The 144,179-nt window shown below is 44.1% G+C and overlaps 1 protein-coding gene across 1 annotated transcript; it reads left to right on the top strand.

The window, feature by feature from the left end:
• Window positions 1-24,513: 24,513 nt before the first annotated feature.
• On the top strand, window positions 24,514-92,365 carry MSN (moesin). Its single transcript, XM_004283548.4, has 13 exons — window positions 24,514-24,725; window positions 67,113-67,196; window positions 76,230-76,325; window positions 77,470-77,744; window positions 79,089-79,172; window positions 79,853-79,999; window positions 81,303-81,399; window positions 83,139-83,302; window positions 85,765-85,895; window positions 86,156-86,316; window positions 87,550-87,642; window positions 89,147-89,371; window positions 90,197-92,365. The coding sequence occupies exons 1-13, from the start codon at window positions 24,714-24,716 to the stop codon at window positions 90,359-90,361; spliced, it is 1,734 nt and encodes a 577-aa protein (XP_004283596.1). The 5' UTR covers window positions 24,514-24,713; the 3' UTR covers window positions 90,362-92,365.
• Window positions 92,366-144,179: the final 51,814 nt, after the last annotated feature.

The raw sequence follows: 144,179 nt of genomic DNA on the forward strand, positions 1-144,179 counted from the left end.
CCTCAGAAAAACCTGAAACACCTCTCCCAGTCTTTACAGACTGGTTCTGTGCTGGGGCAATCTAACACTTAGTCAGGTTTGCACTGAGCTGGGGTGAAAGTTAGTGTGGTCTGAATTCTAAGTTAGGCAAAGTAGAGACAAGTTCCTTGCATTAGTCCTTCAAGTAGACCTCATAAAACTTAGAACAGACATATACAATACTTTGCAAATAAGGTCTTCTCTGCTCCCTCTGGAACCAGGGACCAGGGTCCCACACTGGAAGCATGGGCTTTTACCACGTTAAGACTGCTACCATACCGAGGAAGGGGGGAGCAAGGGTATGCACCACAAAGCTCTCCTACCATTTCCAGTTGCCTTTTTCTTGATTTAGCATTCACTTGATTGCTAGAAACATTTGACTGCTTTTCAGAGTTCTAACAAAGTTGGTTCTAACACTTTCTGCTTATTTTTTGATGTCTCTGTGGAGAAATGAGAGCTTGGAATTTTCTACTTTGCTATTTTGCTACATGATCTATAATTTTTTAAACAATAGCTTTATTGAGATATAATTCATATATCATAAACTTTACCTTTTAAAGTGTACAATTCAGTGGGCTTTAGTAATCACAGAGTTTTGCAAACATCACTATTATCTTAATTTTGAACATTCTCATCACCATAAAAAGTGACTTTATCAGTCACTTCCCATTTTCCCCCTCCTCCAGCTCTAGGCAACCATTAGTCCAATTTCTGTCTCTAGGGATTTGTCTTTTCTTAATATTTCATATAAATAGAATGATGCATTATGTGGTCTTTTGTTACTGACTTCTTTCACTTAGTATAATTTTTACATAGTTCATCCATGTCATGACATGTATCAGTACTCTATTCCTTTTTAAAAAATTAACTCTTAATTTTGAGATAGTAGTAGATTCACATGCAGTTGTAGGAAATAAGACAGGGGGGTCCTCTGCAGTTTTTTCCCAGTTACCAACAACTATAGTACAATATCACAACCAGGATGTTGACGTTGAAACAGTCAAAATACAGAACATTTCCATTACTACAAGGATCCCTCATGTTTTCCTATTATAGCCATATTCACCACTCTCCTACCTCCACCCTCTTCTTTATACCTGGCAGTCTCTTATCTGTTTTCCATATATATAATTTTTGTCATTTCAGGAATGTTAAGTGACTATAATTTTACAATATGTAGCTTTGGGAATTGACTTTTTTCACTCAGCATAATCTTTTGAGGTCCATACATATTGTATGTTTTAATCGTTTATTCCCTTTTTATTGCTGAGTGGTATTCCATGTTATGGATGTACCACAGTTTGTTCAAACATTCACCCACTGAAGGACAGTTAGGTAGTTTCTGATTTGGAGCTATTATGAATAAAGCTGTTATGAACTTTCATGTGCAGGTTTTTGTGTGAACAGAAATTCTCACTTATCTGGGATAAATGCCCAAGAGTGCAATTGTTGGGTCATATGGTAGTTACATTTTTAGTTTTATAAGAAACTGCCAGAAATTGGGTCATCTGTAGAGACGTGGATGGACCTAGAGACTGTCATACAGAGTGAAGTAGGTCAGGAAGAGAAAAACAAATATCATGTATTAACGCATATATGTGGAATCTAGAAAAATGGTACAGATGAACTGGTTTGCAAGGCAGAAATAGAGACACAGATGTAGAGAATAAATATATGGACACCAAGGGGGGAAAGTGGTGGTGGGATGAATTGGGAGATTGGGATTGACATATATACACTAATATGTAGAAAATAGATAACTAATAAGAACATGCTGTATAAAAAATAAATAAAGTTAAATTAAAAAAATAAAATTCAAAAAAAAAAGAAAAAGAAACTGCCAGGACTCCCCCGGTGGTGCAGTGGTTAAGAATCTGCCTGCCAATGCAGGGGACATGGGTTCGATCCCTGGTCCAGGAAGATCCCACATGCCATGGAGCAACTAAGCCTGTGTGCCACAACTACTGACCCTGAGCTGTAGAGCCCACGAGCCACAACTACTGAGCCCATGTGCCACCACTACTGAAGCCCACATGCCTAGAGCCCATGTTCCACAACAAAGAGAAGCCACCACAATGAGAAACCCATGCACCACAATGAAGAGTAGCCCCCACTCACCACAACTACAGAAAGCCCGCGTGCAGCAATGAAGACCCAATGCAGCCAAAAATAAATAAATAAATAAATAAATTATAAAAAGAAAAGAAACTGCCAAACTGTATTTCAGAGCTACACCATTTTGCATTCCCAGCAGCAATGTATGAGTGAATCAGTTTCTTCATATCATTATCAGCATTTGGTGTTGTCACTGTTTCTTTATTTTAGACATTTTGATGGGTTTATAGTGATATCTCATTGTATGACCTGAGCTATTTTATGGTGTCCACCTCAATGGGGTTCATGTGAGAGTTCATGTGTGTTAAGTGTCTGGCATAGCTAGGTAAATGTTAGCTATAATAATTATTACAAAAATGTTAATGATATAGTCCCCACCTTCAAAATAGTCATTATATTGTGGAAGAAAACGACATGGAAACAATAATGTCAACCCAGATTGCTAAATGGAGGAGGCATGAACCAGAAATTAAGAGATCCCAGACTGGGGATGGAAGATGGTTGGGCAAGATTTCCTAGGAAAGGTGATATTTAGCTAAGCTTTGAAGAACAAGTTAGTTTAGCTAAGTAAAGGGAGGAGTGACATGGATGCATTTCAGGCAGAGAGTACACATAGGGGATGATGGCCAGAAGTTTAATATGGCTGTGTGACAGGGAGATTGGGGTGGAGAAAAGTCTCCCCAACCAAAAGGTTGTGGAGGAGGCAGCGAGGGATCGAGCAGGGACTTACTACAAAATGGAGTTTAGAATTAACCTCATAGGTACTGGGGAGCCATAGAATCTCCAGGAGTGACATTTAGCCAGGTTGGAGACTTTTATGGTGTCCCTTATCTCCTGAGGCTTCTTTCTCAGACTCCTGATGTCAAGGAGCTGGCTATTTTCTGGGTCTCCGATGGGTTGGCCATGCTCCCTTTTCAATGGTTTGTTATAAAAAGCTCTCTACATATTAGACATATTTATAATTCCTCCCTAACCCATCACCAAACAAAGCCCAAACATGGCCATAGATGTGTAATTAATCACATCTCAGTTCTTATTAAGACAATAAACTCCGATTTCCATTTTTTAACCCCCTGCTCCTGTTTCCCCTGTTTTCCCCCAGGCCTCTTTCAGGCTTTCTTGCTTTCTCTTCCTGTGCCTGCCCTAGTGAAATTCAGAGAGCCTGGGTTGCCGCATCTCTACCAGGAAGTGTGTTTGCTTTAATGGTCTGACATTCCTTAAAGCTATTTGTAATAATAGGAACTCTTCTCACACTTGTAGTTTCTAATAGCTTATTCTCTTGTTAACCTCATGAGAACTCTGGCAAGATAGGTATTCTGTTTTGTTAAAAAGGAAGCTGAATTTCAGAAGGATGAAGTCACATGCCCAAGTTTACTCAGTGTTTCTGAGGCAGTTGGGCCTTAAACCTATGTGGTCCAATGCCTTACTAGATTAGACACCGCTTCTTCACCTTCTTGGCCAAATCTCTTTGCTTTCTCCCCACTGATCCTTACAACCCCCAAAGGACAGGTTTGGGCTTGAAAGTTTCTACTTCTTATCCAAGGACTCTGACAAAATGACTGAGAAGGGGCAGTCAGAGAGGCATCCAAACAGGTCTAGAAGGGAAGCACGTCCTTTCATCACTGTAAACTAACACCCAGAACCACGGTGGCACATCAGGTGAAAACCTTTAAAGGTCCCAGATGATGAACAGATTGTGGTGGCCCTGCCAATACGTAATTCAAAATAAAAACAAAAAGCCATTGAAATCAGTGTAAAGAAGTTAATTAATATTCTGATATCTCATGATAACTAATTTGAAGTGTTTTAAAATATCAAATAGGAAAGTGTTCTCACTTTAGAGGTCATTTTTTTGTGCACTGGCTTTGAGGGTGACTATTTATTGGCCTATCTGCAGTACATGGTGGGTGTGAGTGCCTAATGAGGGCTGCTTGGGCTGACGGCCACACTTGCCTTGGTCTCTCTGTCTGTCATGGTCTCTGAGGGGCCCTCTCAGCTCCCACCCCTGAGGAACTGGGTTTCGTAGGGACTGCCTCAAGGGCTCAGTTCAAGCCTCTAGCTAAAAGTTGTTGGCTTGATGAAGGAGTTTAGGACAGGACAAGGAACTGAGGCTCCCTCTTTTCTCTGGCTCCCACTCTCCCTTTTTCTCTGCCTGTCTCTGACTATATATATATTTTTGCCTCTTTCTCTTTGCTTTTTTCTTGCCCTCTCTATTCAGTTATATCTCTTAGTCTTTCTCTTTCTTTGCCCTAGTCTCTCAGACTCAGTTTCTCCTTTATTTTATCCTTTCTATTTCTCTCCTTGTCATTCTGTCTTTCTTTCTCTATTTTCCTCATATTTCAGTGTTTCTTCCTTTGCTTCTTGACCTCTGTGGATGTGTGTCTTGGTCTCATTATCTCCCTCTCTTTGTCTTATTTTCTTTCCCATCACAGAGCCCACAGGGACTTTTAAAGAAGTTAAGTTGCTATATCCTGGGCTTTTTCTCCAGAGGAGTTAGGGATGGAGACTTAAGGCTAAATTTGAACTTTTCAGGCTTGGGTGGGGCCCTCCAAAGAGAAAACTAAAGCAGGAGGGAAAACTGGCTTACTCAGTAATAGGATGGAGGCTGGGGTGGGAACTTGGCAAAAACTGTGAGCTCCAATGTTCAGTCAGTGTCCTGGCCCTGTGCTCTCTAACTGAGGCCTTGAGGCTATTTTTGGAAGCTTTCAAAATATCCCAGAAGACTCCTACCCCCTCCATTCAGCCTGGGTTGTCAGAGGATTCATTGATGATAGAAGAACTAAGGCCTGCCGTCTATCCTTCCTGAGCTCCCACCAGGCCTGAGAAAACAATAGTAACACTGGCCCAGAGTGGAGTGTCTTGGAGAGAGAGGGGAGTAGTCGCAACACATGATGAGACACTCAGGGAGCACAATGGAGGTGAATAAAGCACCTCAAACCCCAAGATGCCAAAGTATCCTATCTGGAAGGCATCCTAGAAGTCAGCTGGTCTTGCTCCCTGAATATGTATACATGGGGAAGACTGGAGAGGGCACTATTTATATTTCTCAAAAAGGAAGGGAGAAAAAATCTCTTAGATCCATTTCCATCACCTGTGTCCTAGTTTACTATATCTGTCATGGATTGTTTCAATAGCTTGTTTTTTTGGCTTCTAGACTCTCTCTGGGCAATCTAGCCTCCATACTGGCCAGAGAAACCTATCGTAATTTGGGGTTGGGGTGGGATTGCAGGAGTGTGTCACACCTGCTTAAAGCCTTCACTAGCTCCCCAGTACCTATTGGATAAAATCCAAAATCCATTAGCTTGACATGTAAGCCTAAGCCTGTTTGTTAGTTCCCACTTACCTTTCTAAATTATTCTCTTACTTGCCATGTTTCCCTTTGGAATGTTCAAACTCCCTGCCACTCTCCATATTCTCACAACCTGACATTCTCTCTTTCCCCTCTCCCAACATCTGTCCCCCCCAAAAAAAACCCATTAACACATGCCTACTGGTAGAAATTAAAACAGCTTATTGAGCATCTACTATCTGTCAGGTACTGTGCTGGGTGCTGGGAGTGTACAGTGAATGAGACCAGAGGGGGAGGACACAGAGGGCAAACAGGCAATAAACATAAAGAACACATGGTAGTCTTCTCATTTTATGGATGAGGAAACTGGGTCTCAGAGAGAGAATATGATTTGGCCACAACATACAGCTAGTGCTGAGATCCCAAATGCAGATTTGTTTAACTTTAAACTTGGTACTATTTCCGCTATTTCCACTACCTACCTCCCTGAACCTGCTGCCTCCAAATCATTTCCTTCACCTACCTGTCTTAGTTCTCAAAATTACTCCATTAGAATGGTACTCTTGTGGGGTAGCACTTGCTTCCAAGAATTCCCTATCAACATGTTAGGACAGTATACCTGGGAGCCTGAGAACACATAGGTGGCTATTAGCATTTCTCAGTTTACTAGCTTTAATCTCTAGCAGGAAGCAAAGGAAAGCAGGTGCCAGATGCTGAGCTCTGATGGAAGGCAGAAGAATGATATAGTAGCCAGAATGAGGGCTTAAATGTATTGGAAGTAAATATGGATTAATATTTTTATAACCTTGGCAGGACAAAACAGAAATAACAAAACAAATATTGATAAGGTTGACAACAGAAAAAAAATTTGCATTGTGAAAAATTAAAGTCAAAAGACAAAGGAAAAACTGATGACATATTTGCAAGATATTTGACATATAAGGGGGTGATATCCTTAATTATAAGGAAATGTTCTAAATCAATGATAAAAAGAGAACACCTCAGGAAAAATTGAACAAAGGATATGAGTCAATTCACAAAATAAGCAATATATGACTAACTTAACATGAAAAGATGCTCAACCTCACTAGTAATTATATAAATGAAGATAAAGATGAAGGAATTTTTTTTTTGTCTAGCATATTGGCAAAGATTAAAATGATTGATACCCAGTGTTGGTGGGCATGTGGGGATAAAAGTACTTGCATGCACTGCTCATGGAAATGAAAGAACAATCTCTCTGAAGATTATTTGGCAACACGTATCAAAATTTAAAATTTGCTTACCCTTTGACTCACTGAGAAATAATTGTGGAACAGTGTGTAGAGATATATGCATAAGGTTATTCATTACAATGTTGTTTGATAATACAAAATTAAAAATAACCCAAGTGTCCTTAGATAGCAGAATGCTTAAATAAACTATGGTACATCCATGCAATGAAACACTATGCAGCCACTTAAAATGATGAAATAGATTTATATTAGTTGATATAAAAGGATGCCCATGAAATACTTTTGAGTGAAAAAAAGCAAATTATAAATCATCATGTAGAGAGTGTAAATTATGGTTGGTGTGTGTGTGTGTGTGTGTACACACACACACACACACACACACACATATTAGCTTTAAAAGTAGTTTATTTCCTTCTTCAGAAACACATGAGCCTTCTGACCATTGTGCAAGACAACACAAATATATATATATATATCCTGGACTATATTAAGAGAAATATCATTTCTAGAAGAAGTTCAGCTACACCTTGGGCAGAGTCCTCCAGCGTCCAGCTTTGGGCATGGTGTGTTAACAGGCACACAGACAAATGACAAATGAAAAATTGAGGTCTATCCAGAGGGAAGTAAGTAGGCTAGAAGGGACCCAACTCAGGGAAATAGGTGAAGGTGCTGGAGCCAGAGAGGATAAAAATTCCAGGGAAACTGGTTCTGGCTTAAATAAAAGAAACTCTTTAAATGCTCTAGTTCTCTTGTGATTGAGTAGGCTGTCTAGCTAGGTATGGGAAGTGAGCTTCTCACCACTGGAGGTAAGTAAGAAGAGGGTCAGGGAGTCAGTTAGATGGCTTCCAAGTCAGTTCCCCTCTAGTTTTTGAGTCTCACACTTGACAAATGTGGACCTGCATTGCCTGCCTGAGACGGATGGGAAAGGCAAGGGCAGGAGCCCCTGGGAATAAAGCCTGGTGGGACCTGTGTTGAGTTAGAGCAAAGACCACAGTCAGCCTGGCTTCCCACCCCCAGTCCCTTGGAGAGATCTCCCCTTACCTCTCCTGGCCTCTCTTCCCCACTAGCCCTTTCCTTCTCCTACAGCATCTGACCTGTTGGGACTGCAGGGCTTCCAGCAAGGAGACTGGAACTCCTACAGCCCTTCCCTCCTTCTGGGTCAGAGAGTTTAAATTGGTTGATTGTTAGGCTGAATAGGTAGGCGGTTACCTAGGTGGTGTGATTCCAAGGGCACTAGGCGGATCCCCTTGTTTTAAGAGACCTCCCCAATGTCTGATTTTTCACCATAGTGCTTTGTCCTTTGAATCTTGAATGCTTTCCAAAGTTTCTTTGCAAAAATGCCAATAATTCCGGGAAGGGGATCACCTTAAGCTGCCAGGAAAAGGGGAGGGGTAGGGAAGGGCTTCTGCATTCTGCAGAAAGCCTCTTCTGAGAGTATCTAGAGAAGTTTTGTATGCTGGGAAGCTAAGTAAGGCAGAAGAGGGGAGGAGGCCTTTGGGGAGGAATTTTTCTATCCAGGGGCCCAATCTACAGTGCAGTTAAAGCTTAGAACAGCTAGACTCAGTAGCTCCTAGGCCTGGCTGCGCATTAGAATCACCCAGAGAGTTTTTAAAAATACTGATGCCCAGATTTCACTCAAGCCAGAAGATTCTGATTTAATTGGTCTAGGGTGGGGTTCAAGCATAGTTGTTTTTGCAAGTCTTCCTAACTGATTCTAATGTGCAGCCAGGGCTGTGAACCAAGTTAAGAGAAGCCCAGTCAGATATAATCTAGTTTGGGGGAGAACAAACAGGGCTAGAACAGCCTTCTGGTTCTCAGTAGTGCAGAATCATGTGGAAGGGACAGTACTACCCCTCTGCCCCCCAGCTACAGCCCCTTGCCTCAAGGGTGATTAAAGGCAGGAGGGCTAGTTACTTGTGTAGATGACCAAACTTTCCGGTTTTCCTGGGATTTTTCTGATTTTAAAACTTTTCTGATTTCCCACATCCCCAGCAAATCAGAAAGGGTGGCCACCACAGTGTGACTGCAAGTATTTAAACCTTCAGTCATTTATTTGAACACAGATTGGGACAACCACTTCTTTTTCCCCCTCAGTTTTCTCTTCTGTGAAACAGGAATAGCCTTTGAATGTTTATGCTGACTCTCTCACTTGCTACTATAAAATGGAATAACATTAGTGAAAGGGCTCAGTGATCCGTAAAGCACTGCATACAGTACTGGATGGAATGTTATAAATAATAAGCACTACCTGCCAGGCTGTAAAGGTCATAGGATTCTTGCCAGTCAAATCTGTAATGTCCATTGTGGTGATTGGCTGGCTCTCATTTATCCTTTTCTTCTCTCCCATGGTTTTCTTTACCTCTTCTTTCAACATTTAAAAAATGTTGGAAAGGACCACTGACACCTTTCGGTCCTATCCCACCATTAAACAGATGGAGAGACAGAGGCCTAGGAGGTAAAGTAACTGTTGATCAAGATCATACAGCTCATTAATGCCAGAGCTGGGATTCAAACTCAGCACATCTTGATGCCCAGCCCCTTCATTCCAGAGTTACATAACATTGTCCAACCACCTCCCTGACTCCCATAAGCCCATATGTCCTTTATGAGGGCACTGTATTTAATTTTTCCCATAAACATTGTCTGAGCACAAAGAGAAAAGGAAGCTCAAGGGACTATGGGAGTTCAAGGCAGGGGAACCAAATTCAGCTTGGGGAAGTGGCTATGGTCAGGAAGGGCCTTTCAGATGAAATGAGTTGAGACTTGAAGAAAAGTAATAGTTCTTCAGGTAAACAGGAGTGTGTGTGTGGCGGGGGGAAGCCAGCAGGGAAAGGGCATTTTAGGCAGTGGGAAAAGCAGACCCAATGGCCCAGAAGAGTCAGAAAACATGGTTCTTCAGTCCAGTCCAGTGGTTGGTGTGACTAGAAAGCAGGGTGATTGGTAGCTGGACAGATGAGGCTGGTCATATAAATCCCTACTAAGGAGTTTGAACTTTAGCCTGTAGATGTCAGAACACCATTGAAGGGTTTTAAGCTTGGGTCAGATATTTAACTCTCTTTAACCACTTTTAACTCCAGGACAAATAGAGAGGGATTAACAAAAACAATGTGAGAGTTATCGTTATCCTCAATCTCAGAACAAGACACACACTTTCCTGGCCCAAGTTGCTGAGTAATGGAATGACACCTAGCCCTGACTCATCCCTGGGATACTGGACTGGGAGGAGGCCCAGCTCCTGTGTGGAGGTTCAGCCTCACCCTCCCCTGTCTGGGCTGAGTCTAGGCTGAGCCAGATAGACTCTGGGCCCAAGCTGGCTGGCCTTCAGGCTGTCGCTCAAAGAGTGTGCTTCCTAGGTTGCTCTGGGACAAGGGGCCCAGGGGCCCCGGGCCTCTCTACCCCTGGCAGTTCTGTTCCCTGGAAATGCATCCCCCAAGATCTCTGCTCTGGTTCTTGTTCCAATCTGCACTGGGGGAGTGTTCCCCATCTGTATTCTGGGCTTCATGTAATGATCCCTTCAATTCAGTTCCCTATAGCACAAGGTTCTCTTCCTTTCTCCCCCATGGAGTTTTCCTGAAGCATGTTCATTCACTGACAGTCTAATGAGGAAGGCAGACAAAAGTAATTATAGGACAGTAGGAGAGCTGGGTGTCCAAAGCATAGTGGTAACACAGAGAAGGAAGGCAGTACCTGTGGTGGGGGTGGGCAGCTTCCCAGGGAAGATGACATATGGCTTGAGATGTAAAGGTTGATAGGGGTTGGTCAGGGGGAGAAGGATTATAAAACTGAGGGAACAATAGGCTCGAAGGAACAGAGCTTTGAACTGACCTAGGGATGATTAGGTGCGGTTCCAGCATAGAGGAAATGCATGGTGGGGTTAGGGAGGACAGGGAATGCGGGAGGAAACGTTGAGATAAGACTGCTCAGCTTCCTCCTGGGCCTCTCCACTTGATGGTTCATGGATACCTCAAACTCACCGTGTCCAAAAACTTCATCTTCTTGCCCCACAAATTGGTCCTCTTCTAGCGCTTCTAATCACTGAGTCCTAGTAATTCTACCTCTTTAATTTCTCTGTAATGTATCCTCTTCTCTCTGTTCCTAAAACTACCATCCTAGCCCAGTACTGAAGAATGAATATGACTTTTCCCATTCTACAAAGAAAATTATGTGACTGATCATGTCTCCCTTTTCATATGGAGTACAGGATGCTCAGAGCCAAATTCACAGCTCAACTGTGTCAGCCCTAGTGGCTTCCATATCTGTCCTCTATTCTTACCAATTTATCCTCCTCTCTCACCATCAACAAGGTTCCTCAATTTTGTCTTCTGATTCTAATGTCTGTCATAGTGATTTAAAAATTGTATTTATTTATTTTATAATTCTATTGCATTTCTGTGGTGAGTTACCTCAGATCATTTATGGAACAAATTGAGAACTGGATGAGTTGACAGATGGTTGGCCCACAGGAGATAAAATATTTCAGATCCTCATTATTTTCACCTGAACTATTACAATGGCTTCCAAACTGAGTTCTATATCTCACACCCCTATCTCATCCCCTCCAATCTGTCTTCCTCTGGCCTGTAACATTATTCTTTCTAAAAGCAAATCCTGATCAAGTCATCCCCCTGCTTTAAAACCATCAGCAGTTCCTCATTGCCCTGAGGATAACATTAAAGACCCTTAGCATGAGTTGCAAGACCCTTTGGAAACTTACCACCTTTCATTTATTTGTACTTATTGAGTACCAATTATACTATGTGCTAAATACTGTTCTAGGCACTGGCATTCAATAGTGATCAAAAATATGTACTGTTCTTGCCCTCATGGAACTTACAGGCTATTTGGGGAGACAGACATTAATCAGCTCAAGACTCAAATGAATGTATACTTACAAACTGTGGTCAGTTCTCTGGATGAAGGGTGGCTAGTTCTCTGAGGACATATGGCAGGGGGCCTAAGTTTTAGAAAGTTCCACAAGAAGTGGTATTTGGTCTAAAAGAAGGAATAGGTTGGTGTTAACTAGGTAAATTGTGGGTGTAGGGAAGTATGTGCCCCCTGCAGAACAAATAGTATGCAAAGGTCTTTGTAAGGGATAGATTGGAGGAAGCATGATACATTTTAGAAACAGAAAGAGAACGCCAGTGTAACTGGGATGCAAATAGCAACAGAGAGAGTTGGTTGAGAGGCTGTAGAGGCAGGCAGGAGCCAGACCATAAAGGGCTTTCAAAGGCCATGACAAAGATTCTGTTCTTCATCATAAGAGCTAAGAGAAGAAGCCACTGAAGGTTTTTAAACTAGAGAGTGACAGGATCCGATTTGCATATTGAAAAGTTTCCTCTGACTGCTTTGTGGAGAATAGATTGGAGGAGAGCCAGAAAGGATGTGGAGAGATCAGTTAGGAACCTGCTACAGTTGTCCATTTGACTCAGCTGGGACCAGGGTAGTAACAGTAGAGATGGGGAGAAGTGGACAGATTTGAGAGCTATTTATGAGGCCCATTGATAGGACTTGGCAATGGACTGAAATGGTAGGGGTGAAGAAGAAAGAGATGTTAAGAATGACTCTTAGGTTTCTGAAGGAGGACAGGTTTGAGAGGGAAGATAAGAGAAATCCGACTTTTTGAAGTGTTGAGTTAGAGGAATCTGTAACGTGGAGCCTCTTTGCCACATGACCTAGTGCTCCAGCCTTATCAATCTGCTTGCAGGTTTCTAAATTTCTGTGATCTCTCTTGCTTTCTTCACTTTATAGATCCTGTTCCTTCTGTCTGATGCACTACTTTCATTACTCCCCCCACCCCATCCCCACTTTCCAGGAGGAAGGAGTAGCTAGAAGAATGTCTCTAAGGTGTGAATGTACAGGGTGTGTATGTGTGTGTGAATATAGAATAACCAAGTGAGTGCAGTAGTTAAAAGTGTGTGTCCTGCGTCAGAGCATCTGGGCTTATATCCTCTCATCTTCAGATGCCAATGACCTTGGGCAACTTACTTAAACCTCTCTCAGCTTCAGCTTCCTCATCTATAACACAAAGATAATAATACTAATGATTTGACGTGGTTGTGAGGATTAAATGAGATAATAATGCATATCTAGTACTTAGCAAGGTGTCCGATACATAATAAACACTCAATTAAGATTGTATTTATTGTTGGGCATTTGTGTGTGTGTGTGTGTGTGTGTGTGCTTGTGTGTGTGTGTAGTGGGGGTTGGGGTGGGCATGGGCAAAGAAGACACCAGCCTGATAGAGAAATCCAGCTGCATTTAAAGGGAGAGATGAGTCTGGAAATGAAAGGTATAGGGCCTGGCTGTGGACAGAGAGAAAGTGCCAAAAATCACACTGTTCATAAGTCACCAAAGGAGCACTCACACCTAGGCCAGGATGCCAAATCCTATGACCCTTCTACTCAACTTACTGTTTTCGTTCACTAGAGGGAAAATGAAGATAAAGTGCTTGCTAAAAGGCAGGGTGTATCACTTCAGCAGGGAGATGGTGGAATGTTCAGGATGTAGTCTAAGGGAAGAAATAAGGTAGGTCCAGCATATGGGATATTGTGTAAAAAGGAATGGTGGAGGTAGGCAGTAGTTAAAAAAAGTAAAATTATTACTGGGTCTAGTGTCTGGTGAGCTGGACTCTAGTTTCAGCTCTTATACCCTGGCTGTGTGGTTTTGGGCAGGGCTCATACCTTCTCTGAGCCTTTTCATAGTAGGGCTGGGAATCTCTACCTTGTCAAAACAAGGAATAAATAAGATAATAAAATTAACATGTGGGAAAACAGACTATAACCACCACCATCCACAAATAACATATGAGCATCATTGTTAACATTGCACATGCCAGATAGCAGGAGCTCCAGAAAAGGTTCTTGGATGAAAATCAGCATCTGTATATAAGAAAGTGTGAAAAAGAACATCTGTACATTCCTGTGTGGATAGACAGGTGGTTGATATAGAGTTCACAGGCTTCCTTTTCTTAGAAATAAAAGATGTGTTTCCAGGCTTCTAGTTTCTTTCTCCTACCAAACACTGGCTGGGAAGTTACTGGCCTCTCTTGGGCTCAGCCCCTTGAAGAGAAGGCCACCCCACACTGAGGGGCATTATGGAGGGAGGGTTTGTGGGGCATAAGGCATGCCCAGGCTCCATTCATTATCAAAACCAACCAGTGTTAATTGAGATCCTACTCTGTGCCAGGCACTATATTGCATGCTGGGGCTACGATGGTAAGCAGAACCTAGTTCCTGCCCTCATCAAAATTATGGTCTAACGGGGAGTGTAATAGTTTTCTATGGCTACTATAACAAATTAGTACAAACTTAAAGACTTAAAGCAACACTAGCTTATTCTCTTACAGTCTGGAGGTCAGAAATCTAAAATGGGTCAGCAGGGCTATGTTCCTTTCTGAAACTCTGGAGGAGAATCCGTTTTCTTGTCTTTTCCAGTTTCTTGAGACTGTCTGCATTCCTTGACTTGTGATCCCTTCCTCCATCTTCAAAGTCAGCAATGGCAGGTTGAATCCTCATCACATCACTCTGACATCTTCTTGTGCCTTCCTCTTCTGCTCTTCCACTTATAAGGACCCTTGTGATGACATTGGGCTCACCTGGATAATCCAGGATAATCTCCCCATCTCAATGTCAGCTGATTAGCAGCCTTAATTCTATCTGCAACCTTAATTCCTCTTTGTCATAAAATATAACATATTCACAGGTTCTGGTGATTAGGAGGTGGACATTTTGGGGGGGACATTATTCTGTTATTCTGCCTGCTGCAGAGAGGTAGACATTAAATAAGCAAATACATAGATAAAATACATTATTGCAAACTATAGTAAGTGCTGGGGAAACAAATCTCTGAGAATAAAGGGTTTTTTGGGGGGAGGTGGGGACAGAAGGCATTCTACTTTAGAAAGGACGGACAAAGAAAGGAATTATATTTAAGCTGAGACCTAAAGGAAAGGAAGGAGCCAGCTATGCAGATAGCTAGAGGAAGAGTGTTCCAGGAAGAGTGTATCAGGCAGAAGGAAAGGCATCTGCAAAGACCCCAAAGTTGAAAAAGTATGACACTGAATGGTAAGTGGAAGTAGCCCAAGTCCAGCCTTTCCTAAAGAGTGGGAGAGCTCAAGTAGGAGCAGAATACCTCACAGAAGTAAATCAAATAAATGTGATAAGGTGAAGGGGTTTCATTGCCTCCACCTCCATTCTCCATGTAGTCTATGAGGTCAGAGGCATAAGGATGAGAAGCAGCCCCCCTAGACCAGCAGGCAACCCCATGAGCCCTGCAGTGTACTGTGCTGATTCAACTCCCTAGAAGATGGGGACAATCAGAATGTGGAGCACCAAAGGACTGGTGTACTTGCAGCTCAAGGACACATCCAGCCAGTGGGTAGATCCAGACAGAGGCTTTTGCCCAGGAAGCCAGGATGATCTCATCTCAATGGCAAGCATCATCAATCAGGAGGCCTGGAGTTGGGCACGTTTCTGGGAGATGAAGAGAGAATGCAAGCCACAATCCTTGATGTCAGGAGCTTTGGCTGGAAATCTGGAATTCATGTCACAGGAGGAATAAGACCTACTCAGTTTCCAGATCAACTGCTAGACAAGAGAGCCCACATTTTTCCTGGGTGTCAGATACTCCGCTGAGCCATGGTAGGTAATTTGTCCAGGTTTGTTCTCGGCAGAGAGACTCACCAGCATGCTTCTGTACCTTTATTCCCCTCCCCAAGAACCACTCAGCTTCTATTTCCAGGAGATATCCCCAAAGCAACAGGACTGTAGGACCATTCCTCTTTTCTCCTAACTTGCTTGACCCTTATTGCTCTTGAGTTCGGAGATCCAGCAGAAAGAACACTGGCCTGGGACTCAGGAGAGCTAAGTTTTTCCCTGAGCAAGTTCATTTGCTTCTCTTGGTCTTTATGTGCTCACATATAAAATGGGGACATGTACCCTAGATGACGTTAAAGGTGTGATATTTCAGGATTCTGATTTCTGTTTTCATCCTTTCACAAGGATGTGAGAGAGGTGGGATTAGGAAGTGATGAAGGACCATGCCAGTTCTAAGATTCAGTGTTTCTATGAGTTAAACACAGGGCTCTCTCTCTTCTCCCAAACATTCTGACATTCAGAATAATTGACCAGAGGTCTTGGGACATCTGGCAGTACATTTGAGGCTTTGTTGATCTGAGGAAAGTAGAGCCAGACTTCTCAAGCTCCCAATCCCAAAGCCTTTGAGAAGGGGAGGCTGAAAGGGTTGGGGAGTGGTGTTTGTGTGAGGGGAAGTGGGGAACAGCTCCTCTTTTTCCCCTGAGGCATTACATCCACCAGCAGCACATCATCTAGAGCCACTGGGGAGGTTAAGGAGCACATGATGTGTCTGGCTCTGAAAGGCATGTCCAACCCAGGGGAAGGCCCCGCATTTTCCCCATTGAGAAACATCCACATATGGGCTCTCATCTGCATGTATACAAATGGCTGGGTTGAACATACCCAGTGCATTGGGGGGCGGTGGGAAGAAGGGGAAGAGCTCTCGAAATATAGTTAGGGATGTTTGAGACCTACATTTCTCAGGTAAAAGAATGTTAGAATGTTTTCTGGTCTGAGACTAGGGATTAAGGAAAGAAAAAGTATTTCAGGAGGATGAACCTACATGTCACCCACTTGGAAATACACACACATACATGCAAATGCATAAATAGACAAGTATGGGAGCATATAGACAATACACATATGACCAAATAGAGGCACATCTGGACCCAGGAAAACCCTGGAACATGCATTTCTACCCCAAATAAACACAGCTATGACCATCCTTTTTCCACATGCAAGTACCTTATGGTTTGCAAAATACTTCTCATGTTCAACCTTATATATCTTCTTGACAACAATCCTGGAAGGTATCAATTATTATTACCTCAATTTTTACAGATGAGGAAACTGAGGCTTGGGGTTAATCAATTGATTTGCCTAAATTTATCGAACTAGTAAATGGCAAAACAGGCTAAAACCCGGTCTTCTGGCTTCAAATTCAGTGCTCTTTTATACTATCTCATGCTGCATTCTATGTGGTGCTTTCTTTCTCTCTCCCATACACATACAAAAATTCATGCTGCTATCTTGCTGCATATATGCCTATCTCTATATGGTACAAATATGCATTCACATTTTCTGAATGAATAAAATGGATGGATGAATAATAACGTCAAATGGCTTAATACATATATAAATGCACAAAGCCACCAGCAGAAGGTGCTGAGCAGCACTTTTATGGAGGCCTCAGTAATGAGGGGAAGAGTCTGTTCAAACCCACGAGTTATCCTTCCTTCTGTTCCTTTTCCACTCACCTATGGGCTCCTTTTACAGAGCATAGGAGCTTTCCATGACGGGCCAATGATTTCAATTGGCCCTGCTGAGATGAAACCTTTGATCCCTATACCTCAACACTTAGGATGTGGGGAGTAGTGGAAAGAACACATTATTTCTATGTTTCTTCTCTGTCTCTCCCACCGGGCAATGAGCTCTGTGAGAGTGGGGATTTCTTCCGTCTTTTCATGTCTATATCCCTGGGGCTTAGTACAGTGCCTTGTGTATAATAAGCACACACACACACACACACTCATTTTCTGAATGAATTTAAAAAATGGATGGATGAATAATAAAGTCAAATGGCTTAATTTCAAGTCCTTACTTGTAGTGTGATCATGGCCAAGTGCCCTAACTTTTTTGAATTTCAGTTACCTTATCTGTCAAATAAGGATTGATACCTACTTTGTCTACCTAAGTCTACCTAAGTTTTTCTTAGGAGTAAATGAAATAATGATTTGAAAATAGCCCTGTTTTTACTTGAAGCTTTTAACATGCTGGTTTCATAGACTCTCAAAGTATAGCAATCTCCTCTTCAACCACCCACAGTGTGTAGTCATCCAACCTTTGCTCACACACTTCCAATTATGACTTCAGTATTCATTGAGTGGCCATTTCCAGTTTTAGACAGATATGACCATAAGGACCTTCTTCCTTGCATCCATCATAGCTTTCTCTGAGCTCTGCCCTTTGGGGTCATATGGAGCCCGTCTGTTCCTTCTTTCTTAAGGTGGGCATTTAGCAGTCCAAAGACATAGACAACATCTCCTTGAATCTTCCCAAGGTCAAACAACCTCAGATCCTCCAACTATTCATGTGTCCTGGGCCCAGCTCTCTCCCCAGCTAGCTCACATGGACATATACCCCAGTGTGTGTGTCTCTCCCTTAAAGAGGGGTGCACAGAAGGATACAGTCATCAGATGGGCTCAGACCAGGGAAGCAAAAGGCAGGACTGTCCCCTTCCCCCTAAAAATTAGCCTTCTGAGTTTGAATTAACTCTCCTGGCAGCCACAGCTCACTGCTAACGTTCACGTAGTTTATTAACAAGTAAAACCTCAGAGGTCTTTTTAGCCATACTGCTGCTAAGTCACATCTTTCCCATCTTTTCCTCACAAGGTGATTATTTGGACCCAAGCACAACCTTTACATCTGTTATCCTTTTAAGCTTTACCATCACTCGGGCTTGTCATAAACTTTTTGGATCCTGACTCTGTTGCCCAACCTATCCACATTCCCTCCCAGATTTTTTTCTTCCTTCTCTTCTTCCTCCTCCTACTCACCTTTCTTTCTTTCTTTCTTTTTCTTTCTTTCTTTCTTTCTTTCAGGCTCATTGAAAAACTCAAATAGTATAAAAATATATATATTAAGAAGGAAAAATTCTCCCTTTACTCTCCTCTAAAATCCCAGTCCCCGTTCCAGAGGTAACAACTAGTATCAATTTCATGTGCATCTTTCCCCTTTTCTGGGGACTTACAAACATATTTATAAAAACATAGATATTTTAATTCATAAATGATATCATACTATTCATACTGTTCTGTGATTTCAGAGTAGATTTTTAAAAAAGTCTTTTCATAGTAGTTCATCCTTTTAAAAGGCTGAATAACATCCTGTTGTATGGCTATACCATGTATATAGTCAGTCCCATAGTGATGAACATTTAGGTTGTTTCTTTTTATTATTATAGTATTGTAGTAAATGTCCTTATAGATGCCTCTTTGTGAACAATAGAGTGTTTCCCTAAGATAGACTGGTAGTAGAGCTGGCGCATGCACACACACACCCCCAGCCCACCCCCACAAATAGAGCTGTGAATGGGGGGAGGAGTAATGAGATAGGAATAGAAGGCTCTATTCATTGGTCTTGTCTCCTAACAGGAGAATTTGAGGCAGTGTAAGGGGGAACTTGGGCCTTCAGAGAATCTGCACATAATACCAGTTGATAGGCTTCTAGGGTTGGACATGAGAATAGTAGATCCCTCTCTTTAGCTGAGCAATCTATCCTGAGCTCTAAAGATATGCCTGGAAGTGTGCTGTGCTCCTTCTGCATGGAACACAAAGTGTGATCCCTTTTGAGGGACAACTACAGCCCAGCCTGGGATGGAGGAAAAGAAAAAAAAAAGCAGCAGCTGACAAGACAAAGCAGAATGTGGGCGGGAGGCCAGATGAGCACTGCAGACCTGGGCACTACAGGAGCTGGGGGGAGGCAGAGAGCACAAGGAGGGCAGGAGAGATCAAGGGAAGGCTTTGTGCAGAGACAAGAGGGAGCACACTGGGCTGTGTGCATGCGGTGAGAGTAGCCTGGCTCGAGCGGAAGGGCTGTGCTGAGCAGCTGTGGGAGCAAGAGAAGCCTGCAAAGGTTAAGTGTGTGTGTGTTGGGTGGAGGGGGTCATCTGACGTGTGCTCAAGCACAGGTAAAGGCTGCATTTCTGAAGATCACCATGGTGACCATGTGGAGGATGGCCTGGGTGGGGCAGCCTGGAGTCAGGGAGACCAGGGAGAGACGGTGAGGGCTGACCTAGGGCACTGGCAGCAGCGATGGGAGGGAGAGAAGCTATGAAGGACAGACAGACAGAGAGCAGGGCTTGGTGATCAGATGGTAGAGGGGAAGGCAGAGGGGAGTTAAAGATGACGACATCGTGCATACAAAGGACGGCGCTAACAGCAAAACCACCAACAAACACAGAGCGGTTGGGAAGGAGAGCTCCTGGGGAGGAAGAGGGTGAGTACCCCTTGCAGAGCCTCACATAGAACTGGGCACCCAGCAGGCACCTGGTCACCGCTGGAGGCATGGTAGGATGGACAGATGGATAGTTTCCTTCTAAGTGTATTGAGTTTAAATTGTGGGTTGTTCACAGAAGGAAGGGCCATGTGCTCAGCGGGCTGTTTTCTCTCTGGGCCCCATAGGCAGACCAGACACATAGGTGTGGTTGCTGGTCACTGGCTGCTGGGGGTAGGGCTGGGAGCTAGTGATTCCACTGGGAGACCCTCTCTGCAGGGCTAATTTCACATTCCAAGATGGCACTGGCTCAAACTGACTTGATATTGGCTGGCTGGGGGAAGCTCTCAAAAAGCTTCCAGCCTTACTACTAAGAGGAAAAGCCAGAGAGAAACTCTCTTCCCTCTCACTGTGGTCCATTTGTAGGATTAATAATAAATATTCCCAGGCACTTTATATTGGCAAGATGCCATATTACCACTGTTTATTATTATTACACACCCACTCTCTCAAGCTGTCTAGTCTGACCACTGAGGTGCAGGGGTGATATGAATCTTAAAATCCATCTCCTTCCTTGGGTTTGCCTGGTCACAGCTAGGGACTGAGAAGGTCACAGGTCAGACTGGTGGAAAGAAGGTGGACCTTGGACTCACAGGACCGGGCCCCAAATCCCAGTCCCACCAACAACAAATTGTGTGACTTTTAGATAACTCCTTAGACCCTAAATTTCCTCATTTCTACCCTTAAAGGTTCTTGTTAGGTATTGAAATGGCCTCCCCCCTGCTCAGCACATGATAAGTGCCTCATTAATGATATCTTCTCTTCTTTAAACCAAACCCTAGCTTTTGTTTCCAGGAAGTAGGTAGAAGATTGAGGATGGTTAAAAGCAAGACTTCTCTACTGCTGCAGTTTTTACTCTCAGCCATATTATGACAAGAGGACCTCTTACCTTTGGGGAGACAAGAGTATATCCTTCTGCTTATTTTCTTGTTTGTGTAAAGAGCACAGCTAGCCTAGTGCTTGGGCTGCTGATCCAGGGGAATTAAGAGAGAGAGAGAGAAGGACTCTGAGTGCATAGCCTTAAGCTTATGTTTGTCCTCACCTCTCTGTTAAATTTCTCTTCTATGAATGAAGGAGAAGAGCAACTTAGAGGCTTAGTTAATTCCTTACCCAAGCATCAGCCAAGAGCAATTGTGTGGAGTGAAGCAGAAGAGATCTAATTTAGATGTAAAGAAGGACTTTCTAACAATGATGAAAATGAAAAGCAGTCCTCAGAAAGTTCTGAGTGAAGGGGAACTTTTAACTGTTACCATCCAATGGATTGGGGAGGAATGCTTCTTTAGTCAAAGTATTCTTGGGATTCAGGACTGCACCCTACCCAGTTCCTCTCTGATATTGCCTCTCCTGCACTATTGTGTCCTCTGAAAGAGGAATACCATTTAGAATGCAGAAGCTTCTTTACTGCAGTGAGCTTATATCTTGAGTGGGAAGTGATTACAAGTCCAATCTCATTTCTCTCTTGAGCTTGGCATAGGCTTTCACATAAATCAGCCTTACTCAGTTCCTGCTTGCCATTTCCTTGACTCTGACATCCAGATGTGGGGCAGCTCTGGAACAGTCCCAGCCTCCGAGGAATCCTGAGCCTTTCCACTTGAACCCATGTATGGCCCTAAAGCACAGGTCAGATTTCTCCTTTTGTATCTCCTACCCCCTGATTCAGATCCCCCCCTCCACCCCCGCTTCTTTGGACTCCAGCTTCAGAATGTCCTTGCACTGCCCCTCACCTAGCTTTACTGCTTGAAAAATAGTTGCCTGTTCCTCCTTGAACTTTGAATTCAGCTCTTCTAAAAACCCAAGTGTCTGGGCTTCACTGGTGATGCAGTGGTTGAGAATCTGCCTGCTAATGCAGGGGACACGGGTTCGAGCCCTGGTCTGGGAGGATCCCATGTGCTGCGGAGCAACTAGGCCCGTGAGCCACAACTACTGAGCCTGCGCGTCTGGAGCCTGTGCTCCACAACAAGAGAGGCCGTGATAGTGAGGGGCCCGCGCACCGCGATCAAGAGTGGCCCCCGCTTGCCACAACTAGAGAAAGCCCTCGCACAGAAACAAAGACCCAACACAGCAAAAATAAAATTAATAAAAGGCAGAATAGGTGATAGTGTGCCCCGAGCACACTATTAAAAACAAAAAACAAACAAACAAAAAAACCCCAAGTATCTTCATACCTCTTACTTCCCTCACCCAGCCAACATATGTGGGGATGTTTAGCCCTTACTCCCATGTCTTCTCTCTACAAACACTGGCATAAACCTCATCATGTCTAAAGCTAAGTATTGGGATTACTCTGGCCCCAAGAAGATTGAGCTAACTCAATTCACATGGGATCATGGTAGGGTGTGGGGTGGGTGAGGGAGATTAGTTCTGGCCATATAGGCATGAAGTATTTTACAAAGAGGTAAAAACAAAGGTGTGTTTCCCTGGCCATCTTGAAGAACAAGAGGGCACCTCAGCTGCCTCTGCTCTGCTTTGGAGACATGGAAATATCAAATATGGGTCCCTCCTAGCCAGGAGGTTTCAAGTCTAACCTTCAAGCAATGTCCAGCTGCTTGACTATAATCACCATAACAAACTTCTGTCTGGTGAAGTGGCGGCAGCACTACTCCTCTGATTCTAGCCTTCAAAAATTCTTGCTTGTATTACAGAAACAGCTTAACTGAGCCCTTTGTCTTCTTTATTACCCCTGAATCCATTCTCCACACTAGTTGCCTGATCTTGAGTAAGTTCTTTCCTCTTTTGGATCCTCAGTTCCCTTGACCTGAATGGGGGCTAGACTAAACAGTCTCCTCCCATTTCCCCACCCTTCTCCCCAGGGGGCTAACCACCTCCTCTCTCAGCCCCTCTTTCCATCAACCTCCTTGCTTCCCTACCTTTTGACTTCCCTTCCCTCACTTGAACTCCTGTGTCTCTTTTCCCTTTTAATACTGTGTTCAGATGCTTGACACTCCCTAATCAGGTCTCTTATGTGTCTGTGTTTGGAGCAGGGGGTGTGTTGGCATGGGATGTGGGGAATGACACACAGGGGGTTTCCACTTTCCAGGATGGACAATGAAAGTTGGAGTTTCCAATCAATTTCTCCTCCCGCTTTAGGCACTTAGCCTAGTTCCAGGCCCCTGTGAGCTCTAGAATATGAATGAGGGAATCAGTGAGTTCCTTGAACTCCTGGGAGAAAAAGGCCATGACAATGTCAAGGAATGTGATTGATGCCATTGCTACCCATGCTGCTGAGGCTTTCTGGGGAGTGCTGCTCTTCCTTGGGTCAACTGCTCAGCTCCAGAAAATGGTCTGGGCAGGGAACTCTGTTTTCCCTAGCACATATCAATGGATTTTGACAGCACTGAGAGAAGCTGAGGTACATTGATGCATGGACCCTGTTGAGCTGGGAAAGCATAGTGAATAGGACTGCTGATTCCTGAGAGCAAATGCAAGGCCAGTCTTTATGCAACCCTGCTAGACTCATCTATTGTCCTAGGAAGTCTACTTCCTTTGTTATCCTTTTATAATGTCAGAGTGGGAAAGGACCTTGGAAGCCCAGGAGTTCAGCCCTTTCTTGTTACAGAAGGGGAAACTCAAGCCAGAGAGGGGAAGGGACTTACCCAAGGCTACACAGTGATCAGAGAGTGAGTTAATGGCAAAGTTATGACTAAAATCCAGGTGTCCCGACCATCCCTCTCAAATATCCTTTTCACTGCCCCAAGCTGGCTCATCATCCCTGAGGTATGTGTTACCCTACCTCACAAAGAATACTCAGACCGTGCCTCCGCACAATTACCAGTGGATAGTAGAAAAAAGAACTATGGCCCGTCACTTTCAAACTAAAGCTCAGACTTAACTAGATGACTGTTACAGTCTAGAACACCTCTATCCTGGGATTCTGTGACCTTGACAAGAAGCAGAAAGGGTGCTGGCAGACATATCTCAAAGGAGTGGACTGGGGGTGCATCTAACCTGGGGGAATTATCAGACAGTGAATCAGGTTATCAGTGAATGTGTTGTGGGGGCTATAGGATCAGGATTTGAAGAAAGTGGAGACTGGGATTTGTAGGAAGGAAAGTGAATAGAGACAGATATGGGAAAAAGGAGCCCAATTCTGATAAAAATGAGGATTGAGCAAGGATGGGGTTGAAATATGATGGGAAAAGCGATATAGAATCCTACAGAAGAGAATTGATGAAGTGTTGGAGAAGCTGAGGTAGTTTAGCCAAGAGAAAAGAAGTTTCAGGGGGATATGGGATCTTCAGACTTCTGAGGAGTTAGGGACAGCAGGGGATTTGTGTTGTCTCAGGGAGCAGAGCTGAGATCCATAGGCGGAGCCACAGAGGAGTTCAAATACACACGGGAAGAACTTTCTGAGAGTCAGAGCCGTCTTGAGTAGGAACGGAGAGTTTTGACAGGTAGTGAGCTCCCCATTAGTGGAAAGTTGCAGTCAGAGCTGTAAGCCTCTTTCCAGGGTGCGGCCTAGGGCCCAGCCCTACTTGGGGGTGGGGCCGAATGGCCCGGATGCTGAGGGCCAGGGGCCGTGAAGGGGGTGGGAGAGGGGCAGGGAGGCCCAGGTGAGGGGTGAGAGCCCCCACCGGGGCGCCCAGGCCCAGCCGGGCCCCCAAGTAGCTGGTGTGGCCAGGCAGGGCAGGGCAGGGCTGGGCTGGGCGGGGCGAGGCCCGCGGCCGGCTAGAAGGCGGGCGCGAGGGCGGGGAGCGGTGCGGAAGCCGGGCCACATAAAGGAGCGGGCGGTGCGACGGGGGCGGCTCTTTCCTGGGTGGGGTTTGTGAAGTCGTGGCCCGTTAGCAGGAAGCGGAGCAGTCGCCCCGACGCTGGCGAGAGACCCAGTCCGAACCCCCAGTCCCCGGAGTCCGAGCCCTGTGTACTGCGTTCTCAGCGCCGTCCGACAGCTCCCAGCCAAACTTCACCAACTCCGCCGCCTTTTCCGCCACCATGCCCAAGACGGTGAGTGCCGGGGATGGGCGCTTCCGACCCCGGGGGCTCTTGCGGACCCTCATAGCCCCTCGCCGATGGCCGGGGACTTGGGCAGCCGCGCGTCCGCTCGCGATGCCGCGCCTTCCGCCGAGGCCAGGCGTGGGGAGGGGCGGCAGTGGAGTCCGGGTCTGGCGCGCCCTCGCGGGTAAAGGGGTCCAGGGATAGAAGTGTGGGCCGGGCGGGCCGGTTTCTTTCAAAGATTCTAGTTCCTTGTGTTTGGATTGCCACAGTAGGGAAGGCTTCCTTGGGGGCCCAAGGTCTCCTTTTACCCCTGACGGGCCCTGGGCGCAGGGGAGAGGACTCTGGTTCGGAAGAGGACACTTACCCCAGTCCAGGAATTGGCGCTTTTATGGGGCGAGGCTGCCACTGACCAGGAGGGGCCATGGGAACCGAGAAGCAAGGAGGAGGGTGGGAGCTGCTCAGGGCGGATCCCGTAACCCCACTCACCTTTCCCACAGCCTCCCCAGGCGGCTTCAGCTGTTTCCCACTAGGAGGGGAGGAGAGAGTTGTGGACTCATCGAGGCCGCTTGCTCTTAACCGGGAGCGCTAACACTTCACTAGGCACCAGTCTGAAGGGAGGCAAGAAGACTTTGCAGGCGGGGCGGGCTGGACGCGCGCGGTTGGGGGGCGGCTGGACGCGCGCGGTGGGGGGCGGGTCGGGGAGAAGAAGACTGGTTTCTTCCTCTTCTCCACTCTCCAAATCCCTGCCTTTCCCATTACTTACTGGCTCTCTGTTTCCTCCTATTCACTCCGTACTATTCTGTGAGGTGTGGACTCTCCAGTGGGGCCACACCTTTCTAGGGTGGTGGTAGCTTCTAAGGATCTGGTCTCCACCCTACTGGCTGTTTTGAGAAGAGAAGAAGCCTCCTGGGAGTGGGGCCTAGGGGGGGCCGGATGCCCAGGAGGGAGGGGGGAGGGGTGTGCCTGAATAATGAGCCCTGCTTGCTTTTGTGCAAGTCATGCCAAATGGCTGCTGAGGCTCTTCCCTTGCTCAGGAAAGCTGGGTGACCACCCTAGCTTGAGTCCCTTAGGCCAGGCAACTTGTTGCACTGGCTTAGGCTCTGCAGTTATCCCAGACCCCTCTCCCTAGGACTGCCTGAGCCTTGTAGAGCTGAGATAGTGACTAGTGGCCTTGAGAAGGACTGAGGGTCCCTGAAAGAGAGGAGTGGGGGGCCCAGTTCTTTTGGTGTGTGCTGAGCTTTAGTTGCCACATTGCTGTGTTCCAGCCTTACTGCAAAGTCATTGTTGCCTTTCCAGAACCTGTCCTTCAAAAACACCAAGTTTTCAACAAGTGTGTACTTCTACCTTCTCTCTCTTTTCAGTTGCTAATGGTTTTATGACATGGGGCTTTTCCACACACCCCCTTCTACCGCCCCACATACACACAAAGTGAGACAGAATGGTTTTGAAAAGGGGGGAGGGCAGTCTCTGCTATCACAGAGGATTATAAAAATCCTTCCAGGAGCCTCTCTTTGGCTTTATCTCTCTGTGGTTGACTCTTTGACTCCTTTTCAGATGTGGCTTTGCCTAAATAGGTGGGTGGATCTCTGGGAATAGACTGTGCCCCACAACCGCTTTTCTTTAGTGACATGTCTCCTGTTCAATCCTGAGATATCTCTCATTTATGTGCAACTTAATGGGCCTGGAAATTATCTCAAAGTTATCTAAACCATCCTGTCTCAGTCAAAAGTGGCAAAGAAGACAGCATGGTGATCTTTTTCCTGCTGTGGAGAGATTGGAGTATGAGCTGTTTGAGGTCAGGCCTAGGGTACTGAAAGTACCTGAATACTGAAAGTAGTTTTATACAGATTGACTGAAACTTGAATCATGTTGGAAGGAGAGGGCTGAATTTTGATAGACTGGCAGATTTGGAGAATTTCCTATGCTGTTTGGCTCAAGGAATTGTGGTACTCCAAGGACAATGGTGCTTCAAGGACAAAGGACAACCCTGCCTGAAAAAGTTTCAGCGTTACACCCCCTACCTGACTCTTAATCTCCCTCCCCACCATGTTGCGATGGTTATGAAATTCCTGAGCCCACCTGGGTGACGCCCACCTGGGCAATGGGACCTGTCCCAAGTAAGGAATGGTCAACTTTTAGGAGAAACAACTATATCATGCCTGTTAAGACCATAGAATCTTAACCTGAAAGAGATCTCAGACACTATCTAGTATCTCTCTCTCTCTCAACTAATGAGGATATTTAGGCCTAACAGGAAAGGACTTACCACCTAAGGGCACATGGTGACAGAACCAAGATCGGGGTCTGTGCTTTTTGATGCTCATTCCATTGACCCTCTATTCTCACTCAGTGAAGGATTTTTGAAGTTGAGCCCCCTCTCTTGCTCAAAGCAAATTGGCCCCTATTCTCAGGACTTCTGGTCCTCAGATAAAAGGAAGTAGATGATTTGGGCAAAGTAACCAAGGTTGGCATTTGTGTGGTCTCCTGGTGAGAGTTTGAGGTGTCACAAAGTGCCTCATGTTACTTTTCTCATTCCTTATCCCAATGCTGAGGCATCCAGGGGCACACTCTAGTTCACTGCATACCAGCTAGTAACTTTAATGAAGAGAAAAAATTCCTTATTCTCTATTCCTTCTTTACTAGTGTGCTTTAGGCTATTTCTGGAGTATGACAGATAGGGAAGGTAGTGGAAAAATCAAATCCATTCATTCATATGAACGATGTCTACAGTCTGTCTAGGGTTAGTTTCACTTTTACAGCCAATTTTCTCCCTTAGTCACCCAGCTACCTTTAAATCTGTTAAAACATGCCCCTCTACACGCCCGTCCCCCCAACCAGTTCTTGGATTCTGTGCTTCTACTTGCCAGTTTCCTGAGTCTGCTTTAGTAGCCAGAATGAAGAAGTTTATTAACTACTGTCTATACTTTGTGATGATGATAAGACAGTTGTAAAACAAAAAAAAAAAGTTTTTTCCCCTCCCTACCCTCTTTAACTTTTTTAGATCACAAAGTCTTTGGGACTCTTGGATTCCCTAAAAAGTGACTGTTTTGAATTTTCAAGATGTTCTTGAGTTTTTGGTTTACTAGAGTCGAAAAGGCTCTTCACAATTGTCAAGTCCAATTGTTCTCATTGTATAGATGGCGAAACTGAGACCCACAGATAGGAGGGACTGACCTAGAATGATGCAGCAAGTCAGTAGTGAAGCTAGGATTTGAATCTGGGACTTAGTTAGAGGATCAGTCTTCGTAAAACCTCTTCAGTTTGCTGAGTTTTTAGCTCTAGCTCGACAGGTCAGGGGAAAGGTGATCAAATGGTCATTGATGGGACCATCCATGTGAGCAGATGTAAGGAGTCCAGCTCCTTGAAGTATCTGAAGGCTTCTGGGTCTGCATTCAGCTAAACTTTAACAGGGGCTGTGTGGACTGTTTATTCTCCTGCCATTCCTAGCATTACTTGAGCCACTCGAGTGGCACTAAAGTGGTACTTGCTGAATAGGAGGCAGAATATCAGTCTCTTAACCCTTCCCTGCCTGTAGACTTCAGGGGTGGACAAAGGATCAGGAATGGAGGTTATGTGAGAGAGACTACTCTTTGGATCCTGCATTTGTCCACTTCTTCGGTTCTCCAGTTCACTTGGCCCTCTGTGAAGTTTAGATGATAGAGCAGGAACCATCTTGGGGATTTCCTTTAGGCTTCTCCTTGAATAGCTCTCTGGGAAGAGAGGGGCTAGTGTGGCAAGAGAGCCTTTGTGGGACCCTCGAAGGTACCAACTAATCTATACTCTATGTAAGGCTTGGAGAAGGGAAGGTTGCTCTATGAGTGGGTGACAGAGATGGTATTGATCACAAGTCTGCTAACTCTTCATTATTATCTAGCTGCCTGTAACAATAGCTTGTTTTAAGGGTGTTCTTTTTTTTAAACTTTAAAAAAAAATTTATTTAGTTTTGGCTGCGTTGGGTCTTCGATGCTGCATGCAGGCTTTCTCTAGTTATGGCGAGCGGGGGCTATTCTTCATTGCCGTGTGCAGGCTTCTCATTGTGGGGTCTTCTCTTGTTGCAGAGCACAGGCTCTAGGCTCATGGGCTTTAGTAGTTGTGGTGCGTGGGCCCAGTAGTTGTGGCTCACGGGCTCTAGAGTGCAGGCTCAGTAGTTGTGGCCCATGGGCTTAGTTGCTCCGCGGCATGTGGGATCTTCCCGGACCAGGGATGGAAGCCGTGTCCCCTGCATTGGCAGGCAGACTACCAACCACTGTGCCACCAGGGAAGCCCTTGAGGGTGTTCTTCTTACTTTTCTCTTTCTTCCTTCTCTCAGGAGATTGCTTTACTGAATGGTGGAGCTGGAAGGGACATTCAGAGGTCATCTGGTCTATTTCTCTGACTCCAATTCCAATTCTGTCTAGAGGGATGAGATGAGTTGACAGCTACATTTATTCTGAAATCTTTTCTAAGTGTTACTTGGCAACAGGATATCTAGGTCCCTTTGTAGTTTCCTGGGAATCCCCGTCACTGGAATTTCAAAACTCAAGGTCCCCAGAAGGGAGAATATCTGTCTACCAACACTACTAGGATTGGGTCTTTAGCGGCTAGAGTTGCTGAAAATTGGCATCATTACAGGTTGGGAACAGTCTGTTTCTGATCTTTCAAAGATAGAACTGAGTTTATCATGTATATCTTTCCTAACTCATGATATTTTCTCCCTGCTACCTCATTCTACTCTTCTTCCCCCGAAGAAAACAGTACAAAGGTGATACCTTTTGGGGAAGTCTGTTGGTCAAGTGAAGGAGGTCGTCTTGTCGTGACTGACTGGTTTTGCTGTTCATTCCTCCTCCTTTTTTTTTTTTTTAAAGGAAGACTATTTTTTTTTGCTGTACGCGGGCCTCTCACTGCTGCGGCCTCTCCAGCTGCGGAACACAGGCTCTGGACGCACAGGCTCAGCCGCTCCGCGACATGTGGGACCCTCCCGGACCAGGGCACGAACCCTTGTCCCCCGCATCGGCAGGCAGACTCCCAACCACAGCGCCACCAGGGAAGCCCCCCTCCTCCTATTTAATGCTTGATAGAGCTGAAAAACTTTTCAGTTCCAGGTTCTGATTTGTGGTGCAGGAGCAGTCACTTGGAGGGTTAGCTCAGGACTCCATTGATTTGGTAGGTGGGTGTTGGGAAACGGCAGGTAACACTGACCTGATAATTTTTCTTCTCTTTCCATGTAAGAAGAACATCTTCCCTGTCCTCAGTAAAGTGATCTAAATGAAGTGGGCCTTTAGGCAAGGTCTTTCTTCAGGCCCTCAGTCTCTCCAGCTTGTCATGAGAGAACTGTACTAGTAATAGATACATTCTAGGGACCCTTCCAGTACTGATGTTCTTGAAAGCCTTGATGGTACAACCTCAAGCCTCCCATTGGTACGTCTATTCCTTCAGACATCCTTTCCTTAACATTTGAGTGCCTTCTTTGTACCAGGCAGTGTGCTAGGCTATGCTGAGAATACAAAGTTCAACAGCACTTGCTAAAATGTATCTTCTTGTCTCCCTACACCTCTGGAGTGCTGTTTCTTCCTGGGTACTGGGTTCAGAATAGAGAGTTTCTAGCTTGGGAATTGGTTTGTCTCATTAGTAGCTCTGACACGAACACTGGCATGAGTGTTCTTGGCCGTTTCCTCTTGAGGCTACAGACTACGGCCTATGTCTATGGGCTATGTCTGAGGAACAAGAAAGAAACCAACTGAGACTATATTGTGAAGGCTGTGGGTTGACTGAAGAGCCTCAGACAAACACTCAGAAAACCTCCTGGGTTTCCCCCCATTTCTTCTCCTTGACTGTCGCTGAGAGGCCAGGAAGCTACTGAGTTATATTTCAAGTTTACTTTTAACCTGTGTGGTAGTTAGATATACTGGTAGACAGTGAGGAGCTGGTGGGCATAAACCAACCTCCTAAGGTATCTATCACCAATGAGCTGAAGGCTGGCTGTTGTGGGGTGCAGCATTTCAAATGCATCTGTATTTACGATGACCAAGAGCTTCCTTAGCCTTAAGCTCCCCTCTTAGCTGATTGTTCTGAGTGGTCTGGGTTTCTCACAGGAGTGTTGAATCACAGAGCAAAGGAGCTGGCCTTAAACTTTGTAGTTTAAGTTTAGTTTATATTTTAGATGGGGATACCAAAGTCCAACAAACAGAAGTAATTTGAATGAACTGGTAATAAGGCTATGACTAAAATCCAACTTGCCTGGTCCCAGATTAAGGGAGGAATTTTGAATGTCTGCCTTTCAAATGGCACTTGATGCAGTGTGCTCAGTGTTTTCGCCCTTTGTGCTGTGGGTGACTTGACCATAGTGTTAAAATGGTCCTGGGAAGAGCAGTGGTTCTGAGTATGTAGAGCTCATCTCAAAGGTTACTTTGTATGGAGATAATTGAGATGGTTCAGGCTCTGACCTTGCTTTTGGGATTCTTTGTAGCACTTCCCAGGAAGGTAAGTGTTTTGCTTTGGCTGTAAAGTGTGGTGGAAAGTAGATATGTGCACTGAAGGGAGGTAAGGAGAGGAGACTAGCTATGTTTTCCTGCTTGAGGCTAGACTTCACAGTTTTAAGAGTCTTTATTTAGATATATATATGTATATATTTTTATTTATTTATTGGCTGTGTCGGGTCTTAGTTGCGGCATGCGGGATCTTTTGTTGCAGCACATGAGCTCTTTGTTCCAGAGTGTGGGCTTCTCTCTAGTTGTGGCACACGGGCTCCAGAGCGTGCGGGCTCAGTAGTTGTGGTGTGCGGGCTTAGTTGCCCTGCAACATGTTGCATCTTAATTCCCCGACCAGGGATCAAACACACGTTCCCTGCATTGGAAGGCGGATTTGTAACCACTGGACCACCAGGGACGTCCCAGTAAGAGTCTTTATTGAGTAGAGTTATTTCTTTCCCATATTCATACCTGGAAAGGTTAGCCCGCTTGTTCAGGATCACATGAAGTTGGTAACAGGTTTTGTTTTTTATGATAGCTATGATTATCCTTACCAATTAATTAATTAATTAATTAATTTATGGCTGTGTTGGGTCTTTGTTGCTGCGTGCGGGCTTTCTCTAGTTGCGGCGAGCGGGGACTACTCTTCATTGCAGTGCGCGGGCTTCTCATTGTGGTGGCTTGTTGTGGAGCATGGGCTCTAGGCACATGGGCTTCGTTAGTTGTGGCATGCGTGCTCAGTAGTTGTGGCTCATGGGCTCTAGAGTGCAGGCTCAGTAGTTGTGGTGCACGGGCTTAGTTGCTCCACGGCATGTGCGATCTTCCCGGACCAGGGCTCGAACCCGTGTGCCCTGCATTGGCAGGTGGATTCTTAACCACTGCACCACCAGGGAAGTCCCTCGGTAACAGTTTTGAAAGGAGAACTTGGCTTTCCTGATTCCCAAGTTAGTGATCTCTCACTGGACTTGCCTGACTTGGAAGGATGATTCTTTTCATCCATGAGACACAGACGTCCAGAGAATTGGCTCTGTGGTGATTACATTAACAATATGGCCACAGTGGAGTTCCCCTAAATAGCTTCTGCTGTAGCAAGTTTCAGTCAGCGGGTGACTCACTTCTTCTGGGGCCTCAAAATGACTTTTTTCTCTTCCTGCCTGCCCCTCACCCAAGTTCCCCACTTTCTCTTTGCCATTTAAAATTTTGAGCTCTGACCTCTTTGTATTCTGACTCAGTGCTCCAGCTTGTCTTGTTCCTTGAGTTAGGTGAATATTATGGTACTTTCTTCCACTTTGGTGACGCTATTTTCTGCTTTGCAACCATTTGAATACAGACTGGAGTGTCCTGGCCTCAACCCTCACTACTCACCTTTAGGTTTTGTAGGCCAAGGCTGATGAAGGTAGCTAGCCAAAAAAAGGACTTTTAAGGCCTTTATAGAAAGGGAACATAGAGTACTGGTGAAAAGCACAAACTCTAGAACCAGACTGCTTGGATTCAAATCCCAGCTCTGTGACCAACTAGTTTTGTAGCCTTGGGCAGGTTACTTAACTTATGTACTTCATTTTCCTCAACTGTAAAGTGAAGATAATGGTAGTACCTATCTCGTAGGGTTGTTGTAAGGATTAAACAGGGCAATTCCTATAAAGTGCTTAGAACTGTGCCTAGCATCTATCTAATCAGTGCTATGCAAATGTTAGTTATTATTATTTATGGAACTACTATGTGCCCAACCCTGTGCTAGGTAGGATGGTAAGAATGAAGGCAGGCAGCTGCATTCTCACTGTTATTTGAGTGGTTACTAGGTACTATTTACTATAAGGGATACAAATAAATGAATGGAGGATACAATTGCTGCCTTCATAGGTCTCCTATTTAACTGGAGATTTAGGGCTAACTCACTTAAAAACAGTTTGACAAAAGTGTGTACATGACATTTTCTATAGATTTTGAGAAGAAGGGAGTTTACTGGGACATGAACAGGGCCTTAGAGGATGTGTACACTTGGGGGCAGTGGCTTTTCTGGGTGGGACAGTGATGTAGTTTTGGTATGTGGGTGTAAACCAAGTGGCCCTATGCCAGTGTTCTCTTGAAAATGAGTTTGTCTGAAATGAAGGAAGGCTTGATGTGCTGACTGTTTGAAGGGATTGTGGATTGTACAAGCCACAGAGTACATGTCAGCATAGACCAAGTTGCTTTTTATAGGGTCAGTTGGAGCCAACAGTCCTGTCTCAACCGGCAAACCCCTTCTGAAGGGGTCTGTTGGGGGAGACTCTACCTTGGGTTTTCCAGAATCCGGTGAATTAACTAAAACAAATTTTGTTGTCTTTGTTGCCCAAGTGGGTATGTGAGCAGCTCCTTCCTTCATGTTTCCATGTGAGCTAAACCAAGGAATAGAGCTTAGTGATTACTCTCTTTAGGTCAGCAGCCTAAAACCAGCTTTTAGTTCTCTCAGTGGCTTTGCTATGACATAGGTATTTGAGAAAGGATGTAAATGAGGGGAGGATTTCTTCGTGTGTGATTGTGATAGGTTGAAGAGTGTGGAATTTTCTGGCCAGGACCCAGCTGGAGCATCTGGGCCTTAAACTTGAAGAAAGAACTTTTGGGTAACTTCCAAAGCACAGCTCTTCGGCTGTGCCTGATGACAGAACCAGATTTGATGCTCCTTTCAGTGGGCTTGTTGTGGCATAAGGTAAGTGTTGAGTTAGCTCCTAGGCCACTGGTATGGTGACCTACCACTGTGTTTGCTTAGTAGTAATGCTTTGCCAGGTAACTCCTGTGATAGGTGACTTCAAAGGTTGAAGTTTCTTCCTGTCCCTGGGGACCGTTCTATGTGGGAATTTGGTAGATATTTTGTGTGGGCAGGGTATCAATCCGGATCTAATGAGAGAAAAGTTGAGATGTGGGCATTTGGTCATACATAACAAAGTATAACCCTGAGAAATCCTTTCCTGGATATTTATTTGGCAGATAGGAGGGGGAATAAGGCATACCTATCGGGCTTGGTCAGCATTTCCTTCCCTATCTTTAGTCCTGGCCTCCCTTAAATACCTGGGAAAGGTCAAGACTCGTTTTTCTCCACTGAAGTATATTTAGATAAGGTTCCTGATCTTACTGTTTTGGTCTAATCTGCCCCTCACCCCTCCCCCACCCCTGTCCTTTTTCAGAAATCTCAGCCTGAAGGTTAGATGAAGTATACCAAGAGTATTCCTATATACCTGTTGTATACCTGTTGTAATCTTTAACTGGGGTTGACTAAACTGTGGTATGCAGTTGGAGGGTGGGGGTCAAGGTAATAGCCAATTTGGTTGTCTTTAGTTAAGGTGTACAAATCTTTGCTATCTTCAAGGGTTTTAAGTGAGCCAAACGTCTCTCTAATTATCCTTGCAGATATTCCTGGGAGATTGACTAACCCATAGAAGTTCCCTTGTTGAGAGCAAAAGTAACTTAACATTTTATGTTTGAATTTTTCTTTTCTCTGACTTGAAAATACCAACAATATCAGAAATATATAACTGGAGTAAAGCCCTTTTCCTCAGGTTCCTTACTCTTCTTGGCACCTGGGCCTTGGCCAATCTAGCATATGCTTGGTGAGGACATCTGCCACTTTGCTTCAGGGTTATACTACACCTCTCTGCTGGTACTTGGAGAGGTGCTCCAGCAGGACCTGAAGAGGGCCTGGGGAAAATTTAGCCTTAGTTGCCTTTCTTTCTACCATAGCCTGGGCATTTTCCTAAGGTTGGGAGTTTGCCGCCTGGCCTTAGGCCAGTTGCCAGAGGAAACCAATGACTAAAGGCTTCCTCCCTGCGACGTCAGCTTCTGGAACCTTTCCTGATGATTCCTTACCAGTCAAGTATGCCTTATTTGGCTATATTTTCCCCCCTCAAATGCCTTTGCCACCTCAACTAGTGCCTTGTTCTTCTTTGGTACAGGGAACACCTTCCTCATGTTTATATAGTGCCATCTGCAAACTTTTATTTTCTCCTTCTTTGGGTTTTGTTTGGAGCAGGAGGTGAGGCTCTTTGTTGGGGCCAGGGTGGGGGCCAGTGAGAAAGGAGAGAGGAAGATGAGAGAGCTTTGGAATGACTGTGATTTCTCCACCCTGCTTTCTTATCTCTCATTGCCCTCCTTACTCTGCCTGGTCACCTCCCTCTAGCTTCTTACTTAGATCTCTGATAGCCTAAGAGTAGTCTTGCTCAGCCTGGAAAGGCTCAGAGTGTGGGGGTGGGGTGGGGCGCGGTTGGGCTCTCAGCATCTGAAATTACTTCTTTGGAGTAAGTAAAGCCTTCCAGTTGCTGAGTTCTTTACGTGTGCCTTTCGTTTGCTTAGGCTTCTCAATTGACTTTCCTGAGCGGGCTGCGTCCAGCGTCCGTCTGCCTCTTATCTCCAGTCCTGAGCTGTCTAGCCCTAGCTTAGAAGAGCTTAGCTTTTGACACAGCTTGGAGCACTTGTCTGGAATTTTTTTTTTTAATGCTTTTGAGTAGAAATGGTACAACAAAAAGAATAACAGACCGAATCAGGATATTTGGTTTTTAGTCTCTGCCTGTGTGACCTTGGGCAGGTCACTTTTATGGGCCTTAGTTTTCATATCTGTAAAATGAGAACATTGGCTTTTTCTGACATTCAGATTATTTGTGCCTAGTCTTTAAGAAGATAGTAAGAGGTTCTTGGAAAGACTGTAACAGAACAGAGAACAGTGACTATTTGGAGAAGTTGCTCTTTCCTCTTTAGAATGGTATTGGAAGTGTCATTTCCCCCCCAGCTATCAAAGTGTAAGTAGCCCTCTCTATTTCAGTGAGTTTTCCTTAGGCGTATTAGATCCACCTACCACAGAGCTTGCCATAGGTATCCTGGCTTGGAGAGACAACTGTTAACTGAGTGCCTTGGGGGTGGGGCCTTTGAGTTCAGCCTGCAGAGTACAGTTGCAGGCTATTTTGGGTCATTGGTGACTCCAGGAAGAATAGAAGACCCTTGAATTGGTCATTGTTCCAGTAGGGAAGGAGAAGACCAAGAAACAAACCAAAACTGAAATGCAAATGAGATTTGACTTCCTCTACTCCCTTCCCCCACAACATCCCTCTCCTTAGGGTTATGAAATTGCTTTTGGCTGAGTCTTAAATTGCTAAGCTCCCCGTCCCCTTCTTCTGTCAGAGTCACCGGTGCCTTTGTTGCCCTTGGATCGGGAGAGCTAGGTGATGTGGTCTTGGGTGGAGTGAAGGGGAGAAATTTCTAGTGAGGGAGATTGCCATAGGCCTAGTGTTCAGCCTTCAACTTATCTTGCATTTTGTGAATATGGCTTCCTGTGGTGTTAGACCTGTAGATGAAAGGGGAGGGATTTCTGAATTTCCCATGAGGGAGTGATAGGCTGATGAGGCATAAGCTAGTTCCTGGAGATGGTGTGCCCTTGGCTGGATCTGTTTTCACCCTTCTTCTTCCTCCTCACTGACATTTTGCACAAGGATCCCGGGCTGTATATCAACCACCTAGGAGTTGGCCATGAACATGATCTTCACCTGCCCTGAGCCTCCTGGAGTGAGGGCAAGATAGAAGTCTTCTTGGTGTCTGTCTTCTTTCCTTTGGGAATAAGTTCTTAGGGCAGTTTAATCAGAGAAGACTTAGTTGGGTAAAGCTGGACAATGCTTTTGGGTGGAAGATTCTTCTCCAGCATTGAGCTGGAACGGCCTCTGGACCATGCAGGAACTTGCTGCTTGGAGTAGCCACCTTGCTGGCAGCCTTTCCTTCCTAGGGGCCTCACATGTGTTGTTAAGGATTCCAGTCACAGTTGGTAGATTAGAAATGCTGTTGGTGAGGGAGAGTAGGGAAACCGGTAGAGGAGAGAGAAGGGGAGAAGGAAAGAGGAGTCAAATAGAAGAAGAGTGGTTATTTTTATACTTCTCCTTTTTATAAAACCCAACGTGGCATATGACAGAGTTTAGCAAATAGAGGGAGACATCTTCCATAAGTCCACCATTTTAACATAGCAGTTATTGTTTATGTGTATTTCTCATCACATCTCATATATGTACCTTAGTTTTCCATGGTATAATTGTATTGTACATAAAAAAAATCTTACTTCTTTATCCCTATTTAACATATCACTAAAAACTTAGGTAAATGCTATTTAGTTTTTAAAAATGAACATTTTAATGCCTTTACAAAATTCCATCCAATGACTATGTCATAATTTACTAACCATTCCCCTTTTGCCGGTCATTTAGATTACTCCCAGCATTTGCCAGTATTTATAACACTGCAGTGAATGTGAACAAGAGAAAATTTAAACCCCTTAGCATGGTATATATGGAGAGCCCTTTGATACCAGGCTCCATCCTAGCTCTCTCTCCAGACTCAGGTCCACTTGACCCCACATGTACGCTATGCTGTAGCTTTGTGGGATTAAGTTTTCCCAAGTAAGCCATACCTCTTATATCTTTCACCTTTAGCATATGTTTCTTCTTTCAACTTGAAATGTCAAGTGTCTCTTCCTCCCCTCCCCTCACTCCATGACACCTCCACTGGATATTTTCTTTAATACTCCCAGGTAGTATTAGTTGTACTATCTTCTGTGTGCCCACTGTACCTTGTAAGAATTTCTGTTATGATACTTACCATGTGGTATTGAAGCCACCTGGGCTCCCATGCTTTCTCCTTTAGTAAACTTGTGGATTTGAAAGTTTCTAACTCCTCCTGCTTCAAGAAGGGGCTGTTGTGGAGATGGTTAGGGATGGGCAGGCCTTTGAAGAGTGCATAGTCAGTGACAGACATGGAGAAGGGGAAGCAGCAGTAATGTATGCAAGGGATCCAACAGTGTTGGATGAGCACCTGGTAGGACATACTAGGTACTGATAATAGAGAAAATACACGTTGGAGAAGGGAAGATGCATTAGCACCTATAGGGTGGAGAGCCCTGAGAGAGAGTCTTGCTGGCCTTGACACACCAGAGTAGACTTCTCAAACCATTCCAGATCTCGATTTCCCATCTGTAAAATGGAAAGGGTAATAGCACCCTACTTCTTAGGGTTATGGTGAAGATTCGGGCACTAATGCACCTGGAAGTGCTCTGTGAGGTGTGGGGCACAGGGGAGGGAGGGTAGGTCCATGACACCCCATAATTTTTGTTCCAGTTGGCCTTTTAAAGTTCTGCTCTATGTGTGTTGCTCATCAAGCTTCTGAGCCCATAACGTCAGATGCTAGAGTTTCCCCGAGCAAGCATTCCCATAGGTGTGCCACAACCTGATGCTTTTAGTGGGAGGTATGCAGGGAAGTCCCTATCTCCCCACTTACCTGGGCAGCATGGCTCCAACTGGCCCCAGTACAGCCCTACTAAAAAAATGGCCACAAGTGGCCGGGGAGGGAGGTACCACCTTCTCTTCAGCTCTTTAGCAACAAATGAGTGGTACTAGAGTAGAGGGTTTCCTAATGTCTCTTCATCTGGAGGTGGAAGTATTTATAGAAGCTTCAGTGAAACTGGGCACCTTTCAGGCCTTCTGGCCTCAAACCAGCCATGTACTGTTAGAAGGACAGGACTCTGTGTCTGTCACTGACTATATGCTCTTCAAAGGCCTGCCCATCCCACCTGTCTTGGGCAAATAGCTCATGGGGAACATTCAAGGTCTTTGGATAGAGATTCTCCTCCATCTAGTGTGACTTTTATTTTCTCCACATACTACCCATGGCTTCTTGCTGCTGTCCTGGCCATTTGAAAACCCCGAATCCACCCCAGAATTTTATGTTTTATAAAGGAAGCAAATTACCTGAATCTATGGAAGATCTTTGTCAACTGTAAAACACAACAAGGTGAAGAGACTTGCTCAAGGTCATGTAGAGAGTCAGGGGCAGAAGCAAGCCTTTAAGCCAAGACTCTCAGGAGTGTGTTGTTTTCATTCTATCACCTTAGCCCACTGAGAATGTAAGCTTCTTGAGAACAGGGACAGTTTCCCATTTTATCCCCAGTACCTAGCACAGTGCTTGACATAGAGGAGGTGCTCGACAAATATTTGTTGAATAAATACATTAATAGCTACTATTGTCAAGTTGGAATTGTCTTGCACAGACTCCTTTGGCTAGGTCTACTAGAAAGCCAAACAATTTCAGGGACCCACTGGAAATTACCTAATGTGGACCCAGCTGGGCCCTGGCAGAGTGGAGCTAAGTAGTGCCAAGAAATGGGGAGGATTTTTCCCTCTTGTGCGCCTTGAAGAACCTGTTTACCTGTGTGTGAGTGACCAGCTTGTTCATAGCTAATTTCCATTCCCTTTTCCCATGTCTTCACACAATGCAGTAGTGTTCACACCAAGGGAGAATATTCAAATCAAAGTTTTTAGTGGATTTTAACAGGTAGCCATGCAAGCATTTCTATCTGCGTTTGTGAAGCAACCCAGAGTTTGGCCCTAGAGTACAAAGTTGAAGCATTACCCAGCTTTTAAAATTTTTTACTTTTTTTGTATGTGTGCTGCTCATTGTGGCATGGCCAGCATTGCAGGACTGCATTGTGTAATCTAATCCTGAGAGGTTTGTACTCCCAAGGTTTAAGGATTGAGTTGGCTCCTCTGCTTAGAGATGGGTAGGGCCAGAGAAGGACAGCAGGGAAATGCTGTAGATCATCATGTTGGGGCACCCAGCAGCCGTGTTCTGCTGTTGCTGCTGTTGTCACCACCACTGCCACCACCATCACCCAGGCTGCCTTAGGTCCCAGACTGCATATCTTTGCAGAATTCGGCCTGTTTTAGTCAAGGTAGGCTAATTTGGGGAGCAGTAGGAGGTATTCTTCCTCCCACACATTCCCTTGAGAGAGGGGTATGGCCAGCATTTGGGAGGTATAGGTTTAGGCTTACTAGATAGGGTTGGGTGGCCTAAAATAGCAAGAGCCTCTGAAGGTTATCTGGTCTTTAAAGGACTTTTTCCATCTGTTCTTATAGTGCTGAGCTAGACACCGTACGAAGAATAGAAACAGACATAGTCTGTGCTTTTTGGTAGGGCAGACTTAAATAAAACCAGACTTTATTTATTTTACAATTTTTGATTTGTGTTTTTTCATTGTGAAACTAATACGTATTTGCTGTGAGAAATAAAACAACACTGAAAAATACAAAATCCCCTGTTTTCTGCCCTGACTCTATTCTCCAGAGAGAACCAACATTTATGTGACCTAGTTAGTTATATGAACTTAGACTCCTTTTTAAATGCATTTATATACATATAACTTTAAATACACACATAATGTAAATCCATACTGTTCTGCAACTTGTTTTTTTAAACTTACTATGTGGTGGCCATCTTTTCATATCAAATCAGATTTTAACATCTATATGGGCTCATTAATAATCAAATTATCAAGTGGGTGGAACACTTAAAAGCACTTAAAAGTGTTTCACAAATGAAAAGGGCTCATATTCTTCATTGAATGGAAAATAAAGAGAACATTGTAAGGGCTTGCCTGCCTGAGAGAGAAGGCTTTCTGGAGAAGGAGGGAGTTGTGGACCCTTCTGTTGGGATGAAGGATAGGGTGATGAAAGCTGTTCCCCTTTTCAAGCTCAGTAGGCCCCACATTTAGAGATTGCTGTGATTTCACCCATGCCTAAGTGATCTGAGTGGAGTGATTTGTGGTAGGGTAAACCACTTTTCTGTGCTTAACGTGGCCCTCTCCCTCTTCTGTGGTTTCGCCAGTTTGGGGTAGTTTGATTCCAAACAGTACCTGACTGAGAACCCTGTTCCTCAGAAGACCTCTGGCTGCTATAGCTATCTGAGGTTGAGGAAAGAAGCTGTGTTTTTTGTTGGTGTGCACATGCCTTTCCAGTCTTCTCCAGAGAAGAGCAGTGAAGCTGGATTAGAATCCCCTCACCCCGTACTTACCAGGAATCTTGTCCAAGTGGCAGAAAAGTGGAATTTTGCAGAGTGCTCAGCTATAGCTGAGGCATCCTGTTGAAGAGCTGAGAAAGATAGTGTTTTTTGAAATACAAATAAATACAGTTGACCCTTGAACAATAGGGAGGTCATAGGCTCCCCACCACCACCGTGTTCTGCCAGTCGAAATTGCATATAACTTTACAATTGGCCTTCCATATCCCTGGTTCGACATCCGCATATTCAACCAACCAACCACAGATTCAGCCAACTGCAGATTGTGTGGTACTGTGGTACGTTTTTATTGAAAAATACTCGCTTATAAGTGGACCAGCACAGTTGAAAGCCATGTTGTTCAAGGGTCAGCTGTACACAGTATATTAAAAAAAATCTAGCCCAGTGGCCACTCCTACTCTTCGAAGCTTGTTAGATTGAGGGTACTGATCCGAAGCCAGGCCAGGCAAGGAGAAGCAGGATTACCAGAAATGCAGGCTTCTCTTCTGCTCATTCATGGCATGCCCCACCCTTCTCTTGTCTTCTTAGTTCCCAGACTTTCACGGTGGGTGGAGCAGAGTTTATGCTCGCCCAGCCTTTAATCCTAGAGCCTCTGCCGCCAGAGGTTGACCTTGATTAGGCCAGGCCTACTACAGGCCACTGCAGGCATTATTCCTTCCCCTTTAGACAAACAGGAAGCTGCCTGCAAATTGAGGGATTGGAGCTTTCTGAATCCTTGTGGGGCAGGGAGAGCAAGGCTCTGAGGTCAGAGTCTAAAAAGGGCAAGGGAATGACACTTTAAAGAATTCCTTGCACTACTTGAGAAGGCTTGGATCCAAAGTATCTTCAGGAATTTATTGTAGGTCAGGCTTGTAAGAAGATATGTGTTTCAACACGTATTAGCTGTGTGACCTTTTGGAAGTTCCTTAACCTCCCATTCTTCATCGGTAAAGGGGGGATGATAATCCTCAGTGCTGGTGGGAAACTTGGATAAGAATACATTAAAAAGCCCTCGAATGTTAGTTCTATAGAAAATCAAGCATATAGGATTCAGGTGCTCAGAGAAGCGTAAATCATATTTTCTCACCTTCTGTTGACAAAAGCAGTAAAATGTGTTCAGTGGATGAAAGGCTTTCACCTCACCATTAAGAATGGTTATGATCCTTAAAAGGGTAAGCCTCAGTTATCAGGAAAAGTTCACTTCTGTGGAACAGATCATTTATAGACCATTTGGGACGAATGATGCATTGAAATATAATCAGCTCTCAACTATCCATAACAAAACATTCTTCTCCTAGCTATGTGTGGACTGCCTGTCCTAAGCCATATGAGCCCAGGGAATGCAAACTCCCTTGGCTCTTCTGATAGTCCAAACAAGACATAGTTAGTTACATAAATATTTCCAAAAAAAACTCGAAGTGAAGTGGTTAGATTGCTACTGCTGAGTTATCCACAGGGTATTATTCTTACATTGATGTGGATAACTGACCTTAACCAAAAGAATAATGGTGAACTTTGGCTTCTGGAGCAAGGAAAATGATGGGCTTCTACTTCGCAGATCATTTATGCCCTCTGTGACCATCCCTCCAGCCTATGAACTCAGGTAGATGTGACAAATTTATAAGACTGGGATTGGGAGAGAGGCAACCATTCAAAGGATGGAGCTAGGAAAGACCATGTGTGAGATTGCCCTATATGGACTGTTATTCCAGGGAGGATTGGAACAGTTCTCAATCCCGCCCCCCCTGCTGGGATCTATCCTTTGTCAGAAAGAGGCAAGACTGAAGAAATCTTGAAAGAACTACTAGAGACCTCTCTGGGCAAGTTCCGCTGGAACCTCTAGCTGTTGAGCAGCCCAGAAAAGGGAATTTTTTGGTTAGGAATCTGGGAGGGAGTTATAAGTTTAGAGGGTAGCTGCCTGTTGTCCAAGTAGTTCCCTGTTTAAAATGGCCCTGTCAGATGTGAATTGAAGGAATCCCTTTATAGGTTGGCTGGCATTGCCCTGCAATTATTTTTCAGTGTTCCTAGCTGTACTCAACCCATGTCTGGACCAAAAAAAAAGTCCCCAACACAAATACTGATAATCTTTACATTTGCGATATGCATTGTAGTTGTCAAAACCCTTTTTACCACTATTATTATTATGTCATTTGATATTCATTAACTCTCTCCAGTTGGCAGGTTAGGAATTATTTTTTTAACATCTTTATTGGAGTATAATTGCTTTACAATGGTGTGTTAGTTTCTGCTTTACAACAAAATGAATCAGTTATATATATACATATGTTCCCATATCTCTTCCCTCTTGCATCTCCTTCCCTCCCACCCACCCTCCCTATCTCACCCCTCCAGGCAGTCACAAAGCACTGAGCTGATCTCCCTGTGCTATGCGGCTGCTACCCACTAGCTATCTACCTTACGTTTGGTAGTGTATATATGTCCATGCCTCTCTCTCTCGCTTTGTCACAGCTTACCCTTCCCCCTCCCCATATCCTCAAGTCCATGCTCTAGTAGGTCTGTGTCTTTATTCCTGTCTTACCCCTAGGTTCTTCATGACATTTTTTCCCCTTAAATTCCATATATATGTGTTAGCATACCTCCAAAATTTATAAGCCGCTCATGCAGCTCAATAACAAAAAAACAAACAACCCAATCCAAAAATGCGCAGAAGACCTAAATAGACATTTCTCCAAAGAAGATATACAGACTGCCAACAAACACATGAAATAATGCTCAACTTCATTAATCATTAGAGAAATGCAAATGAAAACTACAATGAGATATCATCTCACACCAGTCAGAATGGCTATCATCCAAAAATCTACAAACAATAAATGCTGGAGAGGGTGTGGAGAAAAGGGAACCCTCTTGCACTGTTGGTGGGAATGTAAATTGATACAGCCACTGTAGAGAACAGTATGGAGGTTCTTTAAAAAACTACAAATAGAAATACCATATGACCCAGCAATCCCACTACTGGGCATATACCCTGAGAAAACCATAATTCAAAAAGAGTCATGTACCAAAATGTTCATTGCAGCTCTATTTACAATAGCCCGGAGATGGAAACAACCTAAGTGCCCATCATCGGATGAATGGATAAAGAAGATGTGGCACATATATACAATGGACTATTTACTCAGCCATAAAAAGAAACGAAATTGAGCTATTTATAATGAGGTGGATAGACCTAGAGTCTGTCATACAGAGTGAAGTAAGTCAGAAAGAGAGAGACAAATACCATATGCTAACACATATATATGGAATTTAAGGTTAGGAATTATTACCCCCGCTTTTTCATATGGGGAAACTGAGGCTCAGAGAGGTTAAGTGACTGCAGAAATCACTCAGCTAATGAATAAGGAGCACAAGAGTTCAGTGGGAAACATTAGACTTTGGTTTTAGACTTTGCATGGGGTAGGGGGTGTAGAAAGGGGAGATGAGTGTTGTTTCATAAAGGCCTGGACTTAAGCTCTAGTCATGATTAGGCCAGAGTTTTGAGACTAGAAAGGAAGTTTCAGCTTTAAACATCAGGTCCTTCCCCTGTTCTAATAGTTGCTCAACATCCCTTTAGTCTCTCCTAAAAGATCATGAGTGAAGAATAAAGTTCAGAGAGAATTGTAGTAGTTGGGATCTGTGTGTGGATGTCCACCTGTCATGTTTGTGTTCTGCCTGCTTGGGGCCTGGCCTGACACTTGTTTTGTATCTGGCTTCGTATGTTACCCTTCTTGCTAATGTCAGACTACTGCCTTCAAGGCTAGTTGAGCTTTCCACCTGGTTGGGCCAATAACTTACTTGGCTTTACCTTGCTCTTAGACACATAGATGTTGCTTGTTAGGAAGTGAGAATTGTTTGGGGATTGCTTCAGCCTAGCTAATGTAGAGTCTTGTTTGGACCTTGGTGGGAGCGTTAGTGGAAGAGGTACTGGGGAATTGTGGAAAGAGCACTCTTCTGGAGTTGGAGAGCTGGAGTTTAGTCTGAGCTCTGCTGCTAGCTTCCCAGGGCAATCTTTACCAGGCCCTTGCCCCTTTTGGGACCACCGTCTGTTCTACGAGGAGTTGGTTTGGCTAATCTCTGAGTGCCATTCCTGCTCCTCAAGTCTGTGATTTATTCAGAGATGTATTCCCTCAACAATGGAGGCTGGTCTGCCCCACCTTGGGTAGGGGGATTGTGGCATACATCTCAGAAATGTTCTCATTCTGTGGGATACTGGGCCAAATGGCAACCCTGCCAGCTCTGAGAGGTTGGGAGTGATCAGCTACACCTGGCCTTAGAGGCAAACCCTTCATAGAAAGGCCTTGGAAATGTTATGGAGCATAATTGGGTAGACGGTTGGGCAGGCCAGGGTGGCAAGAGTCAGACCTGGCCTGATCTGGGTAAGGAAGGAAGAGGTGCTCTGGAAAGGTAGTACTTGGGCAGCCCCCCAGAAACAGGCAATAGGATGGCATCATGAGGTGTAGACAGTTTAGTGTAGTCTCTGGCCAGATAGTTCCTGGTCACAAGTAGTTGGTAAGCCCTCAGGAATGTGACACTGTCACTAAGCAATGTGTCACTAGAGCAGTCAAAGGCTGTGGAAGCAGGAGGAACAGCTCTCCCTTGTCACCATTCCCGTTGTGTAGAGTGTGAGGTCCTTAAAGTTGGGCCGTGGAGACCAGATGTGGCAATGGAGAAACCCAGTTTGTAATGGCAGATAAGCCTGGTCTTTTAGAAGAAGGAAAAATCATAATGCTTGCTTAATGTCAAAGCATGTGAGGTTGAATTTACTAGTGCTGATGCATTTGAATTCTTTTATTGTGGATTTGAAGCAAGGTTGGGAAAAGGGGGAAATTTGAACTCATGACCCTAGTGGCCCTAAGGGCTAGAATGAAGGTGGAGTTTAACTGTTAGGGCTCCCCTTCTTATAGTAGGGTGTTGAGTTCTGCATGGGAACAGCCTTCTGATCCATTGGGGAAGTCCAGCTTGCCTATACAGTTAGTTGGTCTTGGCCAGCTTGTGGAAGCATGTTGTAGACTCTGATTCATGTTTTGGCTTAGGGCTTTGGGCATCAGTATTTTTTAAGAGCTCCCGTAGGATATTCTAATTTTGGGCCAGGGTTGATAACTACATCCCTAACTGAAGCCTCTCCATGTTACATCTGAGAAAACTGAGCCTAAGAAACGGAGGCCTATGCCCATGAACACAGCATGAATATAGCTAAGCTGAGCTGAGATTTTGTCTAGGGCTATTTCCACTCCATTCGTAGCTGGAAGTAAAGGTGGCCCAAACAGCTCAATTGAGCATCCTCTAAACTTGGTTATTGGGCCTGGATGAGATGGGAGTTATGCACCACTCCCCACCTCAAGTACTAGAGGAAGGGGTGAGGTTCACAGAAACTAACTGGACCCCAGGGAGGTAAGCAGCTCTCTTTAGAGCTCAAGTTCACTGGCTAGGCATCTGCATACCAGTGGTGGTGGGAGAGAAAGGGTAGGACAGGATGGAAAGTGAGTAATGCTGTGGACACCAAGGCATTCAGTTAGTGGGAACATTACAGGGAGTTGGTGAGTAAGAGCCCAAGGACCTGGTGACTTCATTCCTCAGTTCCATATAGAAATGCTGGGCTGGGACCCTGCCTTGTGTCCAAGGCAAGGTGCTTTGGAACTGAAGACTGCTGATTCTCCACTTCCTGCTTCAGCTGGATGGCCTTTACATCTGACTAGGTCCCAGCCCTTGCTGCTCCTGTACTTTCAGAGTACCCCAAGCTCTCTCGTAAGCCCTGGTACCATATCACAGTGTGGTCTTTTATTATTTCCCACTGTTTTGTATGTGGCACCCCAATTAGAGAATAAATTCCTTTTATGGTTGGAAAGAGGGCTTTGCTCCCAGTCTTCCCAGAAGCACAAGGAGGTGCTTAGTGTGGAGAACCAGGCAGTGCTAAGAGGGTATCTTGGTTTCTTTTCTCCTCCCAGCCTCCAAAGGAACTTTTTATTTGAAGAGAAAGGTGACTGGGAGCTTCAGGGTGGATATAGCACACACTGCATTCTTTGGGATCCAATAATTACATCTTTTCACTACTAGATGGGGAACGCTTTGAAGTAGGGGCTTGTCATAATCTCTGTATTCTCAGTGCCCAGCACCCTGCCCCACACTTTGCAGGTGCTCAATAGCTGCTGAATTGATTGGAAGGCATCTCTTCTCCTGTTCCCTCCCTTGAATCAGGCTAGATTCCCTAGAAGCCTTCTGTCTCCTGGGGGAAGAATCTGGAAGCTAGGGAGGAGGAAAGGGCTGCATCTGAGCATTAGCTGTTGGTGTATTCCTTGTATCCAGAAGCCCACAGTTCTTAGTAGTAGTTGACTTTTAGAGTACACATACTTTCGCACATATGTTTTTTTTTTCTTTTTCTACAGGAGGGGCAAGTATGAGGAGCCAGGGCGTGAAGTGGGAGGTTAGAAGGTGGGCACTCTTGAATGGTTGTTTCTTTTCACCACTTCCTTGTGAGAGAAGTGCTAACTGGATCCTGAAGATCCTAGACCTCGTCCAGAGGAGAAAGGCTTGTGTGCAGTGTTGGCCACTAATGGAGGTCTTTAGCCTTGGAACTTTGTGGTTGGCATTAGTTTCATTCTTAGCTGTCCCTCCCGCTGAGTTTGGCAGCTCCAACTTGATTTTCTTTTATTTTCCAAATATTTTCTAAGGGGATAGGGAGGGAAACAAGCCACTTATTATGTCCCTTTGTTTCTTTAGCCCTTAATAGGCCGGCTAGGAAGGTGCCCTTCTTCTTTCTTCTTCATGCATGCCTCTTGCTCTTCAAGGCCAGGGGTTTGAGCCAGAGGCCTAGGGGCCCCACAATCCTTGATTCAGCCTTTGGTCTGGGGCCTGCTATTGCAGGGGGGTCAGCTTGGCCCAGGGCCTTTCTGGTATCTGAATGAGCCTTTGGGGAATAGATGGTTAGTGGTCTAAGCTTATTACCTTTTTTTCCCCCACTGCCTTTACTTAGGAAGGGAATAGGTTACTGTGTATGATGATCTGGTCCAGTTTTCTTTGGTTAACTTTCAGATAAGACTCTTTCTGCCCATCTTCTATGGAAAGTAGAATGTGAAGAGTGCTATTGGTCCAGGTTTGAGACCTTGCAGATAGTGAATGGAGTTACTAGCCTAGTCTAGCAATTAGCAGACTTGCCCGTGAGGCCTGATTTTGTATGTATTGTAAGAATAGGTTTCATATTTTAAAAGCATTGTTAAAAAGAAAAAAGAGGAATATGCAACAGAGACTGTATGTGGCCGATAGAAACAGTTTGCCAACCCCTGGTAATCTATGCTTTACACTACCAAGTTATCATATACCAATTTCTTTTTCTTTTTAAGATTCCAAACTCCTTTTTTAAAAAAAATATTTATTTATTTGGCTGTGTTGGGTCTTAGTTGATGTATGCGAGATCTTTCATTGTGGCATGCGGGTTCTTCGTTGCGGCACGTGGGCTTCTCTAGTTGTGGCACATGGGCTCTTGAGCGCGCAGGCTTAGTTGCCCTGCGGCATGTGGGATCTTAGTTCCCTGACCAGGGATCGAACCCGCGTCCCCTACATTGGAAGGTGGATTCTTAACCACTGGACCACCAGGAAAGTCCCTATTATGTACCAATTTCTTATAAACTCATGATTCCTCTTCCCTGAGCCAGGCACATGGTAGGCCTTTGACTCCTGATTTATGATTGGGATGTTTGTAGCTAGTTCCTTCTGTGTTGGTTACTGACTAACCAAACCACATTGACTCCTTCTGGTGTGTACTTGGTGTCATAGTCACTGGGGGTTAGAATTAGAATTGTATCCTTCTTGGAGGGGAAAGAACCCGATAGATGATGCTCTCCTCCAGCTCACTGTTCCTGTGTAAGACTTAGCTTTTCATCTCAGATGGCCCCAAATCTGATAAGTAAGCAGCTCCTGTTGATGGTAATTAGGGAGATTTGAAAACAAAATCACAAAAGTCCAAAGCTGTGTTCAACAGGGGATTCTGGAGCAGGGGCTGATTCTTCCTGCTCCTCCCTGAACACTTCATCCCTGGCTTTGCTGAGCCTCCTAAAATCAATCCTGGCTTTTTGAGAAGGTGCCTCTTTTGTGTTCTTTCCAGACTGTGCTTGAACAGAAGGAATCCTGGGTACTTTTGGAATAAGATACAGAGACCGTTTGTTGTAGGGGTGATATTAGAGCGTAGCTTTTACCCAGACAGGGAGGCATTCTCAGCTCTATCTGGAGCCCTTACATCCAGTGTTCTGGAGGTTTGCATTTTGTTAACTGTTGTGTGTTTCTGTGGGTATATGCCTATTTGGTCACCCATGCCCATTCTTGCCGAGTTCCTGGGAATCCTGTAATGGAGACAGTATGGTGCCAAGGCTGAGTCATTCTCCTGGAAAAGCCAGGATTATAAGAGGTGTTGTACTAGATCTGCTTTGGAATGCTTTCTCTTTTCTCCTCTGCTGTCCCCACCCTTCCCCAAACACACCTAGGACTGTAGATACCCACCCAACTCTAGGCTACTAGGCCTGGGAGACTCAACCACTGAGCTTTCTGAGGGGTGACCAGGGCTGTTACTCCTCTCCCCTTCCTTTCTGTCCCCAAAGCCCTATACCTCTACGCCCAAAAGTATAGCAGACTTGTGGAATGTGTAAAGATGTTTCTACCCTTAGGGACTGAAGCATGTTTGTGAATAGTCAGTGAGTGAGGCTAGCTTAAATGGTTTTAAGGCGACAATTAATGGTGAGCATTGCAAGTAGAGTTGCCTCAGGTTTTTCTCCTGACTTCTTTGGGCCAGTGTCTGGTCGGCATTGTTCAAGGTGACTTGAGAGAAAGGAAGATGGTAGCCATAAGATAAATTAAGTGGGCCAATTATGTAAAATTATTTTCTTTTTTAAAAAAATTTATTTTTGGCTGCGTTGGGTCTTCGTTGCTGCACGTGGGCTTTCTCTAGTTGTGGCGAGCGGGGGCTACTCTTTGTTGTGGTGCATGGGCTTCTCATTGTGGTGGCTTCTCTTGTTGTGGAGCACAGGCTCTAGGCACGTGGGCTTCAGTAGTTGTGGCACGTGGGCTCAGTAGTTGTGGCATGCAGGCTCAGTAGTTGTGGCTTGTGGACTCTAGAGTGCAGGCTCAGTAGTTGTGGTGCACGGGCTTAGTTGCTCCGGCATGTGGGATCTTCCTGGACCAGGGCTTGAACCTGTGTCTGCTGTATTGGCAGGCGGATTCTTAACCACTGTGCCACCAGGGAAGCCCCTGTAGAATTATTTTCAACCATTATTTATAGCTGCATGACCTTGGGTAAGGTATTTAACCTTGTGAATCTTAGTTTTCCATCTTTAAAATGGAGATAAAAAATGACCCCCACTTCCTTGGAATTTATGAGAGAGAAAAGAGCGCATGAGCATGAAAGTATACCTAGAAGGGTTCCTGGCATATTGAAGGTGCTTGATAAAAGCCCCTTTTCTCTTAATTTCTTTCATTGTATTTTGCCGTCTTTAAGTATTTGAGATCAAAGAATTTTAGTACCCTAGTTAGGCTTTTCCTCTAATTTGTAAATGGGCTCCCTGCACTGCACTACCTTCCACTGCAGCCCGTTGAGGGGAAACAGTCCAAGAATTTGTGTGGGTGAATCTGTTGCTCTGTGAAGAAGAACCCCAGCTCTGGGGAGTCTTGAAAGTCCCAAGATGAGGGAGTTGGGTATTATGAGACCCAGGTTAGACAGGATGGTTTTGGAATGGGAAGAAGAGAGAATGTTCAGAGGAGACAATGGTTAGAGGAACCCTTACTCAAGAAAGCAAAACAGTTTGTGAAATCATTGGGTCCCCACCCCTTTGCAGAAGCTAGGCAGCCATAGTTGAGGCCCACCCCAAGCCCTTGCTGTGCTGGTAGCTTTCACTTCCTGTGTGTTTGTGTGTGTGTGTGTGTGTGTGTGTGTGTGTGTGTGTGTGTGTGTGTGTGTGTGTGTGTGGTAGGGTAGTGTGCAGGGGGATCTTAGTCTGGTCACCCTTCCAGGTCTATCTGTGGGTAGACAGGTTTTCCATATGGACTGAAAGTGGGTTGTAGTAGGATCCCTCAAGATCTGGAGAGTGGTTCCCCCAAGGTTTGTGGAAGCTAGGGTAGGGAGTGCTCATTAAGCTAAGCTGGTACCTCAGTGTGGCTGTGTGGAATAGAACCAGCTTCCTACCTTATCTTGTATACTAGGCCACCTTGTCTGGCTTTGTCTTCAGGGATTTCTGTCTCTGCCTGTGGCATGCCTCTCCCCCACATCTGATGAGCTGGTGTTTAATACTGTGATGGTGGAAAGCTCTCTAATGTATTTTCTTCTGATTTCTGGCAAGAGGGTCAGAGAGCTGGGAAAGGAGGACTTGATACTTAACTTTGTACTTTTGGGAGGGATTTCACATATTGTATATTTTCCTATGGCATTTGAAGGGCCTACACTCTGTGTCCTTGTACAGGCTATTTGTCTACCTGGAATACCATGAGCTTCCCTTTCCCTTTAACATCTTTTTCCTGTGAAAATATTATTTGTCATTCAGGACAGGTCTGCTCTTTCTCTAGAAACCTGCCCTCCTGCCTTCTCCATTATGGCCTGGGTGCCCCTTTATGTTTCCACAGTTTCCTCTGATTACCTCTATCACTGCTCTTGCTGTACAGCACGGTAATTCCCCATGAACTTGCAACCCCTCCCCAACAAAAACACTCTCACACACTTGCTCACTCACTTTCACAATGCACATTTGCAAGCATTAGAATCATCTCAAGGCCTGGTCCATAGTGGTGTGTGAAGCAAGCATGTATATATATGTGACTGTGTCAGGGGTAGAGGTCCTTTCTGAAAAACCTGAGGTAGGTAAGAGGTGGCCCTGTTTGCTTTTCTAGGTCTTATTAGAATTGTAGGTACAATTTTAGGACTCACTTTGGATTGTGGAACAATATCTATTGCCTGGGCCATAAGAGAGGCTGCCAGGTAATTTCTATAGAGATTCTGGTGGGCCTCTTTCCTGCTGCTATGGAAAGAAACTAAACCAAAGTTAGGGTGTGGGCGCTTCTTACCCTACCCGAAGAACTCTGATGTGTGTATGTGTTGGGAGTGAGTGGTTTCATGCATGCTCAACCTTACCATTAGGGGATACAAAGATTGTAAGTTTCTGGTGGTAGGGGTGCTAAAAACCCTGGTATTGTTGGTTAGATAGGTTAAACAGTTTTTACTGGTCTCAGTAAATTAGTAGCTGAGCTTGTGGTTTGGAGGGCAAGATGTGGCTTTATCAGCTCAAAAAATACAGAGCCAGCATTTAAAGAAGTTATGTTAATCTACATAGGGACCAAAATTAATAAGCTGGATGTCATGTCCCTGTTCTCTTACTGACTGCCCCCCTCACCCTGCCCTAGGACTTTTCCAAAACAATCATAGATCCACAGAGCTCAAGGACATTATTTGGGCTCTCTATACCTCTGCTTCCAGGAAGGTTACCATGACAAAAATGAAGACTGTGGCTACAAACAGAGATACCTAGGGCAGGTGTGATGCCAGATGCCACTCTTCAGCCTTCAGCACATCCACTGGAGGCAGGTGCTAAGAGTTGGTATTTTCTTAAGGCCTATATGACAAACCTTGTTCCTTGATGGGGGCAAGAGTTAGATTGGGCTGCAAGATTAGGTGTCAGAGAGCAGCAGGCTGGTTGGGACTGGGGACGACTTGTTTAGGGGTAGTCAGTCAAGGTCTCCCATATAAATCTAGCCTGGGATTATGCTGCACTGAAGGTCTGCACTTAGTGAGGCAGTGCTGTGGAATGGCATCTGCCTTCTGATTTCTCACCCTGGATGAATGAGGAGGCCCTCCCTGAATATTCAGATGGAATGTTCAACTGCATTCTTTGCTACTTATAGTCTGGGAAGGGAAGACAAGGGGGGATCCAGGGCGTCAGCTGGTCAGAGAGGAGTGAAGGGAAATTGAACAATGAGTGGGCTCAGACTGTGGTACCCCCTCACCATCCCTTCCTCTGATCTTGTTGGGGGAGCTGTTCCTATTGGACTGAAGTCATTTTCTTTTATCCAGTGGCCAAAGCCACTCTAGGCCCATTAAGACCCTGTGCAAATCATGTTGCTTTAGCAGAAATGCTGATACTGGCATCTAAAACCCATGTGTAGTGAGACTTCAGTGATGTTTGGGAGCCTTTAAAAAATACGTTTACTGTATTTTTGCATCTCCTGGTTCATTAATCAAGGAAGAGCATTGGCATGTTTTCTTTCAGTTTCCAAATATAGGAGAAGTTGCCAATTTGTGTTTTCTCAGAAAATTCATTTTTCCAGAAGTACTTTGGACCATCACCATCTTTCTCTAGGCATGGGTCCTCCAGTGTGGAAGGTGCTCCAGTGGTTAGCTGGTCACCCTTCCTGTCCCTGTCTGTGAAACTGGGAGATTACTGCAGATTTTTCAGCTTGATCAAGCAGGTTACTCTAGCTCCCTCCCCAGTCAAGGAACGCCTCTTCCAGGGAGGGGAAGTGTGGTAATGACATTATCTTTCCCCAGGCAGCCACGTGTTCTCTGAGAACAGGATGTGGGGAGGGCTGGGGCCCAGTCACAGGGTATGGGGGCGGGCACGGGAAAGTGGGCTGGTAGTGTGGCCATGTGGGTTGGTGCCTGCCTCCTTGGCTTTGAGAGGCATGAAGAGCCCCTCTATTCTCGAGTGTTAACTCGTGTACACCCACCCACCCATGGCATGTCTGTGTTCTTACTCTAAGAAAGAACTGTAAACACCTGTGAATGAGGCCCAGCTCTTCAGGTTGGAGAAACTCAGTGGCAAGAAGTGGGTGGGCCCAGGCTGCCCGCTGTATCAGCCCATGCCTTGTGACTCCTGCAGCCATAGGCCATTTTGGCAAGGTTTTGTCCGGGGAGCTGTACCCCAGTAGAGAATGGGGTTGTTTTGTTGCTTATCCCCAGGCCCCAGTCACTCCCCTCTGAACAGATGGCTGCCTAGAACACTAAGGTGATTTGCATGTTCAGTTTCCTTTCAGGCCCCATCCTCTTCTTTTCCCCGCCCCCACTACTTCTTCTGGGGACCTTTGGAGATGTGCTGCCTGGGGTGGGGAAAAGAGGATGTAGCTAGCTTCCTGTGCAAGGGAGGGTGGGGCGCCCGCCTTCCTGCCTGTCTGCCCACCCGACCAGCTGACAGCGCTTGAGGAACTGACTGTAGAGTTAAGTTCAGAGTCATCAGAGGCAAAGGGGCTTTCTGGGCATAGGGATGAGGCTTTGCTCTTGTTGGTCTCTCATCACAGTTCTCCACCACGAGGATTGCTGGGCTCCCTTTTCCTAGAATCACAAGGCAAAAAAGGGCTTTTAGAGACTAACTGGTCCAATCACCTCATACCATAGATGGGTAAACTGAGCCCCAGGGAGTCTTTAAGTCCTCTAAGGAATCAGCAGAGTTAAGATGGGTAGATTTTTACAGGGTTAGAACTGGAGCTCCCTCCCTTCCCCCAAGCTGCTAGTCCAGTGGTTTGCAAACTGTATTTGGCCAAGCTGCCTGGGGAGCTGTAGCCATCCTTCGACCAGAACAATTCTACTTTTATGTACTTTATATCCTGAAATTTCATGAGATTTTCTGTTTGGGAGAATGAAGAGGCAGGAAGCTGCTTAAAAAAGTAATAAAACTGAAAACCACTGATCAAGACCTACCCAGTACAGTTAGGGACACTCCAACCTAGAGGGGGAAGGGACTATCTCAAGGTTACTGGTCCACTGTTTTTGGCTGGTTGCTTCCAACTAATGGTGTGGCTCCCTCCACTAGAAGAAAGACTGTTCCCACCCTGTGCTGCCTTGGTCTTCTCCCATCCCAAGGAGAGCCCCTCTTGTAGCACCCTGAGACAGAGCTAGAGGCCAGAGGCCACTAGGTTTCTTGGATGAAATAAATGATAGCAAGTAAGCCTTTGGAAGGACTCTCTTGCAAACTTAAATAAGAGAAACTTGGAAGGGCAAAGAACTTGCTAGTAGTCGAGGAGACCTGGGTTCTAGTCCTGTCTCCTTCACACTTGAGCAAATTGCCATTTACCTCACTGAGCTTCCATTTTTCCTGTCTATAAAATGGTGCTCATCTCTGCTCTGCCTTTCATACAGAGTTGAGTTCAGTGAGAGAATGCATGTGGACAGTGTCTTTTAAAGTGTAAAGCACTGTGCACATGGGGTTAGGATTTTTATTGTATAAGGGTGAGCCAGAGGTCCTGGATTGGATAATGAGGTTGCAGGAGAAAGGAACTAAAATGTATCAAACATCTAATACATGCTAGGTGCCAAGCCAGGTCCTTTCTTATGAGTAAAGGAGATAATGCTGTCCTCACAACAATCTGTGAGGTAGGCATTGTTACTCCCATTTTACTTTCAGGAAAACTGATGCTTCAAGAGATCTAGGGACTTGCAGTGCCCCCAGGGCTTCCTTCCAGGACCCACACTCTCCATCATGTATTTGTAAAGAGACCTTAAGAAAGTGCTGTGGTTTCCTTTGGGGCTTTCCAACCCCATTCCCTGCTCCACTCCAGCCTCTCTCCTCTGGTGGGGATGAAACTGTCTCTTGTTGCCTTCATGTCTTAGTCCTGGGCTCTTTACCTCTTGCTTTCCTTGGTGGTACACCAGGTGCACTTAGGTGCCCTTTGGGTGTTAGTTGATGGAGGAGCCCTTTGGGTCAGCTCCCTTTTTGTTGATGAGGGCTTCCTACTGCCCTGGGGTGCTGGTAGCAAGAGCCTGGGATTTGTTGCTAGTTGGACAGACCTGGTTCTTGGCCAAGATCATGCAACTAAAGGATGGCAGTTGCTTCCGTTCATTGAGATCAGTTTCCTCATTTGTAAAATGGGCCTAAAGGTGGCTTACTTCATGTGTGTTTCATGTGCTGGTAAATGTTTCACAACAAACTCTCTGGTGAAGCCATGATTTGAACTGTTTACTAATCCCTGTGGTGTAAATACTCTCACCATGGCCAATTTCAAACTACCAATACAAGGGCTTTGAAGGAGGAGTTGTACGGAGTGGCACATGATCAGCTCTAGTACGAGCTGGTTCCAGTGCACTGTTATTAATCACACCTATTTTAGAGTCCCAGGCTCACTCCCACCCTCAATCTGTTCACATCTATATGCAAATGCAAGACCCTCTCACCATGTTTTTTCTGTTCCCCAAGTTCCCAGAGCATCCAGGAAAGAGAGAGTATCATTTAAGGTCTGCTTCTTGCCTGAAAGTTCTCCCAAGAGAAAGTGTTTAAGGGGCAGAGAACTTGACAAGATTTTGATTGGGGCCCTAATTAGAGTAGTATTATTATTATTATTTTGCGCGGTACGCGGGCCTCTCACTGTTGTGGTCTCTCCCGTTGCGCTCCGGACGCGCAGGCTCAGCGGCCATGGCTCACAGGCCCAGTCGCTCCGCGGCATGTGGGATCTTCCCGGACCGGGGCACAAACCGTATCCCCTGCATCGGCAGGCGGACTCTCAACCACTGTGCCACCAGGGAAGCCCCTAATTAGAGTATTTTGATCAATGTGTTTTGGCTGCTGAGGTATTTGCACCAGTTGTTTCCTCCCACTGTCTAATTCTTAACTAGATGGGAAGATAATGGAAGGCTCTGGACAGTGGCCTGAGGGTATGGTCATATCAGAAAGCACTTAGCTGTCTTCCTTTTTTTTGGCTGAGCTGGGTCTTCCGAAGCGGGCTTTTCTGTAGCTGCAGCCTGCAGGTTTAGTTGCCCGGGGGCATGTGGGATCTTAGTTCCCCGACCAGGAATGGAACCCCATGTCCCCTGCATTGGAAGGCAGATTCTTAACCACTGGGCCACCAGGGAAGTCCTGCACTTAGCTTTCTGATTGGAATTCCAAAGCTTTCTCCTCCCTCTTCTGCCTGCAGAGCATCCTCTGCTGGGTTCTAACCTAAAGGTTCCTGCCATGAGGATCTCTGGGCCAGGAAGCATTTTGGAGGACCGGAGCTCTGGTCTGACCTCTCATTTCATCTCAACAGCATCTGTGCCAGGTGATGTTTCTTTAAACTTCCCAGAGGGTAAGAATCACTTGGGACAAAGCTACTGCTTCCCAAGCTCCTCCTCTGGAGAGTCTGTTTCAGTAAGCTTGGAGTGGAGTCCAGGTATCTGGGTTTTTAAACTAGTGCCCCAAATGATTCCCAACAGTTAAGTTTGGGAAACACCACATTACCACTGCACAACTGTCTGCCAGGTGGATGTCATTATGCCCATTTTACAGATAGGATGATTGAGAGATCATGACTTGTTATTGGCAGAGATGGATGCTGCCCTCAGGTTTTTAGACTACAAATCTATGTTCCTGCTACAAGAGAGAAATTGCTTTAGTATATAATAGTGTCTGTGGTGGTGGGAAGTGATGATACTAGGTAGGGAGGGGCAAGGATAATTCCTGCCCTACTTTACAAATAAAGAGACCAGGTTGCAGAGGGCTTTGGAGGCAGTAGCAGGACTGACTGCATTCCTGATCTTTTGTGGAGGTGAACTGCATTCAACTCTGGAGAGCCATTCACTAGGCTAACCGGCCTAGATGTCCCTGTAGTTACTGCTCTCTACTTGGCTTTGTTTCCCTTCCATCAAGCATCCCTCTGGCCATATTAACACCAGCACATGAGAGGCTGTATTCCATTCCAGAGGTTCCCAAACCTGGCTGGGCCTTGGAATCATCTGAAGCTCTTAACTTCTGGTGCCCAGGCCCTGCTTCTTACATAATAATAAATCATGATCTCTGTGGATGAAGCCAGGGAATCTGTATTTTAAAAAGTTTGTGATTTTTCTGGATAACAGCTGAAGGACGTCTTAGTGTGTTGTGTTGAAGGGTTGGGAACTTCTATATATTGATGGGACATGTTTGGAGAAAATGGCAAGGCAGAGCCTAGAACGAGGAAAGACAATCAGGCAGCCTTTAAAAGGACAAGGTAGCATAGGTGCTCTGTTGTATTCTGCCTCCCCTCAGGGCTCTGCTTCTTGGGGGAAATCCCCATCCCTCCCAAGAGAGAAAACATTTAAAATAATGCAAGGATGTGTGTGTGTCTACCTGATGTGCATGGCTTCAAACTGTGTAACCAAGTAGAAATCTAATCACATTTTTAGAGTTTGCCCCTACAGTCAAAGAGTCCTTTATGCTAGGAGGGTTCTCTGGAGGTCTTCTTGGGCAATCCATAGCCCTTAGGTGCAGTTGAACAGGTTTTTGTTTTAAATCATTTCAGAGAGGTAAAATATTTGTAATAATATGGCTTGAAAAGGAGGGGTTAGTAATCATCACATTCTACTTATGATATACCAAGTACTTTCATGTCTGTTATTTTAACTTAAATCTCCCAGTAACCCTGTTGTGAGGTTGATGTTATTAGACCCATTTTATATATTAGAAAACTGAGTTTCAGAAAGAGGAAGGTCAGAGAGACTCCAGAACCTCTTTCTGCTATACCATGATTTGTTCCTCAAAGAACTGAGACCATTATTTCTGGGACGAGGGCTGCAATTTTGTGAGTTCCCCAGATACCAGGTTTGGCTGTTGGCTTACCAGCAACATTGGCAGGAAGCTGACCTTAGCTTAGCTCTGGGGTTGAAAACAGAGCTGCTTTTTTTTTTCAATTTTTATTGGAGTATAGTTGATTTACAATGTTATGTTAGTTTCAGGTGTACAGCAAAGTGAATCAGTCATACATATACATATATCCACTCTTTTTTAGATTCTTTTCCCATATAGGTCACTACAGAGTATTGAGTAGAGTTCCCTGTGCTATACAGTAGGTCCTTATTCGTTATCTATTTTATATGTAGTAGTGTATATATGCCAATCCCAATCTCCCAATTTATCCCTTCCTCCCTTTCCCCGCTGGTAACCATAAGTTTAGAAAACAGCTTTTTGATTTACCCTGGAAGCCTCCCCTTGCTCCTGCGTAGTTGACTGATCCTGGCTTCAGCAATTTTAATACCGAGGAGCACAGGACAGGGCAGAAATCCCATGAGTAATGGATGGAACCCAAGCTGAGGCTTAGATCATCTCCAGTGCCTTTCAGAGCTGGGATGCTGGAGGTCGCTGTGATGTGTTCTTGAGCACAGAAAGTAGAGCCCTCTTCTGGTGCTCTGGGCAGAACTGGTGTCTCCAGGCAGCTGCAAATGGTCTGTGTTTCCAGTCTATAAATACTTCCTGTGAAACTTGTAGGCAGGAAGCTGGGTCAAGCAGGAAACTGATGCTAGAGACTGAAGCCCAGCTGGGTGGGGCCCCAGAGAGGGGCTTAACCCATTTGAGAGACTTATTTTATTAATGATGGGCCCTCTTTCCTTTTATTTCGGCAGCTTCAAAGTTTTATGAGAATTGAAGAATCTGTTGTTCTTGGCTATCTAGATATAAATCCGTTCCTCAAATTCCCTGCCTCTTTCCTTGCTGTGTCGTCTCCACCCTCTCTGTACCTCCCTGCCCTGTCCCAACCTCCAGCTTGGCTGTGACTGCTGCCAGGGACCTTCCCAATCAGTTACTATCCAAGTTTTTGCAAAAGAAAATATCCTAGAAACAAGGGATCTTTGAGTTTCCTTCCATGCTGTTATAAAAGGTTTAGTCTCCCTAGAATGGGTGATGGTGAATGTATCAGAGCCTGAAAGTTAGGCTTGCCCTCTGTCATAAACTAGACTTCCATTTGGTGTCAGCTTGGAGTTTTTCATGGAAGCAAGCTGGTCCTGCCTCCTCCACATAGTCTTTCCAGCTCAACAGCCTGACATGTCTCCTGTTTTCCAAGTGCTAGGATGTTTCTATTGCTTATTATGGCCAGTGGTTCAAGAGCCAGATTTTTAATCCTTGCTCTCACACTGTCCAGCAGCTGTGTGACCCTGGGCCAGTGCTTCCCCTTCCTTGGACCTCAGTTTCCCGAGCTGTATATTGCAGAGTTTGAATCAAGTGATCTCTAAGGTTCCTTTCAGGTCTGATAGTTGGGGATTCTGGATTATTTATTCTTTTGGAGAGTAGGGATGAGAAGTTCAGAAGGGTTTATTCTGGAGGTGCCAGATGAGATTCTAGGATGAGTGGATTGAAATCTTGAGGAAATTTAAAGAGGAATGGCTATGCTAAGGAGCTTGTGGGGCAGTCCCCTGTGCCTTGGAAAGAGAGATGTGCTGGGGTGGGGGATAGGGGAGTGGGTGGTGTTTGCTCCTGGGATATGGTTTGTATGAGCTGATTTTGAAAATAAGTCCTGGAGTTAGGTATAAATGGTGAGGAACTAGTTTCCTTCCTGACCTTCATGTGTTGAGAAGAAGAGGGGGAATCTACCTTAGTCTGAGTTTGAGCAAAAGACTGTGCAATTAAGGCTGAATTAATGGGGAAGCTGTAGCTTACTAAGGTAACCTCACTGTTTCTGACCTTTGACCTTTTCAGCTTTGTTCTCTGTCCTGAGCTCTCCTCCTATAGTGACAATGTAGTTATATTCTCATTGCTAAGAGGGGTTAGTTTTGTTTGGGGTTACTCCTCTAAGTATATGATAACTGGAGGAGTAACACCCAGTATCCAATATGCCCTTGTCTCCCAGTTGAAATGCTTCTCAGGGAGCTTTTGGAAGGCAGGACTGGGACAAAGCAAGTGAAAGGGGACCGTTGTCTCCCATGCCCTTTGCAGCAGTTGGAGTGATTAAAGAATTACTGCTGACCCATTAAAGGTATGGGTGTGCATGGGGTTGGGTGTGGTCTCCTTTCTAGAACCTACTGGGAAAAAGCACAGGCATAGGAAGGGTTAACCCTAGGCAGGTCTTGCCAGCTGTATTAAGGGTCTGGAAATGGGCAGGAAGAGGTCAGAACAGATAACTGTACCAGGTACCACTTCCAAGTCCACAGGGAAGAGACTGAGCTGCCGGGAAGTGAGTCAGTGGAGGAGGAGGAGGGGAAGGGGGAGGGGGAGAATGCCTCCTAGGCTAGAGATTCAAAGCAACCCTTGTTTTACCCCTTATGGAAAACAGCTGCTTGAGGCAGTGCTGTCATCCCAAGAGGCAAGACAGACCAGGCCCTGCCCTGCCCTGCCCTGCCCTGGCCCCAGTTCTGGAAGCAGGAAGTGGTGGGTGCTAGAGCCTAAATAATGGGGATAGGCAGTTTGAGTGACACTGTGGTGACTGCTCTCTGCCCAGGGAAGAGACTGAAGTTCTGGGGTTACCCTGGTAGGGCTTGTCCTGCCTCTGGCCACCCTCCTACACTTACCTTTGCCTTCTCCATAGCAGCAGTGCCACTGAAAGCCCAGAGGAGTTGGGCCTTTGAAGAGAATGGTGGGGTGGCAGGTGAGGGGTGATGTCATTGAGCTCAGCCCCGACTGGGCTGACTCATAAGCTCTGCCCTGGCAAGGGGGCCTTCCCAAGCAGTGCTTCCCAGATGTGCCCAGGCTTCCTATGCTAAAGTGTTTGGGCCTTAGCCAAAATAGCTGCCAAGGCGGTGTCTGAAGTCAGCAGTGAAATCAGCGTTACTGGAGAGGTAGGTGGAGTCAAGGATGGTGCTCTGGGAATGTCCAGAAGACTTGTCTTCACCACTTGCTGGCTGAGTAAATGTGGTTTCAGTGATGTTGAGTGAGACTGTGAGTGAAGGGGCTTGGCACATAGTTGCTATACAGTAAGTGTTCATTTCCATCCTTCTGTTACCTGCCTTTATGCTCGTCAGTTTCCTTATCCATGGTGTGAGGCTGGTAATGCCATTTGCCTTCTGTTTACAGGTCCATGCTTCAGACAAGCCACTTGTGATTATTTGACTCTCTCTGCTTTGTCCTCTATCTCCCCCAAATTCCTTTCCAGGAAAGAGCCATCTTGTAGTTCAGTGACAGGGGTGAGTAAGAGGAAACTTTGCCCTGATCTCACTGTGGCCCAGCTACTGCTCATCTGGGTGCTCCTGGCCCTAGGGAAAGAGAGGTTCCCTTATTTGAAGCTGGCCAGGTCCAGAGAGCAAAGTACCCCAGCTGTTGCAGCCAAGGCAGAGGTAGCATGTGGCCTGGTTATTTTGTTTCTTAGGCCAGCCAACTGGGGACACAGGAGAGATCCCAGTTTGTTGAGGGCTTTGGATGACAGACCACTGACATGGGCTTGTTAGTGTCCAATGAAAGGCTTGGTGTGGGAAGTGTCTGTGTTCAATTGTTCAATAAATAACAGTGGATTTATTGTTCTTGCGCTAGGGGTGGGAGGGCTAGGGTGTATGAGAGGGTGTCACCCCCCCACCACACCCAGACTTTTTTTGTTCCTTAAACTCTAAATGTTCTCCAGAGACACAGTTTTCAAGGACAGGCTTAGACAGGGCGTTAGTTCTCTGTTGAGGACCACATCTTGAAATGCTACTCCACCCAGGCCAGCTCCTCCACTCCTGCTGAGCTGAGGGCCTGCCTGGGAACTTTCTGCTGACTTTGGAGGCTTTATTTTCAAGTTCTTGCCTCTCAAACTAGACTGCCCTCTTCTCCTCATTGAGATTGAAGAGGCCAGGCCCAAAAGGAAGGCAGTGGGTGCCCACTAGGGTGAGCATCCAGTGGGCCCTGTGTGGCAGTGGGTCTGGGCCTGCAGCTCCTTGTACACATTTGAGTCTCAGATTACTCTTATGGAAAACAAGGGATATTCTTTGATCAACACTCCTGCCCTATACCTATCACCTTCAACCCCAGTCATGCTATTACCCTTACTACCCCCTACCTCTGACACACAGAAGAAAAGGAGAACACAGACCCATGATCCTGTCTTCATGACTCACATTTTCTTCTGAGTTAAGTGATGGCAAGAAGAGAAGTCCCTTTGTGTTTGCTTTTCTTTCCAGTTTTTTTAAACCTAAGATTATTTGTCTCCCCAGTGAAGTTCAGGGAACCACAGGCTGCTTTCCCTCGAGAAGCAGCCACAGTGGAATGACAGAAACTCTGAGCAGAGATTCTAGAGAAGTAGGTTCCAGTTTGGTTTCAGCTGGACAGCTTCAGATTTGAGGAGAGCCCTTGTTCTGGGGCGATGCTCTATTAGGAGGGAGGAAGCTGTACAGTACTAGCCTCTCTGACATGCTTATTCCTAACCCAGGCTGAGTTCTTTTCTACCTGTTGATTTATTTAAGAAACATTTATTTACCAAATATTTAAGTTAAATATTTGGACTTGTGGGCCAGCCCTTGAAGATGATGGATTGGTATGACCTGTGATTGACATGATCTGCAGGAGACACTGAATTTCCTTTGAAAATTCTTCCCAGTAGTGTGAATTAAAGGGAACTCTTGGGACTTCCTTGGTGGTCCAGTGGTAAAGAATCCGCCTTCCAATGCAGGGGACACAGGTTTGATCCCTGGTCAGGGAACTAAGATCCCACATGCCGCGGGGCAACTGAGCCCATGTGCCACAACTACTGAGCCCCCTCACCTCAACTAGAGAGCCTGTGTGCCGCAAACTACAGAGCTCATGCACTCTGGAACCCACACGCCACAACTACAGAGCCCACGCACCCTGGAGCCTGCACGCCACAACTAGAGATAGAAAATTCACACGCCACAACTAGAGAAAAGCCCGTGCACCGCAATGAAAGATCCTGCATGCCCCAACGAAGATCCCGCGTGCTGCAACTAAGACCCAACACAGCCAAAAATAAATAAAATAAATAAATAAATAATAAATCTTAAAAAAAAAAATAAAGAGAACTCCTAGCTGTGGAATGTTCCCTAGAGCCCCACCCCTTTCCTCGGTGTCCTCCCTGGGTGCTTTCTTCTAAAAAGCCCTGTTCTGATTCTGCCCCACCCTGCTCAGAACCTTCAGGGTGGCTGGCCACTCTCAACAGGATTAAGGCCCAGCTTTCTAGCATATTCTTCAAGGCCTTCCACCTACCTTCCTGGCCTCTCTGCCCACTCTTCACCTTGCAGGCCTCATTTACCCTGGAGGAGACCTGCATGCTTTTTTTTTTAATTACAAATGTGTTTTTTTTATTCAAACAGAAAGTCACAAAAATTATAATCATCCTCATCAGTTCACTCAGTCCCATGTAATTAATTTTTTTTTCATCTTGATCTTTTGTTAGTACTTTTATGAATTAATCAGTTTTCCATTAGAGTTCTGAAAATGCTTATTCATTCAGTTCAGCAGTATAGACCTGCATGCTTTTATCTCTGTCTCCTTTTGGGCCATTGCACGTGTTTCTTTCTCTGCCTAGGGCATTTGTATGCTCTTCCCCCCAATTCCCACACTCTCCCTTTTTCAAAATCCAGGTTATCCTTAGAGACCAGTGCAAATACCACTTTGAACTATGGTTCCGTATTTCCACAAAATGTTTCTTCTGTTCTGGTATGGCACTTCTCAGGGTTTCCCTTGTATATTATAATTTTGCTGTTAATTCAGTAAGTACCTTGGGGTCAGGGACTGGTCCTGTAGCTCTACTGCAACCATAGTTCTTTAAACATACTATTCCATTAATATTGGGTAAACTGAAATAAATTTATAGGAAGCTCCTTAACCTGGAGTCCTTGAGCCTCCGTGAAGTCCATGGGTATAATTTGAAGTGGGAAGGATCTATGAAGTTGGATGGAGGAAAATTACATATTTGTTTTCACTAACCTCTCACTGAAATTTAGCCCCTCTTTCAATTATGAATGTAGGCCAAAAAAAAAAGTTAGTACCTATGACTTTGTCACCAGTGGAAATCTAAGATACTTTTGTATCACGATTTACTTATTATAGATTTCTCAAAATATCATTTATGCCGAAGACAAAGTTGAAATTACAGTAGTAATAATTAATAAGACCCAGTGTTAGGTAAATATATAATATAATAAAGAAGTACATATTAAACTTTGATAACTATTTCAGTATAATTGGTCTCTTTGTATCTACTTTATTTCATGCATTTACAAATATTCTGAGAAGGAAGTCCATAGACCACACTAAACTGCTTGGCAAGGTCCATGGCACAAAAATGTCAAGATGTAAAATGTTCCCACCTCTGATTCTGTATACTATGTTATATCTATCTCTTATATCCCCTTGCTTAGTACTGTTCATTTAGCCAGTATCTTGTGAGTACCCACTGAGTCTTGGATACTAGAGAGGTAACTCTAATTAAGACAGAAACCTTGAGGTGAGAATGAAATTTCTCAGTGCACTAAAAGGGCCACTGTCCCTTTTCTACTCTTCCCTATCCCTATCAAGTCATTGGTGTTTTGAGGGCTCACCTGACTCAGCTCAAGGGTGATTTAAGGCTAGATGTTGAGGCCAAATTCCAGCCCTTTGGGCCTCATTCTCCCTACCTTATGAGGGCCTATTCTATGGAGGTCACTGTATTGGCAGGAAGCCTAGGTAACACTGAGTCAAAGTGGCTAACCCTGCCCGTTGTCTCCCACTGGGGTACTTGCCTTACTTGTTCCTGCCTTCATGGCCTTTCCTGTCCCATTGTCAATCCTGAAATAGATTTCCTCCTTGGCTCCCTGGTGAGATTTATTTACAAAATTGTCCCCCAGGCCTAGTCCTCATCAGAATTGTTTAGCTGGCAAAATTGCTGTCTGGCCCTCTCTTCCCTGCTAGCTGACCCCTGTGCTCAGGAAGGGCCCATAGGTGTCAAAGACTGATAAGGCCTTATGTCTTACCCACTCCGTGGGGATTTGCATCTTTGACAATTCTATTTTTAGTTCCCTCCCAATAGTATAAGTAATATGTGAGCATCTTAGAAAATGTAGATTAGTTTTTTTTTTTAATTTAAAGAAGGGAGAATGCTCTCATAAGATCACTACCCAAAAACCAAGACTGACTAACACTTGGGTATGGTTCCAATAACCTCTGTATGCATACTTTTTACAAAGTTGAGCTCATGAAATCTTGTTGCTTAGTCTTCCTTACTTAATATTACTGAAGTATTTGCCTTGGGCATGAAATAGTCTTTATGAATATTTTATATGACCATGTAACAAGCCATCTTGTGGCTATACCATATAGGTTACTTAAGCAAAATGTCCAACAACAACAAAGAACACTTAATCTTTGATTTCTTTTAATGGAGACTTTTACACTTTGGTGTAAGAGGAGTTTGGCGTATTGGTTTAAATTGTGAGGCTTGGACTTAGATCTGAATTCAAACCCTGTCTTCCCCACTTACTAGTGATGTGACTTTAGGCAAATATCTAAGTCTTCATCCCCACTGTGGAGATAATACTCTCTACTTCACAGGGTGATTGTTGATATTAAATGGGGTAGTGCATATAAAGTGCCTAGTGAGTAATAAGTCTGCATACATGAAAGCTGCTGCTTATTATTGCTATTAATACTATTACCACCACCACCAAGCTTTCAGCCAAAGGAACATATCTCTATTGATGAAATTTCAGCTATCATTGACTTTGGCTAGGGGATCTCTTCTTAAAGGTAGAGGGTACTTTTTCTAGTGCCTGTGAAATACTGTGTGTTTCCATCTGGGCCTGTCCCTATTCCTTTTCTCTCTGCTGACTTGGCTTTGGGAAGTCAAGCACCTCTGTGCTGCCCACACCTATCTCTGTTGAGGCCCCTTTCCTATCTTGAGCCTAGGGAGACCAGTGAGACATAAATACAGGAAGTGTTAACAATGTAAGTCAGTATATAGAACCATAGACGTCAGCACTGAAATGGTTGTTGGAGATTGCCTAGTGTAACTGACAACCTCCACCCCCTGCACTCCTGCCCTTGCACAGATGAGGGGAACTAAGGCCCAGGAAGGGGATAAGACTTATCCAAGGTTGTGGAGTGAACCAGTTATGATGCTAGGCTTAGAATGCAGTGTTCTTTATCCTGCCCTTAACTTGCCTCTGCAAAGATCAGTGCTGTAGATAATCCAGGCTATAGATCAGAGGTGGGGAGAGAACGCTGTGGGCTTGCAGCTGGCTGGTGTAGGTGGAAGAAGTACAGTCAACACTTGTTTCCTCTTGATAGTAGGTTGATTTGCATTCATTTGTTTGCCCCTTGGTAAGCATTGCCCTGTAGCTCTGGGGTTTTTTGTCTTCAGTAAACTGGTTGGGAGCAGGGGCTAGGTTATTGTTTGTTAAAATAGTCTCCCTTCCTTCACACCAGTATCTAAATGTCTTAGGTTCTTGCATCTTAGTTCCCTCTCCTGTGGTTGAACAGAGACTTGTCCCAGGCTCTGCTGAGCATAGAGCCAGAAAACTAACTTGCCTCCTTTGATCTCATCCTAGATCAATGTGCGTGTGACCACCATGGACGCAGAGCTGGAATTTGCCATTCAGCCCAACACCACTGGCAAGCAGCTGTTTGACCAGGTAAGGGAGGGACTTGTTGCTCCTTAGCCCCCCACTTCTCCCAATAGCTTCCACCATAATACCCACTTTTGGGGAATCTCTTCTACTCACTCCTCCAGGATAGGTCAAAACAAAGGCTGGCCTCAGCCTTAATAACAAAGGAGGCAAAGTTTAACTTTGGCAGCCTACACCTTGATGGCCCCGATTAATCCTATCCTTGGTGCTGAACATGGGAGAAAAGAGAAGTGAGTAGGATATGACTGTGCTAGATGCTTTTAAAATGTCAGCATGCAAAGCCTTTCTCTCAACTCTGAAAGATGTAAGTGATCTCTATTTTGATGATGACGCTCAGAAATTAAATAACTTAATTGCACTCAGCTGGTATCTGGCTGGTATTTGAACCCCATGTTCTTGTCACTACAACATGGCCTCTGTCACATTGTTTTTTCTTCCTAGTAGAAGGAAACCAACATATTCTCCCTGAAGTAGTGTGCTCTATGTACATTTCCCTCAAGGAATATTGGGACTTACGATACCACTGGGGGTGATGAATGCAATAAGAGGATACCTCAGCTCCTGTAATCATGCCATGGAGATAATGCTGAAGTGGTCATTCCCATCTCCAATCCAAGGGGTGTTCCTTTGCTGTGAATCATCATTGTCAAAAGGGATGTGCTATATAATAGGCAGGTGGGGGCCACAGAATCTGTTAGCTTTCAAAGACCCTCCAGGGGCCAAAGGAGTGTGCCATCTGTGACCAGACTTCTAGGAGTAAAAATGGGGTTCCCATTTCCAGAGATTGGAATCCCTCCAGGTGGGCCATTATCCTACTTCCACACCCGCCTCTGGTGAGGTGGGAGTCTAACATTGTCCTGGATGTTGGGACCGCATGTCCCCTTAATGGATTTTCCAGGCCCTCTTGCTTCCCTTCCTTTGCTCTCTGAGTACCTCTGCTGTCTGAGAGCTTACCCAGAGTTGGGAAAGGAAAGGAAGAAGGAGATTATATTCAAATGAGATCATTCTGTTACTATGAATACTCCTGACTGGTGAGGGGAGAGGATGGAGATGGGGATGGTGCAAGGCTGTTTTCCATTCAGATCTCTATGTAAAAGGAAGGAAAATATGCCTAGAAATGTGAGGACAGCTTGGGCATGTCTCCTGAGTCCCTGATGTCATGTGGTAGAGTGGGAAAATTGTTGTCTATGGCTATTACAGATGAAAGTTAACATTTGTCCAGGGCTTACAGTATGGCAGGTACTGTGACAGACATTTTGTGTACCATATCATTTGACTATCACAAGGCCCAATGAATGCAGGAATTAGTACTGGCCCCATTTTACAGATGGGGAAACAAAATCTTCATATTCGTAGCTAGGCCTTGGGAAAATTATTGAACCTTTCTGGGTTGGTAGTCTCATTCCTCTCCTGGCCCTGCCCCCCAAAAGTGGGTCTAATACCTACCTCAAAGGCTTTTTGTGAGGTTATGAAAGAGTATGTTATTTGTATCTCACTTGCTACTCAGAAAACTTGTTACGGTGGTTTATAATTATACAAAAGGATAAATTAGAAATAGGAGAGAAAGGCAATAAGAAAATATAAATAGAGAAGTGAGTGTTATGTGAAGCATCTGGCATGTAGTAGAGATGTAATAAATGATAGCTTCCAAATGCTGTGACACTTCTTGTCTCATTAATCAGCTAGAGTTGGGAGATGGGCTTGAAGATCCTCAGCATATCTAACTTTGGATCTAGCTAGAACTTGCTTCTTCTCTGGAGTTTGTTTTGTATCGAATGGTGAAAGGTAGTCATTGATATTTAATTTACAAAAGACAAATTAGTCAGAGGAACATTTAAACACACATTTACTACAATTAATGTGCTGACATTCACATAGTTCACAAGTGATTACAATGCTAGTCTGGAATGACTGAATGCATTTTGATTACATTAAGGTTTTGCATTCTCCCTTTGCATGCAGGTTTTATACTGGAAAGCTTTTCAAGGGACAGCCTGGTGAAGTCGAAAGGGCACTGGATAGAAAGTTGGCAATTTGGAGCCTTAGGCCTGGCTCTACCACTAACTCTCCTGATACCTTACACAAAACTTTCCCCTCTTTGGGCCTCAGTTTCCCCATCTGTACACTGTCTAACTGATATCTCAAATCTGGTTATCTCTCAGAAATTTATCTGTGGCATTTATTTCTGTATTCCATATCTTTTCTTTCCCATTTCTAACCCCACTATTTGGATTTCAGATGACCCCTTTCTGTAAAAAGGAGGGAAATGCTTCACTTGAGTATGATCTGTAATTGGCATATGCCAGGGGGTGGGGAGGGGAAGGATACCTGGTGAGGGGACAGCTCTTCCTAGATAGGCTTCTACTGTCTCTGGGACAAAAGGGAGAAGGTGTCCATACCATAGGTAGGCTGTTGGGCCCTTTGCTTCAGACAGCAGTATCATTCTGGGCAGCATCTGTAGAGAGGAGAGTATCAGCCAATGTGGATTTTATAGTCCAGCTGGGTACCAGAGACTCCCTTGGCCTCTCCCCAGACGCCTTCCCAGAGCCCTGGTTCTATATCCCACCTCTCTCAAACAAATGACACTGTTCCCTGCCTTCAACACTGGGGGCTTTGTCCATTTGCATTGGAGGGCGTTGCTGTGGAGGGTGAAGAAGGCATAATTTAGAGCCTAGAGCAGAAAAATACTTGAACAAAGGGGTTTGTTAACTTTGAAAAGCCACAGGGCCGGATAGTTCTTTGTTAGTGTTGGTTTGGTTTGCGTACTGTGGGTGTGGTTCTGAGGGAAGCCCAGTTGGTAGGGAGCCCTGGCCAGATTGGTGTGCTAGTTCTGAAAGCTGCTGCTTCCCCAAAAAAGCCCTTGAGAGACTTGAATCTTTCATACTGGTTGGGGAGAGGAAAGGGAGGAAACCCGGAAATTCATGATTTCCCACCAGGAAGATAAGTGTTGTTTTGAGAAATATGATTTAGTGAGCACCTACTATGGACTAACCTTGTTTGAATCCTTGTAGTGACCCTGCCTATGAGAGGTGAAAAAACACACTCTAGGTTATGTAGTTAGTAAATTGTGATACAGAGTTTCAAATATAGCTCTGACTGTAAAACTATACTTTTCCCTACTGTGCTACTCTGTTTGGGGTGAACGAGCCTGTTTAGCTTGGAGAAGACTCAAGAGAAGATGTATTCTCTGTCTTGAGATCACTGAGGGGCTGTTGTAGGAAGGAGGGGGCAGTCATGTTCTGTGAGGTCAGAAGGAGCAGAGCTGGGATCCCATAGGTGAAAGCTACAGGAAAAAAAAAATTTCAACTCTGGTACAGAATTGAGCATCTGGCAGTCTCGGGACCAAGGCCGGTCTGGATGGAAATCCTCAGAGATGCGTGTTCACAGGCCACTGGGGCATTTGATCTCTTCCCTTCTTCCCTCTCTCTAAGTTGATGAGGCATAAGGAGGGAAGTCCATTCTGTCTGACCTTTGAGATCCATCATTCAGGGAGATCAGGGGCCTAGGAGGAAGGAGCTGGACTCCTTGGGAGGAATTGACAGAAGCTCTGGGGCCATCCTGGAATCCAGCAGTTGTCTGGCTGATGACCAGAGAGGAAGCTGACTAGAGAGGAAGCACCCTCCTTGGCACCAGCGATAAATAACAGGCAACAATGGGAAGCCATAGCTTGAGGAGTTACAAGGACTGGTGGGAAAGGGAAGTGGGGCCCATAGTTCTTCCCGTTTGCTTTTGTTCCTTCTTGTGAGTGTGTTCACAGCTAGGGAGGAGAGAGAACACATTTTGTTACAGCGATTTTGTTACTTAGCCCCATTTCTAAAGCGTGAGGTTCTTCCGAGGGCTCTTGATTACCTAGGTGCCACTAAGGGGCAGTGCTGCCATAATAAGTTCCACTTTAAGAACCCTCTGCCTGGCTCCTCCTCAGCCGTGGTCTCTAGCTCTAGCTCTATTCTAGCTCTACCTGCCCCCTCCACTTAAGGTTTTGAGCTCTAGAAGAGAGGTGAAATCTCAGAGCATCCATCCATTCATTCATCTGTTCATTGACTGATTCAGTATTGACTGAAGGTCTACTGTGTCTCTAGGAGAATCTCTAGACCTATCAAACACCATCTCTGTCCTTAAGGAACTTGGAGTTACTCACCTATGGAAACAGAGAAAAGTACATGCAACTCTCCTCTCACATTGAATGAAACAAACACCCTTGAGGCTCAGGTTGTATATAGAGGTGGTATATAGAGCATGGGATTTGGTGTCAGCCTTGGGTTCAAATTCTGTCCTGCTATTCAGCCGTGTGACCTTGGACGGCTTGTTTAGCCTCTTAGGACTTTACTTTCCTCAGTAAAATAGTAATCATACTAATCTTAGAGATTTTGTAGTCTTATTTAATCCTCGAGTAAGTAAAGTGCCTGGTGCATAGCAGGCATTCTAATGTTGCTTATTCTTGTTAAGGGCTAAATAAGTGGGTGGAATTTCCCCTGGGAGTTCAGATAAGGGAGCCATGAAATCAGGATGCTTTTCTGGCTTAGTGAAAGCCTTAGGATTTGTCGACTCTGCATTGAAGGCAGCAATCCCTTCTTCTCTTTTTTACCATTTTTGTTTTATAAAATAACTAATATCTATTATTATAATAATAGTATCCCCATCTTATAGATGATGAACTGAGGCTTGGAGAGGGGAAAATACCTGTTTAAGGTCAGATAGCTAGGAAGTAGTATAGTGGCTTGAACCAAAGCTTATAGCAAAGCATAGCAATTGCAATCTTTTGTCAGCTGTGTCCTCTGTGACCTCCTCTTTATTTGCCTGTTTCCATTCTAAGAACAAAGTTTGGTCCCTAAACTTAGAACCCTAGCTGAACGGGTTCTGTGTTACAGAGCAGGTGGCCACTTGGGCACAGGCAGTGTGGGGTAGCAGAAGCAGCGATGGTGGCAGCCCTCCTGGAATTTTCCAGTTGTGCACTGATTTGCTTTCAGGTGGGTGGCTGATGCAGCTGCTGCCAAGCCTGTAATGGGATCTCAGTGGGCCTCAGGTGTTTGGGCATTGGTGCAGTTTTGCACATAATTTCTCATGCAGTTTTCCTCTTGAGGCCCAAGCCTTGCTTCCCAATCCTGCTCTGGACTTCTGAAGTGACTGCTTATGTCACTAGTTTATTTACTCAGATAGATGCATAAGGGATATGAGGAGGGGGGCTTTGGTTTCCAGAATTGACCTAATCTCCTCTCCCCTCCCCAGACCTCAGACGTAAGTAGCCTTCACATGCAAAAGAGAGGCAAAAGGGAGTTCTTGCTTACATCCAGATGCTCCTGGTAATTAGTGAGGATTTTCTCAGAGGCAAATCTCTTTCCCTCACTGGACCCCAGTTTTCTAGTCTATGCTGCTTGGATCCTGCAATGCTCCAGTCTGTTTGGGGGGTTTCTATTGTGTGGCTGAATAGAATCCACAGCCAGTGTCTTACAAACTGAAGTCCTAGTCCCTCTAGGTGAATGTGGCAGGTTCCAGGAGGTACACAGAGCCGTGGGATGGATGTGATTTAGTATCTTGGTGCATCAGTTTTACTTGTAGATAATATCTATTTCATTATTAAAACATGGATATTTAAGGAGTAGAAAGTAAAATTTGCACAAATGATTAAGGTTAAACCTTCAGGCTTCAAAAAAATTGTGGCTTGCAGCCATCTTCTTGTATCTCACGCTGCCACCCCCACCCCACCCCACCCCCATCCCCGGGGTATATGCATTCATTATCTTCTGCTGCTTAAGGATTTCTTCCATGGCAGCTTTGAGAAATACTAGCTCAGGCCAGATGAGCTGGCTCTCTGGAATCAAAGGGAGCAAAGAAAGACATTTTTTCTCAGGGATGCAGCCATTTCTCAGAGTGGAATGGTAAGGACCCGTCACTGGAGCCACAGATGTTGTTCCTGGAACTGGGACCTAGATACTCTTTCCCACTAGAAAACGAGTTTTCTGTTTCCTCTGGAGTAAGGTCTCAGCTGGAGGCAAAGCTGGAAGCAAGCTAAGCTTGGCCTCATTTCCATATTTCAGGACTTTGAAATGGGGCCAAGAGTTGCCTGATCAAATGATTCCCAGCACCCTGTGGACCTTAATTGGAGTTTTCCTTATAGCCTGGGGTCCGGGGGTCATCTGTTTTATTCTTTGTTCTTTTTCAGTCTTGATTCTGACTTCAGACCATATTTCCTTCCCCCAACACCCTCACTTCCTCACTTTAGGACTTCAGTGGAGGCTAAGAGACATTGCTCATCTCTCCAAGCCTTACAGCCTAAGGAAGTGGAAAATTTATATGCATCTGATTTCTCTGTATTCATAAGGGAAGAGGCAGTGCTCAGAGAGATTAAAATGCCTTGCTGATCCTGAAATCTTTCTTTAGATATCGCTTTAGCTATTACTTTATCCTCAGAGATACTCTAGATCCTGGAACTGTTTTGGCTCCCATGATCCTCTTCTCATCACACCCCTACCCATCCCACTAGTGAAACAGACAACATGGTGCAAGAAGAGGCTAAGGAACTTACTCCTGGGACCTGTGGGACTGGCTGTGTAGTCCGTGCCTTCCTCATTTCCTTTTAGTTCTGGGGTCTCTGAGCCTCTACAGCTGTGCCATTGGTACAGACAAAAACCAGTTGCTGCCCTACTAGTTCTGTTCCCAGTCTGCCCTGCCGTGACCTAGCATCCTGGCCCTAGTGGTCCATCTTCAACATCTTCAGTGGGTCCCTTTCTCTCTTGGGGCTGAATCGTTTCTTGGAACTTATTTCTTTCCACCAACTGTACCTTGGTACATTATTATTTTGCAGCCTTGTGAAAAACCATTAGAATTGTTAATTAGGCCCTATCTTAGATATAGGATAAGAGGTGCTTTAAAAAAATCTTTCCTGTCCACATCCTCTCCCTCTGTCCTCTGCAAAAAAGCCAAAATCACATTTCAACATGACTACTTTGTTGTCATCTAAAACCTGGTAATTCCTACTGCCTATTGACTTAGACTCAAGGACTCACCTTGCCATTGAATCCTGGAAGTCTTTTGATCTTTCCTCATACCCTGCACCTTCCTTCATTTATTTTTTCTAAGCATGTTCCTAGTTGGCAAGAGGTAGGTGGGAAATGGGGTTGTATTTCTTGGTCATTTACAAATAACCTAATTAGTAGAATGGTAGAACTTGAGAGCAGAAAGAGGTCATTTAAGCCACACCATTTGTAGTAGATGGGGAAGCTGGATAGATGAGGAAGCTGAGGCCCACAGAGGGAAATATCTACCTTAAGATCATACAGCAAATTGGAGACAGAATTGAGACTTCCACTGAGGTTTTCTGATACCTGATTCAAGCTAGAAAGGGAGGGGTGATCACCATGCATACCCTGGTGAGCTCACGAAGGTTAATGACCTCGGGATATGGCTTCTCTCCAAAGCTGTTGTTGACTGAGTCTAGTGGGAAAGCCAGGAACTATATCTAGATGCAGAGGTAGTCAAAGTTCATTGTCTGGCTGGGATATCTGGGCCAAAAGAGAGACAAGGGAGTTAGTCACTTGGGAACCCCAGGGCTTCTAAGATCCTTTGAGCCCTTGGCATTAGGAGATAGCATGCAAGAGAAAAGGGTATAGGTTTTGGAGTCATACAGTTAGGATTCTAGTCTAGGCTCTACAGTTTTAGACAGGTTGCCTCTCTAAGCCTTATTTTCCTCATTTATAAAATGGAGATAATAACTATCTCATGGTTGTTCAGTGTTTGATACCTGGCACATAACAGGTACTTTAATAAACATGATCTACTTTTTCCTTGGGACCTCTGAAGCTCTAGATCGTAAGCTCTGGGAGTGACTATGGGGCCTGGCCTTGGATGTGTAGTGCAGACTTTGGATACAGTGCAGTGTGTGTGTGTGTGTGTGTGTGTGTGTGTGTGTGTGTGTGTGTGTGAGCGTGCGTGTGTGCGTTTTGAGGGGAGATACTGATTTATTCACAGGGAGGACATAAGCAACACTGGGTCCTTGTTACCTGTTTCTAAGTCCAGGTAAATTTCTTCACCTCAACCCCCCCCGGCACCCCCCCACAATAGAAGAAAATATAAAGAAGACTCTGATGCCAGTGTGACCTCATTAGGATGTGGCTCAGCTTTATTGCCTCTATCCCCAGTGGTGGGCATGCTGGGTTTGAGCCACCGGCCAGAACTATTTACATGCTAATGTCGGGGACTGGAAAACAGACCCCATCTGTCTTCTCCTGGCTGGCCTCCCTTTCCTGCCCACTGCTCAGCCAAGATGCCCAGAACACCATGGGGCCCCTCAGCTACCACATTGAGGTGCTCACCCTGTTTCCACCCTCATTCCCACTCTCAACCTGTGTGAGTGGTAAAGGGGAATCATGACTGAACTCTAATCAGGATTGGAAAGAAGCATCTCAGCCCCTAGGCACAGCACAGCTTTGGGGTGTATAGATACCACAGTCCCTGCTCTGTCTCCTCAAACATTCTTTATTTGGACATTGTAAATAGGACTCAGTCTGAAGGGTGTGGGCATTATTCCTAGTTGCTAAACATAAAGAAGTAATCCAGGAGAACAAGATTCAGGATTTAAACCAACAGTTTTTACCTTCAGCTTTTAATCCATCCTGGGTGTGTGAAGCTGCATGGCATAATTGAGGGGGCTGGTGGTGGTGGCAGAAAGCACTGGATTTGAATGGGTTTGGAGTCAAACAGACCTGACTCTGCTACTTACTAACTGAACCTTCACTTCTGAACCTTACTTTTATTATCTATAAAATTGGCCCAATTGTAATTATATCATAGGGCTATTGTGAACATTCAAGGAAATAATGGATATCAAGTTACTGGTGTGTGGTCGTGCTCATAAGTAATCGATCCAGTCCCTACCTCAGCGAAAGTACTTTGTTCAGAGAGATGTTGACATCGTTTCTTAGCTCCTGCCCAAGTATATTTTCTTGCCAGACCCTGGGACCATGTGAGCTCCACATTTCTGTCCTCTGTGCCTGGCACAAGGTAGGCATTCAACTAGTGGTTGTTTTGTGTTTTTTCTTTCAGGTGGTGAAAACTATCGGCCTGAGGGAAGTTTGGTTTTTTGGTCTGCAGTACCAGGACACTAAGGGTTTCTCTACTTGGCTAAAACTCAATAAGAAGGTAATTGCTTATCCCATCGTCAGGTTTGGAATTCACTCCTCTGCCAGATCTTTCTCAGGGGTGTAAAATGTGTTCGCTGGCAGATGCAGGGCATCTAGGGCTCAGTTTTTCATGAGTGAAAAATTCTGATCGACCACTAGATCAGAATAAGGGCAGACCTCTTGCTGTCTCCACTTGGACTCCTAACAGCGAGAATGGCCAGTGTCCAAGGAGGATGGGACCCACTTATGGACCATAGCCATTAGTAGTTCTTCAGGATGGAATTGGTATCCTTTTTTCCTTTCCAAACTGAAGGGCTTTAGGAAATTTGTTAAACAGAGAGTCATAGACTATTAAACTGGAAAGAATCTTGAAAGTCTCATAATCTTTATCTTGTCCCTTTTCTTGCCTGTCAACTGTTGCCTGAGCCCCATACAGATGTGTCCTTTCTTGATTTTCTCTCTCAGTTGAACTCCAAGTGGGATGGTTTAAGTATATGTCCATTCAAACTCTCCACCTCCAAGCAGCATCTCTGCAGGAACATGGCAGTTCTCCATCTCATTATCCTCAAACTGGCTGACTTTGTCCTTGGAGGTCTCCATTACTGTCCTATGGCTTATTTTCCTGACAGTGTCTAGGGGATGGGTGCCCCACCTTCTGCTGGCAGAGTCTTCTTTTCACAAAGAGTGGAGACTTCTGCTGGAAAAATGTGGAGCTGCTAATAGCCAATTTCAGGCTTTAAAAGACAGTCTGATTTGTGCTTTTGCCTATAGTCAATTCCCAGACCTCAGTCATACATCCTAGTCTTTATTTTGCAGATTTATGGAGTTGGGGGGGCCTTAAGAGAGAAGTTTCTTAAGCCTACTTTCAGAACGTGGGGGCAGCTGGATATATTGTCAGATGATGATGGCTTAAGGGCTTATGACTATCAGTGGGTGTTAGGTTTTTTCAGGAAGAAATTCCCTACAGGAAGCAATTATGGATATGGGATTGGGTCCCCAATGAAAGTAATGTGTCTCTTTTCTGAATTATCAGGAGAATTGCCACCCAACTCTTTGGGATTATCCAAATTGATGACTTTTCAGTGTCTTCTCCCCACCCTACAGCCACTCCCCCATCCCTAAAGTCTATTTTTTGAGAGCCCATAACCCCTTGCTGCTCCCAGGTGACTGCCCAGGATGTGCGGAAGGAAAGCCCCCTGCTTTTCAAGTTCCGGGCTAAGTTCTACCCTGAGGATGTATCCGAGGAATTGATCCAGGACATCACACAGCGACTATTCTTCCTGCAAGTGAAGGAGGGCATTCTCAATGATGATATTTACTGCCCACCTGAGACTGCTGTGTTGCTGGCCTCCTATGCTGTCCAGTCCAAGTATGGTGACTTCAATAAGGAAGTCCACAAGTCTGGCTACTTGGCCGGGGACAAGTTGCTGCCACAGAGGTGAGGTGATGTACTGGCCATCTGCCCTGTTCAGAGTGGGCTGCAGCCCAAAGCTGACTGATCCCTATTATACAGAGGTTGCCAGATCTGTCCCTCTCCACTAGGGTCTGTCTGAAGACCGTGTTATGCTGCTCAGACAGACATATTTGCATATGGCACTATACCCTGTTGTTATTTCTCTGGTTCTCAAAATAAAAAGCTTTTTTTCCTCCTCTGTTTGCCTAATTACAGGACTTCATTCCCCTGGAAACAGGTGCTTATATAGAGAACCAGAGATGGATTAATTCTCCTTGCCCCAGTTCCATTTTCTCAATCCTTTTCACTGATTTAGACCTCTTATATCAGAGGTTCATAGGAGTGAGAAATACTTAAGCCAGGGATGTGGGGAGCTCAAACAGTCTTTTAATATTGATAACCAGTGTACAGAGATTTCTGCTTTTTTAAACTTCAAAATTGAACATTCTCAAACACTCATTCTTGTTTTAGCATCACAACAACATAGAAAATGAATAAGGCAGCACAATCCTTATTAGCTCAGGAAGTAGATGTGCAGAGGTGCTCACTCTGACCTGCTCAATCTCCCACAGCTCATTTAAGGTGACCTAGAACCCTAGTCTCTTGATTTTTTTAACCCCACTGCATCCATTTGCTATTTTCATAGGCTTTTGGATTGGAAGGAAAAGTTCTGTTTCATTCTGGTAGCCTCAGTCCCAGTGGAGCTGTGGCAAATGTACAACTCACCTGAAGGTATTAGGGATAGTGGTTGTGCCCTGGGACTCTACCTAAGTCACTGCCATAATGTCTGAGATAGCATATTTAAAGCAAGCCTTGTTTATGATCTAGTAGATCTGGGAGGTTGAGCCCATTATCAATAGTTTCTCCCAGAGCCATTTGGGCTCAGTTCTTTGTTCTGTAGCCACAGGCTGTAATCTTATCCCTGAGCAATAGTTTCACAAATGCAAACTGTTGGTACCACAAAGATCTAGGAGAGCGCGTGCATGCCTCCATGAGGCCCGTTCCTACTCTTAGCCCCACAAGCCAGCACAGACTGTTGATATGTTATTGCTCTGCTTAGAGACCACAGCACATTATTGGATTTTCTGGTTAAAGGTACAAAGGAAGGTGTTCCTATTGTCTTTCTTGGTCACCCATTCTGTATCTCTCATACTCCTCAGGCAGTTCCCTATGTCTAATTAATACCTCCTGCTGTAATTTCAGTCTGCTTCTGGTGTAATGACCCCACATACTTTTTGCATCAACCCCTTGGGGAGCTAAGTAGACTTCCCTTTACCCCTGCTTTTGGACTTTGTGCTTTAAACTACTCACCATGCATTGTCTTTCCAGGGTCCTGGAACAGCACAAACTTAACAAGGACCAGTGGGAGGAACGTATCCAGGTGTGGCATGAGGAGCACCGGGGCATGCTCAGGTAAGCCGGCCCTAGCAACTGTGGGCTCTATTGCCCCTGCAGGGAGAATGAGAGTTGATTCTGGAGAGAGAAGAGGCAGAGGGCAAGGAACACTGGAGGACATTGGAGAGAGAGAAACAGGAAATTAGAAATGGAAGGCAAATCAGGGCCATCATAAAGCTGTACTTTTTGTGAATGATGGCAACTGATAGCCCAGACAATTTTGACCATAAAGAAATGGAGGGGATCTCAGGATCCCTAGAGAGCTTCTGCACCACCAGGGTCTCCTCCCCAAGAATGAAATGAAGAAGGAGCTCTATAAACGTGGCATACCATTTGGGAATTGTCTAGTTGAAGAACAAATTTTACCATTTTGCCATCACCACCTCATCTGGGCTCTGCTAATAATGTGCCTGCGTACGAGGCTTCTGTGATAGCAAACATGCCAGAGGCCAGCAAGGGTCATCCCGCCTTTATTCCCCTTTGGGAACCTCAGACCTGAGGCTCCTGTGAGCATGTTTTGGCAAAAGTCATGTTGTGCTCTGTTCGCCATCATCTGTTCACCTTCCATCCTCTTTCCCACCCCTTATAGCAAGATTCTTGTCAGAATTGCAGAACAAGTAGGCTTTCTGTCTCCCCGGGTCTGATTCACAGGGTCCCCTATATTCCCCGCCCCCGCCCCACCCTGCTCTCTTGTTTAGGGAGGATGCTGTCCTGGAGTATCTGAAGATTGCCCAGGATCTGGAGATGTATGGTGTGAACTACTTCAGCATCAAGAACAAGAAAGGCTCAGAGCTGTGGCTGGGAGTAGATGCCCTGGGTCTCAACATCTATGAGCAGAATGACAGGTATAGTTCAGAGCTTACTTAGTTTTTTGGGCCACTTTGACACCTAGGATTTGACAGAGTAGGATTATACTTCCTGGGTCCCACCTATATCATTCTTCTTCTACCTAGTTTAGACCAGTCCAGATGATTGTACAACCTCCCTCAGGTCTCTAAATCTTGCATTGACTAGACTTGCACTGTCTGCTATGGTAGCTTTTGGCCACATATAGCTGTTGAGCACTTGAAATGTGGCTGCTCTGAATTGAGATGTGCTATAAGTGTAAACTCCATACTGGACTTTGAAGACTTGGTGTGAATAACAGAATACAAAATATCTCACTAATATTTTTAAAAATATTGATTTACATGTACAAATGATAGTATTTTACATATACTGGGTTAAATGAACTGCTGTTACAGTTAATTCCACCTATTTCTTTTTACTTATTTTCATGTGGCTGCTAGAAAATTTAAAATTACATGTGTGGTTCTCATTATATTTCTGTTGGACAACACTGGTCTAAAACCTACCTTGTCACGATTTGTAATTAATCTCCTTTGCATATGATGATTAAGTGCCTTTTGGCCTATAATCCCTCTTGCTACAGCCTTATCGCACTAGCTTATTTTTTTTCCTTGGATTGCTCTTTTTGTAAAAAAAATATTTATTTATTTATTGCCATGTTGGCACTTAGTTGCAGCACATGGGCTCTTCGTTGCGGTGCACGGGCTTCTCTCTAGTTGTGGCGCGTGGGCTCCAGAGCACGTGGGCTCAGTAGTTGCGGCATGTGGGCTCAGTTGCCCCGCAGCATGTGGGATCTTAGTTCCCCCACCAGGGATCGAACCTATGTCCCCTGCATTGGAAGGTGGGTTCTCAACTGGACCACCAGGGAAGTCCCTTCTTGGCTTGCTCTTGATGAGGATGGAGATCAGTATATTATTGTTTTGTGTAACTTCTGAGTCTTGGAACTTATTATTTACCTTCTCCCCAACTTTTACAACCTTGGTAGAATAGAAGAGTTCCAGTTAAGTAGGGCTGGGGATTCTTGTGAGAGATTGTTACAAGGTCCATGCCTCAACAAAAAATAAAATAAAACAAACCTCAGATATTGGGACAAGGGATATGTTGATTGTGGTATCAGGAGGTCCTTTGTGCACCCTCAATGCTGGCAACTGACCTGGTGACATGTGATGACACTGGCTGAGCTGGCAGTGAATCTACCTCCTTAAGGGAGAAGTTGGTGGTGGGGAGGGCAAGGCACCAACCCTCTAAGTCCTTCTTGTCTTGCCTTTATCCTAATGTTCTTGGCATCCATTTTTACAGACTGACTCCTAAGATAGGCTTCCCCTGGAGTGAAATCAGGAACATCTCTTTTAATGACAAGAAATTTGTCATCAAGCCCATTGACAAAAAAGCCCCGGTAAGTGACTCCTCCCACTGGCCAACACAGGTACTTGCCAAGGCCTGGATAATGCTAAAAGCAATTGTGTCATTCTATATTTCTCTCCCTTTTTTGGCTTTTTTGTGTATGTGGGTGGGAATAGGAGGCACAAAAGGCGATTGGCAATGAAAGGGGATGCTGATGCCAAGAAATGGTCAGGAGGCATCCTATAACTGGTGCCACACTGCTACCTGTGTCTCAGGAGAAGCATGGATTATGGAGAGCCACAGGCAGTCTAATTACTGCCTCTTAGCCACTGTCTTTTACTTCCCTGAGGCTCTGGGGTGGAAACAGAGAGTACATCTTATCTTTTAAAGCCTCTAGGCCCTAGAAAGTGGAAACTGTTCATGTACTCGATTTATCTTTAATTCTGGAGAAAGGACAGAGCCAGGAGAAGTCCAGATCCAAAGATGATTCTCCAGGTGTTCTTTCTGTTATAACTTTGCTGCTGTCCTCTCAAGACTTCTTTCCAGAGCAATCCAAAACCAAGAAAGTGCTTTCAGTCCAGTCATTCCTCTAACATGCTTGCCATTCCTGTCACCTACTCAGTTGCCTGTGGCTGACAAGACTGGAAAGCTGGTGCTTGGGAATAGGATAGAAAACTGAGAGGAGACTCTCCTCTTTTGATGTACCTCATGTCCAACAAGGGCCAATGGCCATGCTGAACCAGACCTTTCTCATGAGGCCTCAACCATTCCTCTCCAGCTCTGAGGTCTCTGAACTTGCCCTGCTAGGAACTTTATATATGTTGTCTCTTTAAACCCTCAACGACATTGTCAGGTAGGTAGTAGCATACCTGTTTTATAAGTGATGAAACTGAGTTTCAGAGGGATGGAGTGATTTGCCCAAGATCACATAGCTAAAAATGATAGAGCTGGGATTTACACCTAGGTTGTTTGACCTCTGGTTCTTGTGCTTCTTCTACTGCACCCCAAGCAATGCGAGATGGTAGCAGTTTGGGTTCAGTGGCAGAGGAGCTGGTGGTTAGTCCATCAGCTGGTGACCTTGGTCCAGTGGTATTTGTAGTAACAAACTCAAACTCACTGGATTTTCTTGTGTGTGTGTGTTTTTTTTGTTTTTTTTGTTTTTCTTTGTTTTGTTTTGTTTTTTTAATACTGCTGCTGTGCTCAACTTTCATCAGAAAAAGGTAAGTAACAAAGTCAGCTGAGATCAAGGGCATATTTAAAAAACAACAACCAGGATAATCGATGTTCAGATTTATATATTCATGTATGTATTTACAAACTGCCTTATTCCAAACAGGATTGAAGGGACTGGGTCTAGGATATGCTTTTAGGAGATTATAGAACCAGTCCAGCCCACCCATACTACACTCACCACGGTATTATGCAGGGATTATTTGGCCTCTAAGAGAGGCCCCTGAGACCCAGCAGGATATCTAATTAGCAGATAAAGTCAGTTTCTATCTTTCAACTGCATTGAGGGTATTTTAGGATGCTTTTCATAAGCAAAGGTTGAAAGAAATTGTGGCTCGGTGGAAAGAGCACTGGTTTCGGAGTCAAGAAGCCTGGGTTCCAGTCCTGGGTCTGCCACTAACCTGCCATCTGACCCTGGGCAAGTCACTTCACCACTCTGATAATTGGTCTTCCCATCTGTAACATGATCTTTCCAGTGCTTTTGGACTTAGCTTTTCAGAAGGCAGAAGCCCACCTTCATCTGTCCCTCTAAACTCTTTCTGACTGCTGGTTTTCCACCAGGACTTCGTCTTCTATGCTCCTCGGCTGCGGATTAACAAGCGGATCTTGGCTCTGTGTATGGGGAACCATGAGCTATACATGCGCCGCCGCAAGCCCGACACAATCGAGGTGCAGCAGATGAAGGCACAGGCCCGGGAGGAGAAGCACCAGAAACAGATGGAGCGGTAGGTGACGTGGAACTGAAGTGGGGGCCAGGGCTGTGGCAAGGAAGCTTCTCAGAGGTGCCAAGCCTGCTAAAGGCAAGACATGAAGCCATCCTGGTACTGGGGGAGAGAGAGATGTACAGGGATACACCCCTTCCATTAAGTCTCAGGCATCCCCATCCCCAGGAGGCAGGCATTTAGAACCCTAGGATTTCAGAGGCTGATAGGAGGGAGGGACATTTCATAGTTCCCCATTATCTATGACCCTCATGCCATTGCTTTTCTAGGTGGACTCTGGGTTGCTCTGGGCTATCTGACCAGTATAGCAGCAGTAGCAGAAGGCTTCATGCACATTTAAACCTGGACTCTAGGGTTTTTTGAGTGGAATTGGGCAGAGCCACCAGAATTTTCCCTACCAAGCCCTTTTGCACTGAGGACCCTTGCTACTCAAAGTGCATCAAAGCTCAGCAGCATCAGCATCAACTTTGGAACTTTTTAGAAAGGCAGTATTCTGAGACCTACCTCAAAGCTGCTGATTCAAAATCTGCAACTTAAGATCCTAGTTGAACATTTCTTCAAAGAAGATATGCAAATGGCCAGCAGGCACATGAAAACACCCTTAGTCATTAGGGAAATGCAAGTCAAAACCACAGTGAGGTACCACCTCATACTCACTAATATGGATATAATAAATGAAAACAGAAAATAACAGTTGTTGGCAAGGGTATGGAGAAATTGGAACTCATGCTCATTGCTAGTGGGAATGTAAAATGGTTCAGCTGCTGTAGAAAACAATTTGATGGTTCCTCAAAAAATTAAATGTAGAATTACCATACAATTCCACAATTCCACTCCTAGGTATATACTGAAAAAAATTGAAAACAGGTGTTCAAACAGGTACATGCACATACCTGTTCATAGCTGTGCAATTCACAATAACCAAAAATTGGAAACAGCCCAAATGTCCATCAGTGAATGAATGGATAAACAAATTGTACAGCCATCCAATGAAATATTATTCAGCCATTAAAAATTTTAGAACAAAGTATTGATGCATACTACAATGTAGATGAATCTCTAAAGCATTATGCTAAGTGAAAGAAACCAGACACAAAAGGTCACATATTGTATTATTCCATTTATATGAAATATCCAGAATAGATAAACAGAAGGCAGATTGGTGGTTGTCAGGGGCTGGAGAGAGGGGAGATGTGGAGAAACTGCTTAATACCAGGTATGAGGTTTTCCTTTGGAGTGATGAAATGTCTTGGAACTAATAGAGGTAGTGGTCATACAACATTGTGAATGTATTAAATGCCACTGAATTATTCACTTTAAAATGGTTAATTTTATATTATGTGAATTTCACCTCAGTAAGTTATTTGAAAAATAAGATCCCTGGTGATTCCTGTGCATGTTAATGTTTGAGAGCACTGTTTTAGTAGATACTCTGTCATAAAGAGTTTGGAACCTCAGGAGGCTTCTAATCTAGTAGGCTGGAAAATGACTCCGTGTATGGGAGGTTAGACACCAAAGTTCACATTTATTCCGGAAAAATGAAATTAGGGGCAGTTTACAGAACTGGATCTGGCAGGAACCTGCCCTCAAGGACCTCACAGTATAGTAGAAGAAAGGGAAAAAATAGTATATATATAACGGTTCAAGGTACAAATGCTGTGTCATTCATTCACTCAATATATATTTATTGAGCAGTGAAAAATAAAGAGACAAAAATCTCTGCTCTGCTCCCATGAAGCTGTCATTCTAGTGGGAAGAGACAGACAGATCAAATAAGCATATTATATGGTATGTGACATGATAAGAAGTACTATGGAGAAAAATAACAGGGAGGAGGGATATGGAGAAGGGTAGGCCAAGTATTCTGAGGGGTCAGAAAGAGAAAAGACATCTAGCCAAGGGAGAAAAGAAGGCCTCCTGGAAGAGGCACTGGGGCAAGAAAAAGCAAATACTTATTTTAGATTTACAACAAATTCTGGAGAAAAGAAGCCTAGAGCTGAGCTTCAGAGGGCAGGCAGAGGACTGATGCCCCAGCCATAGGGATCACCAGACTTGAAGCACAGTATATCAGCACAGATCCAAAACTTTTCTCCCTGTAACTTTATAAGGTAGATAGGGCAGGACTTATTTGGCCATTTTACAGATAAGGTTACTGAGAGCAAGAGCAAAGAAATGATGTAGCTAAGGTCACCCACTGATTACCCACTGGGTAGTGGACAAGCTGAGAGTCCAGGTTGGATCTCCTGATTCTGGGACAAACTGACAGGGCCCTGAGCATACCGGCCCACGTAGGGCTGTGATGTAAGGACAAGAATGTAGAGAGAAGGGAGAGTGGTCTTGTCTCACAAGCCCTGAGTGTGTTGGATGGGTGGGGACTGAGGGGCCAGGGCCAGGGAGCCTTGGGAATTCCAAGGCTTCCATGTGGCCTTCCTATCCTGTTCCCTCCCTTCTTTCTCCTTTCCTAGTGCTCTGCTGGAAAATGAGAAGAAGAAACGTGAGATGGCAGAAAAGGAGAAGGAGAAGATTGAACGGGAAAAGGAGGAACTGATGGAGAGGCTGAAGCAGATCGAGGAACAGACTAAGAAGGCTCAACAAGGTGAGGCTTGGAGTCACCTTGGAGACTGGGTTTTCCCACAGTCTGACTCTATGAACTGGAAACCCTTCTGTCTGAGCTGCAGACTCAGGCCATATATTCCAGATATGACTAAAGAATAGAGGAGTGATGGAGCAAGAGGAAGAGTGCCTAGAACTTTCTGCCAGCTGTGTCCTGGGGTGAAGCATTTCCAGGAAGGAAGTTAGGTGTCCCTTCTTGATCTCTGCACTTTTCACCACCTTTCCCCTACCTTCTTTTCCCAGAACTGGAAGAACAGACCCGCAGGGCTCTGGAACTTGAACAGGAGCGGAAGCGTGCCCAGAGCGAGGCTGAGAAACTGGCCAAAGAGCGTCAAGAAGCTGAAGAGGCCAAGGAGGCCCTGTTGCAGGCCTCCCGGGACCAGAAGAAGACCCAGGAACAACTGGTAAAGCTACAAAATGGGCTGGGATTATGGGACCTTAGTTTTCTCTTCTGTCTGCCTACCTATTCACAGCTACCTCTGCTTGCAGGACTGGTTCTTTCCAGCAGGGTAACTCTCAGCAGGCTTCCAGCAGATAGCTCCTTCAGAAGCAAGCTGAGAAGTCATTTTGCAAATACTCTTCCCTAACCCTTACTTTTATTCTCTTTCTTAGCAATTGGGGATTTGAGCTGATGACTTGACAAAGGAGAGAGGGAGGAAAGTAGTAAAGGGATTCACACTTGATTGACTAGCTACGTGTGTTACAAGCTATACTAGCAACTTTTCCCTTTTCCTTACTTCCTTATTTCCTCTTCCTAATAACCCTATGAGATTAATCCTTGTGGGATAATATGCCCAGAAAAGGAAATTAGGACTCAGAGAGGTTGAAGAGACTCGTCAGAGGTCACACTGTTGTGACTGAGTAAGAATGAGAAGTCATTTCTGCCTCTTTTAAAGGTTTGCTCCCTAAAAGCACACGTAAAACTGTGTGTCTATACATTTTTTAGGGGAGAAGGGTGAGCATCTATTCTTTCATCACAATTTCCAAGGGTTCTGTGACTCAGAAATTAAGAACCTGTGTCCCAAATTCCTTGACGTATGCTCTTCCCCTGTACTGTTTGGAGTGAGAGTGCAAGAACCTAAAACCTAATTCTCAGGGGGAAATGTCCTCTGGGAGATTTGCCCGAAGTGTGAGGGCGTGCATAAGCTTATTCCCTTCTTCAGATCACTTTGTGACACTTGAGTGTCATTCCTATACTTGTCCTGGGAAGAGTCTTAGTGGAGCCCTGAGCATTGTAGGATAACAGGAAAGGGTCTGCCACTTCAGGCAGTGACACAGTGATCTCCAAAGCTTTACTGAGGCCCTAACTGTGCAATTGGCAATACCAAGAGGGAGAGAGGGAGAGAGAGATGAGGAAGAGCCAGAGATGACACGTTGTTTGTCCTCAGGTCTATAGTCTAGGCAGGGAGCTCTGACTTATAAGGAAATAGTTTGGAGTTAATAGGGTGCTATAGTAGATCTGAGAATGAGTGTTCCTCTGGGCTTCCTGGAGGAAGTGTGGTAAAAAGAGCCTCCAAGAGCAGCAAGCAAGTGGAGCAGCAAGTTCCCTGTTAGTTCTCAGGGGATCTGGGGTTGAAGACACCTGGGGCCTGAGGACCAGAAGGCCCACCTCTCATAAGCTTCCAATTGATCCACAGGCCTTGGAAATGGCAGAGCTGACATCTCGGATCTCCCAGCTGGAGATGGCCCGACAGAAAAAGGAGAGTGAGGCTGTGGAATGGCAGCAGAAGGTAAGATACCGTGCCCAGGACAAAGCAGTGTGGGATGGGGTATCATATGCATAGGCTCCAGTTCCTTAGATTCTTTTATTTATTTATTTATTTTTAAAGATAATACCTGGAAGTATCTTTTTTTTTTTTTTTTTTTTTTTTTTCCGGTACGTGGGCCTCTCACTGTTGTGGCCTCTCCCGTTGTGGAACACAGGCTCCGGATGTGCAGGCTCAGCGGCCATGGCTCACGGGCCCAGCCGCTCCATGGCGTGTGGGATCTTCCCAGACCGGGGCACAAACCCATGTCCCCTGCATCGGCAGGCAGACTCTCAACCACTGTGCCACCAGGGAAGCCCCATTATTTTATATTTTATTTAAAAAATTATTTTATTTTTTTTAACATCTTCATTGGCGTATAATTGCTTTACAATGGTGTGTTAGTTTCTGCTGTACAACAAAGTGAATCAGCTGTATATATACATATATCCCCATATCTCCTCCTATTGCATCTCCCTCCCACCATCCCTATCCCACCCCTCTAGGTGGTCACAAAGCACCGAGCTGATCTCCCTGTGCTATGCGGCTGCTTCCCACTAGCTATCTATTTTACATTTGGTAGTGTACATATGTCCACGCCACTCTCTCACTTCTTCTCAGCTTACCGTTCCCTCTCCCTGTGTCCTCAAGTCCATTCTCTACGTCTGTGTCTTTATTCCTATTCTGCCCCTAGGTTCTTCAGAACCATTTCTTTTTATTCCATATATATGTGTTATCATACAGTATTTGTTTTTCTCTTTCTGACTTACTTCACTCTGTATGACAGACTCTAGGTCCATCCACCTCACTGCAAATAACTCAGTTTCATTTCCTTTTATGGCTGAGTAATATTCCATTGTATATATGTGTCGCATCTTCTTTATCCATTCATTGGTCGATGGACACTTAGGTTGCTTCCATGTCCAGGCTATTGTAAATAGTGCTGCAGTGAACATTGTGGTACATGACTCTCTTTGAATTATGGTTTTCTCAGGGTATATGGTTTGCCCAGTAGTGGGATTGCTGGGTCATATGGTAGTTCTATTTAGTTTTTTAGGGAACCTCCATACTGTTCTCCATAGTGGCTGTATCAACTTACATTCCCACCAACAGTGCAAGAGGGTTCCCTTTTCTCCACACCCTCTTCAACATTTATTGTTTGCAGATTTTTTGATGATGGCCATTCTGACCGATGTGAGGATTTGGGTTTCTTCACGCTTCTATCCTTCCTTGACAGTGGGTATCATGGGAGAAGGAGCTCAAGCCTTTCTCAGATACTTCCCAGAATTCTCCAGTACCCCCAGGGAATTTGGTACTAGTAATAGGAATTACTCCTATTATACAGCTGAAGGAACTCAGGATCAGTCAGGCAAAGTGACTTGGCCTACCTGGTGCCTGCTTTCTGCTGGGCCATTCTAGGCACACATAGGGATGCCGCAAGTTAGCCTGGTCTGACTGCCAGACCTTCTCTTCCTCTGTTACTGGGCAGGCTCAGATGGTACAAGAAGACTTGGAGAAGACCCGTGCAGAGCTGAAGACTGCCATGAGCACGCCTCATGTGGCAGAGCCTGCCGAGAATGAGCAGGATGAGCAGGATGAGAACGGTGCAGAGGCCAGCGCTGAACTGCGGGCTGATGCCATGGCCAAGGATCGCAGCGAGGAGGAACGTACCACTGAGGCAGAGAAGAATGAGCGTGTGCAGAAGCACCTGAAGGTATCAAGGCTGACCCAAAGGGTCATGGAGACCATGTGTATTGACTTAGTAGCCCATGGCCTTCCCTAGATCATCGGGGCACGGGAGCAGTAGAGGAGCCTGTCTCAGTGCTCTGTGGGAGCTTGAGCATTTCTCAATGAGAGCTTTAAGGGAGAGCACCTCTCACTTATTTTTTTAATTTTTAATTTTTATTTTTATAAATTTATTTATTTTATCTTTGGCTGTGTCGGGTCTTCATTGCTGCACGTGGGCTTTCTCTAGCTGTGGCACGCGGGCTTAGTTGCTCTGCAGCATGTGGGATCTTCCCGGACCAGGGCTTGAACCCGTGTCCCCTGCATTGTCAGGTGGATTCTTAACCACTGCGCCACCAGGGAAGTCCCAGCTCTCACTTATTAATCAGAGCCTGGACCGTCTCTTCCTTTTTTTTTGTTTTTTTGCTCCATCCTCCACCCATATTCCATTTACCTCATATTCAGAAAATACTTAGTTGTCACAATTCCTACTTGAATCTCTTTGGTGTATTGTTCTACTCTCAGGATTCTGTCATCAGTTGATCTGCTAAGTTGGTGTTCTGGTTTTTTTTTTTTTTTTTATTATTCTTGCCCCACTGCAGTTCTAACAGAGCTGGAAATGGCTCTCAAAAAATGTGTGTGTCTGTGTTTGTGTGTATAAAGAGGGGGGCAGGGGTGGGGGAGTGAGAGAGAAAGGTGGTGGAGAGGGTGGGAGGAAGGTAAGAAGGAAATAAATCAGGAAGTACATCTGGTTAACGAGGGGAGGTAAAATGAGAGGAAGCCATTAACCCCTTATCCCCTTGCACCCTCACAGGCCCTCACTTCAGAGCTGGCCAATGCCCGTGATGAGTCCAAGAAGACTGCTAATGACATGATCCATGCTGAGAACATGCGACTGGGTCGAGACAAGTACAAGACCCTGCGCCAAATCCGGCAGGGCAATACTAAGCAGCGCATTGATGAGTTTGAGTCCATGTAATGGGCACCCAGCCTCTAGGGACCCCTCCTCCCTTCTTCCTTGCCCTCACACTCCTACACTCTTGCCTAACTCACACTGTGCTGGAGCCACTAACTAGAGCAGCCCAGGAGTCATGCCAAGCATTCAGTACAGCCATGGGACCAAACCTAGCCCCTCAGCCCTCACTCACTTCCCTAGGCAGAGAGATGGCCCACTGTGGTGATGATGGGACCCTCTTTTTCTTCTATCCCAGGTGATCTAGCTTTCTAGAAGAGATCACTTTCTCAGCTCAGAGGCACTTCCCACTTGATTTGGGAAATACCCCCACATTTACTGTTGCTTTGCAGGAGTCAAGTGTAGTAGGTTGAAAACTAGCCCCCACCACTGCCTTCCTCTTCATGGTCCTGTGATTTGCAGAATTGGAACATCATAGGGTTTAGAGAAGGAGGCGGAGCCCTGGCTACATGCTCTAGGATGTCAACTGCCCTAGGATTAGGCCTCCCAGTGTCCATCCCTTCTAGAGTTATTTAGGCTTTGTAATGATTGGAGGCTAAAAAGATGTTCACTCATTCTTCTCTCTACCTCCCAGATTGGACCTGTTACAAACTTGGTCCCAGTAAACCTTGTCCCTGAGTTCAGGGACTTAGTTTCTCTTCAGGGTGTTATGGGGGAGACAGTGCCTGCAAGAGGCTTCACCAACATCCTGGAAGGCCGTTGGCCATTCTGTTCAGACAAGATTGGGTAGAGGATCTGCCCCTATGCCTTATGGGAGCCTAGACTTGTTTCAAGTGAGCTCTATGGGCAGAGATATCCCTTATTATTCTGTGTTCCTCTTCCCCTCTTGGGATCTGCCCCTCCCCACTCCAATCCCCAAACCCCCTCCAAGTAGAACAGTAGGGATGGTTACCCCCAAACCCAGCCAGCCCCATCCAGGACTTTTGCTAAAGGGAGGAAATATTCACACGTGGCTTCAGTATTTTACCTGCCAGGGGTCCCAGACTACTTCTCCCTTCAGAGTTGGACCACAGCTCCTGCTTCAGGGCCATTAAGGCCTTGGTTTGGTGAGCCCTAGATCTTGATGTCAGTTGGCTCAATTGGTGAGTGGGTGGAAGAAGCTGAGTATGGTGAGAGAAGCTTGTGGCCTAGATCCTACAGTTTACACCTCTCCAAGGTGGTGATTTGGTCCTGCCTCTGTTTAATAAATCTCTAACCCAGGTCTTGCCACCAACTGTGCTATCCCTTGGAGCTGTAAACCAGAGAGCTGTTAGGGGCTCTGGCCTGGTCCTTTTCACACTCCCACCTCTTTCTTTCAACCCAGGAGCAGCCTCCTCCTCCTCTCTGTCTCATGTGTGTTCTTTTTCTTTCCACCAGTATTATATATTTTAGTGGCATCTAACTAAATATTGATTTCTGTGTTTCTTGCTAATGCACCCTTAGAAGATATTAGTGTTGGGACAGGATCATTTTGGCCTCATTCCCTTACCACCCCCTACACCTAGGAAGCATATACTATATTGTAAAAGAATATTTTGCCAGAAAAATTAATGTAGGAAGCTTTCAGTATTAGTGATATCACCTGTCACTATAGGTCATACAATCCTTTTTTAAGGTTCTTGGTATTTGGTTTTATTGTTCCTTTTTTTGCCTTCTCCTCAGAGTTCATTCCCCTAGGGGCCCTACTGTCCTTCCATGCAGTGCCCCTAGCCCAGAGCCCATGGCTTTGATCCCTCCCTCCCCTTGCCTCCTGCTTGACCTTGCGGAGTCTTATGTGCATTGCTGTGAATTATATTGACACTCTCTTGGTGATACGCCCTATATTGGCTAAATTCAAACCTGGAATTGTGGGGCAATCTAGCTGCCTTAAAGGTAGTACCCCCCCACCCCAGGGAAGCTGGGGAAAAAGGTTAGATTTTATATTCAGTTTTTTTGTGTGTGTATTTTTGGGGTTTTTAAAATTTGTTTTTGGAGGGGTTTATGCTTAACCAATGTTCTATTTCAGTGCCAATAAAATCTAGGAAGACTTCACTGTGACTTGATCTTTCTTTGTGGCATGAGTGGGTGGCTGTAAGATACTTCACTGTAATTTGCACTCTGTGGACCACTTTCCTATCCCTGGTCTCATTTCATTCTCACATCAGTCCTATGGAGAGTGGATATGACTATCCTCGTTTTATAGAGGAGGAAATGGATTTGAAAAAGTAGAATAACTGCCCAAGGGCACAGGACTGTATGACTTAATAGCCTGTGTCCTTTCCGTAGCCCTAGGCCAATTTTTTCTGGTGTAGATGGGCCCTGCATTGACCATATGATGCTCCTGGACTTGTTTGGCATTGGAGCTTTGGGGCTGCTTGTGGGGGGTGGTTTATATCTCTGGACTCCCCCTGGGGTGGTCAGGCCCTATCCTGCCTCTTTTCAGGAAGGCCTCCAGGCTTGCTCACCTACTGTCCTCACTTATTGCAGTGCCAGTGAAGGTCAGAGAAATTACCTTGAGCACTGTTGCAAAAGGTAATAGGGAGTGGAGTATGAAGTAAGAATGGAGAGTAGTATATGTATGTACAAAAGATGTTGTACTTTATGGTTTATAAAACATGGCAATTTTGTAGCCTAGATGTGGTTATCCCAGTTTTACAGGCGAGGAAACTGAGACCCAGATCAGCCTTCCGGGCCGTTTTGGACCTGGCATACTCTCACTTACCACCTCCCTTCTTGGTGAGCCAATACTTGCAAGGAAAAGTAAGTATGTATTCTGTGAGCTTTAAATCCTTACGACAACCCTTTGAGGCAGTGGCTCTCAAACTTGTCTGCATATTAGAATCTTAAAGATTCCAAAGCCTAGACCACATCCTCAGATCAAATTACAATCTCTAGTAGTGGGACACAGGTATCAATGTATTTAATGATTCCAAAGTGTAGGTTTCCAGCAGTTAAGGAAGTGGGGGGAAGCCATCTGAGAAGTAGATCTGGATATATAAGAGAGCAACATGAGAGATCCTTGCAGTGATACTCTGTCTTGACTGTGTCAATATTAATATCTTGGTTGTGATATTATACCATAGTTTACAAGGTATTACCATTGGTGGAAAGTGAATAAAGTATACATGAGATCTCTTTGTATTATTTGTCTTATAACTGCATGTGAATCTACAGTGATCTCAAAAGAAAAAGATTTAATTTTTAAAAGGGGTGGTGGTACTCCTGGGTACATATCCAAGAGTAATTAGTGCTTCTGTCCACCAAAAGACGTAGCAGTACTATTTGCAATAGCTCCAAATCTGAAAACAACACAAATATTCATCAACTAGAGAATGGACAAAACAATAGTATATTCATATAATGGTATATTGCTCAGCAGTAGAAATTAAAGAAAAAACAACTACTGACACTACAGTATGAATGAATCTCACAGGTAATATCTTGTACAGAAAAAAAAAGTAGACACAAAAGAGAACATATAATTCCATTTATGTCAAGTTCTAGAGCAGGCGTGGTTGTCTGGAGCTGGGATGCGAGGGATTGACTGGAAAGTGGCACAAGGAAACCTGAGGTCATGGAAATACAATTGGTTTGGGTGGTGGTTACAGGGTACAAACATGTAAAAATTCATCAAGATGTATATAAATTACAAATCCATAAAAAAGAAAAGATAAAGGGGGGGCTCCCTCACTGCAAAAGTTTGAAAATATCTAGAATAATGGTTCTCAAATTTTACTGTCTATTGGAATCTCTGTGGGCTGCTTAAAACAGATTACTAGACTCCACCTCCAGAGTCTCTGATTCAGTGGGTCTAAAGTGGAACCTGAGAATTTGCATTGATGCTGCTGTTCCAGGGGCCACACTTTGAGAGCCACTGGAGTCCAGACTAGACAAATACTTTCCTGAGGAGAGATAAGAGACTTGTCTAAGGTCACACAAGCAGTCAGGCAGATAGGGGCCTAGAACTTGCTTCCTGACTCTTCGGTAGGCCTTCAAGGCCTAGGTCAGGCCTTCTCTGCCATCCAGGAGTAGTGCTCCATTGCTTGCTTTACTATATCCCTTAATTATAATATCTGATCAGGAAGGGACCAGAGAGATTTCTGGATCTAATCCTTTCTCCCCATTCTGTAGAGTGGGAAACTGAAGCTCAAGGATCCAAGGTACTTGTCCACAGTCACAATGGCAGGACTTAGCCTTGAACTATCTCCTGTATCTGCCCCAGACCTGTACACAGTCTACCATGGGGCACCCTTACTGCCTTAGCTGCTTTGTTTCCAATCTTCTTCCTAAAGATATCCCCCCATCCCACATTTACATATCTGTGCATAGGTGATGTTTCCTGAAGCCTTTAGTCAAGATCTTAAGGAAATAGGCCACACTACTTCTAGATCATTTTTCTAGAGCTGAAATGGAGGGCTCCAAGCCTGTTGCTCTTTGAGAACATCCATTACCTTGCTTAGCTTAGGGAGCATTCATGACTCTTCAGAATTTGACTTGTCTTTTCTTCCACTATTCATCATCGTCTGTCTCCCCCCAGCACTTTACATTCTAGACATAGATCCTTCCCAGCCCCTCAACATCTCAGATTTGCTCATGGCTTTGTAATAATAATTGTAATTATAATTAATGTTTACTAAGTGCTTACTGTATGTTGGACACTCTTCAATGTGCTTTATAGTTCTTCATGTTATTTTCACATCTCTGAGTCAAGGCCAATTATTACAGATGAGGAAACTAAGGCACAGAGAGGATAAATTGTCAAAGGTCACACAGCATGGAGTGACAGAGACAAGATTTAAATATTTCTTGGAGCCTCAAATTCAGAATGTCTAATAAGCAAATATATTCTCTATATTGTCACCCTACTCTGCTTATCCTCATCTGTTCCCCTCTCACTTGGTGGCACCACTATCTACTCATTTTTCCAAAATAAAAACCTGGATATTTTCCTTGACAATTCCCTCTCGTCTTACCATGTCCCTGTTCCCAGTCCTCCTGCCTTTAATACTGTTCCCTAAATAACTTTTTAATGCCACATCTCCTTACTCCTCCTCTGGTGCTGGGACGATTGCCATGGCTTCCTCACTAGATCTCCTGTATACCTTTCTACCCTCTGCTGCCAGCCACCTGCTAGAAACCCCTATACCCTTCTCATCTTCTTTGCTCAGATTCTCCTACCAGGTTGGTCCTGGTCCTTATTTTTGTTCCTTTAATATTCTAAGCTCATTCCAGTATCAAGGCCTTTAACTGTCCCGCTATCTGCAATGCTCTTCCAATGGCTGGCTCCTAATTGTTCAGGTCCCAATTCATGGAGTCCTTCCTTTCCTACCCTATCTAAATTAGTCCCCAACTCCCAACACATACACACCTACAATAAATAAAACATATGACTTCTTATATGACAGATACTGTTCTAAGCTCTTTATATATATTAAATCATACTCATTATGCTTCCATGAGGTAAATACTTTTATTACCTCATTATAGATGAGGAAGGAAACTAAGGCACAGAGAAATTAAACAGCTGTAGAAGGTGTGGCCAAGATGGTGGAGTAGAAAGACCCTGAGCTCACCTCCTCCAATGGACACACCAAAATCAAAACTATTTACAGAGCAACTATCTAAGAGAATTATCTGAAGACTAGCAGAAAATATTTTCTACAACTAAAGATTTTTAAAAGGAACCAAAACAAGATGATTGGGAGGGGCAGGGACATGGTATAGTCAAGGCCCACACCTCCAGGTGTGCAACCCACAAATGGGAAGATAATGACAATTGCATAGGTTCTCCCCAAGGAGCAAGGGGTCTGAACCCCACATCAGGCTTCCCAGCCCAGGAGTCTTGCCCCAGGAAAGCAAACCTTCAGAACATCTGGCTTTGACACCAGCAGGGCTTGCATATCGGAGAGCCAGAGGAAACAGAGACTCTGCTATTAACAATTTTACATGCTCCAAGTCCCAGTGCAGAGGCAGTAATTTGAAGGGAGCCTGGGTCAGACACACTGATGATCTTAGAGAGCCTCCCAGAGAGAGAGAGAGAGAGAGAGAGAGCAATTGAGAATCTCCCTGGGGATGGAGATGCTGGCAGTAGCCATTTTGGGGAACTCATTTTACTGTGAGGACACTCATGCTGGCAAGCACTATTTTGGAGTTCTCCCTTTAATTTAACAAATGCCGGAGGCTTACTCACCACCAGTGGGCCAGCACTAACCCTGAGTCCCCTGGGCCCTGCAGCCAGCTGCACCAGGACCAGCCCTGCCTGCCAGTGAGCCAGTGGGCCAGTGACCATCACATAAGGCAGGGCCTGGCAGTCAACTGGGCTGGTGGCCATCTTCACCTACCAGCACAACCACAGTAGTAGGCCTTGCCACAGAGTAGGGCCCATGCAACCAACATGGAAGTTACCACTAGAGAATATAGCTCTGGTCACCAGAGAAGAGTATGCTTCTGGGCCTCATAGGATGTCTCCTACATAAGGCCACTTCTCCAAGTCAGAAAATGTAACAGACCTACATAATACATAGAAATAAACAGAGAAAATTAGGCAAAATGAAGAGACAGAGTACTATCTTCCAAATGAAAGAACAAGAGGGCTTCCCTGGTGGCGCAGTGGTTGAGAGTCTGCCTGCCGATGCAGGGGACATGGGTTCGTGCCCCGGTCCGGGACGATCCCACACGCCGCGGAGCAGCTGGGCCCGTGAGCCGTAGCCGCTGAGCCTGTGCGTCCAGAGCCTGTGCTCCACAACGGGAGAGGCCACAACAGTGAGAGGCCCGTGTACCACAAAAAAAAAACAAACAAGATATAACCTCAGAAAAAGAAAATAAATGGAGATAAGTAACCTACCCAAAAAGGAGTTCAAGATAACAATCATAAATGCTTAATGAACTTGGGAGAAGAATGAATGAACAGACGGAGAATTTTAACAAATAGAAAATATAGATAGAGAAAGAACCAAACATAGCTGAAGAATACAATAATTGAAATAAAAAATACACTAGAATGAATGAACAGTAGATTATAGGATACAGAAGAATGAATCAGCAAGCTGGAAGGCAAAGTAGTTGAAATTACCGAAGTTGAACAGAAAAAAGAAAAGTGAATTTTAAAAAATTAGGATAGTTTAAGACACCTCAGGGACAAAATAAAGCATACTAATTTTTGCATTATAGGGGTCACAGAAGGAGGGGAGAGAGAGAGAGAGAGAGAGAAGAGAGAGAGAGAGAGAGAGACGAATGTACAGGGAACATATTGGAGACATCATAGCTGAAAACTTACCTAACTTGGGAAAGGAAACAGGCACCCAGGTCTAGAAAGCACAGAGTCCCAAACAGGCTCAACCCAAAGAGGACACCACCAAGACACATTAAAATGGCAAAGAGGGAGGTCAAGATGGTGGAGGAGTAGGAGGATATGGAGTTCATCTCTCCCCACAAATGCAGCAAGAATACATCTACATATGGAACTATTCTCACAGAGCACATGCTGAACACTAGCAGAGGACCTCAGACACCTAAAAGGTCAAGAAATATCCCCACATAACCAGGTAGGCCAAAAGAAAGAAGGGAAAAGGAAGAGGAAAGGAAGTGGGATGGGACCTGCACCCCTGGTTGGGGGAGAACTAAAGAAGAGGAGAAGTTTCTGCATCTGGGGAAGGCCCCTCACTGGTGAGGAGATCAGCTGGGACAGAAGGGGAGCTTTGGGGGCTTGGAGGAGAGCACAGCAACCGGTATGTGGCAGGCAAGACAGAGTAAGACCTACACAGATGGTCTGTGCCATCTAGCTCTGCACACCCTAGGCTGAGATGGGTGTCTGCCAGTGCACAAGGGGGATGGGTGCTGGAACATGGGGTTTGGAGAGCAGACATGGGGAGGGGACTGCTGTTGGCTGTGAAGAGACAGCCTGAGGGGACGGGAGTAAGGAAATCTGCAAACAGGAGTGCTCATGGAAGAAGCCCGGACCACCAGAGAAGCAAAGCACCATTGTTGTGTGAGGTGCAAAGGGTGGGGCCACCATTGCAGCTTCTGCCCTCAGGTGCTGACCCCTGCCTCCATGGGCACTAGGGAGGGGCCCCGCAGGAGTAGGCTTACACGACCGTCGCCTCCTCTGCCCCTCCCCACCTGGGCAACATGCTAGCTCCGATTTCTGCCTCTGCTCCCTCCTTCCTGGGCAGCCCGCTTGCCCCATCGCCTTTGCAGCTCCCTCCCACTTGACAAGCTTGTGTGCTCTGGTAGACTTTGGAGCAGATGCCAGTGGGTGGCCCACATGCAGAGGTGAGACTGAAACCACAGCTGAGTCCCAGAGGTGGTGTGACTAAGGAAGGAGAGCTGAAATCTCTCCTCCCACCAGTGTGAATGGTAGAGTTATAACTCTGCTAAAGGCTTCCTAAATTCAGCACCTGCACAACATCCGAACAGACAAGTGCTCCTGCAGCTGAGATGGGTCTGGCTTTAGCAGATGTGGGATTTGTGGGCATGTACACATGGGGGTTGGGTCAGGCCAGAATTTGAGCTACTTCAATAGCTCCCATAGCAGGTCCAGGTACATGATTACTGCAGTCCTGGGACCTGACCACAGTGATTCTGCACTGGTGGCCTGGTGAAAGAGTGCCTGAGAGACACCAGAGCCAATTGCCAGCATACCCATGGTGAAAGGACTGAGACCAGTCCCAACAACAGTGTACTTTGTGAGCCAGCACAATGGGTGAAAGGAGACACAACAGAGCACACACACAGTTGAACAGCTCCAGAGGAAGAATTCTCAGTGCCTTCTCTCCCAGTGGGAGTGCTCCTATCCCACCTACCTTGCAACGCAGATCAGAAACACAGTAAAGAAACAGAACTGGGGGCCACTACTCCAAAAACTAAGGAGAAGACACTGTCCCTGACAGGACAGTGACAACCACACAGCAAAGGGGAGGCCCCACTCAATATCCAGGGTAGGCTCTGGTCACCAAGACACCAATCAAACACCCTATCAAGGGAAAAATGACCAGCACACACTGAGGAAAGAGGTGGCAGTCATCCATACTAAAAAGAGCCCTTGACCAAAAAAAAAAAAAAAATTAACCCCATGCAGATGCAGGCTACACAGGGACATTTCCTCTTGGAGAGCACACACAAGGCCTCATGTACAGTGGAACCCAGCAAAAAGCAGTACTTCCATAGGAACACAGGTCTAGACCTACCTAGGGGTCTTGGAGCATCTCCTAGAGAGGCGGGGTTAGCTGTATGTAGCTCACTGTGGCGGCAAGGGGATAGGTAGTGGAGGCCCCAGGGAATATTAATCACTGTGAGCTCTCCCAGAGGTACCCACCTCTACACCAAGAGCTGGCCCCACCCAACAGACAGCAGGCTCCAGTGCTGGAACATCTCAGGCCAAACAACCAGCAAGACAGGAACACAGCCCCACCCATCAGCAGACAGGCTGCCTAAAGTTGTATTAAGCTCACAGACACCCCAAAACACAACCCTTGACATTGCCCTGCCAACCACAGGGACAAGACCCAGCTCCACTCACAGGAGGGGAGGCACCAGACCCTCCCACCAGGAAGCCTGCACAAGCCCCTAGACAAATCTCACCCACCAGGGGGCAGACAACAGAGGAAAGAGGATCTACGATTCTGCAGCCTGTGGAAAGGAGACCACAAACACAGTAAGCTAGACAAAATGAGAAGACAGAGAAATATGTTGCAGATGAACAAGCAAGATAAAAACCTATAAGAACAACTAAATGAAGAGGAGATAGGCAAACTACCTGAAAAATAATTCAGAGTAATGATAGTAAAGATGATCCAAGATCTCAGAAAAAGAATGGAGGCACAGATTGAGAAGATAATACAAGAAATGTTTAACAAAGACCTAGAAGAACAAACAAACAGAGATGAACAATAAAATAACTAAAATGAAAAATAAACTAGAAGGAATCAATAGCAGAATAACTGAGGCAGAACGGATATGTGAGCTGGAAGATGGAATGGTGGAAATCACTGCCACAGAAGAGAATTAAAAAAAAAAGAATGAAAAGAAATGAGCACAGTCTCAGAGACCTCTGAGACAACTTTTAATGCACCAACATTCGAATTATAGAGATCCCAGAAGAAGAGAAAGAGAAAGTGTCTCAGAAAATATTTGAACAGACTGTAGTCTAAAACTTCCCTAATATGGAAATAGTCACCGAGATCCAGGAAACCCAGAGTGTCCCATACAGGATAAACCCAAGGAGGAACATGCTGAGACACATAATCAAACAAACAAAAATTAAATACAAAGAAAAAATATTAAAAGCAATAAGGGAAAAGCAACAGACACAATATAAGGGAATCTCCATAAGGCTATCAGCTGATTTTTCAGCAGAAACCCTGAAGACCAGAAGGGAGTGGCATGATATGTTTAAAGTGACGAAAGAGTCTCCTCACACAAGGGTTTCCTTCCGGAGGGGTTGGAGCTGTGGCAGACGGAGGCCTGGGAAGCCCATTCTCTGCCGCCTCCTTCTCTTCCTGAGGGCTCCCCGGTCCTCTTGCCCTCCAACACTACCCAGATACATCAGAAATACATCTACAAGTGGAACAACTCCTACAGAACACCGACTGAACGCTGACAGAAGTCCTCAGAACTCCCAAAAGGCAAGAAAGCCCCCACGTACCTGGGTAGGACAAAAGAACAAAGAATAAACACAGACAAAAGAATAGGGATGGGACCTGCACCAGTGGGAGGGAGCCGTGAAGGAGGAAAGGTTTCCACACACTAGGAAGCCCCTTCATGGGCGGAGACTGCGGGTGGCAGAGGGGGGAAGCTACGGAGCCGTGGAGGAGAGTGCAGCCACCAGGGTGTGGAGGGCAAAGTGGAGAGATTCCCGCACAGAGGATCAGTGGACCAGCACTACCAGCCCGAGAGGCTTGTCTGCTCACCCACCGGAATGGGCTGGGGCTGGGAGCTGAGGCTCGGGCTTTGGTCAGAGTGCAGGGAGAGGACTGGGGTTGGCAGCGTGAACATAGCCTGAAGGGGTTAGTGCACCACGGCTAGCCGGGAGGGAGTTCGGGAAAAGTCTGGACCTGCCGAAGAGGCAAGAGACTTTTTCTTCCCTCTTTGTTTCCTGGTGGGTGAGGACAGGGGATTAAGAGCGCTGCTTAAAGGAGCTCCAGAGACGGGTGTGAGTCGTGGCTAACAGCACGGACCACAGAGACGACCATGAGATGCTAAGGCTGCTGCTGCCGCCACCAAGAAGCCTCTGTGCGAGCACAGGTCACTCTCCACACCTCCCTTCCGGGGAGCCTGTGCAGCCCGCCACTGCCAGGGTCCCGGTATCCAGGGACAACTTCCTTGGGAGAACGCACGGCTCGCCTCAGGCTGGTGCAACATCCTGCTGGCCTCTGCGGCCGCAGGCTCAACCCGCATCTGCACCCCTCCCTCCCCCCAGACTGAGTGAGCCAGAGCCCCCGAATCAGCTGCTTCTTTAACCCCTTCCTGTCTGAGCGAAGAACAGACGCCCTCTGATGACCTACACGCAGAAGCGGGGTCAAATCCAAAGGTGAGCTCTGGGAACTGTCTGAACAAAGAAGAGAAAGAGAAATCCCTCCCAGCAGCCTCAGGAGCAGCAGATTAAATCTCCACAATCAACTTGATGTACCCTGCATCTGTGGAATACCTGAATAGACAACGAATCATACCAAATTGAGTAGGTGGACTTTGAGAGCAAGATTTATGATCTTTTCCCCTTTTCCTCTTTCTGTGAGAGTGTATGTGTATGCTTCTGTGTGAGATTTTGTCTGTATAGCTTTGCTTTCACCATTTGTCCTAGGGTTCTATCCATCCATTTTTGTGGGTTTTTTTTTCTTTTAAAAAATTTTTTTCTTAATAATTATTTTTTATTTTAATAACTTTATTTTATCCTCTTTCTTTCGTTCTTTCTTTCTTTCTTTCTCATTTTTCTCCCTTTTATTGTGAGTGGTGTGGATGAAAGTCTCTTGGTGCTCCAGCCAGGAGTCAGTGCTGTGCCTCTGAGGTCGAGAGCCAACTTCAGGACACTGGTCCACAAGAGACCTCCCAGCTCCACATAATATCAAACAGTGAAAATCTCCCAGAGATCTCCATCACAAAACCAGCACACAGCTTCACTCAACGACCAGCAAGCTACAGTGCTGGACACCCTATGCCAAACAACTAGAAAGACAGGAACACAACCCCACCCATTAGCAGAGAGGCTGCCTAAAATCATAATAAGTCCACAGATACCCCTAAACATACCACCAGATGTGGATCTGCCCACCAGAAAGACAAGATCCAGTCTCATCCATCAGAACACAGGCACTAGTCCCCTCCACCAGGAAGCCTACACAACCCACTGAACCAACCTGAGCCACTGGGGACAGACACCAAAAACAACGGGAACTACGAACCTGCAGCCTGCAGAAAGGAGACCTCAAACACAGTACGATAAGCAACATGAGAAGACAGAAAAACACACAGCAGATGAAGGAGCAAGATAAAAACCCACAAAACCTAACAAATGAAGAGGAAATAGGCAGTCTACCTGAAAAAGAATTCAGAAAAATGATAGTAAAGATGATCCAAAATCTTGGAAATAGAATAGACAAAATGCAAGAAACATTTTACAAGCACCTAGAAGAACTAAAGATGAAACAAGCAATGATGAACAGCACAATAAATGAAATGAAAAATACTCTAGATGGGATCAATAGTAGAATAACTGAGGCAGAAAAACGGATAAGTGACCTGGAAGATAAAATAGTGGAAATAACTACTGCAGAGCAGAATAAAGAAAAAAGAATGAAAAGAACCGAGGACAGTCTCAGAGACATCTGGGACAACATTAAACGCACCAACATTCGAATTATAGGGGTTCCAGAAGAAGAAGAGAAAAAGAAAGGGACTGAGAAAATATTTGAAGAGATTATAGTTGAAAATTTCCCTAATATGGGAAAGGAAATAGTTAACTAAGTCCAGGAAGCACAGAGAGTTCCATACAGGATAAATCAAAGGAGAAACATGCCAAGACACATACTAATCAAACTGTCAAAAATTAAATACAAAGAAAACATATTAAAAGCAGCAAGGGAAAAACAACAAATAACACACAAAGGAATCCCCATAAGGTTAACAACTGATCTTTCAGCAGAAACTCTGCCAACCAGAAGGGACTGGCAGGACATATTTAAAGTGATGAAGGAGAGAAAACTACAACCAAGATTACTCTACTCAGCAAGAATCTCATTCAGATTTGATGGAGAAATTAAAACCTTTACAGACAAGCAAAAGCTGAGAGAGTTCAGCACCACCAAACCAGCTTTACAACAAATGCTAAAGGAACTTCTCTAGGCAAGAAACACAAGAGAAGGAAAAGACCTTCAATAACAAATCCAAAACAATTAGGAAAATGGAAATAGGAACATACATATCGATAATTACCTTAACTGTAAATGGCTTAAATGCTCCCACCAAAAGACACAGACTGGCTGAATGGATACAAAAAGAAGATTCATATATATGCTGTCTACAAGAGACCAACTTAAGACTTAGAGACACATACAGACTGAAAGTAAGGGGATGGAAAAAGATATTCCATGCAAATGGAAACCACAAGAAAGCTGGAATAGCAATTCTCATATCAGACAAAATAGACTTTAAAATAAAGACTATTAGAAGAGACAAAGAAGGACACTACATAATGATAAAGGGATCGATCCAAGAAGAAGACATAAAAGTTGTAAATATTTATGCACCAAACATAGGAGCACCATAATACATCAGGCAAATACTAACAGCCATAAAAGGGGAAATCAACAGTAACACATTCATAGTAGGGGACTTTAACACCTCACTTTCACCAATTGACAGATCATCCAAAATGAAAATAAATAAGGAAACACAAGCTTTAAATGTATATTAAATGAGATGGACTTAATTGATATTTATAGGACATTCCACCCAAAAACAACAGAATACACATTTTTCTCAAGTGCTCATGGAACATTCTCCAGGATAGATCATATCTTGGGTCATAAATCAAGCCTTGGTAAATATAAGAAAATTGAAATTGTATCAAGTATCTTTTCTGACCACAACGCTCTGAGACTAGATATCAATTAGAGGAAAGGATCTGTAAAAATACAAACACATGGAGGCTAAACCATACACTACTTAATAACGAAGTGATCACTGAAGAAATCAAAGAGGAAATAAAAAAATACCTAGAAACAAATGACAATGGAGACACGACGACCCAAAACCTATGGGATGCAGGAAAAGCAGTTCTAAGAGGGGAGTTTATAGCAATACAATCATACCTTAAGAAACAGGAATCTCGAATAAACAACATAATCTTGCACCTCAAGCAATTAGAGAAAGAAGAAAAAAACGCCCCAAACTTAGCAAAAGGAAAGAAATCATAAAGATAAGAAATAAATGAAAAAGATTTGAAGGAAACAATAGCAAAGATCAATAAAACTAAAAGCTGGTTCTTTGAGAAAATAAACAAAATTGATAAACCATTAGCCAGAATCACCAAGAGAAAAAGGAAGAAGACTCAAATCAATAGAATTAGAAATGAAAAAGGAGCAGTAAGAACTGACACTGCAGAAATACAAAAGATCATGAGAGATTACTACAAGCAACTCTATGCCAATAAAATGGACAACCTGGAAGAAATGAACAAATTTTTAGAAATGCACAAACTGCCAGGACTGAATCATGAAGAAATAGAAAATATGAACAACCAATCACAAGCACTGAACTTGAGAATGTGATTAGAAATCTTCCAACAAACAAAAGCCCAGGATCATAGAGATTCACAGGAGAAATCTATCAAACATTTAGAGAAGAGCTAACACCTATCCTTCCCAAACTCTTCCAAAATATAGCAGAGGGAGGAACACTCCCAAACTCATTCTATGAGGCCACCATCACCCTGATACCAAAACAAAGCAAGGATGTCACAAAGAGTGAAAACTACAGGCCAATATCACTGATGAACATAGATGCAAAAATCTTAAAAAAAAATAGTTGCAAACAGAATCCAACAGCACATTGAAAGGATCATACACCATGATCAAATGGGGTTTATTCCAGGAATGCAAGGATTCTTCAATATATGCAAATCAATCAACCATATTAACACCATATTAACAAATTAAAGGAGAAAGACCATATGATCATCTCAACAGATGCAGAGAAAGCTTTCAACAAAATTCAACACCGATTTATGATAAAAGCCCTGCAGAAGTAGGCATAGAGGGAACTTTCCTCAACATACTAAAGGCCATATATGACAAACCCACAGCCAACATCGTCCTCAACGATGAACAACTGAAAACATTTCCACTAAGATAAGGACCAAGACAAGGTTTTCCACTCTCACCACTTGTATTCAACATAGTTTTGGAAGTTTTAGCCACAGCAACAAGAGAAGAAAAGGAAATAAAGGAATCCATATTGGAAAAGAAGATGCAAGGCTGTCATTGTTTGCAGATGACATGATACTATACATAGAGAATCCTAAAGGTGCTACCAGAAAACTACTAGAGCTAATTAGTGCATTTGGTAAAATAGCAGGCTACAAAATTAATGCACAGAAATCTCTGGCATTCCTATACAGTAATGGTGAAAAAATTGGAAAGTGAAATCAAGAAAACACCCCCATTTACCAATGCAACAAAAAGAATAAAATATCTAGGAATAAACCTACCTAAGGAGACAAAAGACCTGTATGCAGAAAATTATAAGACACTGATGAAAAAAATTAAAGATGATACAAATAGATGGAGAGATATACCACGTTCTTGGATTGGAAGAATCAACATTGTGAAAATGACTCTACTACCCAAAGCAATCTACAGATTCAATGCAATCCCTATCAGACTACCACTGGCATTTTTCACAGAAGTAGAACAAAAAATTTCACAGTTTCTATGGAAACACAAGTGACCCTGAATAGCCAAGGCAACCTTGAGAACGAAAAACAGTGCTGGAGGAATCAGGCTCCCTGACTTCAGACTATACTGCAAATTCACAGTAATCAAGACAGTATGGTCCTGGCACAAAAACAGAAAGATAGATCAATGGAAAAGGATAGAAAGCCCAGAGATAAAGCCCCGCACATATGGTCACCTTATCTTTGATAAAGGAGGCAGGAATGTACAATGGAGAAAGGACAGCCTCTTCAATAAGTGGTGCTGGGAAAACTGGACAGATACATGTAAAAGTATGAGATTAGAATGCTCCCTAACACCATACACAAAAATAAGCTGAAAATGGATTAAAGACCTAAATGTTAGGCCAGAAACTATCAAACTCTTGGAAGAAAATATAGGCAGCACACTCTATGACATAAGTCACAGCAAGATCATTTTTGACCCACCTCCTAGAGAAATGGAAATAAAACTAAAAATAAACAAATGGGACCTAATGAAACTTAAAAGCTTTTGTACAGCAAAGGAAACCATAAACAAGATTAAAAGACAACCCTCAGAATGGGAGAAAATATTTACAAATGAAGCAACTGAAAAAGGAGTAATCTCCAAAATTTATAAGCAGCTCATTGCAGCTCAATAATAAAAAAATAAACAACCCAGTCCAAAAATGGGCAGAAGACCTAAATAGACATTTCTCCAAAGAAGATAATACAGACTGCCAACAAACACATGAAAGAATGCTCAACATCATTAATCATTAGACAAATGCAAATGAAAACTACAATGAGATATCATCTTACACCAGTCAGAATGGCCATGATCAAAATATCTAGAAACAATAAATGCTAGAGAGGGTGTGGAGAAAAGGGAACACTCTTGCACTGCTGGTGGCAATGTGAATTGGTACAGCCGCTATGGAGAACAGTATGGATGTTCCTTAAAAAACTACAATTAGAACTACCATGTGACCCAGCAATCCCACTACTGGGTATACACCCTGAGAAAACCATAATCCCAAAAGAGTCATGTACCAAAATATTCATTGCAGCTGTATTTACAATAGCCAGGAGATGGAAAGAACCTAAGTGTCCATCATCGGATGAATGGATAAAGAAGATGTGGCACTTATATACAATGGAATATTACTCAGCCATAAAAAGAAACGAAATTGAGCTATTTGTAATGAGGTGGATAGACCTAGAGTCTGTCATACAGAGTGAAGTAAGTCAGAAAGAGAAAGACAAATACCGTATGCTAACACATATATATGGAATTTAAGAAAAAAAATGTCATGAAGAACCTAGGGGTAAGACAGGAATAAAGACACAGACCTACTAGAGAATAGACTTGAGGATATGGGGTGGGAGAAGGGTAAGCTGTGACAAAGTGAGAGAGTGGCATGGGCATATATACACTACGAAACGTAAAATAGTAAGCCAATGGGAAACAGCCGCATAGCACAGGGAGATCAGCTCGGTGCCTTTTGACCACCTGGATAGGTTGGATAGGGAGGGTGGGAGGGAGGGAGTTGCAAGAGGGAGGAGATATGGGAACATATGCATATGTATAACTGATTCACTTTGTTATAAAGCAGAAACTAACACACCATTGTAAAGCAATTATACTCTGATAAAGATGTAAAAAAAAAAAGTGATGAAAGAGAAAAATGTACAACCAAGAGTACTCTACCCAGCAAGGCTCTCATTCAGATTCGATGGAGAAGTCAAAAGCTTTACAGACAAAAAAAAGCTAAGAGAATTCTGCACATCCAGTCCAGCTTTACAACAAATGCTAAAGGAACCTCTCTAGCAAGGGGAAAAAAAGAGGCCACAACTGTAAACTAGAAAACCACAAGTGGGAAAGCTCACTGGTAAAAGCAAACATACAGGAAATGCAGGAAACCATCCATACACAAATATGATATCAAAACGAGCAAGCATGAGAAGTGGAGAGTACAAAGGCAGAATATGGGAATTGCATTTGAAATTAAGAGACCAGCAACTTAAAACAACCTTGTACATGTATAGACTGCTATATCAAAACTTCATAGGAAAAGCAACCCAAAAACTACAATAAATACACACACAAAAATAAAAGCAACCCAAATACAAAAAGATGATCCTCAAACCACAAGAGAAGAGAACAAAAGAGGAAGGGAAGAAAAAAGACCTACAAAACTAAAGCCAAAACAATTAGAAAATGGAAATAGGAACTTACATATTGATAGTTACCTTAAATGTAAATGGATTAAATGCTCCAAACAAAAGACACAGACTAGTTGAATGGATACAAAAACAAGACCCATATATATGCTGTCTACAAGAGACCGCATCAGACCTAGGGACACATCCAGACTGAAAGTGAGTAGATGGAAAAAGATATTCCATGCAAATAGAAGTCAAAAGAAAGCTGGAGTAGCAATACTCACATTAGACAAAATAAACTTTAAAATAAAGACTGATACAAGAGACAAGGAAGGACACTACATAATGATCAAGGGGTCAATCCAAGAAGAAGATATAACAATTGTAAATATATATGTACACAACATGGGAACACCTCAATATATAAGGCAAATGCTAACAGCCATAAAAGGGGAAATCAAAAGTAACACAATAATAGTGGGGGAGTTTAACACCCCACTGAAACAAATGGACAGATCATTCAGACTGAAAATTAAAGAGGAAACACAAGCCTTAAATGACATATTAGACCATATAGACTTAATTGATATTTATAGCACATTCCATCAAAAGCACAGAATATACTTTCATCTCAAGCGCACACAGAACATTCTTCAGGATAGATCACATATTGGGTAACAAATCAAGCCTCGGTAAATTAAAAAATATTGAAATCATATCAAGCATCTTTTCTGACCACAATATTATGAGATTAGAAATCAATTACAGGGAAAAACATTGTAAAGAACACAAACACATGGAGGCTAAATAATATGTTACTGAACAACTACTGGGTCACTGAAGAAATCAAAGAGGAAATAAAAACAATACCAAGAGACAAGTGACAACGAAAACACAACGAACGAAAATGTATGGGAAACTGCAAAAGCAGTTCTAAGAGGGAAGTTTATAGCAGTACAGTCTTACCTGAGGAAATAAGTAAAATCTCAAATAAACAAGTTAACCTTACACCTAGAGCAACTGGAGAAAGAAGAACAAGCAAAACCTAAAGTTAGTAGAAGAAAAACATCATCAAGATCAGAGCAGAAATAAACAAAACAGAGATGAAGAAAACAGTAGCAAAGATAAATGACTAAAAGGTGTTTTTTTTGTGATGATAAATAAAATTGATAAGCCTTAACTAGACTCATGAAGAAAAAAAGGGAGAGGACTCAAATGAATAAAATTAGAAATGAAAAATAAGTTACAACTGTCACCACAGAAATACAAAGGATCGTGAGAGACTACTACAAGCAACTGTATGATAATAAAATGGACAACATAGAAGAAAGGACAAATTCTTAGAAAGGTCCTACCTTCCAAGGCTGAACTAGGAAGAAATTGAATATATGAACACACCAATCATGTATACTGAAATTGAAACTGTGATTAAAATTCTTCCAACAAACAAAAGTCCAGGACCAGATGGCTTCACAGTTGAATTCTACCAAACATTTAGAGTAGGGTTAACCCGTATCCTTCTGAAAGTCTTCTAAAAAATTTCAGAGTAAGGAACACTTCCAAGCTCATTATACAAGGCCACCATCACCCTGATACCAAAACCAGACAAAGATATCACAAAAAAAGAAAATTACATGCCAATATCACTGATGAACATTGATGCAAAAATCCTAGTAAACCAAATCCAACAACATATTAAAAGGATTATACACCATGATCAGCTGGGAACTATCTGAGGGATGCAAGGATTCTTTAATATGGGCAAATCAATCAATGTATACTATACTTAAGAAACTTGGCTGTTCTTTTCCTATTCATGATTTCTGTACTTATTTCCTTTCTATTCTTTAGGATTTGTTACTATCACTTTTGATGGATGTTAGTCTCAGCTGAGGACCCTTTGGAAAAAGGTCTGTGCCACGTGTGAGGGACCATCCAACTTTGGAGGAATCAATCCCACCCCAAATATGTTGGTTCAGAATATTCAAGGGAGATGTCTGGCAATCTGTAATTGAAAGAACTCCCACTCCAAGTGATTGCAAATATTAGATAAGTTTTGGAATTTATGCCTAAAAGAAGATATTTTGAGAGGGAAAATGTACACAAGTTGTCTGCCCCATGATCTACGTCCCTAATTGTGCAGTTCCCCAGTCAGCACCTAGCCCAGAGCCCCGTATCCACTCTCTGGTCTGACTGATGCCCTGCTCTCAGCCTGTATGTCTGGAGGGAAAGAAATCATCTGTCTTCCTGGCAAATGACCTTTTTTATTACCCATCTCATTCAATACCAAGCATCCCAAAGGAGCATGACCATGAGGAACATATTCATAACACCTGAGACATAGAAAATGTCAGTGGTCTACAAGATCTTTAATATCATGTGGCCCAACACCTTTGCTTCCACTTTCCCCAAACCAACCCAACTCAAACCCCATTATACAGATGAGGAAGAGGAAGCTGAGAGGAGAAGTGATTTGACCAAAGTCACATCCTAAATTACTTGCTTCTACTCAACATCGCTAATTATTAGAGAAATGAAAATCAAAACTACAATGAGGTATCACCTCACACCAGTCAGAATGGCCACCATTAAAATGTCTACAAATAATAAATGCTGGAGAGGGTGTGGAGAAAAGGGAGCCCTCCTACACTGTTGGTGGGAATGTAAATTGGTGCATCCACTATGGAAAACAGTATGGAGGTTCCTTAAAAAACTGAAAAGTTGCCTTGATCCAGCAATCCCACTCCTGGGCATATATTCAGAGAAAACTCTAATTCAAAAAGATACATGTACCCCAATATTCATAGCAGCACAATTTACAAAAACCAAGACATGGAAGCAACATAAATGTCCATCAACAGATGAATGGATAAAGAAGATGCTATATATATATATATATATATATATATATATATATATATATATATAATACACACACACACACACACACAATGGAATACTACTCAGCCATAAACAAAAATTAAATAATGCCATTTGCTGCAACATGAAAGGACCTAGAGATCATCATGCTGGTGAAGTAAGTCAGACAGAGAAAGACAAATACCATGTGATATCACTTATATGTGGAATCTAAAATGTGATACAAATGAACTTATTTGCAAAATAGAAACAGACTCACAGACACAGAAAACAAATTTCTGGTTACCAAGGGGGAAAGAGTGTGGGGGAGGGATAAATTGGGAGTTTGAGATTAGCAGATAAAAACTACTATATATAAAATAGATAAACAACAAGGTCCTACTGTATAGCACAGGGAACTATATTAAATATCTTGTAATAAACTATAATGGAAATGAATATGAAAAAGAATATTATATATACACATATGTATACAGATATATATGTATACATATATATGTAACTAAATCACTTTAATTACACCAGAAACTAACACAGCATTGTAAATCAACTATACTTCAAAAAAAATACTTGCATCTAGTGGTCAGAGTGTCCACTTTTTATGCCAGTTTCTAATTGACCATTGCCTGTTTGGGCTGGAAAAATCAAGCAGTTCTGGGTGTCAGTTCCAGCACTTGTACGTACTAACTGTGTACTCTTGGAGAGGTTATTTCATCTCTCAGATCCTCCATTTCCTCCTCCGTAAGATGGAGGACCAATAATAATCCTAACCACACGAACTACCCAGTATATAGTAGGTGCTTTAGAAGCATTATTATTACTCTTTTTGGTCCCCTTTCCCTTCCCTAAAACACACAGGATGGTGAATGTCCATTAAAGACCATTAATGGTGATGGCCATTAAAGGCTCACACCTTCCTAGTCCCTCTCACACTCAAATTCCCAACTTTCCTCCTTTTGCCCTTTGAAATTTGAGAATTTCAGCCTTACTGAAGTCCAAGCAAGCTGTTCGGAGCTAGAGGGCTGAGAGTGATGTTCGCCTATCCCCTGAGTAGATTCAGTAAAACTTCAAATCTGATACTACCACCACAGTTTAATTCATCTTCCCAAGACAGGGATCTAGATAATGGGATGAAGGGATGTGGAAGGAGTGTTGGGACAGGGCAAGAAGGAGGGGCTAAGGAAGAGAACAGGTGATTGGCAATTACAGTTCCCCACACGGGACTGCAGTAGTTGATGTATGTCAGGGAATAATTTTTACAAAGAAAGGAAGGGAGAGAGGGAAGGAGAAAGGAAGGAAGATGGAAGGAAGGAAAGAAAGAAGGAAGATGGAAGATAGGAAGGAAGGAAAGGGGGAAACTGAATGCAAACAGAAGCTGGGTATGATACTCACAGTGTTAGGCTGTCCAGCAACCAAAGAAAGCTGGGATCTTCAGTGAGGAAGGGATCATCAGAAATTAGACCTTTCTCCTGTTGGGAGAAAAGATTATACTAGCGCCAAGCCAGGCAGAGCACATGGCTTCTGATTATCAAGGATGTCACTGTCTCTTTCTTCTTCCCTCTCCCTAACCCATTGCAATAATAGAAAACCCTGAGTTACCAGGAAGTTCTTCCTTAAGTACAGTTTAAATTCTTCTTGTGGCAGGAGCAGTTAGTTTCTGTCCCCATTAAGACCTTATGTTTGGAGCATGTATTATAGTTGAAAACTGTTTTCACCTCTATTATATCCATGATAGTCTCCACAACCCAATAAAGTTAGTACCATTATTCTATATGGTAGCTGAGGAAACTGAAACCCAAAGAGATTAGGGTCCCACCTTATCTGGTGTGGCATCAGGGTCAAGTTTGGCGTTTTTTGTTTGTTTTGTTTTGTGTTTTGTTTTGATATTTTCGTTTTGCTCTCCTTCCCTCTCTAGGCAGGTATGGGTCATTTGCTCCTGAGGAAAGGTGGTAGATGCTCCAAAAAGAGGCTATTGAATTTTTTCTTGTGGGATGATATTTTGTCACTCCTAAGGCTTGGAAAAATTTCTCTTTCTCCTGGGTTGAGGGGTATACCTTCCTTAAAGTAACATTCCATCCTCAGATACGCCTTGAGTCTCAAAACTTACCTTGGACTCATTAAATACCACTTGTTATAATATTGATGATGGTAATAATGCACTAGTAAATGCACTAGGCACTTACTTAGATTAACTCATGTCACCCTCTCCTCAGCCCTGTGAAGTCGTATCATTATTATTTCCATTTTACAGCTAAGGACACTGAGTCACAGAAAGGTCAAGTAGCTGGAGTGGAGTGTAGGGCAGTAGGACTGGCCTTGGTCTTAGATTCTTATAGAAAGGGCTAAGAAAGGGCAAGATGTGGGAAAAAGGAAGCAAACCTTGGCTGAATGTTGATATGATTAGTTCCTTGCTCTCAGCAAGCCACTTAGGCTTAGGGCATTGTGTTCATTGATAGCAGGGAGAACCTTACATTGGGCTACATCTATAGTTCTTTCTCTGACCACACCCCTCCCTATCACCCACCATCCCTATAACAGTGAATCTGAGATTATCATAGGGTTTTAAGGCTACTGAGCTCTGCTCTAGGTTTGGGGATACCAGTCTAGGAATGCTCCCTGTAGACTTAGAGTTCTCTCTAAGTGGCCACCTTCAGTCTTTGCACCCTGGAATATTTCCAGGAAACCTATCCTTAAATGAGATACTGCCCCTCATCAGCACTTCCCATTCTGAAGTAAGGAAACAGTGACAGAATTAACACTAGGACCAAGGCCTTTCTTTCAGAGGCTCCTTAAGAACAGAGAGACATACTTTTTTATTAGCCTGTTTCTCTGAAACTTGGAGATCTCTAGAGAATGCAGAGCTACCCATCTAAAACTCTATCTCTTTGCAAAGATTTTACCAGGCAGTCCAGCACCATGCCTGGCACAGGTGTTCACCTAAGTCTGCTGAATAGTACCAAGCTGAATTTGGAACAGGGCACCAAGGGCAATGGGGCATTTGCCCATGGTAGATGAAGGTAGATCTCGGACCCTCTTTCCCATGGCCTGATCCCTTGGGAGTTGTGGAAATGAAGGTATATTAGTTGGTTGGTTTAGAAAGTGACCTTAGAGGGAAGAAAGAATCATTGAAGATGTGGTCCAAGGTCACTGAACAAACAGGTGGTATCATTGAAGGGGTGAGCAGCTGAGGAAATGTTAATAGGAATGTTTAGGTGTCTTCAGACAGGCATAGGAACCAACACGTAAGATCCTCAATAGGGCCTATGGAGAATAAAGCGTGCCAACAGGCCTTATGTAGTCTGAGGAAGTAGGGGATACTTTTGAAGATTTCACATGATGAAAATAAGAAGACTTTTATTTTAAAGCTTAGAATAAACAGAGCAGGAATTTTTCTCTGTTTTGTTTGCTGCTATATCCCCAGCACCTAGAACTTGGCTCATAGTAGGTGCTCAGTAAGCATTTTTAAAATCAATTAATGAATTTACAGATACGGCAACTGAAACAGATTTATCCAAAGTCACACAGTGGCAGAATTGGCGGGTTGGTGGTTAGGAGACCCCAGGCCTCCACTATACTAACCTATAGGTCCTTTCAAGTCCACCTCGATAACCTGACACAATTCATCTTCCCTCAAGAAAAAATAAAATATACCTTTTTTGTTTCTTTGGTATAAAAATGATGCATGCTTATTTTGAAAAATACAAAAAAGAAGAAAATTACTTAGTATACCAGCTCTCAAACACAATCGCGGTAAATACATTGCTGGATTCTCTTTCCAGTAATTTCTTTTCTACATATAGGTCTTTGTTTCACAGGTCAATCTTATATTTCCCTATTCAAAAAATCCCATGCTCCAATCAAACTGCAACACTCATTTTTTCACTGTGTCTTCTATTTTCCCATTTCTACCCTTTCACCCGTGGGATTCCTTCAATCTGTTACATTTCTGTGTGTCTTTATTCTACCTATCTTTCAAAATCCTTATTAAATGCTAAATTTTCCATGGCACAACTTGATTTTTTCTTTCTTATGGTATTGATTAAATACATTTTATTTCATACTCTGTAATGAGCCTTCCTCACTTCATGTCCTACCCCACCAAGTGTGAGCAACTTAAAGATTAGTCCCATATCTGACTCCACTCTTTCTCCCCCAACAGCATAGCCTATCACTATGTCTGCCATAGAGTATGTGCTCTGTAAAGACTGAATTGATTCAACCATGGTTTAATAAATTTATTGGACACAGATTATGTGCCAGGCACTGTGTTAAGCACTTTACATGCACTAACTCATTGCGAAAACACAATATTCCTACGGGTAAGTACTATTATTAGTTCTGCTTTAGAGATGTGAAAACAGAATGACAGAGGCTAAGTAATTTTTCCAAGGACATACCACAGTATAATATGATTCAAATCCAGGCTATTTGACATCAGGATGCATACTCTTAACTGTTATGCTCTGTTGCCTCTGAAAATCAGGGACAGAAAATGATGGGATGGAAGCAAGGAAATAGTTCAGGCACAGAAGGATACAGGAAGTGGCAGGGTAAACACAAAACACCTTCATGCAACATCAGTTTTACTTACAGATTTGGCCTGGGGGGAGTAAACAATTTAAATAGTGTTGCTTTTATCTTAAAACAAACATGGCTATATCAAAGAAAACAAAACTTGCATAAATATTTGATACATAACATAACATTTCAAAGAAAATTTGGCTTGTAGTTAGCTGTTTTGGGTTGCATCCCTAGCACACCCCAGAAAGACAGAATATTCCCCCCAACTTCCTGGAGTATATGAGAAACACTGGCTCAGAGGGCCATGACAAGAGTGATGGTGGATGTCAGTGGTGAAAAGCATGGGTGAAGTAATAGTTGGAATGCTAGTGGGCTGGAATGGTAGCAATTATGTTGACACTTTGGGTAGCAGCGATGACAGTCCTGACAATGGTGATGATGCCAGTGGTGACACATGAGATGAGAGCGGTGAAGATGAACAGTGCTGATCATAGTAGCTATGGTGATTACTTAATCATGGCCCAGCTTCTTGCCAAACTCTGGGCCACCTCCAGAATCAAATTGAATTAGAAGTGTTTATTTGCTCTCTCACCACGCCCCCCATCCAAATTTCAGGACCCCATTTAGGAAGCCTTAGCCATTTTGCAAACTCCTGCTATTTCCCATGAATGCATGATCAGGACTCCATGAAGTTCCCTCTATCTGAGCTACCTGCCCCCTCCTCCCACCTCATTTATACATGCAGCTTCTTTATCTTTCAGGACTCAGCTCTAGAATGTCCTCATACAGCCCCTCCTAGCCAGGTAGACTCAAGTACTCCTGCACCTGTGCTCCCATAGCACCCTCTATTTGAGCATTTGTCACACATTGGATTTGAGAGTCATTTTCCACTTAAGATGTTGCCTTCCATCAGCCTTGGGATGTGGAAGAGGATGAGGGTAAATCAATAAGAGATTAGTTTTCTCACTGTAAGACTGCAGTTTGGCCCAAAGTCACTGAACAGCCAGGTGTTTATTTTGAAGACTCAGAATCTTATGGGATGGCTTAGAGTTCTTTGAGAGGTAGGTTGATAGATTTGGATGACTTTTAATGGACCATTTCAACTCAAGAGATTGTAGCAGTCATGCCTACCCTGGGATGTTCATTCATTCATTTATTCAACACATATTTATTGAACCTTCAGTAAAATATAAGGCTGTGCTGACTGGCTCCTGAAGACACAAAAGGAGATAGTCTACTCCTCCCTAGCACCTGCCCATGTGTCAGTCAACAGACACTTATTGAATGCTCACATGATGTCAAGGCATTAGCTTTTTTCTATATGGCACCAAGGGATAGAATTTAAAGCTGCAGGAAACAGCTTAATACAAGGAAATACTTTCTAACCATTAGAACTGGTTATAGTTAGAACAAGCTGCCTCAGGGAGAAAACAGTTACCCATCATTGGAGGTGTTTCAAACAGGAGCTGGAGTCTTGAAGTAAATATCTAAGATCCATTTGACCTCTGTTCTTCTGTCCCTAGAAAGAGCTCTAAGTCCCTCCTGTCTGTATCTTCATTGCCACTCTCAAATACAAGTTGGTCACTGGAGAATCATCTACCTTAGATTCTTCTTTTATTTGTTGTTCTCTTATTCCTTTATTTCCTATTTCAAACTTCTCTTCTCCTCTCCGTTTCCTTCCCATGCCCCAGTCTTAAGTGAGGGGTGAGAATGAGTGGCAAAAATCACTTCCTTTATGTGACTGCAAAACAGTGTCCTGACTCTCTCTACCATTTGGTATGGAGCTTTATAGTTTGCAAAGCACCATCACATGTATGGATCTGTTCAAGAGACATTTATTGAGCTCTTTACTGTCATGATCTCATGACATCCTCACAACAACCCTGTGAGGTAGTTTGAAGGGGCCCAGGACCCAGCTGTGGACTCTGGGCCCTGGTCACTTGGCTTGTGAGCAGCATCTCAGAGAGGATTGGACTTGCATCTCATGGATCCTTTCAGTCTCATTGGCTGGCTCTCAGATCTATCCCTAAGGAGGAGACAGTGCTTCTCCTAAAAGGAATGGGGAAAAGTTTAGACAGGCTTAGAGGCAAACTGGTTCACAACCAGCCCCAGCTGTTCTATGTCTCTAGAAAGAATGCTGGATCTCTCCAACCTGTACCCTTACCTCACCACCCTCAAATGCCTCATGGCCCCTGAGGAGTCACCTGGATCTAGTTCTTTCTTGCTGGAGGTAGGATGGCTTTTGCCAAAACAGACAGCAGCCAAGCAGCCTGTGTGGCCAGCTTCCAGCTTTGTGGCCTGGACAAAGAGGGTGATTTTTGAGTCTCTTGTCCATGGGCACAGAGTCAGAGGCCAGAATGATTCCGGGCTAGCAACGTTGCAGGCCCTCAAACCACTTGTACCACAAGAGAAGTCTCCTCCAGAAATGTAAGGGGGCCAGCCCTTACACTGGGGCTGAAAAAAAGGAACTGCCCACTATCTGTTAGGGCCTTGCCCTAGCTACCCTTACCTCTTACCCTACTGTCTTAGTCCCCATATCTCCCATGCAGAAATCACCTGAAAAGAAAAGAAAACCAAAAATGAAAATTCAAAATATGCAGAACAGGTCAGGTGGCTGAATTTCAGGTGGTGATCAAACTAAGGGGAGAAAGTTAGACATCTTCTACTGCTATCCATACTTCCATCCCTCTGTTCCATCTCTCCTCTTGCTATTCTTAGTGGCAACAGAAATGGTACTTGGGCTAAATTTATATTTGAATTATGCCCTTGTCCGTAACCCTGCCTCTCATTTGTATTAATTTATTTTTATTTCTTAGACTTGAGAATAAATATTTGATGGATATTTGGCCTGGTGTTTGTTTGGTTGGTTGGTTGGTATTTTTTGGTATCCACATTATTTGGCCTGTGTTTTTTGGTTCACAAAGACCATGCTTTGTCTTGTTGGATCCTTGTAAGACCTTGTAAGACGATCAAGGTGGGACTGATCAGCCCCATTTTGCAGATGAATAAAGTAAGGGAGAGGAGAAGCAATCTGCCTAAGGGCATAGCCATGCTCTTTTCTCCCATAGCAAGGTCATTTCCACTGAAGTGTCTAGGACTCATAAGATTAAGATAGCAACAGTATCCAGGAGGATAATTTTTGAGATCACAGTACCTTACTTGGCAACCCTGAAATTGAAAAGAGGCAGTGACAACTTCACTCCCATGGAGGGTTTACTATTGGCCCTTTTGTAGATCCAGTGAAGTGACTTAAAAAAATCTATGAGGGACTTCCCTGGTGGTCCAGTGGTTAAGACTCCGCACATCCAATGCAGGGGGCGTGGGTTTGATCCCTGGTCGGGGAACTAAGATCTCACATGATGCTGCAACGCCTCCAAAAAAAAAGAAAAAAATCTGTGAGCAGGTGAACGGGTAGGGTTGGAAGAAGGTGGAGGGAATAGAAGTTCTGGAGGGATAGTCCTGAAGAAGGGCCCTCACCACCATAAGGAAGCAAGCAGAAAGGAATAACACCACTCCATTGCGCTTGGGCAGAGGTCCAAGCGCAAATGGGCTGATGCCAGTACTTCCTGCTCTAAACTTGGTGGAGATAGGGCTTTCTGGGCTCAAAATGATTTTACTAAGCAGTCTACTTACCTACCATTCACCCTGATCACTTTGAGAAGTGCTTCCCTGAAGCCAAGGAGTTGACCCCCATCCAGGGAAGAAGCTGGACAGGGGATGGCCAAGACTGATGTGCACACAGGCCTCTTCTGTAGTATTTAGGGAAATTAGAATATATGGATTTTGTTCCATATAATTTTAGTGCTTGGAAGTTTGTTTTCATTCATGCCAAAGTTAACCAGCAATATTAACTGCATTAATTTTAGCTGAAATATGAACACACAAACTTGTAAAACTGACCTGTGCAACCGACCATACTCACAAATATAATCATGAACACACACAACACCACTCACTTACATAATTTACATAGAAGTCACACTATAGTAAGAAAAGTAAGTATTCACCCCCTTATTCATGTTCCCAGGGTAGATGATTGCCAAGATGATGTGTAAAATGGACCAGAATTCTGGGCCTAGAGGAGTCTTTGAAAAACCAATATCTATAAATAGATCCCCTCCACACATACCACCTCTCTTCCCTTAAAAAAAAAACCCAGAAATTTCAAAGCTTCATTGCTCATTTCTTTGTCTAGCTACTAAGCCTTATCTGGTGAAGAAGTCTATGTGGGCAGCCCATGGTATCATAATACCAGAGGCAAAGGAATTGGTTTTCAGGGATAAAAAATGCAGTCCAGAGCCCAAGGTAAGTAATAATATGGGGGCTTCTTGAAAACTCCACTTTCCATAACAAAACTTCAGATAACCAAGGTTGGTCTAGGGCCACTGAGTGGTAGGTAAGGAATAAAACAGTATGAGTGTTTACCTTGGCCTTTTATCTTTTCACTCCTGTCTGAGATACCTGTCTTAGGGCTGGCTTCAGGAGGACAGTTTAGCAAGGGAGTGGGGTACGGGGTGCAGAGTTAACTGCCTGTGATGGAGAAGGGTCATGCATGAGCTGAGTGGGCTTTATAAATCTAAGTCAAAATGAAGACATTGTCTACATTCCTTCTCCTTGGGTCCCTTCATAGCCTGTTCCACTCCAATCTCTCCCAGTCTATTATTGATACCAGATACCAGATACTTTAGAAGGTATCTGGTAGGACATTCATTTGGTTAAGGGTAAATCTGCCCTGAGGTCCTCTTTTCAGGGGTAATCCACCTGGGAAGGGAAATACAATAGATGGCTAGCATTTCATTGTAAATGAATAGGTCCAGTCCTGAAGAAGCCTCAGAGTTGTGTGTGAGAGTGGGTGGGAGGGGTGGTGCTGAGAGGGAAATGGTAATGCAGGTTTTATATCCTATTCTGCCACTAACAGTGTTACTGAGAAAATCTTTTCTTTCTGGGTCTCAGTTTACCACCTGTAAAGTGAAGAGGACAGTCTGGTTCCCTTCCAGTTTTGACAGACATGAAAGTGTTGTATTTGGACTCACTTTAGCTAAATGTAGGGTGGGTAGGGGGATTAGGTAAGGGGAGATTTAAGACTAAATATTAATTATTCTTTCCTGTTAGGAAGGCTGGGTGTGCTCTATCCTAGGAGTGTTTTCCTTGGGAGGGAAAGGTGGGCAGAGGAATGGTTTACTTTTTCCCCTCCCATGGATCTTTGGGTAGAGCAGGCACCCTTCATTTCAGCTGAGGGGATGGGAAGGAGAAAGATACCTGGGACCCAGGGCGTTTGTGTTTGACCCTGGTTAGAGCTGAGAAGACATAGAGGATATGTTCATGGGACAGGGTGTGCGTACTTGGTTTTTAGTGGCTAAAGAGTATGACCAGGGACCAGTCAAGCTCGGTATATTCATAATTGACACAGGGTACTTATCATAAGCTAAATAGTAGTGCTAGTTTTAAAATATTACCCACATAATTCCTAGACTTTTAGGTCTCCAATAAAATCCATCAACAAACCTTGGTCTTTCTGGGTCTTTCTCCTTGGGTTTGTGGCAGCAGCAGCAATGCAGTACCCCACAGAGGTTCTTACTCTTTGGCAGCTACCAACAAATGCAGAGGTTCTGGGTAGGGCAGAGAGAGAACAAGGAGAAAAGGAACTTAACCAGCATTCTCTGGAAACAATTCAGACTGAGCTGACCGATTTAATAAATTAGGATTCCTGTGGGATCGGAGCAACTGAGAGGGCATTGCACTCTGTGGGAGCAGTATAATCCTTCAGATATCTTTTATTGGTATGTTGATTGAAGACATTTGGGATTCTCCTGGTGCCCCACCTAAAGGCACTTGGGTATGAGCTCAGGATTGGAGATAACAGGGTGCCCAAGCCCCCTTAGAGTCTAATAATCTTTCTTCTGAGTGGTGATCAGCAGGCATAAACAATCAGTCTCTTGTCTCACTCACTGACAGGGTAGAAGCATCAGTGATTGTCAGACCACCAAGCCGGATATGGAAGCAGAATCTTCCTGCACCTGCACCTGCACCAAAAATTGGATTCCCAGGATCCCCTGGTAGCCCAGCCAGGACCACTAGAATAATTTGGCAGTGAGACTACCTGGAGAGCTCTTGAGACTCTACTAGGGGGAATAGGCTGCCCTGAGCGCCAGCCATTACCTCAACTCCCTTAACTGATTACCCTGAAGTTGATGAGTAAATGTGTCATCCAGAAATTGGTTTATAGAATCACAGAATCACATAGAGAATTTCAGATGAAGAAACTGAGGCTCAGCTGGGAAAATTGGCTCAGCACTCCCAAGTTCAATACAGAACTAGGTAATACAGTGTTTTTGACTTTGTCTTATTACATGATGTCACTTCTCCTTAGTAGGCTTATATTTTAGCTTTATTCTGACAACAGTGATTGTAATGATAATAATAATGATATATTAATGAAATAACTAAAACAGAAATAAAATTAGCATTAAATGAGAAGGGAGGGTGAAACCTCAGGCAAATAAGTAAGCAGCTGAAATCTGAAAAAGACAAGAAGGCCCCTCTGTTCAAATATCACTTAAAATATAATGGTCAATAAGCCCTTTAAGATTAAGGCCAGGGTGGGTGCCAGAGGTAAGGAAAGAAAGGAGGGAAGAAGAAAGAAAGAAGAAAGAAAGGGGTAGGGAATGTTTTAATTAAGACCCTGAAGCTGGGGGTTGTGGCCTAGCCCAATCCCCTCCTTGAGGATCTTCTTAACCTATGATACACAGTTTTAAACTAGTCATCTCAGCCCAGCTGGCTGGGGGGACAAAAAAGTAAAAGATAGTGGCCGGGCTGGGATTTCAGCCCTCTCCTGGGATAAAACTCTTTCCCCAAAGCCCCTTCTTCATTGATCACACTGTTCTCCTGGGGTCTTCATCCTTAAATTCTGGGTGTTTACCTGGCTTGCTGAATTGCTCTTCTCTCCCAGGGATTCTCCTTTTTTCTGGGTATCGATCTCTTTCTTGAAATTTTTCTTCCCCAACTCCCTGAAATCCCTGATAGTCTAAAATTTTATGAGGTACTCCTTCTTGTCCTGAGTCTCTTTTATTTGTCTTACCACCCCCACCTTTTTAACAATACATTTAACCAATCTCTAATGCTGTGGCCATTTTCTGAAGTTCTATAACTATCTTAGAATCATGGTCTTCAAGCCTCTGGGGTTCAGCCTCTCCCCTGGAGTTCCATTCCCAAATCACTGGGGTTTCAACTTTGATTGCCAATTCTCTCTCTCTTAGGGTCCCCTCCTTGCAGCCCTGGGACTTCCCCACCTTAGGCAGTTTTATTTCGTGCCTAGAAGCCCCTCCTTACATCTTTGTGACTTTACCCCTTTTCTGAAGTCTCTTCTTCAACTTACTTGCCCCAAATTACTGGAGTTACCCCTTTTTTGCATGCCACCAATTTTGCAGGGCACTTTTTTTCTGGGGTCCTCTATTGCTCCTGGTGTCTCCTCACTCTATATCTAGGGCAATCCATTTGGGAGTCCAAATTCTCTTTGGGGCTCTCCTTCCTATATCGGCAAGTCAGCTTTCCTTTCTCCTTCCCTCCCTGTACTTTCTTTCCTTTCCTCCTTCCTTCCTTCTCTCTCTCTCTCTCCCTCTATCTATCTATCTATCTATCTAGATATATTTAGATAGATATTCAGGTACCATATAATTCAACCATTTAAAGTGTACACTTCAATACTTTTTATTACAGTCACAGGATTGTGTAACCATCACCATAATAATTAGTTGGAGAACATTCTCATCATCCCCAAAATAAACCCCATGTTTGTTAGCAGTCATCTTTCTTTTTAATAGAGTCCTAACTTTCTCCTTTGGTTTACTCTCTATGTCTCTGGGCCTTGCCTTTTATGAGGGGGTGTCTTATGTCTCTCCTGGGGACTCATCCTTACATCTCTGAAGCTGTACACCCTTTAGGGGCCTTTTATTTCTCAGGGTCTCCCCACATCTTAGGGCTATACCACTTTTCTGGTGTGCCCTTCCTGTATCTCTGCAATTCTACCCTTTTTCTTCATTCTTTCTTCTGGTATCACTATCCCAAATCCCTGGACCTATTTCCCTTTTCTGATGTCCCTCCAATATACAGGCCAGTCTTTTGAAAGGTTCTATTTCATTTCTAAAATACCCTCCCTTTAGATATAGAGTCCTACCTCTCTTTGGGTCCAAATTTTATTTAGGCCCCCATTCCATCTTTCCCTGGGGCTTCACCTTTTTTTCTGGAATCTTACCTTTCCTGGGGAACCCCTATGCTTGCATATCTTATCTTTTTTTATGCTTTCTTCTCCCTAAATCCCTGGCACTACAGGGAGGTTTTTTTTTATTTTTTATTTTTAATTTATTTTATTTTTATTTTTGGCTGCCTTGGGTCCCCACTGCCTTGCCCGGGCCTTCTCTAGTTGTGGGGGCCACTCTTTGCTGCGGTGTGCGGACTTCTCACCGTGGCAGCCTCTCCCATTGCAGAGCACCGGCTCTAGGAGCGTGGGCTTCAGTAGTTGTGGCACGTGGGCTCAGTAGTTGTGGCACTCAGGCTCAGCAGTTGTGGCCCGCAGGCTCAGCGGCCGTAGCGCATGGGCCTAGTTGCTCCGCGGCACGTGGAACCCTCCCCAACCGGGGCTCGAACCCATGTCCCCTGCATTGGCAGGTGGACTCCCAACCACTGTGCCACTAGGGAAGCCCGGCAGGGCAGTTTTTATCTCTCTCAGGAAACCTTCTCTCCCTCCTCCTGATTCCACCCCTTTTCCGGAGTACTGTTTTTTAGAGACTCTTCCTTGTACCACTGGGACCCCACTCATTTTCTGCAGTCTCATCTCTATCCAGTTATTTCCTTTGGGCATCCTTGGGATTCCACCACTTTTCTGCAATCTTCTTCTTCGCCTGGGTTTCTAGGTCTCATGGGATTCATTGTCCCCCATGTCTCTGTGGCACCACCTTTTCTTCTTCAGTATCCTTTCTAAATCTGAGGCTTCAATCTTTTTTATTTTGGGGGTTTAATTTTTCTCCTGGGGCTACCCTGTTCAAATCCCTTGGACTCTACCTCTTTCTCAGATTCTACTTCCCTGCTGGCATCTCCTCCTACTTTGCAGGGCTCTTCCTCTCCTTGGGATTCTTTAGTCACCAAAGTTTCTCCTTTCATTAGCAAGTTCCTCGTTTCTTCTGGACTTTTCCTGCCCACTCCTACTTGTCTCTTGAGCCTCTGTCCCTGAGGTAGCTAATTCAGCATGATCTGTGCCTGCGAGGTCAAGAATATCACCCCATAGGAAATGTGCCAGGTTTCTATCATTCAAAGGTTGTAGGGGCAAGAGCAAAGAAAAGTAAAGGTGAGTGACCTGGGCTTCCCTGGTGGCGCAGTGGTTGAGAGTCTGCCTGCCGATGCGAGGGACGCGGGTTCGTGCCCTGGTCCGGGAGGACACCACATGCCGCGGAGCGGCTGGGCCCGTGAGCCATGGCCACTGAGCCTGCATGTCTGGAGCCTGTGCTCTGCAGCGGGACAGGCCACAGCAGTGAGGGGCCCGCGTATGGGAAAAAGAAAACAACCTGAGTGACCCCTGTGTGTCAAGAGCTATGCACATACATTACCTCCAGTAATCTTCACAGCAGCCCTCTGAGTGGACTTTGGTAGCCTCATTTAACAGATGAATAAACTGTGGCTTAGTGGAGAAAAGCTTCTGGGGCTGTATGGAGCAAAGTGGAACCCCCACCCCCTCTGAATGCTGAGTGGGAGTGGGGAATCATCATGCCCAGTCTGGGGAGGGGGCTTGCCTCTGCCTGTGCTACATTTCTCTGACTGGGAAGAACCCAGCCCTGCAGAGTCCCTGGCACTCTAGGATTTGACTCTCCAGCTCGCACTCCAGGAATGTCAGGGAAGAAGGAAGTGATTTTCGCACCTCGGAAGTGAGGTCATATACTTTCAAGTTTGGGGTGGGAGATCAGGGTGTTGACAGGGCTTTGAAGCTATGGGAGGTGGAGTCGGTGTTGGAGGACCCTCCCTCAGCCCTGATTCCCCTCGCTGCTATTCCCACGTGCACCTTCTCGTGCGGAGCCTGGCCACGTTGTAGAGCTCAACTGCCTCCTGTTCCATCCCCGCTGCCCCAACTACATACCTTGCTCTGATCTTCTTTACGGGGGCCCAGGCACTAAAGTTGGCCAGATCTGGCTAGTGGAGAGCGATCGGCGGGGCTTGTCCAGCGTTTCGCCCAAAGGATAGGGGAGACATGGTCCGCGAGGTCGCAGTGGTAGCCTGTCAGAAGCCCTCAGCGCTGTCATGGGCCAGCAGCAGTAGCCGGGATGGTGGCGGGTTGCCGCAGGAATAAAGCTCTCTTCAACAATCGGCTGTATTCTCCCTGTCCCCGCCCTGGGGCCCCAGGCCCGTGGCGGCGCCCAGCGGGCTAGCGAGTGAGGCTGCCCTAAGTGCCTGGAGACCGATAGAGAAGAAGGTGAACAGGGATGCAGCGAGAACTGACCCTGAAAGCGCGGAACAGTCTTTGACCAGAAATTCCTGGTTCCCACTGGAGGGTTTCAGAACCTCCCTGTAGCCTGCCAGCCGCCGATCACCCCCCTCGCGTGTTAAATACATACGTGAGTCATCTGGCGGGGGCTGAGGGCGGTTTGGATTGGACTGGGACGGATTGGACGGAATTGAGCTGGAAAGAGCCTCTGACCTTAAGACCGCCCTGGGGAGGGGCTACTGGAGAGCTGCAAAGGGGAGGGGAGGGAATCTGGTGCAGATCTGACAGCGCAGTGTTTGGGGCGGGGGCTGCAGAAGACTCCATAAGAATAGGGCTTCAGAGTAAGGGGCTGGGGGTATAGCGGACCATGTCTCCCTTATGCTTCGGGAGGCCAGGAAAGAGAGGGCAGGATTGGGGCCACTGTAGAGAGATGCAGGGGCTAGGGTGCCCCAGGGAAGACAGGGGTTGGGGATCCTGAGCAGAGAGGAAAGTACAAGGCAAGAAAAGACCTCTAGCTGAGTGATTCTGAAGGGAGTGGGGAATGAAAGGAGGGGGGCACTGAGGGATGAAGGCATAGGAGAATGTTTGGAAGAATGTCTGGCTAATTTGTAGTGACAGGAATTATACCCCAAGGACATAGGAAAGGGCAAGAAGAAATGATTTGGGTTTAGAGCTCAATCCTGCTCTCATTGGATCTTTCCAATCTTCAAGACCTTGTGGTGAGTGCTTCCCTCCCTTGTTATGAGGGAGCTAGTGGAAGTAGCACACCATACACACACACACACACACACACACACACACACACACACACACAGAGTATGAGCCAGCAAGACTGAGGGGCTTCATGCAAGAGAGTATTTGGGGATGAGAGAGTAAAAGCAAAGAATTTGGGGGTGCTCTGGATATGTACAGTGCCAAATGTTGATGCGGCCTGGAAAAGAATGTGTAGACCAGATGTTTCCTTGGGAAAAGCACAAGCAATTTCAGGGAAGCACAAGGTGGAGATGAGGAGGTTCTGGAGATGCTGATGGGGAGGTAGGCAGAACTAGCTGATGGTAGAGCTCGGTGGGACGAGGACTGGAGACAACCCTGACTGTAGCCCTAGGGAAAAGTGCAAGGCGCATGAGCTAGGCTGACTGCTCAAGTGGGGCCAGAAGGAGGTGGCTCCTGAATGACAGTCTTGCTCTGACAGTCCCCTGGACACAGTTATTGGGCTATCATACTGTTGCCAAGAAACAAGCCCGCATTTGGACAGCTCCACTGACCAGTCTGAATCCTGTCTGAGACGGCTGTACAGTCCTCTCCCCACCCCCACTTCCTACAAAAGGGGCATGGGTTTCTGCCTGGTTTGGCTGAGCCCTATCCCCTGCCTTACTGGTTTTCTTCTGTGTATTAACCATTCAGACTGTTCAACAGTCCTGGTGTAACCACCTTATATCATCATGCATGTTCTTCCTCTGCTTACAGTGCTTTTCTCCTGCTTTTCCACCAGGTCAACTATTTAACCTTTAAGATCATACTCAAGTGTCACCCCCTCTGTGAAGCTGTCCTTTCAAATAATTTCGCCCAATCAGCACAAAGTTTCTATAGCATTTTCATTCACGCTTCCAATGTAATACTTGCAAAAATATTTTTGTATTGATTTTTCACCTGTATTCCTTAACCAGATGGTGAGGTTCTTAAGGGCAATGTTGTTATTATCTGTATCTCCACAACTAGTTCAGTGTAGAGGCCATCATAAGGCCTCAGTAAATAGGTGGGTGTTTGGTGCAGTATATATCACAGGAGTAAGAAAGAGGAGGCAGGAATAACACATATTACAATAACCTGTATCAGTGGTAATGAGAGCTTTAATTTGGGCAGTGCAGAAGAAAAGGCCCACACTGATGTCAGCTCTGCTGCAGTGGGTGAATTGATAGGGCTCTGTGATTGATTTGATGTGGGAGGTCAGAGAGAGGAAGAAGTCTGGGATATTCCAGGACTTAACTCGCAAGGATGGGAGAATGGAGAGACTGTCTATAGAACCTAGAAAATCAAGGAGGTTGAATCAAGGGCAGGTTTTAAACATGCTAAATTTGAGATGTGGGTATAAGTGTGTATTTAGAAGATAGGATGGAGCTGGACATGCTAGGGAGCATCCTCACTTAGATTATGCAGAACCAAAATTCTGCAGGAGATCCTGCCAATTCCTCTTTTGCCCAGATGTACCCATTGCAGAAATGAAAGCTAATGGAATTTTGAGGGGCTGTGGAGCAGGATTTATGGCAAGCACATGGATGCATTTGGAGCTACGCTACCAATGAATACCCACATTTGAGAGAAGTTCCATATTGAGGGAGGAGTAGACAGGAATATGGGATATATATATAGGCTGGGATTCTTCTAGAAACTAGCTAGCTTCACAGATGCTGGATAGCAATCTGGATAGCACCTTTCTTTAGAGCACACATTTGTTTATCTTTTCTACATCAAAACTCATGTGTCCAGTGTCCTAGGGATCCTGCTGTTTCCAGCTAATCCAATGGAAGTATCTCCCACTTCCCCTTTCCTTTCCATTCTCACCACCAGTTTCCTAGTATGAATTTTATTCCAACTAATCAATTTCAATAGCCTTCCATCTGATGCCCTCCACCCTCAATCTTTCTTCAATTCATTCTGTGTATACCACCAACCATCTTCTCAATTCAACTAATAAACATAAATTGCTTGGCTCAGAGATTGGTAAAGAATAACTGCTCCATAAATTTTAGCCATTATTCATCTTCTGCAGGATCTGAAAGAGAATAGTATGGTAAAAAGAGCACTGAAATAGAAATTATGGCAGCTCTGACACTGGCACTGTGTGACAAATGACCCAATTTCATTCCTTTATATGGCTGAGTAATATTCCATTGTATATATGTACCACACCTTCTTTATCCATTTATCTGTCAATGGGCATTTAGGTTGCTTCCATGACCTGCCTATCGTAAATAGTGCTGCAATGAACATTGAGGTGCATGTGTCTTTTTGAATTATAGTTTTCTCTGGGTATATGCCCAGCAGTGGGATGGCTGGGTCATATGGTAGTTCTATTTTTAGTTTTTTAAGGAACCTCCATAATGTTCTCCATAGTGGCTGTATCAATTTACATTCCCACCAACAGTGAAACAGGGTTCCCTTTTCTCCACACCCTCTCCAGCATTTGTTGTTTGTAGATTTTTTGATGATGCCCGTTCTAACTGGTGTGAGGAGATACCTCATTGTAGTTTTGATTTGCATTTCTCTAATAATTAGTGATGTTGAGCAGCTTTTCTTGTGCTTCTTAGCCATCTGTATGCCTTCTTTGGAGAAATGTCTATTTAGGTCTTCTGCCCATTTTTGGATTGGGTTATTTATTTAATATTGAGCTGTATGAGCTGTTTATATATATTGGAGATTAATCCTTTGCCCATTGATTCATTTGAAAATACTTTCTCCCATTTTGAGGGCTGTCTTTTTGTCTTGTTTAGGGCTTCCTTTGCTGTGCAAAAGCTTTGAAGTTTCATTATGTCCCATTTGTTTATTTTTGTTTTTCTTTCCATTACTCTAGGAGGTGGATCAAAAAAGATCTTGCGTGATTTATGTCGAAGAGGGTTCTTCCTATGTTTTCCTCTAAGAGTTATATAGTGTCTGGTTTTACATTTAGGTCTCTAATCCATTTTGAGTTTATTTTTGTGTATGGTGGTAGGGAGTGTTCTAATTTCATTCTTTTACATGTAGATGTCCAGTTTTACCAGCACCACTTATTGAAGAGACTGTCTTTTCTCCATTGTATATCCTTGCCACCATTGTCATAGATTAGTTGACCATAGGTGCATGGGTTTATCTCTGGGCTTTCTATCTTGTTCCATTGATCTATGTTTTTGTTTTTGTGCCAGTACTATATTATCTTGATTACTGTAGCTTTGTAGTATAGACTGAAGTCAGGGAGTCTGATTCCTCCAGCTCCGTTCTGTTCCCTCAAGACTATTTGCCTATTCGGGGTCTTTTGTGTCTTCATACAAATTTTAATATTTTTTGTTCTAGTTCCGTAAAAAATGTCACTGGTAATTTGATAGAGATTGCATTGAATCTCTGGATTGCTTTGGGTAGTATAGTCATTTTCACAATATTGATTCTTCCAAAACAAGAACATGGTATATCTCTCCATTTATTTGTAATATCTTTGCTTTTATTTAACATCTTTATTGGAGTATAATTGCTCTACAATGGTGTGTTAGTTTCTGCTTTATAACAAACTGAATCAGTTATACATATACATATGTTCCCATATCTCTTCACTCTGGCGTCTCCATTCCTCCAATTCTCCCTATCCCACGCCTCTAGGTGGTAACAAACCACCAAGCTGATCTCCCTGTGCTATGCGGCTGCTTCCCACTAGCTATCTATTTTACGTTTGGCAAGGTATATATGTCCATGCCAATCTCTGACTTTGTCACAGCTTACCCTTCCCCCTTCCCATATTCTCAAGTCCATGCTCTAGCAGGTCTGTGTCTTTAGTCCCATCTTACCCCTAGATTCCTCATGACCTTTTTTTTTTCTTAGATTCCATATATATGTGTTAGCATACGGTATTTGTTTTTCTCTTTCTGACATACTTCACTCTGTATGACAGACTCTAGGTCCATCCACCTCACTACAAATAGTTCAATTTAGTTTCTTTTTATGGCTGAGTAATATTCCATTGTATATATGCACCACATCTTCTTTATCCATTCATCTTTTGATGGAAACTTAGGTTTGCTTCTATCTCCTGGCTATTGTAAATAGAGCTGCAATGAACATTTTGGTACATGACTCTTTTTGAATTATGGTTTTCTCAGGGTATATGCCCAGTAGTGGGATTGCTGGGTCGTATGATAGTTCTATTTTTAGATTTTTAAGGAACCTCCATACTGTTCTCCATAGTGACTGTATGAATTTACATTCCCACCAACAGTGCAAGAGGGTTCCCTTTTCTCCACACTCTCTGCAGCATTTATTGTTTGTAGATTTTTTGATGACAGCCGTTCTGACTGGTGTGAGGTGATATCTCATTGTAGTTTTGATTTGCATTTCTCTAATGATTAATGATGTTGAGCATTCTTTCATGTGTTTGTTGGCAGTCTGTATATCTTCTTTGGAGTAATGTCTATTTAGGTCTTCTGCCCATTTTTGGATTGGGTTGTTTGTTTTTTTGTTATTGAGCTGCTTGTAAATTTTAGAGATTAATCCTTTGACAGTTGCTTCATTTGCAAATATTTTCTCCCATTCTAAGGGTTGTCTTTTGGTCTTGTTTATGGTATCCTTTGTTGTGAAAAAGCTTTTAAGTTTCATTAGGTCCCATTTATTTATTTTTGTTTTTATTTCCATTACTCTAGGAGGTGGGTCAAAACGGATATTGCTGTGATTTATGTCATAGAGTGTTCTGCCTATGTTTTCCTCTAAGAGTCTGATAGTGTCTGACCTTACATTTAGGTCTTTAATCCATTTTGAGTTTATTTTTGTGTATGGTGTTAGGGAGTGTTCTAATTTCATACTTTTACATGTATCTGTCCAGTTTTCCCAGCACTACTTATTGAAGAGGCTGTCTTTTACTCCATTGTATATTTCTGCTTCCTTTATCAAAGATAAAGTGACCATATGTGTTGGGTTTATCTCTGGGATTTCTATCCAGTTCCATTGATCTAAACTTCTGTTTTTGAGCCAGTACCATACTATCTTGATTACTGTAGCTTTGTTGTGTAGTCTGAAGTCAGGGCACATGACATCTCTGGCTCCATTTTTCCTTCTGAAGATTGCTTTGACTATTCGGGGTCTTTCGTGTTTCCATACAAATTGTAAATTTTTTTGTTCTAGTTCTCTGAAAAATGCCAGTGGTAGTTTGATAGGGATTGCATTGAATCTGTAGATTGCTTTCGGTAGTAGAGTCAATTTCACAATGTTTATTCTTCCAATACAAGAACATGGTATATCTCTCTATCTATCTGTATCATCTTTAACTTCTTTCATCAGTGTCATAATTTTCTGCATGCAGGTCTTTTGTCTCCTTAGGTAGGTTTATTCCTAGATGTTTTTTTTCTTTTCTTTTCAGTGGTAAATGGGGGTGTTTTCTTGATTTCATTTTCTGATTTTTTCAACATTAGTGTATAGGAATGCCAGAGATTTCTGTGCATTGATTTTGTAGCCTGCTACTTTACCAAATTCATTGATTAGCTCTAGTAGATTTCTGGTAGCATCTTTAGGATTCTCTATGTATAGTATCATGTCAGCTGCAAATAGTGACAGCTTTACTTCTTCTTTTCCTATTTGGATTCCTTTTATTTCCTTTTCTTCTCTGATTGCTGTGGCTAAAACTTCCAAAGCTATGTTGAATAATATTGGTAAGAGTGGGCAACCTTGTCTTTTTCCTGATCTTTGTGGAAACGGTTTCATTTTTTCACCATTGAAGACGATGTTGGCTGTGGGTTTGTCATATATGGACTTTAGTATGTTGAGGAAAGTTCCCTCTATGCCTACTTTCTGGAGGGTTTTTTATCATAAGTGGTGTTGAATTTTGTCGAAAGCTTTCTCTGCATCTAATGAGATGATCATATGGTTTTTCTCCTTCAATTTTTTAATATGGTGTATCACGTTGATTGATTTGCGTATATTGAACAATCCGTGCTTTCCTGGAATAAACCCCACTTTATTATGGTGTGTGATCCTTTTAACGTGCTGTTCGATTCTGTTTGCTGGTACTTTGTTGAGGATTTTTGCATCTTTGTTCATCAGTGATATTGGCCTGTAGTTTTCTTTCTTTGTGATATCTTTTTCTGGTTTTCGTATCAGGTTGATGGTGGCCCCATAGAATGAGTTTGGGAGTGTTCCTCCCTCTGCTATATTTTGGAAGAGTTTGAGAAGGATAGGTGTTAGATCTCCTTTAAATATTTGATAGAATTTGCCTGTGAATCCATCTGGTCCTGGGCTTTTGTTTGTTGGAAGATTTTAAATCACGGTTTCAATTTCAGTGCTTGTGATTGGTCTGTTCATATTTTCTATTTCTTCCTGATTCAGTCTTGGCAGGTTGTGCATTTCTAAGAATTTGTCTATTTCATCCAGGTTGTCCATTTTATTGGCATAGAGTTGCTTGTAGTAATCTCTCATGATCCTTTGTATTTCTGCAGTGTCAGTTGTTACTTCTCTTTTTTCATTTCTATTTCTATTGATTTGACTCTTCTCCCTTTTTTTCTTGATGAGTCTGGCCAATGGTTTGTCAATTTTGTTTATCTTCTCAAAGAACCAGCTTTTAGTTTTATTGATCTTTGCTATCGTTTCCTTCATTTCTTTTTCATTTATTTCTGATCTGATCTTTATGATTTCTTTCCTTCTGCTAAATTTGTGTTTTTTTTTGTTCTTCTTTCTCTAATTGCTTGAGGTGCAAGGTTAAGTTGTTTATTTGAGATGATTCCTGTTTCTTAAGGTAGAATTGTATTGCTATAAACTTCCCTCTTAGTACTGATTTTGCTGCATCCCATAGGTTTTGGGTCATCGTGTCTCCATTTTCATTTGTTTCTAGGTATTTTTTGATTTCCTCTTTGATTTCTTCAGTGATCACTTCGTTATTAAGTAGTGTATTGTTCAGCCTCCAAGGGTTTGTATTTTTTACACATCTTTTCCTGTAATTGATATCTAGTCTCATAGCGTTGCTGTTGGAAAAGATACTTGATACGATTTCAATTTTCTTTAATTTATAAAGGCTTGATTTGTGACCCAAGATATGATCTATCCTGGAGAATGTTCCATGAGCACTTCAGAAAAATGTGCATTCTGTTGTTTCTGGATGGAATGTCCTATAAATATCAATTAAGTCCATCTTGTTTAATGTATCATTTAAAGCTTGTGTTTCCTTATTTATTTTCATTTTGGATGGTCTGTCCATTGGTGAAAGTGGGGTGTTAAAGTCCCCAGTATGATAGTGTTACTGTCGATTTCCCCTTATATGGCTGTTAGCATTTGCTTTATGTACTGAGATGCTCCTACGTTGGGTGCATAAATATTTACAGTTGTTATATCTTCTTTTTGGATCGATCCCTTGATCATTATGTAGTGTCCTTCTTTGTCTCTTCTAATAGTCTTTATTTTAAAGTCTATTCTGTCTGATATGAGAATTGCTACTCCAGCTTGCTTTTGATTTCCATTTGCATGGAATATCTTTTTCCATCCCCTCACTTTCATTCTGTATGTTTCCCTAGGTCTGAAGTGGGTCTCTTGTGGACAGCATATATATGGGTCTGGTTTTTGTATCCATTCAACCAGTCTGTGTCTTTTGGTGGGAGCATTTAATCCATTTTCATTTGAGGTAATTATAGACATGTATGTTCCTATTCTCATTTTTTAATTGCTTTGGGTTTGTTATTGTATGTCTTTTCCCTCTCTTCTGTGTCTTGCCTCGGGAAGTTCCTTTAGCATTTGTTGTAAAGCTGGTTTGGTGGTGCTGAACTCTCTCAGCTTTTGCTTGTCTGTAAAGGTTTTAATTTCTCCATCAAGTCTGAATGAGATCCTTGCTGGGTAGTGTAATCTTGGTTGTGGTTTTTTCTCCTTCATCACTTCAAATATGTCCTGCCAGTCCCTTCTGGCTTGCAGTTTCTGCTGAAAGATCAGCTGTTAACCTTATGGAGATGCCCTTTTGTGTTATTTGTTGTTTTTCCCTTGCTGCTTTTAATATGTTTTCTTTGTATTTAATTTTTGATAGTTTGATTAATATGTGTCTTGGCGTGTTTCTCCTTGGATTTATCCTGTATGGGACTCTCTGTGCTTCCTGGACTTGATTAATAATTTCCTTTCACAAATTATGGAAGTTTTCAACTATAATCTCTTCAAATGTTTTCTCAGTCCCTTTCTCTTTTTCTTCTTCTTTTGGGACCTCTATAATTCGAATGTTGGTGAGTTTCATGTTGTCCCAGAGGTCTCTGAGACTGTCCTCAGTTCTTTTCATTGTTTTTTCCTTATTCTGCTCTGCAGTAGTTATTTCCACTATTTTATCTTCCAGGTCACTTATTCATTCTTCTGCCTCAGTTATTCTGCTCTTGATCCTTTCTAGAGTAGTTTTAATTTCATTTATTGTGTTGTTCATCATTGCTTGTTTCCTGTTTAGTTCTTCTAGGTCCTTGTTAAATATTTCTTGCATTCTCTGTATTCTATTTCCAAGATTTTGGATTATCCTTACTTTCATTATTCTGAATTCTTTTTCAGGTAGACTGCCTATTTCCTCTTCATTTGTTAGGTCTGTTGTGTTTTTACCTTGCTCCTTCATCTGCTGTGTGTTTTTCTGTCTTTTCAGTTTGCTTATCTTACTGTGTTTGTGGTGTCCTTTTTGTAGGCTGCAGGTTTGTAGTTCCCATTGTTTTTGGTGTCTGTCTCCTGTGGCTAAGTTTGGCTCAGTGGCTTGTGTGGGCTTCCTGATTGAAGGGACTAGTGCCTGCGTTCTGGTGGATGAGACTGGATCTTGCCTTTCTGGTTGGCAGGTCCACGTCTGGTGGTGTGTTTTGGGGTGTCTGTGGCCTTATTATGATTTTAGGCAGCCTCTCTGCTAATGGGTGGGGGTGTGTTCCTGTCTTGCTAGTTGTTTGGCATAGGATGTCCAGTACTGTAGCTTGCTGGTCGTTCAGTGAAGCTGGGTCTTGGTGTTCAGATGGAGATCTCTGTGAGATTTTCGCCATTTGATATTATGTTGAGCTGGGAGGACTCTTGTGGACCAGTGTCCTGAAGTTGGCTCTCTAACCTCAGAGGCACAACACTGACTCCTGGCTGGAGCACGAAGAGCCTTTCCTCCACACCACTCACAATAAATGGGAGAAAAAATAGAAAGAAAGAAAGAAAGAAAGAAAGAAAGAAAGAAAGAAAGAAAGAAAGAAAGAAAGAAAGAAAGAAAGAAAGAAAGAAAGAAAGAAAGAAAGAAAGAAGGAAAGAAAGAAAGAAAGAAAGAAAGAAAGAAAGAAGGAAAGAAAGAAAGAAGGAAAGAAAGAAAGAAAGAAGGTAAAATAAAATAAGAGAAAGTGAGATTAAAAAAATAGAGTTATTAAAGAAAAAATATTTACAGTAAAAAACCCCACAAAAATACAAAATACAACAAAAACAACACACAAAAAAACGGACGGACAGAACCCCAGGACAAATGTGAAAGGAAAACTATACAGACAAAATCTCACACAGAAGCATACACATACACAGTCACAAAAAGAGGAAAAGTGTAAAATATAATATATCTTGCTCCCAAAGTCCACCTCCTCAGTTTGGGATGATTTGTTGTCTATTTAGGTATTCCACAGATGCCGGGTACATCAAGTTGATTGTGGAGATTTAATCTGCTGCTCCTGAGGCTGCTGGGAGGGATTTCCCTTTCTCTTCTTTGTTCGCACAGCTCCCGGGGTTCAGCTTTTGATTTGGCCCCACCTCTGCGTGTAGGTCGACTGAGGGCATCTGTTCTTTGCTCAGACAGGCCAGGGTTAAAGGAGCAGCTGATTGGGGGCTCTGGCTCACTCAGGCTGGGGGGAGGGAGAGGTACGGATGTGGGGCGAGCCTGGGGTGGCAGAGGCTGGCGTGACGTTGTTGCAGCAGCCTGAGGTGTGCCGTGCGTTTTCCCCGGGATGTTGTCCCTGGCTCACGGGATCCTGGCAGTGGCGGGCTGCACAGGCTCCCAGGAGGGTAGGTGTGGATAGTGACCTGTGCTTGCACACAGGCTTCTTGGTGGAGGCAGCAGCAGCTTTAGCGTCTCATGCCCTTCTCTGGGGTCCGTGCTAACAGCCGCGGCTTGCGTCTGTCTCTGGAGCTCGTTTCAGCAGTGCTCTTAATCCTCTCTCCTCACACACCAGGAAACAAAGAGGGAAGAAAAAGTCTTTTGCCTCTTCGGCAGGTCCAGACATTTTCCTGGACTCTCTCCCGGCTAGCCGTGGTGCACTAACCCCTTCAGGCTTTGTTCACACTGCCAAGCCCAGTTCTCTCCCTGCGATCTGACCCGAAGCCCGAGCCTCATCTCCCAGCCCCTGCCCTCCCCGGCGGGTGAGCAGACAAGCCTCTCGGGCTGGTGAGTGCTGATGTCACGGATCTTCCATGCGGGAATCTCTCCGCTTTGCCCTCCGCACCCCTGTTGCTGTGTTCTCCTCCGTGCTCCAAAGCTTCCCTCCTCTGCCACCCACAGTCTCTGCCTGCGAAGGGGCTTCCTAGTGTGTGGAAACCTTTCCTCCTTCACAGCTCCCTCCCACTGGTGCAGGTCCTGTCCCTATTTTTTGTCTCTGTTTATTCTTTTTTCTTTTGCCCTACCCAGGTACGTGGGGGCATTTCTTCCTTTTGGGATGTCTGAGGTCTTCCGCCAGAATTCAGTGGGTGTTCTATAGGAGCAGTTCCACATGTAGATGTATTTCTGATGTATCTGTTGGGAGGAAGGTGATCTCTGCGTCTTACTCTTCTGCCATCTTCCTCAATCCCTCCGATCATATGGTTTTTCCTCTTCAATTTGTTAATATGGTGTATCACATTGATTGATTTGCATATATTGAAGAATCCTTGCATCTTTGTGATAAATCCTACTTGATTATTGTGTATGATCCTTTTAATGTGTTGTTGGATTCTGTTTGCTAGTATTCTGTTGAGGATTTTTGCATCAATATTCATCAGTGATATTGTTCTGTAATTTTCTTTTTTTGTAGTATCTTTCTCTGGCTTTGGTATCAGGGTGATGGTGGCCTCATAGAATGAGTTTGAGAGTGTTCCTTCCTCTGCAATTTTTTGGAAGAGTTTGCGAAGGATGGGTGTTAGCTCTTCTCTAAATTTTGGGTAGAATTCACCTATGAAGCCATCTGGTCCTGGATTTTGTTTGTTGGAAGATTTTAAATCACAGTTTCAATTTCATTCCTTGTGATTTGTCTATTCATATTTTCTATTTCTTCCTGGTTTAGTCTTGGGAGGTTATACCTTTCTAAGAATTTGTCCATTTCTTCCAGGTTCTCCATTTTATTGGCATAGAGTTCATTGTAGTAGTCTCTTAGGATGCTTTGTATTTCTTTGGTGTCTGTTGTAACTTCTCCTTTTTTCATTTGTAATTTTATTGATTTCAGTCCTCTCCCTCTTTTTCTTGATGAGTCTGGCTAATGTTTTATCAATTTTGTTTATCTTCTTAAAGATCCAGCTTTTAGTTTTATTGATCTTTGCTATTGTTTTCCTTGTTTCTATTTCATTTATTTCTGCTCTGATCATTATAATTTCTTTCCTTCTGCTAACTTTGTGTTTTGTTTGCTCTTCTTTCTCTAGTTCCTTTAGGTGTAAAGTTACATTGTTTATTTGAGATTTTTCTTTTTTCTTGAGGTAGGCTTCCATAGCTGTAAACTTCCCTCTTAGAACTGCTTTTGCTGCATCCCATAGGTTTTGGGTTGTCGTGTTTTCATTGCCATCTATCTCTACATATTTTTTGATTTCCTCTTTGATTTCTTTGGCGATCTCTTGGTTATTTAGTAACGTATTGTTTAGTCTCCATGTGTTTTTGTTTTTTATGTTTTTTTCCCTGTAATTCATTTCTAATCTCATAGCGTTGTGGTCAGAAAAGATGCTTGATATTATTTCAATTTTTAAATTTACTGAGGCTTGATTTGTGACCCAAGATGTGATCTATCCTGGAGAATGTTCCATGCGCACTTGAGAAGAAAGTGTAAACTGTGGTTTTGGATGGAATATCCTATAAATATCAATTAAATCTATCTGGTCTATTGTGTCATTTAAAGCTTCTGTTTCCTTATTTATTTTCATTTTGGATGATCTGTCCCTTGGTGTAGGTGAGGTGCTAAAGTCCCCCACTATTATTGTGTTACTGTCGATTTCCTCTTTTAGAGCTGTTAGCAGTTTTCTTATGTATTGAGGTGCTCCTACGTTGGGTCCATATATATATATAGTTGTTTTATATATATATATATATATATATATATGTATATATATAGTTGTTTTATCTTCTTCTTGGATTGATCCCTTGATCATTATGTAGAGTCCTTCCTTGTTTCTTTTAGCATTCTTTATTTTAAAGTCTATTTTATCTGATATGAGTATTGCTACTCCAGCTTTCTTTCGATTTCCGTTTGCATGGAATATCTTTTTCCATCCCCACACGTTCAGTCTGTATGTGTCCCTAGGTCTGAAGTGGGTCTCTTGTAGACAGCACATATATGGTTCTTGTTTTTGTATCCATTCAACAAGCCTGTGCCTTTTGGTTGGAGCATTTAATCCATTCACATTTAAGGTAATTATCGATATGTATGTTCCTATGACCATTTTCTTAATTGTTTTGGGTTTGTTTTTGTAGGTCATTTTCTTCTCTTGTGTTTCCCACTTAGAGAAGTTCCTTTAGCATTTTTTGTAGAGCTGGTTTGGTGGTGCTGAATTCTCTTAGCTTTTGCTTGTCTGTAAAGCTTTTGATTTCTCCATCAAATCTGAATGAGATCCTTGCTGAGAAGAGTAATTTTGGTTGTTGGTTTTTCTCCTTCATCACTTCAAGCATATCATGCTGATCCCTTCTGGCTTGTAGAGTTTCTGCTGAGAAATCAGCTGTTAACCTTATGGGAGTTCCCTTGTACATTATTTGTCGTGTTCCCCTTGCTGCTTTCAATAATTTTTCTTGGCCTTTAATATTTGCCAATTTGATTACTATGTGTCTCGGCCTGTTTCTCCTTGGGTTTATCCTGTATGGGACTTTCTGCGCTTCCTGGACTTGGGTTGCTATTTCCTTTCCCATGTTAGGGAAGTTTTCAACTATAATCTCTTGAAATATTTTCTCGAGTCCTTTCTCTCTCTCTTCACCTTCTGGGACCCCTATAATGCAAATATTGTTGTGTTTAATGTTGTCCCAGAGGTCTCTTAGGCTGTCTGCATTTCTTTTCATTCTTTTTTCTTTATTCTGTTCTGCAACAGTGAATTCCACCATTCTGTCTTCCAGGTCACTTATCCATTCTTCTGCCTCTGTTATTCTGCTATTGATTACTTCTAGTGTAATTTTCATTTCAATTATTGTGTTGTTCATCTTTGTTTGTTTGTTCTTTAATGCTCCTAGATCTTTGTTAAACATTCCTTGCATCTTCTCCACCTTTGCCTCCATTCTTTTTAAGAGGTCCTGGATCATCTTCACTATCATTATTCTGAATTCTTTTTTTCTGGAAGGTTGCCTATATCCACTTCATTTAGTTGCTTTTCTGGGGTTTTATCTTGTTCCTTCATCTGGTACACAGCCCTCTGCCTTTTCATCTTGCCTATGTTTCTATGAATGTGGTTTCTGTTCCACAGGTTGCAGGATTGTAGTTCCTCTTGCTTCTGCTGTCTGCCCTCTGGTGTATGAGGCTATCTAAGAGGCTTGTGCAAGTTTACTGATGGGAGGGACTGGTGGTGGGTAGAGTTGGCTGTTGCTCTGGTGGGCAGAGCTCAGTAAAACTTTTATCTGCTTGCCTGCTGATGGGTGGTGCTAGGTCCCTTCCCTGTTGGTTGTTTGGCCTGAGGTCACCCAGCACTGGAGCCTACCCAGGCTCTTTGGTGGGGCTAATGGTGGACTCTGGGAGGGCTCATGCCAAGGAGTACTTCCCAGAACTTCTGCTGCCACTGTCCTTGTCCTCACCGTGAGACAGAGCCACCCCCCACCTCTGAAGGAGACCCCCAACACTAGGATGTAGGTCTGGTTCAGTCTCTATGGGGTCTCTGCTCTTTCCCTGTGTCCCGATGCCCACACTAGCTTTTGTGTGCCCTCCAAGAGTGGAGTCTCCATTTCCCCCAGTCCTGTCAAAGTCCTGCAATCAAATCCCACTACTCTTCAAAGTCTGATTCTCTAGGAATTCCTACTCCCATTGCTGGACCCCTAGGTTTGGAAGCCTGACGTGGGGCTCAGAACCTTCACTGCAGTGGGTGGACTACTGTGGTATAAATATTCTCCAGTTTGTGGGTTTCCCACCCAACAGTTATGGGGTTTGATTTTATCATGATTGTGCCCCTCCTACCATCTCATTGTGGCTTCTCCTTTGTCTTTGGATGTGGGGTATCTTTTCTGTTGAGTTCCAATGTCTTCCTGTCGATGATTGTTCAGCAGTTAGTTGTGATTCCAGTGTTCTCACAACAGGGAGTGAGAACATGTTCTTCTACAACGCCGTCTTGAACCAATTGCCCCTAGGTTCTTCATGACTTTTTTTTTTTTTTAGATTCCATATATATGTGCTAGCATACGGTATTTGTTTTTCTCTTTCTGACTTACTTCACTCCATATGACAGACTCTAGGTCCATCCACCTCACTACAAATAACTCAATTTCATTACCCTTTATGGCTGAGTAATATTCCATGGTATATATGTGCCACATCTTCTTTATCCATTCATTTGTCGATGAACACTTAGGTTGCTTCCATGTCCTGGGTATTGCACATAGAGCTGCAATGAACATTTTGGTACATGACTATTTTTGAATTACGGTTTTCTCAGGGTATATGCCAGTAGTCAGATTGCTGGGTCGTATGGTAGTTCTATTTTTAGTTTTTTAAGGAACCTCCATACTGTTCTCCATAGTGGCTGTATCAATTTACATTCCCACCAACAGTGCAAGAGGGTTCCACTTCTCCACACTCACTTCAGCATTTATTGTTTGTAGATTTTTGGATGACGGCCATTCTGACTGGTGTGAGCTGATACCTCATTGTAGTTTTGATTTTCATTTCTCTAATGATTAGGGATGCTGAGCATCCTTTCATGTGTTTGTTCGCAACCTGTGTACCTTCTTTAGAGAAATGTCTATTTAGGTCTTCTGCCAATTTTTGGATTTTATTTTTTTTTGATATCGAGTTGCATGAGCTGCTTGTAAATTTTGGTGATTGATCCTTTGTCAGTTGCTTCATTTGCAAATATTTTCTCCCATTCTGAGTGTTGTCTGTTCGTCTTGTTTATGGTTTCCTTTGCTGTGGAAAAGCTTTTGAGTTTCATTAGGTCCCATTTGTTTATTTTTCTTTTTGGTTTTTTTCATTTCTTTAGGAGGTGGGTCAAAAAGGATCTTGCTGGGGGGACGAGGAGAAGGTGGTGGAAGAGTAAGACACGGAGATCACCTTCCTCGTGACAGGTACACCAGAAATGCATCTACACGTGGAACAACTCCTACAGAACACCTACTGAATGCAGGCAGAAGACCTCAGACCTCCCAAAAGGCAAGAAAATCCCCACGTACCTCAGTAGGGCAAAAGAAAAAAGAATAAACAAAGACAAAATGATAGGGACGGGACCTGCACCAGTGGGAGGGAGCTGTGAAGGAGGAAAGGTTTCCACACACTAGGAAGACCCTTCACGGGCGGAGACTGCAGGTGGTGGAGGGGGGAAGCTTCGGAGCTGTGGAGGAGAGCACAGCAACAGGGGTGCGGAGGGCAAAGCAGAGAGATTCCTGCACAGAGGATCGGTGACGACCGGCACTCACCAGCCCAAGAGGCTTGTCTGCTCACCTGCTGGGGCGGGCAGAGCTGGGAGCTGAGGCTCGGGCTTTGGTCAGAGCGCAGGGAGAGGACTGGGGTTTGTGGCGTGAACACAGCCTGCAGGGGGTTAGTGCTCCATGGCTAGCCGGGAGGGAGTCTGGGGAAAAATCTGGACCTGCCGAAGAGGCAAGAGACTTTTTCTTTCCTATTTGTTTCCTGGTGCGCAAGGAGAGGGGATTAAGAGCGCTGTTTAAAGGAGCTCCAGAGACGGGTGTGAGTCACGGCTAAAAGTGCAGACCACAGAGACGGGCATGGGGTGCTAAGGCTGCTGCTGCTGCCACCAAGAAGCCTGTGTGTGAGCACAGGTCACTCTCCACACCCCCCTTCTGGGAGCCTGTGCAGCCCGCCACTGCCAGGGTCCCAGGATCCAGGGACAACTTCCCCGGGAGAACACATGGTGCGCTTCAGGCTCGTGCAACGTCACGCCGGGCTCTGCTGCTGAAGGCTTGCCCTGCACGCCGTGCCCCTCCCTCCCCCTGGCCTGAGTGAGCCAGAGTCCCCAGAGCAGCTGCTCCTTTAACTCCGTCCTGTCTGAGCGAAAAGAGACGCCCTCCAGCGACCAACACGCAGAAGCGGGGCCAAATCCGAAGCTGAGTACCGGGAGCTCTGAGAATAAAGAAGAGAAAGGGAAATCTCTCCCAGCTGCCTCAGAAGCAGAGGATTAAAGCTCCACAATCAACTTGATGTACCCTGCATCTGTGGAATACATGAATAGACAACGAATCATCCCAAATTGAGGAGGTGGATTTTGAGAGCAAGATTTATGATTTTTTCCCATTTTCCCCTTTTTGTGATTGTGTATGTGTATGCTTCTGTGTAAGATTTTGTCTGGATAGCTTTGCTTCTACCATTTGTACTAGGGTTCTATCCATCCGTTTTTTTAAAAAAACTATTTTCTTAATAATAATTTCTTATTTTAATAACTTTATTTCATTCTATCTTATTTTATTTTATCTTTCTTTCTTTGTTTCTTCCTTCCTTCCTTCCTTCCTTCCTTCCTTTCTTTCTTTCTTTCTACTTTTTCTCACTTTTATCCTGAGCCGTGTGAATGAAAGTGTCTTGGTGCTCCAGCCAGGAGTCAGTGCTGTGCCTCTGAGGTGGGCGAGGCAACTTCAGGACACTGGTCCACAAGACACCTCCCAGCTGCACCTAATATCAAATGTCAAAAATCTCCCAGAAATCTCCATCTCAACACCAGCACCCAGTTTCATTCAACGACCAGCAAGCTACAGTGCTGGACACGCTATGCCAAACAACAAGCAAGACAGGAACACAACCCCACCCATTAGCAGAGAGGCTGCCTAAAATCATAATAAGTCCACAGATACCCCTAAACACACCACCAGACGTGGATCTGTCCACCAGAAAGACAAGATCCAGTCTCATCCATCAGAACACAGGCACTAGTCCCCTCCACCA

The sequence above is a fragment of the Orcinus orca genome, chromosome X (assembly GCF_937001465.1).
Source record: "Orcinus orca chromosome X, mOrcOrc1.1, whole genome shotgun sequence".
NCBI classification, from domain to species: domain Eukaryota; kingdom Metazoa; phylum Chordata; class Mammalia; order Artiodactyla; family Delphinidae; genus Orcinus; species Orcinus orca.

Excerpts from the sequence above, each read along its gene's own strand:
- MSN (XM_004283548.4), top strand. Across the intron at positions 79,173-79,852 it reads GAGCACCGGGGCATGCTCAG|GGAGGATGCTGTCCTGGAGT; the intron begins GTAAGCCGGCCC and ends TCTCTTGTTTAG. Across the intron at positions 85,896-86,155 it reads GACTAAGAAGGCTCAACAAG|AACTGGAAGAACAGACCCGC; the intron begins GTGAGGCTTGGA and ends TTCTTTTCCCAG.